Below are 144179 nucleotides of genomic sequence, written 5' to 3'. Positions count from 1 at the left end.
CATTATGCCATATTACTGGTCTCTCCTTTTTCCATGAGAATCTTGTGGAATCCTACATCCTTTCAGGAGAGCCAGTCTGTCCCTGTATGTAAGTAATTACAGTATTTATTTGGTGGAGCCCTTTCCTGTTTTGAATCAGTTTTATACGTCATCTGATATATCACCTGATGCAATCATGTCAACCTTAAGACTTTGGGTTGAAATACAACAGCAACTTGTATTTATATAGCACCTTTAATGTAGTGAATCGTCCCAAGGCGCTTCACAGGAGTATTATGAGACAAAAAATTTGACACCGAGCCACTTAAGGAGAAATTAGGGCAGGTTGGTCAAAGAGGTAAATTTTAAGGAGCGTCTTGAAGGAGGAAAGAGAGGTAGAGAAGTGGAGAGGTTTAGGCAGGGCGTTCCAGAGCTTACGACCTAGGCAACAGAAGGCATGGCCACCAATGGTTGAGTGGTTATAATCACGGATGCTCACCACCAATGGCATTGGAGCTGACCCACCCACACAGGATGGTCAGTTCAATATAAACCCCGGTCTGTGTTGCGGTCCTGTCATGTCATGTTATGTAATTGTAACTGTAATGTTGGCCTCATGTAATGTAATGCAAGTTTATTGCACTGTAATGTTGGCCTCATGTGATGTACTGCAATGTTGGGGGCATGTAATGCAATGCATATATGTATTGTCTGTCTGCGATATGTAATGCAGTAATGCAGCAGTGGTGGGCATTTAAGTAAGACTGTGCTAAGCCACTGTACTCATGTACTCATGTAACCCTGACCCCGCCCCTGGTGCAAAGCATTTTTAAATGTTGTTTCATACTTCCAGAGTCTGACGATTCAGACCAGACCTCCACAAAGAGACCAGACGACAGACCCACTGCCTCCACCTCTGGATTCATCCAGTCCTCTCCCGACTTCACTACTGCCAGAGATGATGAAGATAAAGAGGAAGAGGAGGAGCCGCTGATCCTGGAGCCAGTGGAGGGGGAGGCGGGGGTGGAGATGGAGGAGGATACACCAGTTCCATGTGGGCCAGCTGAGGTTTTAATATCAGTAAAAATATGACATTTTGTTCTGCACTTTTGTAAAATTAAAAGTATTTATGCCAGAAACCTGTGGACAAATTTTTGACTAAGCAATGAGAGATGAAAGTAAAAAGAAAGACTTGCATTTATATATAGTGCTTTTGACGACCTCAGCCTGTCCCAAAACACTTTACAGCTAATGAAACACTTTTTGTCGGGTAGTCATTGTTTTAATGTAAGAGACACGGCAGACAATTTGCACACTATTTGCATGCAATGAGATAAATGACCAGATAATCTGTTTTTAGTGATGTTGGTTGAGGACATCAGAGAAAACACCTGCTCTTCTGTGAATAGTGTCATGGGATCTTTTACACTACCTGAGGGGCCTCGGTTTAATGCCTCATTTAAAATACAGCACATCTGACAGTACAGCATTCCGTCAGTATTGCACAGAGTATCGGCCTCGATTTTGTGCTCAAGTCTCTGGAGTGGGACTTGAACCCACAACCTTCTCTCATAGGTGAGAGTGCTGCCACTGAGCCACAGCATAACAAGATAAAAGACAGTGTTTCACATTCATTAATTACCATTATCAATTGATAGCCGCATCAACTGATGCTTACAGTGTAACTGCGGCATTGTAGTATTTCAACATAGCTCCCAAAATCACATCCTTTTGATGTTAATTATGGTTCTCAATAAGGAGTAAGTAGAATATACTGTGAGACTGAACACAAAGATTAGCAGAAAATTTAGTTCTCAAAGTAATCATTACTCTGAGTGGGTCATCTTCAGTGCCCCATCATCATAGGCAGTCCCTTGAAATCGAGGAAGACTTGCTTCCACTTCTAAAGTGAGTTCTTTGGTGGCTGAACATTCCAAAACGAGAGCCACAGACCCTGTCACAGGTGGGACAGACATTCGTAGGGGGGAAGGGGGGGTGGCACTGATTTACCACACGCTCCTTCCGCTGCCTGCGCCTGACCTCTTCACGTTCGCAGTGATGACATTCGAAGAGCTCAACGCTCTCCCAGATGCACTTTCTCTACCCAGGGCGGTCTTTGGCCAGGGTCTCCCCGGTGTCAGCGATGTTGTCGCACTGCACCAGAGAGCTTTGAGGGTGTCCTTGTAATGTTTCCGCTGCCCACCTTTGGCTCGATTGCCATGAAGGAGCTCTGCGTAGAGCAATTGCTTAGGGAGTCTCGTGTCTGGCATGCGAACTAAGTGGCCTGCCCAGTGAAGCTGATCATGAGTGGTTACTGCTTCAATGCTGGGGATGTTAGCCTGGGCGAGGACACTGATGTTGCTGCATCTGTCCTCCTAGGGGATTTGCAGGATCTTGCGACGACATCGCTGGTGATATATCTCCAGCGACTTGAGGTGCCTTCTGTACATCGTCCATGCCTCTGATCCAAACAGGAGAGCAGGTATTACTACAGCCCTGTAGACCATGAGCTTGGTGGTAGGTTTGAGGGCCTGGTCTTTGAACACTCTTTTTCTCAGGCGGCCGAAGGCTGCACTGGCGCGCTGGAGGCGATGTTGAATCACCGCATCAATGTCTGCCTTTGTTGACAAGAGGCTCCCGAGGTATGGGAAGTGGTCCACGTTTCTGAGGGCCGCGTCGTGAATCTGGATAACTGGGGAGCAGTGTTGTGCGGCGAGAGCAGGCTGGTGGAGGACCTTTGTCTTAGCGTAAGGCCCATGATTTCATATGCCTCGGTGAATACATCGACTATATCCTGGAGTTCAGCTCAGAATGTGCGCCGACACAGGCGTTGTCCGCGTACTGTAGCTCAGTGACAGAGGTTGGGGTGATCTTGGACCTGGCCTGGAGACGGCGTAGGTTAAACAGCTTCCCGCTGATTCTGTAGTTTAGTTCCACTCCAGCTTGTTGACCATGAGGTGGAGCATGGCAGCAAAGAAGATTGAGAAGAGGGTCGGAGCAATGACACAGCCCTGTTTGACCCAGGTCCTGGCGTGGAATGAGTTTGTAATGGATCCGCTAGTAAGGATCACAGCCTGCATGTAGTCATGGAACAGACGAAGTATGTTGACAAACTTTCGGGGGCATTCAAAACGGAGGAGGATGCTCCATAAGCCCTCACGGTCAACAGTGTCAAAGGCCTTTGTAAGATCGTATATTACTTACAAGTCCCATGACACAGTTCAGTGTTCTGAGCAAAAGGTACCAAAAGGTGTTAACCTTTCGGGTCAGTCCCATGCTGAACTGTAAATCGGTGGGCAGGAAAAAGGTATTTAGAATGTGAGATGGGAATTTGTTTTGCAGAGCTCAAACAATGGCCAATTTGTTAACACCTCCGGTCCTTCAGGGAATACATAAGCACCTTGGTGTTAAAATGAACTATTTTTAATATCTGGGGTTCTTTGAAATAAGGCTTTTAAAAATCAGAACACAGAGGTTGAGTCAGATAGCAGCAGCCTTTGAATGGGAACAGCCACTGTCCTGGTCAGCAGGACAAGTATCAGAGACAGACTTTCTCTTTATATTAAGTCAGGGTTCTCCAATGCAGGCGAGCCTGCACATGTTTTTTGTTTTGTTTGTAACAGTGCTCGAATGGAAGTTATGCCAATTAAATCAAATGACTATCAAATCTCATTGTTCTTTGTGTTTTACCTGCTGTGGAATGAATCAAACCAAATTTCCCCGCATCCAGTGTTTACTCAGTCCACATTTGAGAGATTGAGAGTATACGTGCGTAAGACATGGAGATCCAGTCCAAAACTCAAAGGAGTTGCATTGTTACACTCTAGGGGTTGGATTTTCGGCTGGCTTGCGCCTCTGTTAGGGCCCGGAGGAGCGGTAAAGGGTGTCTAAATGCTTACCGCCAGGTGGCCAGCTTTTACAGCCTGGCCATCAAAATCAGCTCAGGGCTCCCGGCGGCGCAAAAACTTACCGCCCTGCCCTGTAGATTCATTCACATCATGACGTCAATCATCATGCAACATTCCGCTAGCGCCCCGGTTGCAAAATGAGGTGCTAACGTTGCATTTAACGTCTGCCCCAAGTGACGCCTGAAAAACCAGGCAGTCCCACGTTTGAGTAGGCGCTATTTGCTGCGTGTTTAAATTGCGGGAGGAGGATCCTAAATCGGAGGTCACTTTTACTGCGACGTTTGTGCATGTGAAGCTCAGAATTTAAAGCGGTAGCTCTATTTGCCATTAGAGTGTCCTTACAACCTCAGTGAAATAATTTAATGGGGGCATTATTAGTTCACCTATCCTGCTCCATGCTATTGCTAGGTGGCGTCAAGATAGAAGGGCTCTTGGCCATGTCAGCCCACAAATGAAGAGAGGCTGAAAACGTCTAGGGAGAAGGACTTACCCTCCATGGGTTTATAGGCAGCAACGCTCATACAGCCAGCTCCCTAAGGAGCAGTGTGTGAGAAGGCTGCGCTTCTGAAAGGAAATGCTGACAGGGATATGCCATCTCCAACAGGCAGACCTGCAGCTTTACAGCGGCAACACGACTGCGCTGCCCGTCGCAGTGATGGTGACTGTGGCGCTGGCCTTCTATGCCTTCGGCTCCTTCTAGGCTGCAGCAGGGGACATATGCAACATCTCTCAATATACTGCACATCGCTGCATTCGCCACGTCACAAAGGCTCTGTACGCCCGCAGAATGGATTTTATAACGTTCCTAATGAGCAGCAAGAGTCAGAATGAGTGGACATGTGGGTTTTGCAGAATTGTGGGCTTCCCAAAGGTTCAAGGAGTCATTGACTGCATATACATGTGGCCTTTGCAAGCACCATTACACAACGCAGTGGTATTCAGAAACCGAAAGGGATACCACTCCCTAAATGTGCAGCTGATGTGCAACCACATGCATCACATCCTCGCAGTGAATACCCACTATCCAGGGAGCACACATGATGCTTTCATCCTGCATGAGAGCACTGTCTCACGATTGTTTTGGCCACCATGGGAACGGCGCAGCTGGCTGCTTGGGGACATAGGATATGGCCTAGCCACCTGGCTCATGACCCCTTTCCGCAACCCCACCACACAAGCAGAGCAGCGCTACAATGAGAGCCATGCGGCCACCTGCAACACCATCGAGCAGACAATAGTGGTGCTCAAACAGCGTTTCTGATGCCTGGACCGCTCTGGAGGCAGCCTTCAATTCTCCCCTCAACAGGTATTGAAATTCATTGTGGCGTGCTGCATACGACACAATTTGCTATCATGAGGGGCCCGACATTGTCACTGAGGATTGCAGTCCCACCTCAGGAGAAGGAGGACGATGAACACGAACATGGCAAGGCCCCGAATCGCCAGTCACACCATCCATGGAGCTTGCCAAGAGCCGCATGTTGGCAAGCTCATAATGGATCGGTTCTCTTGAATGGAGGAAATTGTGGGATGCAGCTAATACTGGCCGTGCAATGTGCCATCATAATGGCAATCTCGGTTGAAGTTTGCATGATACATAAGATGCCAATGACAAATGGTCAAAGTAACATTTTACTGAAACAAATACACCCCCCTCAAAAAAAAATACAACGTCCTGTTGTAACACTCAACAATAATGAAGTGCAGCAATGTACCTTAACTATTTAACGGCAGGATTAACAATTCTCAATGCATGTCCCCAACGTGGTCTTAGTCCTTAATCCAACTTGTCCTGAGCTTTCCCCCCCTCCCCCCTACTGCTCCTCCTCAATGAGGCCTCAGTGTCTACAGCAAGGTTGCTTCAGGGCTGCTGTATTAGTGGGACAGATAGTGCAGACGGTCTAGGACGACGCCCTGGACCAGCTCTGGGCCTGGAAAGCCCAGCGTGGACCGTGTTAGGTGCAAGGCCGAAGTAGCAGTGCTGGGAGTCAGAATTCTGTCATCTTGAAAAAGGTCAGCACCTTCCATTTCCAGGGGGCCACTGCCACTCACACGGGGCTGTGCCTCAGCATCTAGAGCACGATGTGTGACCACAACTTGCTGGTCTGCTTCACATCCCCGTTGGGGATCACAGAGAGGATGGCAGCAGTCAGTGATCATGTGGCATCACCTAGCTGTTGCATGGCTTGTGCCTGCGATGCGATCGTTGCTGCCACATCACCCATGGCACGCTCCATCCCCTCTGGGACACCACTATCGCTGCTGGAGCCCACCCGCCTCTGTGAGAGGCCAAGGATGGGCTTGCTGGAGTCCTGAGATGCACAGGCAATGCTTGAGGCTGCCTCCGCCACTCACAGCAAGTGCGTCAATGCTCTGAGGGACCCTACTCAATGCATACATGAGGTCGCGGTGCATTTCCGTGTTCTCCCTGGATAAAGTCCAGGTCCACGTCTAACTGTCTCTAAGCAGGACTACTGGGCCGACTCACTCTCCAGGGAGCTCGCCTCTGAGCTTCCCTTCCCACTGGACATTGCTGTAGGCCACTGGAGCCAGAAGCCTCCGACTCATCAAAGCCTTCAAAGGAGACATCGTCCCCCGATGCTGTATCCCCACTCAGTGGGACTGATGGGGTCTTCCGCTCAGGGAGCACACTGTCATCCCCTCCCTCGCCATCTCCCCCGTGCCAAGATGTCATCGGCTCACAGGAAGGCTGCTGTGCTTCTGGCTGGTCATCTGTAAGCACAAAGCAACAGATGTGTGGTTAGCAGCAGGGGAAAGGGAAGCCTGATAAGAGGAAGGTGGCATTGGACATCTATATGTAAAGTGGCTAGGCCAATTGATATTAGGGAGCAAGAAACTCACATCAATCACAAAAGCCATTCACATACGATTGAGATAATGGATGCATTGGTTCTCATCTTCCAAAATTCCATAGATTCTAGAACGGTTCCCGCAGATTGGATGATAGCTAATGTAACCCCGCTGTTTAAGAAAGAAGGGAGAGAGAAAATGGGGATCTACAGACCAGTTAGCCTGAAATCAGTAGCAGGGAAGGTGCTAGAAACTATTATTAAAGATGTGATAACATGGCATTTAGAAAATAATAATAAGATTGGGCAGAGTTAACCTGGATTTATGAAAGGGAAATCATGTTTGACAAATCTGTTAAGAGTTTTTTGAGGTTATAACTAGCAAAATAGATAAGGGAGATTCAGTGGATGTGGTGTATTTGGATTTTCAGAAGGCATTCGATAAGGTGCCACACAAGAGGTTATTAAACAAAATTAAGGCTCATGGGATTGGGGGTAATATACTAGCATGGATTGAGGATTGGTTAATGGACAGAAAACAGAGAGGAGGAATAAACGGGTCATTTTCGGGTTGGCAGGCTGTAACTAGTGGGGTGCCGCAAGGATCAGTGCTTGGGCCCCAGATATTCACAACTTATATCAATGATTTGGACGAGGGGACCAAATGTAATATATCCAAGTTTGCGGATGATACAAAGCTAGATGGGAATGTAAGTTGTGAGGAGGATGCAAAGAGACTTCAAGGGGATATAGACAGGCTAAGTGAGAGGGCAAGAAGACTGGAAAGCTTTTAAAATCCAGCAAAGAATGACTAAAAAAATGATTAAGGGAAGATAGACTATGAAAGTAAACTAGCACAAAATATAAAAACAGATAGCAAGAGTTTCTATAGGTATATAAAAAAGGAAAAGAGTGGCTAAAGTAAATGTTGGTCCCTTAGAGGACGTGACCGGGGAATTAGTAATGGGGAAAATGGAGATGGCAGAAACTCTGAACAAATATTTTGTATCAGTCTTTACAGTAGAGAACACTAACAATATTCCGACAGTGGATAGTCAAGGGGCTATCGGGGGGGAGGAACTTAACACAATCACAATCACTAAGGAGGTCGTACTCAGTAAGATAATGGGACTAAAGGCAGATAAATCCCCTGGACCTGATGGCTTGCATCCTAGGGTCTTAAGAGAAGTAGTGGCAGGGATTGTGCATGTATTTGTTGTAATTTACCAAAATTCTCTGGATTCTGGGGAGGTCCCAGCAGATAGCAAAACTGAAAATGTAATGCCCCTATTTAAAAAAGGAGGCAGACAAAAAGCAGGAAACTATAGGCCAGTTAGCCTAACATCTGTGGTTGGGAAAATGTTGGAGTCCATTATTAAAGAAGTAGTAGCAGGACATTTGGAAAAACAAAATTCGGTCAGGTAGAGTCAGCATGGATTTATGAAGGGAAAGTCATGTTTGACAAATTTGCTGGAGTTCTTTGAGGATGTAACGAACAGGGTGGATAAAGGGGAACCAGTGGATGTGGTGTATTTGGACTTCCAGAAGGCATTTGACAAGGTGCCACATAAAAAGTTACTGCACAAGATAAAAGTTCAGGGGATTGGGGGTAATATATTAGCATTGATAGAGGATTGGCTAACTAACAGAAAACAGAGAGTCGGAATAAATGGTTCATTCTCTGGTTGGCAACCAGTAACTAGTGGGGTGCCGCAGGGATCAGAGCTGGGACCCCAACTATTTACAATCTATATTAACGACTTGGAAGAAGGGACTGAATGCAACGAAGCCAAGTTTGCTGATGATAAAAGATGGGATGAAAAGCAATGTGTGAGGTGGACACAAAAAATCTTCAAAAGGACATAGACAGGCTAAGTGAGTGGTAGATGGAGTATAATGTTGTAAAGTGTGAGGTCATGCACTTTGGCAGAAAAAACTCAAAGAGCAAGTTATTATTTAAATGGAGAAAGATTGCAAAGTGCCACAGTACAGCGGGACCTGTGGGTACCACCTGTGCATGAAACACAAAAGGATAGTATGCAGGTACAGCAAGTGATCAGGAAGGCCAATGGTATCTTGGCCTTTATTGCAAAGGGGATGGAGTATAAAAGCAGGGAAGTCTTGCTACAGCTATATAAGGCATTGATGAGGCCACACCTGGAATACTGCGTGCAGTTTTGGTTTCCATATTTACAAAAGGATATACTTGCTTTGAAGGCAGTTCAGAGAAGGTTCACTAGGTTGATTCCAGGGATGAGAGGGTTGACTTATGAGGAAAGGTTGAGTAGGTTGGGCCTCTACTCATTGGAATTGAGACGAATGAGAGGTGATCTTATCGAAACGTATAAGATTATGAGGGGGCTTGACAAGGTCGATGCAGAGAGGATGTTTCCACTGATGGGGGAGACTAGAACTAGAGGGTATGTTCTTAGAATAAAGGGCCGCCCATTTAAAACTGATATGAGGAGAAATTTCTTCTCTCAGAGGGTTGTGGAACAGTGGGATTCGCTGCCTCAGAGAGCTGTGGAAGCTGGGACATTGAATAAATTTAAGACAGAAATTTCTTAAACAATAAGGGGATAAGGGGTTATGGGGAGCGGGTTGGGAAGTGGAGCTGAGTCCATGATCAGATCAGCCATGATCTTATTAAATGGTGGAGCAGGCTCGAGGGGCCGTATGGCCTTCTCCTGTTCCTATTGCTTATGTTCTTATGTTCTTCTGGATCCAACTTCCAGGGGAATTGGAGATGGTGACTCATGAATGCCCACATTATCAAGCAGTTTCTGTTTCCATGGGTCATACTTTCCAACAAAGGCCATTTAATACCTGGTCCTGGATCATAATGAGTTCTTATGGTTTACTAGTGTTAAAGCAGGGGAGAAAGGTGGGAAAAGCAATGCAAAGGGCCTGAAAGGAAACAAAATCAATTTAGTACCAGCCTTTTCAATTCTTAAAACACTTCAAGAGCTGCATGGCCTCCATTACATGTATCTTAAACCCTCTGAAGCACCAAGACTGGGATCAGTGCTTAATTATGGGTATGGTGCTCAGTTGATAATTACAACAGACTGAATGCGATTAGTGGAGTTTACATTAAAGCCTTCGCAGAAGCCTAAGAGAAGAGTGACAACCATGAATAGTTGACAGAAATATCCCACTCAGCCAAAACTAAAATAGTTCAAATTTTTAAGTATTTTGTCTATTCAATTGTCAGGTTGATTTCTTTTCAGCGTGGTGGAATGTCTACTTATTTCTATAGATCTCACATTTAAAGTATTAATACATAATTTACAGCAAACATACATTCCTTTAGGGCACAAAAACCCCACAGTAGTTCAACTGTGGCAAACAAGATAAGTTAAAGATAGTATTAGATCAAAGGAAGAGGCTTATAATGTTGCCAAAAAGAGCAGTCACCCTGAGGATTGGGAGCATTTTAGAATTCAGCAAAGGAGGATCAAGAAATTGATAAAGGGAAAATAGAATGAGAGTAAACTAGCGAGATACATAAAAACAGACTGTAAAAGCATCTATAGGTATATAAAAAGGAAAAGATTAGCAAAAGTAAATGTGGGTCCCCTATAAGCTGAGACAGGAGAAATTATAATGGGGAATAAAGAAATGGCAGCAAAATTAAACAAATAATTTGTGCCTGTCTTCACAGAAGAGGGCACGAAAAACCCCGCGGAAATAATGGAATACCAAGGGTCTAGTGACAATGAGGAACTGAAAGAAATTAGTATTAATAAAAAAACGTATTGGAGAAATTAATGGACCTGATGGCCTACATCCTAAGGTTTTGAAAGAGGTGGCTATAGAGATAGCGGATGCATTGGTTGTCATCTTCCAAAATGCTATAGATTCTAGAACGGTTCCCTCAGATTGGAAAGTAGCTAATGTAACTCCGCTATTTAAGAATGGAAGGAGAGAGAAAATGGGGAACTACAGACCAGTTAGCATGACATCAGTAGTAGGGAAAATGCTCGAATCTATTATTAAGGATGTGGTTACAGGGCACTTAGAAAATAACAATAGGATTGGACAGAGTCAACATAGATTTATGAAAGGGAAATCATCATGTTTGGCAAATCTGTTAAGAGTTTTTTGAGGTTGCAACTAGCAGGATAAGGGGAATCCAGTGGATGTGGTGTATTTGGATTTTCAATAGGCATTCAATAAGGTGCCACACAAGCGGTTATTGAACAAAATTAGGGCTCATGGGATTAGGGGTAATATACTTAATATGTCTCTACTTATCTGTAGAATAACTCCACAAGGCCTAGTGCTGTGCTGTGCTTGTTCTACTGTGACCTTAGTCTCTTTATTGTAACCCAGAGTGAGGCAGCAATGTGGTGACCAGCCTTTTATACAGCTGCTGCCTGGGCCTCCCACAGCTGCACCCTCGAGTGGTACCAGCATAGTATGTACAGAGTATACATATTTGACAATATTCCCCCCAAAGTCTTTGATGCGAGTTAGTTACAGGTTGAGGTGATCCGGAAATCTGCGCTCCCTGGTTGATCGTCTGAGTGTCACTTCTGGCATGGGTGAGTTGGTCGGGCCACTGCTGTCTTGCAGCACTGTTGGTCTGACTGGACTGATGGAGATGGTAGAATCATCCTCATGGTTGGCAGCTAGGTCTGTTGCTGATTGAGTGTGTGTAGGTGGATCATTGAAGGTAAGCTCCTCTCCCGGTAGTTCCTGGATACCTGTAAATCGCAATTTGGTCTGGTCCAAGTGCTTTCTGCACGTTTGCCTGTTAAGCAGTTTGACAAAAAACACTCTATTCCCCTCCTTGGCAAGAACAGTGCCAGCGACCCTTTTGGGGCCATGAACATGATTCAGCACAAACACCGGGTCGTTTACATTGATGTCGCATAATACAGATGCGCGATCATGGTACATCTTTTGCCGATAACGCCTGGTTTCCATCTGATCGTTGAGGTCAGGGTGGACTAAGGAGAGCTTGGTTTTGAGTGCACGTTTCATTAGTAACTCCGCAGGGAGGACCCCGGTAAGCAAGTGGGGTCGGGTCCTGTAATTGATCAGCACCCGGGATAGGCGGGTTTCTAAGGAGCTTTTCGTGACGCGTTTCAAGCTCTGCTTTATGGTTTGGACTTCCCGCTCCGCTTGTCCGTTGGATGCGGGCTTGAGCAGGGCAGACCTGAGATGCTTGATGCCATTGCGGCTCATGAATTCATTGAATTCCGAGCTGGTGAAACACGGACCATTATCGCTGAACAGAATGTCGGGCAAGTCATGGGTGGCTAACATGTCCCTGAGGCTTTCAATGGTGGCGGTGGACGTGCTGGATGCCATTATTACACATTCCATCCACTTAGAGTAGGCATCCACTACAACAAAGAACATTTTTCCAAGAAAGGGGTCCGCATAATCTATGTGGATCCTGGACCATGGTTTTGAGGGCCAGGACCACAGACTAAGTGGAGCCTCCCTGGGGGCATTGCTCAATTGTGAGCAAGTGTTGCATTGGCGCACGCACTACTCCAAGTCTGAGTCAATTCTGAGCCACCAAACATGGGACCTGGTGATAGCCTTCATCATGACTATGCCTGGGTGGGCACTGTGTAGGTCACATATGAAGGTTGCCCTGCCTTTTTTTGGAAGGATGACGCAGTTGCCCCATAAGAGGCAATCCGATTAGATGGACATTTCGTCTTTACGATGTTGAAACGGCTTTATCTCGTCTTGCATTTCTCTTGGGACCGCTGACCAGCCCCCATTGAGGAAGCAACTTTTTACAAGAGATAACACGGGGTCCTGGTTGGTCCAGGTCCTGATCAGGCGGGCCATTACGGATGACTCTTCGCTTTCGAAGATATCCATGACCAGGCACAGGTCTGCAGGCTGCGCCATTTCCACCCCGGTGGTGGGCAACCGTGGCCGGCTGAGGGCATCGGCGCCGTTCTCAGTGCCTGGCCTGTGGTGGATCGTATAATCGTAGGTCGACAGTGTTAGTGCCCATCTTTGGATTCGCGACAAAGCATTGGTGTTTATAGAAACATAGAAACATAGAAAATAGGTGCAGGAGTAGGCCATTCGGCCCTTCGAGCCTGCACCACCATTCAATATGATCATAGCTGATCATGCAACTTCAGTACCCCATTCCTGCTTTCTCTCCACACCCCTTGATCCCTTTAGCCATAAGGGCCACATCCAACTCCCTTTTGAATATATCTAACGAATTGGCCTCAACAACTTTCTGTGGTAGAGAATTCCACAGGTTCACAATACTCTGAGTGAAGAAGTTTCTCCTCATCTCGGTCCTAAATGGCTTACCCCTTATCCTTAAACTGTGACCCCTGGTTCTGGACTTCCCCAACATCAGGAACATTCTTCCTGCATCTCACCTGTCCAATCCCGTCAGAATTTTATATGTTTCAATGAGATCCCCTCTCATTCTTCTAAATTCTAATGAATATAAGCCTAGTCGATCCAGTCATATGTCAGTCCAGCCATCCCGGGAATCAGTCTGGTGAACATTCGCTGCACTCTCTCAATATCAAGAATGTCCTTCCTCAGATTAGGAGACCAAAACTGCACACAATACATGTTGGAAAATGATCACCAATGCATCGACTATTTCTAGGGCCACTTCCTTAAGTACAGTAGGATGCAAACTATCAGGCCCTGGGAATTTATTGGCCTTCAATCGAATCAATTTTCCTAACACAATTTCCTGACTAATAAGGATTTCCTTCAGTTCCTCCTTCTTGCTAGACCCTCGGTCCCCTAGTATTTCCGGAAGGTTATTTGTGTCTTCCTTAGTGAAGACAGAACCAAAGTATTTGTTCAATTAGTCTGCCATTTCTTTGTTCCCCATTATAAATTCACCTGATTCTGACTGCAAAGGACCTACATTTGTCTTCACCAATCTTTTTCTCTTCACATATCTATAGAAGCTTTTGTAGTCAGTTTTTATGTTCCCTGCAAGCTTACTCTCATACTCTATGTTCCCCCTTATAATTAAACCCTTTGTCCTCCTCTGCTGAATTCTAAATTTCTCCCAGTCATCAGGTTTGCTGCTTTTTCTGGTCAATTTATATGCCTCTTCCTTGGATTTAACACTATCCCTAATTTCCCTTGCTAGCCACAGTTGAGCCACCTTCCCCGTTTTATTTTTACGCCAGACAGGGATGTACAATTGTTGAAGATCATCCATGTGATCTTTAAATGTCTGCCATTGCCTATCCACCGTCAACCCTTTAAGTATCATTCTCCAATCTATTCTAGCCAATTCACATCTCATACCATCAAAGTTACCTTTCTTTAAGTTCAGGACCCTAGTCTCTGAATTGACTGTGTCACTCTCCATCTTCATGAAGAATTCTACCATATTATGGTCACTCTTTCCCAAGGGGCCTCGCACAACAAGGTTGCTAATTAATTCTCTCTCATTACACAACACCCAGTCTAGGATGACCAGCTCTCTAGTTGGTTCCTTGACATATTGGTCTAGAAAACCATCCCTTATACACTCCAGGAAATCCGCCTCCACCATATTGCTACCAGTTTAGTTAGCCCAATCTATATGTAGATTAAAGTCACCCATGATAACTGCTGTACCCTTATTGCATGTGTCCCTAATTTCCTGTTTGATGCCATCCACAACCTCGCCACCACTGTTTGGTGGTCTGTACACAACTCCCACTCGCGTTTTCTGCCCTTTGGTGTTCCGCAGCTCCACCCATACAGATTCCATATCAATCAAAGTAATGTCCTTCCTTACTATTGCGTTAATCTCCTCTTTAACCAGCAATGCTACCCCACCTCTTTTTCCTTTCTGTCTATCCTTCCTGAATATTGAATACCCCTGGATGTTGAGTTCCCAGCCTTGGTCACCCTGGAGTCTGTCTCCGTAATCCCAATTACATCATATCCATTAACAGCTATCTGCACAGTTAATTCATCCGCCTTATTACAAATGCTCCTCGCATTGAGACACAGAGCCATCAGGTTTGTTTTTTTGATACTTTTTGTCCTTTTAGAATTATGTTGTAATGTGGCTCTTTTTGATTTTTGCCTTTGATTTCTCTGCCCTCCACTTTTTATTATCTCCTTTCTACCTTTTCCTTCTGCCCCCATTTTACTTCCCTCTGATTCCCTGCATAGGTTCCCATCCCCCTGCCATATTAGTTTAAACCCTCCCCAACAGCACTAGGAAACACTCCCCCTAGGACAATGGTCCGGTCCTGCCCAGGTGCAGACCGTCCGGTTTGTACTGGTCCCACCTCCCCCAGAACCGGTTCCAATGTCCCATGAATTTGAATCCCTCCCTCTTGCACTACTCCTCAAGCCACGTATTCATCTTAACTATCCTGCTATTTCTACTTTGACTAGCATGTGGTAGCAATCCTGAGATTACTACCTTTGAGGTCCTACTTTTTAATTTAACTCCTAGCTCCCTAAATTCAGCTTGTAGGACCTCATCCCATTTTTTATCTATATCGTTGGTACCTATATGCACCACGACAACTGGTTGTTCACCTCCCCCTCCAGAATGCCCTGCAGCCGTTCCGAGACATCATTGACCCTTGCACCAGGGAGGCAACATTCCATCCTGGAGTCTTGATTGTGGCCACAGAAACGCATATCTATTCCCCTTCCAATAGAATCCCCTACCACTATAGCTCTCCCACTCTTTTTCCTGCCCTCCTGTGCAGCAGAGCCTCCCATGGTGCCATGAACTTGGCTGCTGCTGCCTTCCCCTGATGGGCCATCTCCCCCAACAATACCCAAAACGGTATATCTGTTTTGGAGGGAGATGACCGCAGGCGACCCCTGCACTATCTTCCTTCCATTGCTCTGCCTGATGGTCACCCATTTCCTATCTGCCTTTGTAACCTTTGCTTGCAGTGAGACCAACTCACAAAACGTGCTATTCACGACATCCTCAGCATCGCGGATGCTCCAGAGTGAATCCATGCGGAGCTCCAGTGCCACAATGCAGTCTGTCAGGAGCTGCAGCTGGATACACTTCCTGCACACATAGTAGTCAGGGACACTGGAAGTGTTCCTGATTTCCCACATAGCACAGGAGGAGCATGACACAGGTCTGGGCTCTCCTGCCATGACTTAACTCGTAAATTAACTTAATTTGGCAGTAATGCCAATGATTTCTTACTGATAAGAAAAGAAAAGGATAAAGAAAAAAGAAAAACTACTCACTAATCAACCAGCCAATCACTTACCTGCTTGGCTATGACATCACACATCGATTTCTTTTTACATCTTTGTTTTACCTTCGGCCTCGATCTCCCGCTCCCGAACTGCTGCTCCTCCTCCCGAACTCGGCGAGGAGGAGGAGCAGCAGTTCGGGAGCAGGAGATCGAGGCCCATAACTAGTATGCCTTTGCTTTCTGAAAACAGTGAGATTAGGAGCTTGTGGTCAGTTTCTAACTCGAACCCAAGTCAGAATAAATACTGGTGCATTTTTTTTACCCCATAGACACAAGCCAAAGCTTCCTTCTCGACCATACTGTATCCTCTTGCGGCCTTGGGTAGACTTCTAGACGCATATGCAACCAGTTGGAGTTTGCCCGCTACATTTGCTTGCTGTAAAACACACGCGACACCGTACGATGATGCATCACATGCTAAAACTAGACATTTGCTTGGGTCATACAATACAAGCAACTTGTTCGAACATAGCAAGCTTCTGGCCTTTTTGAAGGCGGCCAATGATTTTGACCCCAAATCCAGTCGTCTCCCTTGCGTAGCAACTTGTGCAATGGTTTGAGCAAAGTGCTCAACCCTGGAAAAAAGTTACCGAAATAGTTGAGGAGTCCCAGGAACGAGCGCAGCTCTGGTACCTTTCATGGTCTGGATGCATTCTTGATGGCCTCTGTCTTCGAGTCCGTGGGCCTGATGTCGTCTGCCGCAATCTCCCTCCCAGGGATTCTACCTCTGGTGCCAGAAAGACACACTTGAATCATTTCAAGCAGAGTCCGACTCTGTTTAGTCGACTTGAAACCTCTTGCAGGTTGTGCAGGTGTTCGGTGGTGTCGCGACCAGTGATTAGGATGTCATCCTGAAATACAACGGTGCATGGGATGGATTTCAACAGACTCACCATGTTCCTTTGGAAGATGACTGCAGCCGAGTGGATCCCGAACGGGCACCTGTGATACAAAAACAGTCCCTTGTGTGTGTTAATGCACGTTAATTTTTTCAACGACTCAGCCAGCTCCTGGGTCATGTAAGCGGAGGTTAGATCCAGATTGGTAAATGCCTTTCCCCCTGTTAATGTCGCAAAGATATCATCGGCTTTGGATAGCGGGTACTGGTCCTGTAATGAAACTCGGTTGATTGTTACCTTGTAGTCGCCGCAGATTCTGACCGTGCCATCGTTCTTAAGCACCCGAACAATCGGACTGGCCCACGCGTTGAATTCGACTGGTGATATGATTCCCTCGCATTGAAGTCTGTCCAATTCGATCTCCACTTTCTTCCTCGTCATGTAAGGGACCGCTCGAGCCTTGTGATGAACAGGCTGTGCCTCGGGGACCAAGTGGATCTGCACTTTGGTGCCTGTGAAGTTGCCGATGCCTGGTTCAAATAGGGATGGAAACTTGCTCAGCACTTGAGCACAGGAAGCATCGTCCACTGAAGATAGTGCTTTGACGTCTTCCCAGTTCCACCGAATCTTCCCCATCCAGCTTCTGCCAAGCAGCGCTGGCCCATCGCCTGGTACAACCCACAGTGGCAATTCGTCCATCATAGGATACCTTTATATTTGCACTGCCGATAACTGGGATCAGTTCCTTGGTGTAAGTGTGCAGCTTTGTCTGAATTAGGCTCAGCTTGGGTCTTTGTTCTTTGTTGCCCCACAGCCTCTCAAATGTCTTCTGGCTCATAAGTGATTGACTCACCCCCGTGTCCAACTCCATGGAAACAGGAATGCCATTTATCTTGACTTTCATCATCATGAATGGACTTTTGGTAGTGAAGGTGTACACCTCGTGCACTGCTTCCTCGGGCTGAGTCGCCTCTCTAGCTTGTACTTTGTGATCCTTGCTGGATCGGAAATCTCCTGCCGACTCCTCTGCTATGCTTTGAGTCGCAGTTCTTCTGCACATTCGCTGTGGATGGCCCTTTTGGCCGCAGCCTTTATACACAGTGTCTGAATCGACACAGACGGACCCGATGATTACCCCCGCAATGCCAGCATGTTAAACGATTTATATTTACACTCCTTGGCAGACTCTGAGTCGGACTAATTCTTTGAACAGTTATTTTCTTCACAGTACTTGCCAGTGAGTTTTGATTCTGGGAGAATCTCAACGTTGAGGTCATGAACACCTGGCTACGGTGATGGTCTGCTTCATGTCCCGTCCTGTCACGAAAACGTCCCACAATACATTGTTCAGTTCGCAAATTCGCACGGTTCCGCGAGCCTTCATAGGTCCGCGACATATTCCGCTAAATCCTGGCCCTCGGTGCAGCAGTGTGCGTAGAAGCGATACCTGGCCAGCGAAACCCGAGTAAAGACTTCACCCTTTGTAAACTTTTCTAAACTACCAACGGCAGCCATCTCTGCGTGTAAGTCCGTGATCTGTTCTCATCCCCAATTAATTCGTCTCTAATTATCTGTAGAATAACTCCATGAGGCCTAGTGCTGTCCTTGTTCTACTGTGACCTTAGTCTCTTTATTGTAACCCAGAGTGAGGCAGCAATGTGGTGACCAGCCTTTTATACAGCTGCTGCCTGGGCCTCCCACAGCTGCACCCTCTAGTGATACCAGCATAGTATGTACAGAGTATACATATATGACAACACTAGCATGGATTGAGGATTGGTTACCGGACAGAAAACAGAGAGTAGGAATAAACGGGTCATTTTCAAGTTGGCAGGCTCTAACTAGTGGGGTGCCGCAAGAATTGGTGCTTGGACCTCAGCTATTCACAATATATATCAATGATTTGGATGATGGGACCAAATGTAATATATCCAAGTTTGTTGATGATACAAAGCTTGGTGGGAATTTAAGTTGTGAGGAGGATGCAGAGATTTCAAGGGGCACAGGCTAAGTGAATGGGCAAGAACACGGCAAATTAAATATAATGTGGAGAAATGTGAAGTTATCCACCTTGGTAGGAAAAATAGAAAAGCAAAGTATTTTTTAAATGGTAAGAGATTGGAAAATGTTGGTGTCCCGAGAACCTGGGTATCCTTGTACACAAATTACTGAAAGTTAACATGCAGGTACAGCAAGCAATTAAAAAAGCAAATGGAATGTTGGCCTTTATTACAAGTGCATTTGAGTATAAGTAAAGATGTCTTACTGCAATTATATAGGGTCCTGTTGAGACTACACGTGGAGTATTGTGTACTGTTTTGGTCTCCTTACCTAAGGAAGGATATACTTGCCATTGAGGGAATGCAACAAAGGTTCACCAGACTGATTCCTAGGATGGGGGGATTGTTCTATGAGGAGAGATTGAGTAGACTAGGCCTATATTCTCTAGAGTTTAGAAGAATGAGATATAATCTCATTGAAACATACAAAATTCTTACAGGGCTTGACAGAGTAGAGGCAGGGGGAATGTTTCTTCCAGCTGAGGAGTCTAGAACCAGTGGTCACCATCTCAGAATAAGGGGTCAGCCATTTAGGACTGAGATGAGGAGAAATTTCTTTACTCAGAGGGTGGTGAATCGTTGGTATTCTTTACCCCAGAGGGCTGTGGAGGCTCAGTCTTTGAGTATATTCAAGGCAGAGATAGATAGATTTTTGGATATTAAGAGAATTAAAGGATATGGAGATAGTGAAGGTAAGTGGAGTTGAGGTAGGTCAGACATGATCTCATTGAACGGCGGAGCAGGCTCAAGGGGGGAGAGAGAGAGACAGAGAGCGAGCGAAAGGAGAGAGCGCGCGCACTGGGCGGAAGGAGGCCATTCAACCTGGGATAGGGGCGGGGGAGCGGACCGGGAGGCCATTCGGCCTGGGCTAGGGACGGGACCGGCAAAGCACTTGGAGCTGGAGCTGGACCGGCAAGGGGCTCGGGCCAGCTTTGGAAGCAGACCGGCAAGCCTTTCGGCCAGTGCTAGGGGTGGGGGAGCTAGACCGGCAAGGAGCTCGGGGCTGGGGTGGAGGATCAGCAAAGCACTTGGGAGTGGGAGGGGAGCGGGTCTGGCAAAGCACTCGGGGCTGGGTCCGGAGGGGGTGGGGGCGGAGCGGGAACGGCAAGGCACTCGGGCGGGCTAGTGAAGCAGACCAGCAAGCCCTTCAGCCAGGGCGAGGGAGCTGGATCAGCACCGGCAAGGGGCTCGGGGCTGGGGACTGGTGAGAGAGTGGGACCGGTAAGGCACTTGGGACTTGGGGCGGGCTAGAGAAACAGATCGGCAAGGCACTCGGGGTTAGGGTCGGGTGAGCGAGCGGGAGGCAGGGGAAGCAGACCGGGATGTCTTTCGGCGTGGGATAGGGGTGGGGAGCGGCACCGACATCGGGAGGTAAGTTACTGCAATATATTTTAATGTGTTTTTAAGTTGATGCAATGTGTTTTAATGTGTTGCGAGCTGGCTGTATGTTTCACTTTCCAGCCTCAGCTCGCATTGTGTCCCTGGTTACCGTGGCAACCTGATCTTTTTGGTGCAGATCAAGGCTCCACCCTTAAAACTAAAGAACAGGTTAGGCTGCGCCAAACTGAAGATATCCAACGGGGAAACTTGGAACATTTTTTTGTGGGTATTTGGGCCCCCAAAAAATGGGCGTAACTCTTCAAGTACGCCAAAAAAAAGCTTTGGGGAAAATTGAGGCCAATGTTTCAGGTCGATGACCTTTCGTCAGACAGAAATGTTAACTCTGTTTCTCTCCCTACTGATGCTGCCGGACCTGAGAATTTCCACCATTTTCTGTGTGTGTGTATAATATAACAACTTTCATTTCTCTAGTACCTTTAACATAGTAAAATGTCCCAAGGTGCTTCACAGGAGCATTATCAAACAAAATTTGGCACCAAGCCACATAGAGATAATAGGGCAGATGACCAAAAGCTTGGTCAAAGAGTTAGGTTTTAAGCAGAGTCTTAAAGCATAAAAGGTTTAGGGAGGGAATTCCAGAGCTTAGGGCCTTGGTAGCTGAAACCACGGCCACCAATGGTGGAGCGGTTAAAATCAGATGCTCAAGAGGCCAGAATTGGAGGAGTGCAGAGATCTCAGAGTGTTGGGCTGGAAAAGATTGCAGAGATGGGGAGGGGGGAGGCTATAAAGTTGTTTCAACACAACTTCACTAATTGTTCTGTGCAGCTTGTGTTTTTCCAGTTGTTCCTTACGACATCTTGTATTTATATGGCGCCATAGTAGAAAAAGATGTCAAAGTTTGCATGTCCCTTGAAACTTGTTCAAAGATTTTCCCTATTATTGATGCTTAACTGTATTGTTTAAAATTTCCAGATTTGTCTATTTTAAAATAATGGTGTTATATTTGTTACTTGCAGTCATAAGGGATCTTTTCTGAATCAGCCGAGATTAAAAAAATATATATAAGCGGATCTCTGACTAATTTTCTATCCCTAGCTTACAATGCTGGGATGTATGTAGGCAGATCTTGGGAACGGTCAAAGGATATTAGACCCACCAAGTTCAGTTACAGATTACAGATGATTTACTCATCATGGACTTTACTCCATCTGTCTTATATTATGAGGAAAGGTCGCCGAAGCTAAAGAAAACTGCAAAATATGTATCTATGTCCATTCAACCCTGGCCTGCTGCCTCTCCACGGGCAACCACAGTCCCACACTGCAGGAACCCCACTGTAAAAGGCTGGCTTTTTCTCAGTCAGGGCTCTTGCATGAGCTGTAAGCCTTGGCATTCATATATTGACGTGTCCTCTGTGTAAACAGGCTGTGATAGATTCAGTAAGTTAAATGCTTTATTCGTATTGTGAGCTTTGTTTTGAATTTCTATTGTAGTGATAAAACTGGGACATAACGAGGTGTATGAAACAACAGGCAGGATATGAGTTTCCTCCATGGGGATGTGACCTGACATCATCAACCAGGAATTTTCAGTGCATTGGTCCCATTGTGGAAGGTCACTTGCGGGATAATGAGGTCTAATAGTTTCAACCGGAAGAATTTTCTTCCTTTACTATGTCATATTATTGGACCAATTTTATATTTTCCATTGTTTGCAAGGAGCACAGGAAAATGATGCAGAAAACCAGGAGAAAAACATCCCTGCAGTCGAACAGAAGTGCCTGAATATCCCAATAAATCTTATTAAATCGATTCCTTTTCTATGTGCTTTTTCCTTTTTATCCTCCCTCAAACACAATAAATTAATGTGACTGTATTCTATATAATAGATTATAATTCTCTCCATCCAGTGTAATTGAAAGAATAGAGCCCACTCGATTGGCACCCCATCCACCACCTTCAACATTCACTCCCTCCACCACTGTGCACCATGGCTGCAGTGTGTACCATCTGCAAGATGTACTGCAGCAACTCCCAAACCCATGACCTCTACCACCTAGAAGGACGAGGGCAGCAGGTTCATGGGAATACCATCACCTGAAAGTTCCCCTCCAAGTTACACAGCATCCTGACTTGGAAATAAATCGCCGTTCACCGTCGCTGATTCAAAATCCTGGAATTCCCTCCCCAACAGAGCTGTGGGCGTACCTTTACCACCAGGACTGCAGCAGTTTAAGAAGGTGGCTCACCACCATTTTCTCAAGGACAATTAGGGAGGTACAATAAATGCTGGACTTGCCAGCGACGCCTACATCCCGGAAAGAATAGAAAAATTATGTAGATGACCCACCCACTATCCGCCCGATTTACACCAGCGATGAAAATCTACCCATTGTTTCAATAAACAAACTGTTAAAATTGAAGCAAAGAGCATAGTTGCACTTGTCTGTAATACCCCTAAAATAATTCCCCAGGGAACTGCACAGTGCAGTGGTTAGACACTGGCTTTTCACATGGGACTTAAGTTCAAATCCAGTCCATACTAATAGGATGAAATTCCAGTCCATAATAATATGAAATTCTCCTCTGGCTGTAAGGGTCCTATTTGAAATGAGTTACATAACATAAGAATTAGGAGCAGGTGTAGGCCATATGGCTCCTATAGCCTGCTCCCTCATTCAATGACCCTGAAATTCCGATGTCTCGGATCCATACGAAGTTTCTACGGACCCGGGAAGGCATCGGAAAAGCCAGTTTTCAACGTGCAATGCGCATGTGCTGAAAACCGGCTTTTCCAATCTGTCAAGTTTCTGGCTTGACAGATCTCACGCATATTGGGAGCGAGGACACTTGCAGGGCAAGATTTGCGATATTTATGCATATCTTGCCCAGCAAATGTCCTCAAATATCTTGCGCCTTAAAAAGCAGGCGAATAGCCTACTTTTACAGGTGCAAGTGTTTAAAAACATAAACATTAAAATTAAATTAAATAAACACATATGAAAACATATTTTATTGTTAAAAACGTTCCCCACTACAGCTTAATTTTAAAAACTTTTTAAAAAGTAGGGAAAATATATTTTTTTATAAGAACTTTAATTTAAATGAATCTTAAATATGCAATGTATTTTTCTATTTTTTATTAGTGTTTTGTGTGTTTGGGAGGGGGGGTTCTCATTCATAATAATGGGAAGTCCAACTTACGGAGTTCCCATTATTATGAATGAGAAAATACTGCACCTTGATTGGCTGCCCAGAGCCATGTGACTCCAGCATACGGACGTCCCAACGTGCACGCGCTCTGATGCGCAGTGAGTGAAGGTCTCAGGATCGGAAGTTCGCGCGAGCGCAGCACCTTCAGGTAAGTGCGCATTTTTTCCCTTTTTTCAGTAGTTTGCCCATGGGAATACCTCGATCGGAATTTCTGGCCCATTATGATCATGGCTGATCTTCGACCTCAGCTCCACTTTCCCACCCAATCGCCATATCCCTTGATTCCCCTAGAGTCTATGGGAGAAAAATTCAGAGCGTTTGCGCCTCCCATTAGCGCTCCGCTAACAGGGGGTTTGCAAATGGCTTTTCACCCGGGTGCAGTGCTGCTGTCGACCCCTGCAAAATTCCACGGTAGTTTAACGGCGGCGGTAACTGGTAGTGCCCGCTCCTTCCAGTAGATCTCCGCTGTGCCAGCAACGACTACGTCATCCCCGTGCGCCCTGGAGCGAAAACTCGGCAACCCCCACGAAGCGCCTTCTTGTTTGTTGATCGCGGGCTCCATGCCGTGATCTTGCAGCCCGGCACTCTGCTCCCTGGTGGCCCTGTTTACCGCCCGCAGAGTCGGCAGCTTGGACCTCCCCTTTAATGTCTATGAGCCAGCGCTATGCATCCCACCACGTAGTGCTGCTAACTTTGTGTGGCTTTGCGCCCTGCTTCTGTCCCCGAGGGGAAGTGGAGTGTGATATTTTGCTGTTACAGGGGCGGTACCGAATTTCGCCCTCCAAAAATCTATCTATCTCAGCCTTGACTATACTCAACGACTGAGCATCCACAGTCCTTCGGGCAGAGAATTCCAAAGGTTCACAACCCTCTGAAGAAATTCCTCCTTATCTCTCTTAAAAGGCCGACCCCTTTTCCTGAAACTATGCCCCTAGTTCTAGACTCTCCAGCCATGGGAAACAATCACTCAGCATTTATCCTGTCAATTCTCCTCAGAATCTTATATGTTTCATGGAGATCACCTCTAATTCTTCTAAACTCCAGAGAGTACAGGCCTAATCTATCCTATTTCTCCTCATATTACAACCCTCTCCTCCCAGGAATCAATCTAGTAAACCTTTGTTGCACCGCCTCTAAGGCATGTATACCTTTCCTTAGATGAGACCAAAACAGTGCACAGTACTCCAGGTGTGGTCTCACCAAATCCCTGTACAATTGTATCAAGACTTCCTTATTCTTGTACCCCAACCCTCCATGCAATAAAGGACAACATGCTATTTGCCTTCCTAAATGCTTACTGTATCTATATGCTCACTCTGTGCTTCTTTTACTAGGACACCTAAATCTCTGAATACCAAGATTTAATAGTTGCTCACCATTTAAAAAAATATTCTGATTTCCTATTCTTCCTACCAAATTGGATAACCTCACATTTCTCCACATTATAGTCCATCTGCCACCTTATTGCCCACTCACTTAACCTGTCTATATCCCTTTGCAAGCTCTTTGTGTCCTCACATTTTACTTTCCCACCTAGTTTTGTATCGTCAGTAAACTTGGATACATTGCATTTGGTCCCTTCATCTAGGTCATTAATGTAGACTGTAAATACCTGAGGCCCAAGCACCGATCCTTGCGGCACTCCACTAGTTACAGCCTGCCAACCTGAGTTTGTAATGTACAGCCCAAAGCTTCTCTAATTCAGCACTGATTATATTACTTAGAGACGCAGTAGGATGGCTTAAATGAGAAAGGGAAAAAAATAGTTGAAGCTGAGGTATGTTACGACAGAGTAACAGGAGCTGTACACTGCCTTTGAAGAGCCGAAGGCCCAGGGGCAGCACGGGCCAGCCCACACTGCTATATGTGTGCGCACTAGGTCCGTGCAGCAGAGCAGATCTCCAATCATTCTGGTTAACCCTTGCCACTGAATAAAGGTCTAGCTTTGTCAAGCCATGTGGTGGCTGATGTGCAACGGTCGCCACACGTTAAAAAAATCTACGCACAGGCAACTTCCACCCTTCAATTGGAGTTCAGGACTGGAACATCGGATCCTTCATTGAAACATCTGTGAACTCATGTGGAAACAAGTCATCCTCGTTCGAGGGTCCACCTATGATGATGACTTGCTCTGGGTGTGCTTTATGCCAACGTTAGGTAGAGTTCATTTCCCAGTACGGGCATCCCTCACCTTAAGTACAAAATTAAAAAAAACATTTCTAAAAAAATTAAATTGACATCCTATGTTCGAATACTCCTCTCAAGTACTTTACCAGCATTTGGTACAACACAGAAAGTGGTTGAGTCAAATGGCTTAGATGCTTTCAAAAGGATACTAGACAAGTAAATGAGAGAAAAAGGAACAGAAATATGCTGAAAGGCTGAGAGGAGGCAGATGGAATGGGAGGAGACTCGTGTGGAGTCATCATCATCATCATAGGCAGTCCCTCAAACTGAGGATGACTTGCTTCCATGTCAAAAAGTTCACAGGTGTTTCAATGATGGACCTAAAATTCCAGGTCCGAACTAAATCTTGAAGGGTGGAAGATGCCTGTGCTTGGATTTTTTTAATGTCTGGTGACAGTTGCACACTAGCCACCACACGGGCTTGACAGAGCTACGTCTTGGTCCAGTAGCAAAGATTAACCAAGACGACTGGAGACCTGCTCTGCTGCACGGACCTAGTGCATACACATATTGCAGTGTGGGCTGGCCCGTGCTGCCCCTGGGCCCTCGCCTCTTCTGGGCCCCGTGTGGAGTATAAACACCAGCACAGACTACCTGGGCCGAATGGCCTGTTTCTGTGCTGTATATTCTCTGTAATCCTATGTTAAAAACTGACAGTAAAGCTGATTAGCAGCTATTGACCTAGGTGGACTCAATTGGCCAGAAAAAGCAGCAAACCTGAGGACTGGGAGAAATTTAGAATTCAGTAGAGGAAGACAAAGGGTTTAATTAGGAGGGGGGAAATAGAGTATGAGAAGAAGCTTGTTGGAAACATAAAAACTGACTGCAAAAGCTTCTATAGATATGTGAAGAGAAAAAGATTAGTGAAGACAAACGTAGGTCCCTTGCAGTCAGATTCAGGTGAATTTATAAATGGGGAACAAAGAAATGGCAGTCCAGTTGAACAAATAATTTGGTTCTGTCTTCACGAAGAAAGACACAAATAACCTTCCGGAAATACGAGGGGACCAAGGGTCTCGTGAGAAGGAGGAACTGAAGGAAATCCTTATTAGGCGGGAAATTGTGTTAGGGACATTGATGGGATTGAAGGCCGATAAGTCCCTGGGGCCTGATAGTCTGCATCCCAGAGTACTTAAAGAAGTGGCCTTAGAAATAGTGGATGCATTGGTGATCAATTTCCAACAGTCTATCGACTCTGGATCAGTTCCTATGGACTGGAGGGTAGCTAATGTAACACCACTTTTTAAAAAAGGAGAGAAAACGGGTAATTATAGACCGGTTAGCCTGACATCAGTAGTGGGGAAAATGTTGGAATCAATTATTAAAGATGAAATAGCAGCACATTTGGAAAGCAGTGACAGGATCGGTCCAAGTCAGCATGGATTTATGAAAGGGAAATCATGCTTGACTAATCTTCTGGAATTTTTTGAGGGTGTAACTAGTAGAATGGAAAAGGGAGAACCAGTGGATGTGGTGTATTTGGACTTTCAAAAGGCTTTTGACAAGGTCCCACACAAGAGATTGGTGTGCAAAATTAAAGCACATGATATTGGGGGTAATGTACTGACGTGGATGGAGAACTGGTTGCCAGACAGGAAGCAGAGAGTCGGGATAAATGGGTCCTTTTCAGAATGGCAGGCAGTGACTAGTGAGATGCCGCAGGGCTCAGAGCTGGGACCCCAGCTATTTACAATATACATTAATGATTTAGATGAAGGAATTGAGTGTAATATCTCCAAGTTTGCAGATGACACTAAGCTGGGTGGCAGTGTGAGCTGTAAGGAGGATGCTAAGAGGCTGCAGGATGACTTGGACAGGTTAGGTGAGTGGGCAAATGCATAGCAGATGCAGTATAATGTGGATAAATGTGAGGTTATCCACTTTGGGGGCAAAAACACAAAGGCAGAATATTATCTGAATGGCGGCAGATTAGGAAAAGGGGAGGTGCAACGAGACCTGGGTGTCATGGTACATCAGTCATTGAAAGTTGGCATGCAGGTACTGCAGGCGGTGAAGAAGGCAAATGGTATGTTGGCTTTCATAGCTCGGGGATTTGAATATAGGAGCATGGAGGTCTTACTGTAGTTGTATAGGATCTTGGTGAGTCCTCACCTGGAATATTGTGTTCAGTTTTGGTCTCCTATTCTGAGGAAGGACGTTCTTGCTATTGAGGGAGTGCAGCGAAGGTTCATCAAACTGATTCCCAGGATGGCAGGACTGACATACGAGGAGAGACTGGATCGACTGGGCCTGTATTCACTGGAGTTTAGAAGGATGAGAGGGGATCTCATAGAAACATAGAAAATTCTGACGGGACTGGACAGGTTAGATGCAGGAAGAATGTTCCCGATGTTGGGGAAGTCCAGAACCAGAAGGCACCGTCTAAGTATAAGGGGTAAGCCATTTAGGAGTGAGATGAGGAGAAACTTCTTCACTCAGAGAATTATTAACCTGTGGAATTCCCTGCCGCAGAGAGTTGTTGATGTTCATTGAATATATTCAAGAGGGAGTTAGATATGGCCCTTACGGCTAAAGGGATCAAGATGTATGGAGAGAAAGCAGGAAAGGGGTAGTGAGGTGAGTGATCACCCATGATCTTATTGAATGGTGGTGCAGGCTCAAAGGGTCGAATGGCCTACTCCTGCACCTATTTTCTATGTTTCTATGAGCTGTGAGCCGAAAAAATGAAATGAATTTGTTCAGTGACTGGCTTCAATTCCAACCTCTACACTGAGGGTTTATATCTTTTTGATATTTTCTTCAGAATAAAATGGAAAGATCAAAATTCTTTTATAAAGAATGTCACAATTGTCACTGGTCGGCTGATTTATTTTATTCATGATTTATTAGGTGATAAAACCAGTTTTATTTGAATATATTTTCCCATTTGAAGATTAGAACGTTTGCTATTTCAAGCACATAATTCAAACAAGTCACCTGGTGATCTCCTCCCAGTAACATTTAGCAGCCCAACTGATAATTGGGCCAAGAATAATATGAGTTTCTTCCTATTCTTCCTTGGAATAATGTTTGAAAAGTTAGGCCTCAAACTTTTGGTTTTGGTGGTACAGAAGTGGTGGTCCCACCGCCCCTCCCCCCCTCCCCTCTCTTATTCCGCCCCCCTCCCCCCCATCGCTCTCTCTTCTTCCCCCTCTCTCTTCCCACCCTCTCTCTTTTCGCCCCTCTCTCTCTTCCCCCCCCTCTCTCTTCCCACGCTCGCTCTCTCTTCTTCCCACCCCCTCTCGTGCTCTCTTCTTGCCCCCCTCTCTCTTTCTTCCCCCCTCTCTCTCGTTCTCTCTCTCTTCCTTTCCCCCCTTGCTCTCTCTCTCTTCCCCCCCTCGCTCTCTCTTTGGCATGCAGGTACAGCAGGCGGTTAAGAAAGAAAGTGGCATGTTGGCCTTCATAGCGAGGGGATTTGAGTACAGGGGCAGAGAGGTGTTACTACAGTTGTACAGGGCCTTGGTGAGGCCACACCTGGAGTATTGTGTACAGTTTTGGTCTCCTAACTTGAGGAAGGACATTCTTGCTATTGAGGGAGTACAGCGAAGGTTCACCAGACTGATTCCCGGGATGGCGGGACTGACATATCAAGAAATTCTGGATAAACTGGGCTTGTATTCACTGGAGTTCAGAAGAGGGGATCTCATCGAAACGTTTAAAATTCTGAAGGCTTTCGACAGGTTAGATGCAGGAAGAATGTTCCCAATGTTGGGGAAGTCCAGAACCAGAGGTCACAGTCTAAGGATAAGGGGTAAGCCATTTAGGACCGAGATGAGGAGAAACTTCTTCACCCAGAGAATTGTGAGCATGTGGAATTGTCTACCACAGAAAGTTGTTGAGGCCAATTCACTAAATATATTCAAAAAGGAGTTAGATGTCGTCCTTACTACTTGGAGGATCAAGGGAGAAAGCAGGAATGGGTACTGAAGTTGCATGTTCAGCCATGAACTCATTGAATGGCGGTGCAGGCTCGAAGGGCCGAATGACCTACTCCTGCACCTATTTTCTATGTTTCTATGTTTCTTCTCCCCCCCCTCGCTCCCTCTTCTCCCCACCCCCCTCCTCTCTCACTCTCTCTTATTCTCCTCTCTTCCCCCCTCTTTCTCTCTCTTCCCCCCCCTCTCTTCACCCCCACTCGCTCTCTCTTGTTCCCCCCCCACTCTCTCTGTCATTCTCTCTTCCCACCTCTCCCTCTCTCTCTTCCCCCTCTCTCTCTTTCTCTTCCCCCCCTTTCCCCCTCTCTCTTTACCCCCCTCTCTCTTTACCAACCCCCTCTCTCTCTTTACCCCTCTCTCTTCTCCCCTCCCCCCCCCCGGCCCCTGCTCTCTCTTCTTCCCCCTCCCGCCCCTCTCTCTCTCTCTCTCTCTCTCTCTCTTCAGAAATCAAGCACAGGCAGCAGAAAGAGAGTGCAGCAAACCAGTCCCACCCACCCCTTCCCTCAACGACTATCTGTACCACACCTGTGACAGAGACTGTGGTTCTCATATTGGACTGTTCAGCCACCTAAGAACTCATGCTAAGAGTGAAAGCAAATCTTCCTCAATTCCGAGGGACTGCCTATGATGATGACATGTTCAAGGCACCTTGGAGATGGCAATGATGGCAATCAATTCCATTAGTTCAACAATTCAGTGACACAACATTGCAGAATGATTGGGTTACAATAGTGCTAAATAATGAATCAGAAAATGTTGGAATTGCACAGCACGTTGGGACATCTGTTGTGATCATCACTTCTGACCCTTCACCAGAACCATCCAGTTCTGATGAAGGGTCAGAAGTGAAACATTAACCTATCTTGCCATTCATATTCAGAACACTACAATTTAATTTCAGATTACCAGCATTTTTTCTTTTCATCTCACCATATTGAGAGCATCTGGGAATGATGACAGAAAACCGCTCCAGCAATAAATATTAATTTGTAATTGTTTAGAGATTTTTGGGGACAGTGGGGGAAAAATTAGCACGGAAAATGCATACAGGCAGGCTCTAAAATTGGAGTTAAAGTTGAGAAATATAAATAGAGAAATGCAGCAATCACACCTAAGCAACCTACATTGCAAAATGCTATTACAGTACATTGGTAACCTACTAAAGTCACATTTAATTGACACTTACAAAAACATTTTCACTGACATTTACAGAAACACTTTTCATTCAGCACAATAGTCCATTGACTAATTGATACACTTAAGAGTACATTCCTTAAACCCTCACCAATTCCATGAAAAGGGCGTGTTAAGGGAGATGGACCAGTCCCAGACTGCATCAATGCTTGTTCAGGATGGCATCAATAGCTCTTGCATTGTGGTTCCAGTGTTCACACGCAAAAGTCCGGATGAGCAAGCACCACCCACAGCGCAGCAGCCACTAAGTCAATATTACAATGCAGCAGAAATTCCTGCCACTCAACAACATTTAAAATAGTAACTGGCCCTCCTGAGGATGTCATTATGAATATCTTCTTTTGTATCAACTGTCAACTGAAACAACATCACAGCAAGCAAAAAGAAAAAAGGTGAAAGTCCAAAACTACAAGAAAAAATGGTATTCCATTAGTTCAACATTACTGGTATAAAAACAATAATGGGAATGGAATTCAGGTCCGGTTTACAAACTTGTGGTGCAGAGTTATTTATAAATCTCAAATTTTGTTCTGATTCATGACATCATCTGAACCCCGCAATTAGGTTCTAGCTTGTAGCCCACTCGTAAGTATTTATTTTTATATTTTCTATACAAATCAACTGAACTGCTCGACTAGATTCCAGCCACCCATTATTCTCCATTTATCAATTTGCTGCTTCCTCTACTTTCTTGGAAGGAGTGCAGCGCAGGTTTATCAGAATGACACCGGGACTTCAAGGGTTAAGTCATGAGGAGAGATTAAACAGTTTAGTGTTGTATTCCCTAGAATTTAGAAGGTTAAGAGGTGATCTGAGTGAAGTTGTCAGGATTTTAAGGGGAACAGATAGGGTAGATAGAGAGAAACTATTTCTGCTGGTTGGGAATTCTAGGACTAGGGGCATGGTCTAAAAATTAGAGTCAGACCTTTCAGGAGTGAAATTAGGAAACACTTCTACATACAAAGGACCCAAGTTTCCACAAGAAAAGAAACGGGCGCCCCTCCGAGCTGGGCGCCCGTTTTTCGCGCCTAAAACGGCGCCTAAAAAAATCCTCAGTATTCTCCACCTACCTGGAGGTCCTCTGGCCCTCGGCGCAGCCAGCACGAGCTGTGGGGGGGCGGAGCCAGGTCCCTGCGCTGAAAACAGTGCCGGGACCTCTGCACATGCGCGCTACAGTGGGCATGCAAGTGCAGTAGCTCCAGGCGCCGAACTGTGTGGGAGGGGCCCGAAGCACGCAGCCCCTAGCCCTGGCTGAATGGCCTCACTGGGGCTGCGTGAATAAGGCTCCTCCCACGGCCAGCTCCTGCTTCCCCCCCCGCCCGACCAGACCCGACACTCGCTCCCCCCCCTGCCTCCGGACCAGACCCGACACCCGCTCCCCGCCCCCCCCCCCCCGCCGACCAGACCCGACACCCGCTCCCCCCCCCCCACCCCGAGACCCGCTCCCCCCCCCCCCGACTGACCTGACCCGACCCACGCTCCTGTTCCCGCTCCCCGCTCCCCCCCCCCGACTGGACCCAACCCGACCCGCGCTCCCGCCCCCCCCCCCACTGGACCCGACTCCCGCTCCCGGACTGGATCCGATCCGACCTGACCTCTCCCTCCCTCCCTCCCTCCCTCCCCCTCTCTCTCTCTCTCTCGCTCTCCCTCCCCCTCTCTCCCTCCCTCTCCCTCCCTCTCCCCCTCTCTCTCTCTCTCTCCCTCCCCCTCTCCCCCTCTCTCTCTCTCTCTCTCTCCCCCTCTCTTCCTCCCTCCACCTCTCTCCCCTCTCTCTCTTTCTCCCCCTCTTTTCCTCCCTCCACCTCTCTCTCTCTCTCTCTCTCCGTCCCTCCCTCTCTCTCCCTCCGACCCTCCCTCTCTCTCTCCCTCCACCTCTCTCCCTCTCTCTCTCCGTCCCTCCCTCTCTCTCTCCATCCCTCCCTCTCTCTCTCTCCCCCTCCCGCTCAGCGACACGAACGGCTTTCTCCCCCCCACCCCCCCCCTCCCCCTCTCGCTCAGCGGCACGAACGGCTGCAGAATTCTCCGTGCCTGAAGCACTGTCACACAGGTAGGAAGATGGTTTATTTAATCTTTTCTTGGCTTATAAATGTTTATTCAGGTTGGATTTATTTGTATAATATTTGTAGAAGTATAAATAAGGATTTATTGTAGAATTTAATGAGTTCCCTTCCCCCCCCCACCTCGTTCTGGACGCCTAATTTGTAACCTGCGCCTGATTTTTTAATGTGTAGAACAGGTTTTTTCAGTTCTACAAAAATCTTCACTGGCTCCATTCTACTTTAGTTTGGAGTACGTTTTCACTGTGGAAACTTTCAAATCAGGCGTCAGTGGCCGGACACGCCCCCTTTTGAAGAAAAAATTCTGTTCCAAAGTAGAACTGTTCTACCTGACTAGAACTGCAGAAAAAAAAATGTGGAGAATTGCGATTTCTAAGATAGTCCGTTCTCCACCAGTTGCTCCTAAAAATCAGGCGCAAATCATATGGAAACTTGGGCCCAAAGGGTGGTAGAAGTTTGGAACTCTCTTCCGCAAACGACAATTGATGCTAGATCAGTTGTTCATTTTAAATTGGAGATTGATAGTGTTTTGTTAACCAAAGGTATTAAGGGATATGGGCCAAAGGTAGGTATATAGAGTTAGCCATGATCTCATCGAATGGTGGAACAGGCTCAAGGGGCTGAATGGCCTACTCCTATTCCTATGTTTCTGACTTTCCTTGTTTGTAAAGGTTTTCACCATGAAGACATTAACTGCTCTGCAACTGAAATGAAAATACTTGCTGGAAGTTTTCATTTTTCTGCTGAGAGATTTAGTCATGGCTTGAATAATAGAACTTGTCTTGTGGTTAGAACAAAATATAAAGTCAATTTAAACATTAATCTATGCAGCAAAGCTTTCTTCAGCCAAAACCTTTCGCAGCATTTGAAAGTGGCCGATAGGAAGTCATACAACCCTTCCCCACAGCAACATGGCTAAAATTGGAAACTTAATGAAATGGAGGAAGAATTCGCTCTGCACTCCACTGCTCTGTGGCACCTCCAAACTGCCCTAATTTACTGTGCAAATTTATTAGTTCTGAGGAGTCAAGACCAAGAGTTGCCTTCAGGTGAAACAGAACAGGAGGATGGGAGATAATTGGACCAGGGCACACAGACAGAATTAAGTTCCCATTTTAAAGTCATATATTCGGTCCTTATTTCATATAGAATACTGTGATTTGATATAACAAAATTGATGACAATTTAGGAACCAGTAGAGTTCATTGAAGCATAAAAGCTCCTCTGCTATAAAGGCTGAAGAACTGGGAGATGCAAAACTGAGGTGCTAAAACACTTAGTGGAAGGGTGAATGACAAAGTGATAAGACAGTTTCCATTATAAATGTGGACATAGGAATTTACAATAGGAAAATGTTTGCCAAAAATTGTGATAAAAGAAAGTAAGATACTACAGACAGGAAGTGTGTGTAGACACTAGATATTATATATATTTAGGGAAATGGAACCTACATTGGATCTGAGCATGGTGCCGGAGGATTGGAGGACTGCTAATGTAGTACCCATGTTTAAGAAGGGAAAAAGGGATAGGCCGAGTAATTACAGGCCTGTCAGCCTAACCTCAGTGGTGGGAAAATTATTGGAAAAAATCCTGAAAGACAGGATACATCTGCATAAGGAAAGGCAAAGATTAATTAGGGGCAGTCAGCACGGATATGTTAAGGGAAGATCGTGTTTGGCTAACCTGATTGAATTTTTTGAGGAGGTAACCAAGATGGTCGATGAGGGTAGTGCGTACGATGTAGTATAAATGGACTTTAGCAAGGCTTTTGATGAGGTCCCGCATAGTAGACTGGTCATGAAGGTTAAAGCCCATGGGATCCAGGGCAAAGTGGCAAGTTGGAGGTAGGAAGCAAATTGAAAGTTTTTGTGACTGGAAGGGTGTTTCCAGTGGGGTTCCACAGAGCTCAGTAGTGGGCCCCTTGCTTTTTGTGGTGTATATCAACGATTTAGATTTGAATATAGGGAACATGATTAAGAAGTTTGCAGACGGCACTAAAATTGGCTGTGTGGGTGATAATGAAGAGGAAAGTCATGGGCTGCAGGAGGATGTCAATCAAAAACAGGAAGACAGAATATTATTTGAATGGTGACAGATTAGGGAAAGGGGAGGTGCAACGAGACCTGGGTGTCATGGTACATCAGTCATTGAAGTTTGGCATGCAGGTACAGCAGGCGGTGAAGAAGGCAAATGCCATGTTGGCCTTCATAGCTAGAGGATTTGAGTATAGGAGCAGGGAGGTCTTACTGCAGTTGTACAGAGCCTTGGTGAGGCCACACTTGGAATATTGTGTTCAGTTTTGGTCTCCTAATCTGAGGAAGGATGTTCTTGCTATTGAGGGAGTACAGCGAAGATTCACCAGGTTGATTCCCAGGATGGCAGGACTGACATATGAGAGACTGGATCAACTGGGCTTGTATCCACTGGAGTTATAACAACATAAGAACATAAGAACATAAGAATTAGGAACAGGAGTAGGCCATCTAGCCCCTCGAGCCTGCTCCGCCATTCAATAAGATCATGGCTGATCTGGCCGTGGACTCAGCTCCACTTACCCGCCCGCTCCCCGTAACCCTTAATTCCCTTATTGGTTAAAAATCTATCTATCTGTGACTTGAATACATTCAATGAGCTAGCCTCAACTACTTCCTTGGGCAGAGAATTCCACAGATTCACAACCCTCTGGGAGAAGAAATTCCTTCTCAACTCGGTTTTAAATTGGCTCCCCCGTATTTTGAGGCTCTGCCCCCTAGTTCTCATCTCCCCGACCAGTGGAAACAACCTCTCCGCCTCTATCTTGTCTATCCCTTTCATTATTTTAAATGTTTCTATAAGATCACCCCTCATCCTTCTGAACTCCAACGAGTAAAGACCCAGTCCACCCAATCTATCATCATAAGGTAACTCCCTCATCTCCGGAATCAGTCTATTGAATCATCTCTGTACCCCCTCCAAAGCCAGTATATCCTTCCTTAAGTAAGGTGACCAAAACTGCACGCAGTACTCCAGGTGCGGCCTTACCAATACCCTATACAGTTGCAGCAGGACCTCCCTGCTTTTGTACTCCATCCCTCTCGCAATGAAGGCCAACATTCCATTCGCCTTCCTGATTACCTGCTGCACCTGCAAACTAACTTTTTGGGATTCATGTACAAGGACCCCCAGGTCCCTCTGCACCGCAGCATGTTCTAATTTCTCCCCATTCAAATAATATTCCCTTTTACTGTTTTTTTTCCCAAGGTGGATGACCTCACATTTTCCGACATTGTATTCCATCTGCCAAACCTTAGCCCATTCGCTTAACCTATCCAAATCTCTTTGCAGCCTCTCTGTGTCCTCTATACAACCCGCTTTCCCACTAATCTTTGTGTCATCTGCAAATTTTGTTACACTACACTCTGTCCCCTCTGCCAGGTCATCTATGTATATTGTAAACAGTTGTGGTCCCAGCACCGATCCCTGTGGCACACACTAACCACCGATTTCCAACCCGAAAAGGACCAATTTATCCCGACTCTCTGCTTTCTGCTCGACAGCCAATTCTCTATCCATGCTAATACATTTCCTCTGACTCCGCATACCTCTATCTTCTGCAGTAATCTTTTGTTTAGAAGAATGAGAGGAGATCTCATGGAAACATATAAAATTCTGACGGGATTGGACAGGTTAGAGGCAGGAAGAATGTTCCCGTTGCTGGGGAGTTCCAGAACCAGGAGTCACAGTCTAAGAATAAGAGGTAAGCCATTTAGGACCAAGATGAGGAGAAACTTCTTCACTCAGAACGTGGTTAACCTGTGGAATTCTCTACCGCAGTAAGTTGTTGAGGCCAGTTCGTTAGATATATTCAAAAGGGAGTTAGATACGGCCCTTACGGCCAAAGGGATCAAGGGGTATGGAGAGAAAGCAGGAAAAGAGTACTGAGGTTGAATGTTCAGCCATGATTTGATTGAATGGCGGTGCAGGCTCGAAGGGCCGAATGGCCTGCTCCTGCACCTAATTTCTACGTTTCTATGTTTCTACTGGTCAGGTGGACAGAGCAGTGGCAAATGGAATTTAATTCCGAGAAGTGTGAGGTGATGCACTTTGGGAAGGCTAATAAGGAAAGGATATACACATTAAGTGGTAGGCCACTTAATAGTGTAGATGAACAAAGGGGCCTTGGAGTCCTTGTCCACAGATCCCTGAAAGTAGCAGGCCAGCTGGATAAGGTGGTTAAGAAGGCATACGGAATGCTTGCCTTTATTGGCCGAGGCAATATAAGAGCAGGGAGATTATGCTTAAATTGTATAATACTTTGGTTAGGCCACAGCTGGTGTACTGCGTGCAGTTCTGGTCGTCGTATTATAGGAAGGACGTGATTGCACTAGAGAGGGTGCAGAGGAGATTTACTCGGATGCTGCCTGGAATGGGGAATCTTAGTTATGAGGACAGATTGGATAGGCTGGGTTTGTTCTCATTGGAACAAAAGAGGTTGAGAGGAGACCTCATTGAGGTGTACAAAATGTTGAGGGGCCTGGACATAGTGGATAGTAAGGGCCTATTTCCATTGGTGGAGGGGTCTATTATGAGGGGGCATAGTTTTAAGGTGGTTGGTGGAAGGTTTAATGGGATTATGGGGCGGGGGGGCTTCTTTATGCAGAGGGTTGTGGGGATCTGGAACTCGTTGCCTGGAAGAGTGATGGATGTAGAAACCCTCACCACTTTTAACAGATGGTTGGATGGGTACTTAAAGTGCAGTAACCTGCAGGGTTACGGACCTTGAGCTGGTAATTGGTATTAGGCTGGATAACCTTTTGTTGGATGGGGCAGATATAATGGTAAGTACTGCAGGGAATAAAATAAGGCCAGGGTGATCTCCTGGACTAATTTCGATCGCCTGGATGGGTCAGAGAGGAATTTTCCCAGATTTTTTCTCCCTAAATTGGCCTAGGTTTTTAATCTGGTTTTTGCCTCTCCCAGGAGATCACATGGCTCCAGTTGGGGTGGAGTGTAGAATGTTTCAATATAAGGGGTGTCGCAGTTGTGTGAGGCGGATTGGTTTAGCTGAGTGTTCTTTGCCTTGCCGTCATTGTTCATAGGTTTATATGTAACCTTCAGGGCTCCTGACCAAGGGCCGTGCGGCTCTTTGTCGGCTGGCGCGGACACGATGGGCCGAAGTGGCCTCCTTCTGCACTGTAAATTTCTATGTTTCTATTAATGGATATTCCATTTGCCTTTATTATTCCTGCCATTATGCAAACCAAACCCAGCAGAAGCAACACAATTTCCCATGAATACTGCACCAGCAGCATCCCAGATACAAGGACAAGTCTGATGTCCTTGCACTGCTGTATTCAAATTGTTGGTTTCTGTATTATACCAGCAGATTGTTACAAATGATTTTGCAGTGATCAGTAAACAGAGGAGAACTCAGCTCAAAAATAACTTTCCATTCTTTGCAGTTCCAGTTTTAGCATCCTAATTTTTGACTAAATATTTCTTCAAATTCAGGATTACATATTCTATTATTGCTTCTAATCTGAATGTTTAGCTCGGTTTAAAGTACCTTAGAATGAATCACATTTCACATTGAACCTTTTTTTTTTTAAAAAAAGCATAAAAATAACTAATTTATTGAAGCAGCCGCCTGTTCGATGAACTTTGCGAGTTTGACATCTTTTTTGGAGAGACCACCACAGTCATGTGTGAAAAGAGTTATCTGAACCTGGGGAGGAATGGAAATATTCAATGTTAATATGTAGGGGAGAGGCAATCTTACAGTGGGCTGAATGAATTTCACAATCTCCTTTTTGTTTCGGCTTTGCTTGTTTTCATTGGAGCTGTTGCTTTGTACAGTCTCTTATGTGGCTTTTGTAGTTCTTGAAAGATGGGAAATAAAACAGAAGAAGGGTGATGAAAAGTTGTTGACAGTTTTTACTACAGAGACAAGAGGCTCTCAAACAAAAAGAAAACGCCTGAGAAATTTCTAGAGTAGAGGTCATATTCTACTGTCAAGTTTAATTTATACATGAGCAGCTAATTTTAGGCAAAACTGTTGAAGGTAGGTGGCATCTATTTTTTTCACAACTAAAGGTTCAAGTGTGCGCTTCTATCCGCATTTGTAATAAAAAGGTGAGTTTTGTTTATTCCACCTGCTCCGATTTGTGATTATACCAGTGTTTAATCTCCAATTTGCATCTATAAATATCTGGCCTCCAAGTCAAAATGTCATGAGTTCAAACCCCACTCCAAAACTTGAGTGAATAACTGAGGCTGACACTTCAGTGCAGCACTGATGGAGTGCCACATTGTCAGAGGCACCACCTTTTGGCTCAGATGTTAAACCGAGGTCCTGACTCCTTGTTCAGATAGACACAAAAGGTCCCATGGCACTATTAAGGGAGCAGAGGAGTTCTCCTAGTGTCCTGGCCAATCAATACCCCAAAAAAACAAATCAGCTGCCACTGCTGCTTCTCCCCCTTCCCTGACCCAAACATCCCTCAGCAGTCCCCCCCTGCCCAGCTCTCAACCTGTGCCTTTCTCGAGTTTCTTCCATCTCCCCATATTCCCTCTGAGCTCATTTTGTGCACCAGACCCAACTCCTGCTCCATTGATCTTATTCACACTAAATCGGTGACCACCCAACGCCCCTTCCTGTCCCACATGCTAGCTGGCATGGAATAATTCAGAAAGATGCCTCCTGGAAGTAATATTTGTGAACACACTGATACAAGAACAATTTATTTTCGTTTCCCCAGCAAAAACAATTTTTTTGAAATTTTCTCTTGTATCGCATTATTTGCCCATCAAACAGCCATCAAAAATGTTACTCTAAAGCCACTACTTATGCCGATCCCGAGTTGCAGTTGGAGGCATTCAAGCATCATTTGTTCCTCCCTCCATGGCAGACAGTTTTTGTGCTACCCCGTCCCCCAAAAGCCTGGTTAAGATCAGGAACTGGTCATGTGCGAACAAAATAATTGGTGTAAACTCACATCCTACCACAGCATATGTGACCAAAAGCACACATCCAAATCAGTGATCTTTGCTTTCACCGCTAGTTAAATGGGAAGTATTTTCATTTGACTTATCCCATAATTCCAAATGTCAGGAAGGGATATCCGCACAATTACTGAGGGTTCCAGTTGTTAGCGTTTTATACTTTGCATTGCTTGCTAGATATCTAGAAGCATGCATTTTGTACAGAACTCTCCCCCTCATGAGATATAATATTCCATTCCATGACAGGAAAATGACCAGTCACCTGAAAGCAGCAGCACTTCCAATTTATTTCATTGGAGTGAAACTTCATAATGTCACATAGGGCAAAGTTGTACACAAATGCTTGCCCCAGTTTGTAACAAAGGACAACAAAAATATTACAGCAAGTGCACAGATACCCTCAGGACAATTAGAATCTAATTCCATTATATAATTGCACATATGAGCTATGGTTGATGTTCATGCTACTACTAAGACACAATGTTAGCACAGCTCAGTGGTAGCAAAATCATCTGAGTCATAAGGTTGTGGGTACAAGTCCCACTCCGGAGACTAGAGCTCAAAATCCAGGCTGACATTTCAGTGAAGTACTGAGGGAATGCTGCACTGTCAGAGTGCCGTCTTTTGGATGAGACGTTAAACCGAGGCCCAATGTTCCCGCTAATTTTTGTTTGGGTGCGTGGCCCCTTTAACGGCTGCGCAGCCCATTCCATTTCTCGGGCATGCGCAGTTATTTCAATTGTAAAGTCGTTGTGTGGCCTAGCCGCTACCTCCGGATCGCTGCCCAGCCGCAGCTCAAAGGCAAAATTGCCGTGGCCCCTTTTGCCCTCTCGGGTAGACATGGCATTATTTTGTAGAAGAGCAGGGGAGCCCTTCTTGGTTTCCTGGTCAATATTTATCACTCAACCAACATCACTAAAACAGATTATCTGATCATCATCACATTGTCGTTTGCAAATGTGCGTAAATTGGTTGCCGCGTTTCCTTACAAAACTATGACCACGCTCCAAAAGTACTTCATTTGTTGTAAAGTGCTTTGGGACGTTCTGAGGCTGTGAAAAGGCTCGATATAAATGCAAGTTTTTCCATTTCTCCCCTTTATCTCTTTTACACTTAATTTCTCTCACCTTTTGCCTTATGCCATTATCACTCCTGTCATTTCTTCACCTTCAGCTTATTCTTTTCTTGTGCATGTTTTTCTCCCTCCCACCCTACCTCCTTCCCTTGCTCAGTTCCTTCTTAGAACATAAGAACATAATAATTAGGAACACGAGTAGGCCATGCGGCCTCTCGAGCCTGCTCCGCCATTCAATAAAATCATGTCTGATCTGATCATGGACTCAGCTCCACTTCCCCGCCCGCTCCCCATAACCCCTTATCGTTTAAGAAATTGTCTATTTCTGTCACATTTATTCCATATCCCAGCTTCTACAGCCCACTGGGGCAGTGAATTCCACAGATTTACAACCCTCTGAGAGAAGAAATTTCTCCTCAGCTCTGTTTTAAATGGGCAGCCCCTTATTCTAAGATTGTGCCCTCTAGTTCTAGTCTCCCCATCAATGGAAACATCCTCTCTGCATCCACCTTGTCAAGCTCCCTCATAATCTTATACATTTTGATAAGATCACCTCTCATTCATCTGAATTTCAACGAGTAGAGGCCCAACCTACTCAACCTTTCTTCATGTCAACCCCCTCATCCCCGGAATCAACCTTGTGAACCTTCTCTGAACTCCAAAGCCAAGATATCATTGGCCTTCCTGATTACTTGCTGTACCTGCATACCATCCTTTTGTGTTTCATGCATAAGTACCCCCAGGTCTTGCAGTACTGCGGCACTTTGCAATCTTTCTCCATTTAAATAATAACTTGCTCTTTGATTTTTTTCTGCCAAAGTGCATGACCTCACACTTTCCAACATTATACTCCATCTGCCAAATTTTTGCCCACTCACTTAACCAGTCTATGTCCTTTTGCAGATTTTTTGTGTCCTCCTCACACATTGCTTTTCCTCCCATCTTTGTTTCATCAGCAAACTTGGCTACGTTACACTCAGTCACTTCTTCCAAGTCGTTAATATAGATTGTAAATAGTTGAGATCCCTGCGGCACCCCACCAGTTACTGATCGACAACCATTTATCCCGACTCTCTGTTCTCTGTTCGTTAGCATTCCTCTAACCATGCTAATATATTACCCCCAACCCAGTGAACTTTTATCTTGTGCAGTAACCTTTTATGTGGCACCTTGTCAAATGCCTTCTGGAAGTCCAAATACACCATCTTCCAGTTCTGATAAAGGGCCATGTCTGAAAGGTTAATATTTTTCCTTTCTTTACAGCAGCTGCCTGAATGAGTGTTTCAAGGATTTTATGGTTTTGTTTCAGATTTCCAGCATCTGCACTATTCTATATTTTTGGTTTAGAACAGAATAGAATTCCATTCTAAAAAGCAGTTCCTTACAAAATGCATCTAGCACTTCTTGTCAGAATGATGTACATATACTAGATCTACTCTGTGGGTTAACATAGCGGATATCAAAATAAAATATAGGAAGCAATCCTAGCACTTACTCTGATCTCAGTTTAAATTGGCAATAGTCTGGATGGGCTAAAAGCAGCACTAAACTCACACATAATGCTCTTAGTTGCCACGCTACTAATGGTTAAGCCCCTTTGATCCTCCTGTGCAGATCTCTGTAACAAACATCAAAGGAAAGATTCAGAGCCAACCAGCAGTAGCACATTAACCAAGATAGCAATATGTCTGAGAACACACTAGTAAGGGCTTGTAATACCTGACAAGTTTCATACCTAACTATGCGCCTTTTTGCAAAAAACATGATCACACTGCTTTGGAGTGTGGGGGAAATATGGTGTGCCTGTAGACACATCACTCTGTATAACTGGGTTTGAAAGTAATGATATATATATATATATATTAAAAAACAATTTTTATATATATGATATATATGATAGATATATGTGATAGATATAGATAGACAGACAGAGAGAATATACTACAATTTACTGTCAAACTCACCAGTGTTCACATTACCTTGTGGTACACATTGAACCATTCAGGGTGATGATTTAGTTTCTCTGCTTGTAAAGCCACACGTGTCATAAACCCAAAGGCCTGGAATGAGATTTTGTTTTAACAAAAAGTTAACAACTTCCAACAAAACCATCATTCAACAAACTATCAAAAAGGGCAAGTTGAATACACGACTCAAATTTTGATAAACTTCTGTGAGTAGCAGTAGATAATATTGTGCAAAAACTTTTTTTTTTAAACCCTCCAAAATTAAAAAAGAGCCTAATTTAAAGATTAATGTTGTGTCATGACCAGAGAGCAACCATCCTTAAGGACTGCATTAAGTATTTTTGCATCAAATCCTAGATTAAACACAATTTCTAGGCCTGGTTTGTTCCTAGTATAGCAAGAATCAATGATTTTTGATGCTGTGAATTTCTCAAATTAATTGTTCATCGAGTTGCTCAAATCAATCTTGGTGGAAATGTATCTGTATTTTGAAAAATTAAGTCGGCGATCATTGTTTACAAGAACGCCATCTTGAGAGAGGTTTCATCAGGTCTTTATAGAAGAGAATATACTGTCATATTGATTGTGTCAGAAATACATATTTGTCCAAGCTTTAAGAATGGGTCAAGAGGAAAAGACGAATGGAAAAGAGAGGCCAACACCAAAATGCCTCTTTTTCATCCTGGGCCTCTAGTTTTGGCTGTGAGAATAGATTAGCCTGAGCAGCAATATGGCTCAAAAATCGATTGACTACAGTCCCTGCTGCTCCCACCCCACACCTAACTGAAAGTCCAGCACTCTAGTTACAAACTCACCAGAACAAATTTCAACCTTTCAAACCACATAACTAATTAAGAGTAGGAAAATCATTAGCTGACACAGTACACAATCTTTTCACCTCAGTGATCTGGGTTAGAACACACTTCAGACTGATGGGGGAAAAAGGTCTCCTCTCTGCTGACTGTAAACATCTTAAAATTAAGTCAATTTGGATAAGTTCAACAAAGTTCCTAGCAGATGCAACTATATATCAAAAACTGGCCAAAATTTGGCATGAATAAGAACTGTTAAATATTTGAACAGGTGGATATGAGCATTACAAGAACAACTCCATTAGCTCTGCATGAAATCATAATGTTCATTACTCTGGTGAGTGGGTTAAATCTAATAAATATAAAAAGGCACTGCAACCAGTTTACACAAGGTACCTGTTTTAAAAGATTTGGAAATAAATCTCACGATATTGACTAGTTTTGGAATTTTGACATCTGATGCGAATCTAAATCCAGAAAAACTAATGACTAAAGGTACTTGTTACTAACAGAACCTGTAAGTTGCTCACAGACCAGTTTCTATGATTTGTCAACAGCATGTAAATGTAAGGGGTAGAGTTTCCGCTCGGCTGCCTTGTTTCTATCAGCGCAATTCACTAGAAATAAAAAAATCGGTGTAATCGACGCAAAAGATCACAGAATTTTAAGTGCAAATTATGCTTGGTGCAAATCAAGTTTCAGCGATCTTTTGCGCTAGTTTATAAAAACATAATTCTAGAATCTGGCCCCGCCCATAAAACTGGCCACGCCCCCAGGGTGCAATAGCACCATTGGGAGTTTCTGCTAATATATGCATCTTTTCAGGCCTTCGAAGAGCCTCTAAAAATTAAGCTGTTTTGGGGGGCAAAAGGACAACTAATAGGTAAGTTTTTGAATGTTTTGAATGTAATTTATTTAATTTACTAAGAAATCGACTACTGTACCCCAATATAACTAGAAATTGTTATGTATATTCTGTTTTAATAATTTTCAGTCATTTAAAATCAGGTTACTCATGGTTGGTGAATTGGCAGATTAAAAATTGTTATTTTTTTGTGACAAACCCATTTTCAGCTGTATTAATCAAACTGAACGCGTAAAAATATACCGGTATCGAATAATTTTTTTTTAAATTAAGTTTTAAAACGCTGCCTAATTGCACTGGTTCATGACAGATTTAACATTCGACAATATGCAAATGAGTTTGAGCAGAAATTCAAGGGAAAAAAACACTTCTCAAAACGAGTGCAATTTCAGGTAGTGCATTCCAGATCATAATAATTCACTGCATAAACATTTTTTTCCTCGTGTTGCCTCTGGTTCTTTTGCCAATTACCTTAAATCTGTGTCCTCTGGTTACCAATGCATCTGCCACTGTAAACAGTTTCTCACTTCTGCCACTGGATACAGTTTGTTCTTATTTACCCTATCAAAACCATTCAAGATTTTTGAACACCTCTCTCAAATCTCCCCTTAACTTTCTCCGCTCTAAGGAAAACAACCCCAGTTTCTTTAGTCTCTCTGTAACTGAAGACTTTCAGCCCTGGAACCATTCTAGTAAATCTCATCTGCACCCTTTCCAATGCTTCAACATCCTTCCTTAAGTGTGGTGTGCAGAATTGGCCACATTACTCCAGCAGGGGCCTAACCAGTGTTTTATAAAAGATTTAGCATAACTTCTTTGTTATTGTACTCTGTGCCTATTATAAAGCCAAGGATTCATGTGCCTTTTTAACAGCCTCAACTTGTCCTGCCACCTTCAAAGACATGTTTATATACACCCCCAGGTCTCTGTTTCTACACCTCCTTTAAAATTGTACCATTTAGTTTATATTGCCTCTCCTCATTCATCCTACCAAAATGAAACACTTCACACTTCTTGGTATTAAATTTCACCTGCCATGTGTCTGTCCATTTATATATAGATCGTTTCACCAACAGAAAGCTTCAAGTATTGTTTTTTTCCAGAGGAATGCTCCCTTTAAAAAATTATTTCCCTCTTTCTTGGGTCTCCTTCCACTGCAAAATATTTTCATCCAATGGAACAGACTGGAAACCTCTGGCATTGCTCCTCAGAGATCCAGTGCTAAGAGTAGACTGGGGCAGTCGCCCTCAAACTGGCTATTGTGTGGGAAAACATCAGCCTTATTCTATGCCTATACCATCATAGTTTCTACACAATTCATTCATTTTAGTTCAGTGACATATTTTTTCCACATTGAGGGCCCAAGTTTCGGTCTCAGTTGCTCCTGATTTTTTGGAGCAACTGGTGTAGAACGGAGTATCTTAGAAATTCAAATTCTCGGCATTTAGTTTGCTCCAGTTCTAGTCAGTTAGAACAGTTTCACTTTGGAACAGAATTTTTTTTTCAAAAGGGGGCGTGTCCGGCCACTTACGCCTGTTTTCAAAGTTTCGTCAGTGAAAACTTACTCCATACTAACTTAGAGTGGAGTAAGTGAAGATTTTTGTACGTTTGAAAAAACCTTGTCTACACTTTAGAAAATCAGGCGTAGGTTACAAATTAGGCGTAGGGAATGGGGAGGGGGGGGGGTTTAAAGGGAAGTTTACAAACATTAAACACTTCAGTTTTACAAATAAAGAGCCATCATCAATAATAAATGATAAATACATCAATAAATCAACCAATAAATCAATCAAAAAAAATTAATAAAAAATAAAAAAAATTTAAAAAATCAATAAATAAAACATTTTCTACTTACCGACTGCAGCACCGGGAGTTCTCCAACAGCGTGCTGGGACGGTCCCCCCAGTGTGTCTCTGTCAGTGTCTCTATCTGTCTGTCTGTGTGTCTCTCACTCTCTGTCTGTCAGTGTCTGTGTTTCTGACAGCGAGGGGAGGGGGAGAAGGGGGGGAGGGGGAGAAGGGGAGGGGGAGAAGGGGAAGGGGAGGGGAAGAAGGGAGGTGGGGGGGGGAGAAGGGGAAGGGGAGAAGGGGAGGGGAAGAAGGGAGGTGGAGAAGGGGAGAAGGGGAAGAAGGGAGGTGGGGGGGGGGGGAGAAGGGAGGTGGGAGGTGAGAGAAAAGGGAGGTGGGAGGGGGGGAGAAGGGAGGGGGAGGAGAAGGGAGGTGGGGGGGGGAGAAGGGAGGTGGGGGAAGGGAGGTGGGGAGAAGGGAAGTGGGGGGAGGGGGAGAAGGGGGGAGAAGGGGAGAGGGAGAGGAGGATGTAGGGAGGGGGGAAGGAGAGGGAGTGAGGGAGGAGGGAAGGAGAGAGGAGGGGAGGGAGGGAAGGAGAGAGGAGGGAGGAAAAAAAGAGGGAGGGAAGGAGGAAGGAGGGGGGAGGGAGGAGAGAGGGGAGGTGGAGGGAGAGGAAGGAGGAGGAATGAGGAAGGAGGAGGGGATGGGGGAGGGAGAGAAGGAGCTGAACGGCGGGCCCAAGACCTCGGACTAGATTTACAGGTAGGTGGTGTCGGGTCTCGGGTGGGGGGAGGGGGGCACGGAGGTCCGGGGGGGGGGGGTGGGGGAGAGAGAGTCGCGGAGGTCGGATCGCCGGGGGTGGGGGCGAGCGGGAGTCGAATTGGGTCGGAGGAAGCAGGAGCTGGGCGTGGGAGGAGCCTTATTCACACAGCCCCAGTGAGGCCATTCGGCCAGGGCTAGGGGCTGCGTGCTTCGGGCCCCTCCCACATAATTTTGGGCGCCTGGAGCTACTGCACATGCGCGCCACTGTAGCGCAGAATGTGCAGAGGTCCCGGCACTGTTTTCGCGCAGGGACCTGGCTCCATCCCCAACAGCTCGTGCTGCCGCTGCGCCCGGCTGTAGAAGACCTGCAGGGAGCCGAAGATAGGGATTTTTTTTTTTTAGGCGCACTTTCTGCCGCAAAACGGGCATGCAGGTCCGGCTGCGCCGTTTTTAGGCGCGTCCCGAAACTTGGGCCCTAAATGTCACATTCAAGCACCATTTTAGGAATGAAATAAGCACAACTCTAAGGGTCCAAGTTTCGGCCGCGCCTTTCTCCCGACCTGGACGCTCGTTTCTTCGCGCCACAAAGTGCGCCTAAAAAAAACTTAGATTCTCTGGCTCCCTGCTGGTCCTCTGGAGTCAGGCGCGGCGCAACACGAGCTGTAGGGGCGGAGCTAGGTCCCTGCCTGAAAACAGTGCTGGGACCTCTGCACATGCGCGCTACAGTGGGCGCGCAAGTGCAGTAGCTCCAGGCACCCAAAACTGTATGGGAGGGGCCCGAAGCACACGCAGCCCCTAGCCCTGGCCGAATGGCCTCACTGGGGCTGCGTGCATAAGGCTGCCTCCCACGCCCAGCTCCTGCTTCCTCCCGACCCGACTCGACTCCCGCTCCCTCCTCCCCTCCCCGCTCCCAGACCGGACCCGACTCCCTCCCCCGCCCCCCCCCCCCCCCCCCCGAACCGACCCGGACCCAACCTGACCTCCCTCCCCCCGCCCCCGAACCGACCCGACCCAACCTGACCTCCATCCCCCCGCCGGAACCGACCCGACCCGCGCTCCCTCCTTCCCCCCCCTACCCGAACCAACCCGACCTCCTCTCCCCCCCCCCCCCCGACCCGACCCGTGCTCCCGACCGCCCCCCCTCCCACGCCTGGACCGGACTGGACCCGACCCGACCTCCCTCCGCCCCCCCGACCCGACCCGACCCAATGCCACCTACCTGTAAAATCTGGTGCTGGGGACGGGTCCTGCCCGAAGTCTTGGGCCTGGCTGGGCCTGGCTGGGCCCGGCCCGTTCAGCCTCCCTCCCCCTTCTCCTTTCCCCCCACCTTCTCCTTTCCCCCCCTTCTCCTTGCTCCCCCCCTCTCCTTCCCCTTTCCCCTTCTCCCCCCTTCTCCTTTCCCCCCCTTCTCCTTGCTCCCCCCTCATCCCCCTTCCCTCGCTGTCAGAAACACAGACACTGACAGACGGAGAGTGAGAGACACACAGACAGACTGTTGGAGGGCTCCCGGTGCTGCAGTCGGTAAGTAGCAAATGTTTTATTTGTTGATTTTAAAAAATTATTTCTTATTAATTGTTTTTGATTGATTTATTGGTTGATTTATTGATGTTTTTATCATTTATTATTGATGATGGCTCTTTATTTGTAAAACTGAAGTGTTTAATGTTTGTAAACTTCCCTTTAAACACCCCCCCCCCCCCATTCCCTACGCCTGATTTGTAACCTACGCCTGATTTTCTAAAGTGTAGACAAGGTTTTTTCGAGCGTACAAAAATCTTCACTTACTCCATTCTAAGTTAGTTTGGAGTAAGTTTTCACTGCCGAAACTTTGAAAACAGGCGTAAATGGCCGGACACGCCCCCTTTTGAAAAAAAATTCTGTTCCAAAGTGAAACTGTTCTAACTGACTAGAACTGGAGCAAACTAAATGCCGAGAATTTGAATTTCTAAGATACTCCGTTCTACACCAGTTGCTCCAAAAAATCAGGAGCAACTGAGGCCGAAACTTGGGCCCTAAGGAACTCAGCAAGCAAATAAAATGGTAAATTAACAAAATAGAAGTGGCAGTTCGAGGGTATTTTACAGCCACATTAAAGTGTGCTCCATCTGCATGATCAATTGATTACCATAATGTTTTACAAACACACAGCATGTTATATTGAAAATGGGCCTGAAAGCCAAGCATACAAAACATTTCAACAGTTTAAAGAAAACATTTACTTATGCACTACTTCAGAAAATGGGCAATAAGCCCAAGTTTCACAGACAATTAAAAGCACATTATTTTCAAAAACAAATTGACGTCAAGCATTTTTTTTACAGAAAGGGTTTAAGTAATAGTCATGCTCATACATGTCAAAGTCATCCTTCAGAGATGCTACTTTCAATTTAGGATTTCATTAAATTGGTTCCGTTTACTTAACCCACAATATATTGACCGTTTTTGTTCATTAACATTTAAGCTTTTTTTTTATTGCATTTTAATCTTTAAAAACTGATTTTTAATATTCATTGTTTTTTCTATAAAGTAGTATATTGTAGATTTACTACACCAGTGATTTTTGCTTATAACTACAATTATAAATGATTGCACACCACTATTAAAGGACTTGTTCAATCATTTCTATGTGGCTCTAGTTATCATCATTGAAATAAAACTACCTCGAGCAAGAAGAGAAAGGATTTTCAATAGATAAGCTCTCTTACAGTTCTTTCAATAACAAAGAAACACTACACAGTAATAGAAGCTATTTTGTCTTTATTCAATCCTCTCAATGTGACTGCTGACTAGCTCTGCAGTGATTGTCATCGCACCAACGCTCTTCTCAATCTTCTTCGCTGCAATGCTTCATTTCACCTCTAACAAGCTTCCTGCTGGAGTGGAGTTAATCTACAGGACAAACGGGAAATTGTTCAACCTCCGTCGCCTCCAGTCCAGATCCAAGATTGTTTCAACCTCGGTCATTGAACTACAGTATGCAAACGACGCTTACGCATGTGCACACTCTGACGCCGAACTCCAAACCATCGTTGACACCTTCACCGAAGCGTACGAGAGTCTGGGCCTTACATTAAACATCCATAAGACAAAGGTTCTCTACCAACCTGCCCCCACCACACAGCACTGCCCACCGATTATCAAGATGCATGTCGAGACCTTGGACAATGTGCACCACTTTCCATACCAAAGACAGACCATCGATGACAAAGTCCAACACTGCCTTCAGAGTGTCAGTGCAGCCTTTGGTCGCCTGAGGTAAAAAGTTTTCAAAGACCAAGCTCATGATCTACAGAGCAGTAGTGATACCCACCCTCCTATGTGCTTCAGAGACATGGACTATGTACAGTAGGCACCTCAAAGCACTGGAGAAGTACCACCAACATTGCCTCCGCAAGATCCTGCAAATCCATGGCTCTCTCAGGCCAAAATCCCCAGCATCGAAGCATTGACCACAATCGATCATCTCCGATAGACGGGCCACACTGTCCACATGCCCGATGCTAGACTCCCGAAACAAGCACTTTATTCTGAGCTCTGGCATGGCAAGCGAGTCACAGGAGGGCAGAGAAAACACTTCAAGAACACCCTCAAAGCCACCTTGAAAAAATGCAACATCCCCAACAACTCTCGGGAATCCATGGCCGAAGACCGCTCAAAGTGGAGGAGAATCATCCAAGAAGGTGCCGAACACTTCGAGTCTCTTCATTTGGAGTACATGGAAACCAAGCACAAACAACGGAAGGAGTGTAAGACAAACTAAGCACCCCATCCACCCGCCCCTTTAACCACCACCTGCCCAACCAGTGACAGAAATGTAGATCCCGCATTGGTCTCATCAGTCACCTTATGAATTCATATTAGTGTGGAAGCAAGTCATCCTCGACTCCAGGAGACTGCTAAAGAAGGAGAAGATTGCTCTGCAATTAGTGACCATAGAACCTTCTAGCAATTACATATAGATATGCAAGCTACCTTCAGGAAGCTTTCAAACGTTTCATGGTACTAATTTCCAAACTATTCTTTCTGTTCCCCAAATAATAGAATTTTTTCTTTATAATATTGGGATTGAATTTCCACCCATTTATAATCAATAGACAGAAACTCTAGCCCATTATTCTTTTCTATTTGTGCTAAATAAGCCATTCTGAGATTGCAGAGATGGTAAATTCACAACCTCCCTTAATGGTAGTCAGGATTACTAACAATTCGCTTTCATCTATTTCACTTTTCAAACCACTTTTTCACTGTATGATTATTACAAGTTTAAGGTCTCCTTTAGCAATTCTCTGAGATGTGGCAGTGCTTTCCCAAGGAGTCTGAGCATTTTGCTTTCCAATATCTAACTACACAATTGCATAACTCAGGGTGTAACATCAGGACCCCTGTGATCTGGATTGGATATCATATCTCTCACATGATACCTCACATATGTATTTCCAATCATTGGTGGTAGATGTTTGTTAAGCAAATATACGTGAAGTGCATTTACCTACATTGCATGCAAGGTGTTTTCTACTAAAATTAGTGCATGTGGCTAAAACAGTGTCAACGATTTCTATCGGACAACACTGCTCTAAACAATTTCTAATCGCAAGACCTATCCTCCTGCATTTTTAGCTTTCAGTTCTGGACCAAAAAGTGTGTGCCAGACCTTTGTTCAAGTCACCAGCAACCCCGCACCCCCACCCCTGCACAAATTCACTTTGTTTTAAAACACAACCCCTGAACATTACATTACAGCAGTAACTACGTGTCAAAAGTATTTATTTGGCTGTAAAGCGCTGTGGGACATTGTACGGTCATGAAAGATGCTACATAAATGCGAGTCTTTCTTTCTCTAGCTCAATCCCAAAATACTTCCATGAAAAAAAATGATCAAAAATCTTGGAACGTGGCAGAAACTCAAACATAAATCTGTCAATATGCATCATGAAACAATTGAAGGACACATTTCAAATGCGAGTCTTCAAAAAACAAAGTGATTTTATAAGTTATTAAAAATTGAAATACTCAGTACAAATATATATTTGCAATAAATGTTCATGCCAACAGAAAGTAAAATCTTTCATGCTGTGAAATATATTTGATTTCCTCTGCAAATGTTGGGTTGAGTGGCACAGTGTGCGAATGTTAGCCAATAAATAAATATACTGTCCTCTTATCCAGTTATGTCGACTTCAATCCTGATTATAGTGCCAACTATCTGTAGAATGCACCACAGGCATTGAAGAATGTGTAATAAAGCCAGAAAAGTCAGTTTGAGGCCAGCAAAACTCAGCCTCTTTCATACGGATACAACAATCCATCCCAAACTCATCATCTAGGGTGACTAAGGGGGCGAAACAATGTCATTTTGTTGTGGCCAACAAGTATTTAAACCGTCGTTGTGAGGGTAATTCCATCATATGGTATGATGTATTTTTGTAGAAACACAATTCTTCTTCGCACATACTAAATAGAAACTGGTGCACTGGTGAAGAAAGCACTATGAGCACAGTTATGAATTCATGATTGCCACACCACGGGTACAGAGTGGTGCAAAAATAGTGATTTGATGTATTAAAATGTAATTTGTTTAAAATGTTCGGTGATCAATTCTCTAACCCAAACGGGTCCTGTCTAAAGTCGCACATCATGATCCTCGGTACCATGTAATGCATGGGAAGAGATCATGACCTTGGATGACTAGCCTGCCCACGCTGAAAATAACAGCCCTGGTAAGAAAGCGGAGTTGCCTTGGCATCATATTTGACCTCCGCGGAAATGAGCTTCCGAACACATATCCACGCCATCACTAAAACCGCCTATTTCCACCCCCAGAACATCGCCCGACCCCACTCCTGCCTCAGCTCATCTGCTGCTGAAACTCTCATCCATGCCTTTGTTACCTCTAGAATTGACTATTCCAATGGTCACCTGGCCGGCCTCCCACGTTCTACCCTCCATATCTGCGCTCTTCCAGTTCTGCCCTCTTGAGCATCCCTGATTTTAAATCGCTCCACCATTGGTGGCCATGCCTTCGGCTGCCAAGGCCCAAGCTTGGGAATTCCCTCCCCTAAACCTCTCTTTCTTCCTTTAAGACACCCCTTAAAACCTACCTCTTGACATCTGTGCCAATATCTCCTTGGTGTCAAATTTTGTTTTAGAACGCTCCTATGAAGTGCCTTGGGGACGTTTTACTATGTTAAAGGCACTATATAAATACAAGTTAGTGTTGTTGTTGCTGCCATACATTTATAAATATTATAAACCAGCTACACTTTCGTACTTGTCAACTGAAAAGTACTCAATAGACTCACAGAACATCACAATCAAAGGGTGGGGCTGTCATTTGGCATCCACAACCACAGATGCTGCTGACACACAAAGATAAAGTAAACACATTAAGGCTTATTCTTTGGCATTACACTAATCTTAGCAAATAGCCAAACATTGACACAAAGAGGACAATCTGCTTTATACGCACATTTCAAAATTAGGGAATGGAAAAGGTTTTGTAGCATTAATAGGCTGAATCCTTATAAATCTCAGAATTTTTCATTACAATATCTCAATCCATCAATGGCATATTCGCTCAAATTCTCCAAACACCAGATAATTTATTAGAAATAATAAGGACACGAGAGATTGCACCCACCCCACACCCCATATAATGTTAAGACTTCCTGCCTTGTATAAGTCTGAACACAATTCGATCCCAAGTCCAGAAGTGAAAGATTGTTAACTATGCATCACCCAGTCTCTCTAAATTTGGACTTACTTCATTTTTGTCCACATTTCAATTTGCTAGAACAGTCTTTTACAAAAATAACTCCCACCAAGAAAATAAGCACCAGCAATTTAAAGACTAATTTCCCAAAGCAATTCTCATGGCAATCTTAATTAATTCATGTTTAATATGCCTCAAGAAGGTACTTTTTTGCCAATGGGCTCTAGATGAATTCCAACACTAATCAGGTAAATTAGAAGTCTATTATTTAAGTGGTGTCTTATTATCCTTTAAATATTTGCAGTGTACCAACATACTAACTTCATTGAGTATAGCTGGCAATAAAAAGGAAACAACATTCAGATATAGTCCTATACTTGGGTTTCATACTTAACCATGTTTGACATTTTTCACATCTTGTCATGTGATCTATCATTAAGTGTAATTACTTTGCATGGTATCTGTCCTGAGACCCAATTAAAGTAATTGTAGGATTCCGGCAACAAAACCTTCCTTAATTTGGCTAGAGTCTGTACTTCTTCAACTTTGATTAAATAAAAAATTAAGAAGCTATAAAATATTATTAAATGCTCTGTCATTATGCATCATTAGTCATCTGAAGTACACCAAAGGATCGCATTTCAAACCATAAACAGCCAAAATTTGGCTACCGGTCACTTGAAGATTTGTGATCAAAACACCAGCCAAGCAGCAAAACTGCTGAAGCAGCCTTTTACATATAATTGAATCTTCAGGATATAATTGAAGTAATTTGGGCATCTTAATCAGACACAACAACTCAATGTTACAGAAACAGAGCTGTAATCAAAAAATTGCAAGGAGGGGGCGGGGGATCACTGCAAGCCAGATGTATGTTACTTCAACTTTGCTATGACACTTTATGGTGCAGTTTATAATGGAGTCCTACAAGCTATGGTGATATTCCAACATAGCGCACTCTAAAGTGTTACGATGTTGGTTTCAAGTCCATGATTATTTATGGAAAGTACCTGGTCTCGGCTGTGCTGTCAGTGTGATATCAGGTAGATTACCACAGGAGAAGGAGGAGGACAGAGAGATATTGGAGGGAGAATCACTCTGGGCTACTAACAGCCAATTGCAGAACAGCATCAAGAGAAGAAAATTTCCATTTCAGCCAGGCAATACTGCATGGAATTAAAAGGGCTGAGAGAAGGGAATGGGAGCAAAATAACATAGTAAACATGGTACTTACAGATTAATTTGGTGTGCTGCAAAATTATATCACAAACAATAGTGCCAGCAAAACACTGTCATCCAACAGACTAACAAGGCATCATAAGTATCCCAACAAAGGTATAAGTGCTTTCAGGTTTCTCCAGTCAATATTAGATAGCACAAAATCATATGGAACAATGAAGGGCAGAAGCACTGGATTTCCCTTCAAAATGTTCACGTCTGATGTACCTGAAATTTCCTGACAAGTTCCCAGTCTCAACCAGGTACAAATGCTGAGCAAAGATCAAGTGTTTCTCATATTTTCTAGCAGGTCTTTTCAAAACAACAGTGGTGAAAACCTTTGAGCATGTTTCCCAGCTTTGGTGGGGGTAGAGCATGATGCAGGGAGAAAACATCTTACAAAGAGAACGATTAAGACTCGAAAAGAAGAGTTTTGAGGAAAAATTAAATTCCTACACGTCCTCTTTAAAACCTAGTCTACTTCACCAATTAATTATTCAGCCCATTTATCTCGATCAGATTGTTAACCCTCTATTTTACTTGTGTTAATGTCAACACATTAGTAAACTGTCATGTATGTAACCACAATGTAACACCACTGTAATACTGTATACATTCAACCTAGATGCACACCTTGACCACCAGGGGTGAACGTGTGGGAGACACTCCTTACCTGTTCACACAGATATAAAAAGGGAGTTCCCACGCAGGGTCATCGTCTTTGGAGTCCTGTGAATAAAGAGCGAAGGTCACAGAGTGACCTTGTCCCCAGAATATGCCTCGTGTGGTTTCATACTGTAGAGTAAGGACTTTACATTGGCGACGAGAAACGGGAATGACCCATGAGAATGACCACTGGTAGCACAGATGAACGGTACTGTGTTGGGGAAGACTGGGACGATTTTGTCGAGAGGCTTCAGCAAAGCTTCATTACAAAAGAATGGCTGGGGGATGCAGCGGCCGACAAGCGAAGGGCTCATCTTTTGACCAGCTGCGGACCACAGACTTACGCGTTCATGAAGGACTTACTAGCACCCGAAAAGCCGACGGACAAAACCTTTGAAGAACTTAGCAAATTGATCGGGGAGCACCTCAAACCAGCGAGTAGCATACATATGGCCTGACACAGATTCTACACCCACCGACGTCGTGAAGGACAGAGCATACCGGACTTCGTAGCGGACCTCCGGCATTTGGCCAGCCTCTGTAAGATCACAGACGCCTGCAGGGGGGAGATGCTAAGGGACTTCTTTATCGAGGGCATCGGTCAAATGGGAATTTTCCGCAAATTAATTGAGACCAAGGATTTGACCTTGGAAGCGGTGGCGTTGATCGCTCAAACTTTCATGGTGGGGGAGGAAGAGACGGAAATATACGCGCGCAATTCTGCCTCTAACACGGCGATGGATCAGGGAGTCAACATCATCGATGCAACTCAGAGCCCAGCAGGCAGGCAGGGGCAGTCTGACACTCCCCAAGCAGCAATAGACTCCAGAGTAGGACTTCAACAGAGACAATGGCAGGCTGAATGGACATTCACGCCATCACAGTGGACAATGCAGCCCGCGATGGGGCCATTGACACCCACTAATAGGGTACTTAAGAGCAGTCAACGGGACAGTCAGCGCAGAGTGCCTGGCCATAGTCCCTTTCTCCCCAACAACGGAAACTTTAACTCATGCTGGAGGTGTGGGGGAAAACACTCAGCTAGATCTTGCAGATTTCAACAGTTTGTCTGCAGGAACTGCAATCTCAGTGGCCATTTAGCTCAAATGTGCAGGAAGCCTGCAACCAGACTGATATATGAGGCGGATGGACCAGAAGAGGGTTCGTTGAGGCAGGATGACTTTTGGACAAATCGATGGACGCCGAGGTTCAGCGGGTTCACGTGGTGAATATTCACAGTTCATACACCAAAACGCCACCAATGATGATGAGGGTTTTATTAAACGGTATCCCTATACGCAAGCGCATGTCACAAAACGAGTACCATGACCGTAATTCGAGGAATAGGGTCATCGTGGTAAAACTCAGCAATGGTCAGATATGCCGTAAGCATCTGGACCAAGTGAAAAAAAGATTCAGCATCGACACAGAGGAACCTGAAGAAGACCATGAGATGGAGCTCACAACACCGCCAGTGAACGAGCAACAAGAGCAATCAGAAGAATGCACAGTCCCTGCGGTCAGCCCGGAATCACCACAGATGACAGGCACTCATGTCAGTGTCCAACAACCAGAGCCCCAACTGCGGCGCTCCACGAGGGAGCGTAGACCACCTGAAAGACTAAACCTATGATCCCAATAAGACTTTGAGTGGGGGGGGGAAAGGTGATGTCATGTACGTAACCACAATGTAACACCACTGTATTACTGTATACACTCAACATAGATGCACACCTTAACCACCAGGGGTGAACTTGTGGGAGACACTCCTTACCTGATCACACAGGTATAAAAAGGGTGGCCCCACGCAGGGTCATCGTCTTTGGAGTCCTGTGAATAAAGAGCTAAGGTCACAGAGTGACCTTGTCCCCAGAATGTGCCTCGTGTGGTTTCATACTGTAGAGTAAGGACTTTACATAAACAGGTTTACAAAATTCCAGTCATGGCCAAGGCAGAACCCCAGCAGAACCCCAGTGAGTCTCTGGATTGTGGAGCAGAAAATGGGGTGGCATCTGACTAGAACTAAGTTCCATCAGTTTCTTTTGTGCTGCCACTTTCCAGTAAGGTATGTGTGGAAATCTTCATCCCCCTTCAAATACCATGGGTAAATTTTCAACTTGCCACTCAGGGTAAAACTGGTGTTACAGATCAGGCGTCAGTTATAAAAAAATGTCCAATTTAATTTCCATTATCTGGGAGAGTTCCCTGGGAATTCCATCCAGTAGCCCCTTACAAGGCCTCAATGAAACTCTTGTGAATGGGAAGCTGGCACCAGTCCCGTTGAGGCCTCCTAAAAAGCTCCAAATCTTATCCAAACTAAGGTAAGCAATCCCAGAGGTTTGATTATTTTTAATCTGAAGGCAGAAAGACTTGAGGATTTTTTCCCTTCAGCCCAGAGGGCCTTGGGGAACCTCAGGCAAAAGTGGCTGTGGGTTCCGCCTTGTAAGGGCGGATAAGGGAGATGCTGCTGAAGGGTTCTTGCAGACACCAGCAACCCATTCAACAATGCAAATGGCCCCATTCGTGCAAAATTGGATTGGGCTTTACGTCTTGGTTCATGGGTGGAAGAAATCCATCGCACCACGCTTCTGCCAGCTGCGAAGGACCTCTGGAATTTCAGGCCCAATACATTACAGATTTGCTAAGACTAATGCACAGGAGGGAATTATTTATAATATATATAAATATATATACAAATAATTTACTTTTACTTCTTTCAATTTAGTATACTGTAGTCACTGCTCACAATGTGGTCTCCTCTACATTGGGGAGACCAAGCTTAGATTGGGTGACTGCTTTGCGGAGCACCTCCGTTCAGTCCGCAAGTGTGACCCTGAGCTTCCAGTCGCCTGTCATTTTAATTCTCCACTCCACTCCACTCTCGGTCTCCTACACTATTCCAACAAAGCTCAACATAACATTGAGTTCAACAATTTCAGAGCGTAACCGTTGTCATTCTTTGGCTCCCTCCTCCACTCCACCCCCGGGCCTGTTTCTTTCTTTCTCCTTGTCTCTAATGTCAGCTGGTTATTATTCCGCCATTCACACCCTATCTTGACTAATGTTTTTCTAACTCCTGGCATTACCATTTCAATTTGGCCCATCATCCCTTTTGTCTCTCTAATCTCTCCTGCCTTCCACCCTATCACAGACCATCCCTTTTGTTCTTTCTTCCCTTCCCCCTTTCAGTGCTCGTTAAGAATCTGTTCTTTCCGAACACTCTCCCAGTTCTGACGAAGGGTCATCGACCCGAAACGTTAACTCTGCTTCCTCTCCACAGATGCTGCCTGACCCGCTGAGATTTCCAGCATTTTCTGTTTTTATTCCAGATTCCAGATTCCAACATCCGTAGTATTGTGCATTTGTGTTTGTGTGTGAGGAGATCATTTAGGCAGGTTCCTTTTATAAGACAGGGGCTTATAGATGAAGTACAATCCAGTGATCCAGACTGGGTCAGGTGTCCACCAAGCGACTGAGCTGTGCCTTAACCTTTACCTTTCATCTTGCAATTCTGGTCACATTCACATATTGAGCAACACAAACTATAGCACGTTATGAAGCAAACGTGAACATTGTATTTTGCCTGTTCAACACTTAGAAATAATGTCACCACCTTGCACTGAATTCTAGACACTATGGCCCCAAGTTTCCACACGCGGCAAAACAGGCGCCCCTCCGAGCTGGGCGCCCGTTTTTCGCGCCGAAAACACCGCCCGAAAAAAAACGCGCTATTCTCGAGCGCTTTGCAGCTCGATGTCTGCTTGGCGCGGCGCACAGGGGGCGGAGCCAACACTCGCGCCGATTTTGTAAGTAGGAGGGGGCGGGTACAATTTAAATTAGTTTTTTTCGTGCCGGCAACCCTGCGCGTGCGCGTTGGAGCGTTCGCGCACGCGCAGTCTGAAGTAAACATTGGCACTCGGCCATTTTAAAAAGTGCTGCAGAAAAAGTGAAAATTTGTTTATTGAACCCTTGCAAAGGCTTGTATTTTAATTTTCTTGATATTTCTGTGTGTGAGGGTGAGAGAGTGCATTCTGTAATTAAAGATAGACTGTGATAAACGGGACACATGCACTTGTTTGAGACTATTCAAATTCTTTGTAACTGTTCAATTTTTAACATTTTTTAATAAAACCACATTGCCCTTCCATGATCAGCACTGAGGCTTCTTGCAGCTTTCTCCCCCTGCCATCCGTCAGGCCCGACGGCAAACCGCTGCCTCAAGTACTGAGGCTTCCTGCAGCTTTCTCCCTCCCTCCTCCTGCCGTCCGTCCAGCCCGACGGCAAACGGCTGCCTGAAAGGCCTGCCTGAAGCACTTTCACACAGGTAGGAACATGGTTTATTTAATCTTTTCTTTGCTTATAAATTTTTATTCAGGTTGGATTTATTTGTATAATATTTGTATAAGTATAACTAAGGATTTATTGTAGAATTTAATGACTTCCCTTCCCCCCCTCCGCCACCCCCCCCCCCACCTCGTTCCGGACGCCTAATTTGTAACCTGCGCCTGATTTTTTAATGTGTAGACAAGGTTTTTTCAAGCCAACAAAAATCTTCACTTGCTCCATTCTAAGTTAGTTTGGAGGACGTTTTCACTGTGGAAACTTTCAAATCAGGCGTCAGTGGCCGGACACGCACCCTTTTGAAAAAAAAATTCTGTTCAAAAGTGAAACTGTTCTACCTGACTAGAACTGCAGAAAACTTAAATGTGGAGAATTCCGATTTCTAAGATAGTCCGTTCTCCACCAGTTGCTCCTAAAAATCAGGAGCAAATCATGTGGAAACTTGGGGCCTAGGTGCCCGAAATTGTTGGAAGCCAGATTCACTACCTGAAGTGTAATGAGGCAGGTTGCAGCTGGCACTCGGCCCCATCTTCGCCTCCATTCCAAATCCCCCAAAAGAGGTCATTTGCATGAAGTGACCACACCACGACTGTATTCACTGAATATGCATCCCATAAGGGTTGGGGGTGGGAGGGGGGGTGGGTGCGGAAGGGTCACCAAGAATTTCAGTGCAGCAATTTTCCCATCCATCAAAGGATGGGCATTCAGGCCAAAGAACATTAGCCAAAACAAAGAGGTGGGGAGCCAGCAAAACTGTGTCCCACCCCAAAATCTACCCAAGTGCAAATTACACATTGGAAGCAGCCTCTACAACCCAGGAATACCAGGCCCACTAAAGATGTCTGTGCTTTTAAATATATATGTATGGGTGTTGGGGAAGGATACTTCCCTCCATTTTCTACTCCACTCACCTGAAGGCACCGATTCACGCTTAGGTACAGTTCCATAGGTGCCAGCAGCCCTGCATTATCTCGCTCAAGTGGCCATTCTTGATGTACAAACTCCAGCAGACTACCGGCCTGGTCCTGTGCTCACCTTTGCTCGCACATGCACTTTATAGCCGGTATTACAGGAGACCATTCATGAGTGCGAACCCGAACTAGAGTTGCTGACATTCCCATTATACAAAGAGAAAATCAGGAACAATCTTACACACAGAAATTGCTGGAGCAAAGTTTGTTCAAACTGGAATACAGATCGGTACCTCAGAAAGACTTACAGCAACTCAGTGGGGATTTATAATTTGCAAAGAAAAGTATTACTATATAGGTGAGCTTAAATTGTTATTCTCTCACCAGCCATGAAACAATTCAATGACGAAAGAGCTAAATAGGTAAACTAGCTTTACAAACTGATTTAACAGATAAAACAACATTTGATATGATTCCATGTTGAGAACAGCTGGAACTTAATTTAACACAGTACGATACCAAAGACTCCATGTGGAAAATTCATCATAAAATACATATGGTGCATAGAAACAAGTAACCTCATCTCATGTTACCCCTGGAATGCATTTAATAACTTAATACCATAGTTGGAGATAGGTTTCCAGTAAAACACTCTTTAAAATCTTATTGTATTGGTAAAAAAAAGCAATCATTACTCTCTGCCTTGAGGATGCCCTTAAATTTAATTGAAAAGTTAAAAAACTGAAATACAATCAAGTTCATCATGTTTTAGAAAAAAAAACTGGCGTGCTCAATGCAATCTACATTTATGAACACTATTGGGTATGGTTTGCCCAAACATTTGTCTAATGATAAGCCAGCACTGTCCCCTCATTTACCCCACTTCCAGTTAATGCAGCACCTGGCAGCAATCGCATGCTGAAATACAGGAAGTCGGTCAGCATCATCAGTACTCCATTTTAAATTGAATGAACCAGCAAGCCATGTCTAATGGTGGACACCACTGCAGACTTACAATCAACCTAAAATAACTTTAAGAAATTGAGACAATGTTTAGAAAATAAAACTTTAAAAAAAAGACATGATTGAATATTGACTTAAAAAAAAAAGCTTCAGACAGTTTGATTAAAACCAGCTGGACCAGCTCCAGTCTAAACAACAGCCGGTCTCTGCAGGTTCAATCTACTCGCTTTGCCATATTCATACACGTGATATTTCTTTTTAAATGTCTTCTTCCAAGCGTGTCCCAGTCATTCTATCTTTCATTCCCAGCATACTCAAGTGTTTACTACTCTGGCCTGATTTCAATATTGCCGCCTCTGCCCTTTTCCACCTCTTGGCTTTGGTCCCAGTACATCACAGGCTGTGAATCAGGCTCACCAATATAGATGGTGCTGTAACCTCAGAAGAGGTCCTTCAGCTGGAAGAGCAGGCCGTGGGGACACTACAACTGACCTCAGTGTCCTCAGCTGGAGAGACTGAAAGGTAAACGAACAGTGTTGGTTCCTGCTCTTGATTGCTTAATGACCTCTTGATAGAAAGCGTGCATGCATGAATGGAGAGAGACACGAGAACTTAAGAAATAGGAGCAGGAGTAGGCCATACGGTCCCTTGAGCCTGCTCCGCCATTCAATAAAATCAAGGCTGATCTAATCTTGGCCTCAACTCCACTTTCATGCCTATTCCCCATAACCCTTGACTCTCCTATAGTTGAAGAATCTGTCTATCTCAGCCTTGAATATATTCAATGACTCAGTGATATTCAATGATACAGGATTAGGCTCTGCAACCCCATCATATCCCAGCCAAATATTCAGTCCCTAATCATTACCTTCACAGAATAACCATTTGCGAAAGCCATGATCTTATTGAATGGCAGAGCAGGCTCGAGGGGCCAAATGGCCCATTAATATTTCTTATGTTATGTTCTTATAGAAACATAGAACATAGAAAATAGGTGCAGGAGTAGGCCATTCGGCCCTTCTAGCCTGCACCGCCATTCAATGAGTTCATGGCTGAACATGCAACTTCAGTACCCCATTCCTGCTTTCTCGCCATACCCCTTGATCCCCCTAGTAGTAAGGACTTCATCTAACTCCTTTTTGAATATATTTAGTGAATTGGCCTCAACAACTTTCTGTGGTAGAGAATTCCACAGGTTTACCACTCTCTGGGTGAAGAAGTTTCTCCTCATCTCGGTCCTAAATGGCTTACCCCTTATCCTTAGACTGTGACCCCTGGTTCTGGACTTCCCCAACATTGGGAACACTCTTCCTGCATCTAACCTGTCTGAACCCATCAGAATTTTAAACGGTTCTATGAGAACCCCTCTCATTTTTCTGAACTCCAGTGAATACAAGCCCAGTTGATCCAGTCTTTCTTGATAGGTCAGTCCCACCATCCCAGGAATCAGTCTGGTGAACCTTCGCTGCACTCCCTCAATAGCAAGAATGTCCTTCCTCAAGTTAGGAGACCAAAACTGTACACAATACTCCAGGTGTGGCCTCACCAAGGCCCTGTACAACAGTAGCAACACCTCCCTGCCCCTGTACTCAAATCCCCTCGCTATGAAGGCCAACATGCCATTTGCTTTCTTAACTGCCTGCTGTACCTGCATGCCAACCTTCAATGACTGATGTACCATGACACCCAGGTCTCGTTGCACCTCCCCTTTTCCTAATCTGTCACCATTCATATAATAGTCTGTCTCTCTGTTTTTACCACCAAAGTGGATAACCTCACATTTATCCACATTATACTTCATCTGCCATGCATTTGCCCACTCACCTAACCTATCCAAGTCACTCTGCAGCCTCATAGCATCCTCCTCGCAGCTCACACTGCCACCCAACTTTGGAGATTTGGAGATAATACATTTAATCCCCTCGTCTAAATCATTAATGTACCGTATAAACAGCTGGGGCCCCAGCACAGAACCTTGCGGTACCCCACTAGTCATTGCCTGCCATTCTGAAAAGTACCCATTTACTCCTACTCTTTGCTTCCTGTCTGACAACCAGTTCTCAATCCATGTCAGCACACTACCCCCAATCCCATGTGCTTTAACTTTGCACATCAATCTCTTGTGTGGGACCTTGTCAAAAGCATTCTGAAAGTCCAAATATACCACATCAACTGGTTCTCCCTTGTCCACTCTACTGGAAACATCCTCAAAAAATTCCATAAGATTTGTCAAGCATGATTTCCCTTTCACAAATCCATGCTGACTTGGACCTATCATGTCACCTCTTTCCAAATGTGCTGCTATGACATCCTTAATAATTGATTCCATCATTTTACCCACTACTGAGGTCAGGCTGACCGGTCTATAATTCCCTGTTTTCTCCCTCCCTCCTTTTTTTTAAAAAGTGGGGTTACATTGGCTACCCTCCACTCGATAGGAACTGACCCAGAGTCAATGGAATGTTGGAAAATTATTGTCAATGCATCCGCTATTTCCAAGGCCACCTCCTTAAGTACTCTGGGATGCAGTCCATCAGGCCCTGGGGATTTATCGCCCTTCAATCCCATCAATTTTCCCAACACAATGTCCCGACTAATAAGGATTCCCCTCAGTTCCTCCTCCTTACTAGACCCTCGGACCCCTTTTATATCCGGAAGGTTGTTTGTGACCTCCTTAGTGAATACCGAACCAAAGTACTTCTTCAATTGGTCTACCATTTCTTTGTTCCCCGTTATGACTTCCCCTGATTCTGACTGCAGGGGACCTACGTTTGTCTTTACTAACCTTTTTCTCTTTACATATCTATAGAAACTTTTGCAATCCGTCTTAATGTTCCCTGCAAGCTTCTTCTCGTACTCTATTTTCCCTGCCCTAATCAAACCCTTTGTCCTCCTCTGCTGAGTTCTAAATTTCTCCCAGTCCCTGGGTTCGCTGCTATTTCTGGCCAATTTGTATGCCACTTCCTTGGCTTTAATACTATCCCTGATTTCCCTTGATAGCCACGGTTGAGCCACCTTCCCTTTTTTATTTTTATGCCAGACAGGAATGTACAATTGTTGTAGTTCATCCATGCAGTCTCTAAATGTCTGCCATTGCCCATCCACAGTCAACCCCTTAAGTATCATTCGCCAATCTATCCTAGCCAATTCACGCCTCATACCTTCAAAGTTACCCTTCTTTAAGTTCTGGACGATGGTCTCTGAATTAACTGTTTCATTCTCCATCCTAATGCAGAATTCCACCATATTATGGTCACTCTTCCCCAAGGGGCCTCGCACAACGAGATTGCTAATTAATCCTCTCTCATTACATAACACCCAGTCGAAGATGGCCTCCCCCCTCGTTGGTTCCTCGACATATTGGTCTAGAAAACCATCCCTTATGCACTCCAGGAAATCCTCCTCCACCGTATTGCTTCCAGTTTGGTTAGCCCAATCTATGTGCATATTAAAGTCGCCCATTATAACTGCTGCACCTTTATTGCATGCACCCCTAATTTCCTGTTTGATGCCCTCCCCAACATCACTACTACTGTTTGGAGGTCTGTACACAACTCCCACTAACTATTTTTGCCCTTTGGTATTCTGCAGCTCTAGCCATATAGATTCCACATCATCCAAGCTTATGTCCTTCCTAATTATTGCATTAATCTCCTCTTTAACCAGCAATGCTACCCCACCTCCTTTTCCTTTTATTCTATCCTTCCTGAACGTTGAATACCCCTGGATGTTGAGTACCCAGCCCTGATCATCCTGGAGCCACGTCTCTGTAATCCCAATCACATCATATTTGTTAACATCTATTTGCACAGTTAATTCATCCACCTTATTACGGATACTCCTTGCATTAAGACACAAAGCCTTCAGGCTTGTTTTTTAACACCCTTTGTCCTTTTAGAATTTTGCTGTACAGTGGCCCTTTTTGTTCTTTGCCTTGTGTTTCTCTGCCCTCCACTTTTCCTCATCTCCTTTCTGTCTTTTGCTTTTGTCTCCTTTTTGTTTCCCTCTGTCTCCCTGCATTGGTTCCCATCCCCCTGCCATATTAGTTTAACTCCTCCCCAACAGCACTAGCAAACACTCCCCTGAGGACATTGGTTCCGATCCTGCCCAGGTGCAGACCGTCCAGTTTGTACTGGTCCCACCTCCCCCAGAACCGGTTCCAATGCCCCAGGAATTTGAATCCCTCCCTGCTGCACCGCTGCTCAAGCCACGTATTCACCTGCGCTATCCTGCGATTCCTACTCTGACTACATTCTTACCCCTGATGCAGGCATCTGCAGAGGGTACAATAGCATAGTGGTTATGTTACTGGACTAGTAATCCAGAAGCCTGGACTAATAATCCGTAGATGTGAGTTCAAATTCCACCACGGCAGCTGTGGAATTTAAATACAGTTAATTAAATAAATCTGGAACTAAAAAGTATCAGTATGACACTAGCAGATTGGTGTAAAAACCCATCTGGTTCACTAACGTCTTTTAGGGCAGGAAATCTGCCGTCCTTACCCGGTCTGGCCTTTATATGACTCCAGACCCACACCAAAGTGGCTGACTCTTAACTGCCCTCTGAAATGGTCTAGCAAGCCACTCAGTTGTACCAAACCGCTACAACAAAATCAGCACTGTGGGAGTACCTTCACCACGCGGGCTGCAGCGGTTCAAGAAGGCGGCTCACCACCACCTTCTCGAGGGCAATTAGGGATGGACAATAAATGCTGGCCTTGCCAGCAACGCCCCCATCCCGTGAATGAATAAATACAAAAAAAAACCCGGTATGTGTGACCACTTTGGCAGAAGGGAAGAAAAGAGAATTTAAAGTTTGTGTGAACTAATTTAGAAAATTCAGATTTGGAAAAATCAAGGTTACAATTTTTATTTTATATTCTGTGCACAAAGGAAAGCTTTGAAGACAGTTCTTACTATTACAGACCAAATAAATGTAGATGAATAGTTACATGATATGGTGATCCAAAGTCACCTCAATTCCTGTCCAGGACAGTGGAAAACAGAGTTTCTGCCATAGCTCCTAATCCAAAAATGAATCTCACAGATTAAAATAATTCCACTTTAAGAAAAAAAAACTCCAACTGGACATTAGCTCATAGAAGAGCAGTGTGCTAGGACATCAGGCACACAATATCAAGAGGTAGGACAGGTTATGGCATTTCAAGTATGTACCCTTCATCAGAACTGAAGACAAAGTTAGAGAGGCATTTTAGTACGGTTGTAAAAAAACTGGAGAGAATAAAAGTTGCGAGGGGGTTGGAGAGAGCCAACAGATCCACCAATCACAGAGGGGGGATGGGTTAAATAACCTGCAAACTGCTAAATAGAAAATAGCTGATATAAAAGATACTCCGTGAGGTGGTGATGAGGTAAAGAAATGATAAACAAATGTGTAGGAATAGTGGAAGGTGAAGTGATGTCTTAGAGATCCACACAAACAAAAAAGAGAGAAAGGTGGGGGGGGAGGGAAAGAGAAAGAGGAAAGAAACACAAGCAGCAAATATGAAATTAAAACAGAAAATGCAAGTAAAGCACGGTGGATCCACCAATCATGAGAAGAATAGGTCCACACCACAGACTCAAACCCCATCAGTGCTATGCTTTGACAAAGGATCTCCAACCCAAATGTCAACCAGCCTCCCCTTTCTGTAAAATGTACTGGAGCATGGAGCGACAGGACACAGATTTGTACCCAGATTCTCTATACATGAGCTGAGAGACAATTACCTACTATATAATATATTATGCCTATTTTACTTTATTTGTACAGGCTAAAGCACAAATACTGCAATTGTCAATTGCAAAAATTCAAAAAAAAAAACAAGGCCTTTAAATAGCACTCTTAATTTTATTTCTCTGCTATTTAGCCCAGGTGTTAACCCTTTTATTTTAAAGAGGTTCACATCTCCAGTAAAGAAGAATTTCAGACAAACATGCTACTAATTTTCACGTTATTTTTCTCTCAACAGCATAATTTCAAGGTTCAAGTCAGCATGAAGCTGCTTCAACTTTCGGAGGTGGAACTTTCCATGAACAGGACAACTAACCACAAACTTCAAGAATATGAATTTGCTTTACTTAGTTAAAATAGACAAAAAAAGTTATAGTTCAGCAAAAAAATTTAAAAGTACTCTTGCCGACACATCCAATTTCGCTTACGAGCTTGTACAAGAGTCAGCCCAGATTCAAGATACTGAAACAACATCGCCCTCGCTTACGCAGTGCACTCAAAAATATCTGTGCACTGAAAAATATCTGTGCGGGAGAGTGGCAAAGTGAAAGATTAAAATGGGATTATCACTTCAAAAAGAAACCTGACTGTAAACAAGAGAGTGCTGAATCCCAGTATAGATCTCAATAATACTCCATCAACCAAGGAGATTTACAGACAACTTTAGCTTTGTTTTAAATGTCAAATCTTTTTAAGTAAAACCTAACATAGATAAAATACTTTGCATACAAAGTCCTGCATATAAAGTTAATCAGATTTTTTTATTATTAGTCTGTATAATTGAACCAAACCTTGATTAAAATTAGTGATTTTATTTAGCTTACCGTGAGGGGTCAAATACTATTCATGTGGGTTACACCTGCAACTAATCATCACCCAGCCTTTGATAATTAGCAAAGGATTCACTTGCCAAGACCAAATTTGTTTAAAATGAGAGCCTCATGGTCTGGTTTCCTATCGTAATGTAGCCATGCTGATCCTTTGCGCTATAAACGAGACACAAAATGAAAATCTCTAACAATAAGGCTTACATAGTAATATTCCTTTTCTTTTCCTGACTATTCTAAAGTCAGTAATTCAACAGTATGTAACAGCCTCTGGTATCCCACCCAGGCAGCTATTCAACTGTATGATGGACAGCAGACAATTCACTGATGCCCACATAGATACATTTTAAGCAGAAGTTACTAAATAGCAATCAGGGCAACATTTATTGATTTGGGGGTTAGGAGGTTTGGAAAAATCAAGTCAAATGCAGCACTCTTCTGCTATCCCAGCTAACTCAACACGGACCAAGGACCAAACCTGGCCCTTCCAACTCTATCGTTCAGTACCACATCACACTGGCATGTATCCACTGGTCATTGGTGGAAGCCTACTGATGGCTTTACCAGTGATTATTCGTGCTGTGGTGTTCTGGTAGAAGAACCAATAGGCCAACTTTATTCCACTGCCTGGACTATAACCATCCCCATCGATTTCAATCGTCAATCAACAGTGTATGCAGAGAGTACATTGCCTGTGATTCTACAACTAATGCTGTTTATGAGGCCTTGTAAATTGTATACCATGCTTGCAGAAGCAATAGTAACTATGGTTCAAAAGTAATGCATTAGTTGTGAAGCATTTTAGGATAATAAGGCAATAAAGAAATGTAGGTTTTTTCTTGCCACATGCACAGGTGGAGATTAAACAAAGGACAACAAGTTTTCAGATTCTTTTCACAGCATTAGTAAACCAATGCATTCCACAGATGTACAGCTTTGGCTTTTATTCACTGACACCATCAACATTTAGCAAGGTTTCTACTCCAGTGGCTAAAATTATATTTATGATATTCACAGCAGTTTCCCGCAAGCCTCAGATATTTATTTCCCATCACAAAAACCTGAAACAATTTGCCATGGGGAATAAAAACCCAAGAACACTAATCCTTTTGAAAGTTCCACGCTTGCAAAAGGTCCGACTCGCCCTCTGACTGATGGAGATGTGATGTTCTAGTGCAAGAACCAACAGATACTTATTAGTCCCCCTGCATAGCTTGCTTGAACCCAAAGAAACATTATAGATCTCAATGAAAATCTGTTGGTAGAACATATCAGGCATACCTACGCATAGACACAGACAACAGTACCTCAACAGTAGACCATTGAAGTAATTTTATGGTCTGCATATTATTCACTAGTGAAAGGGTGTTAGTCCACAGCATTGAAATTTGAGTAGCAGAATAGGCATAGTTGGATGTAGCATGTGGTGCACGCCCAAAGATTAATATCGGTAGTTTAAAATTTAAGTCAGGCTGCAGGGTTACTAAAATTAGGAGTTGCAGGTGGCCACAAAAATCTCAGGATCCAGGAAATGGAGAAGAATGGTAGCAAATAGTATAAAATTTACAAATCCCAACAAAAGTGACTAAGTCAACAGCACTCCCTGTGTAAGGAATAGGGAGGCAGCCAGAGATATGGCAGAGGTGAGTGAGAAGTTGGTGGAATTAAATTACTTGAATGTGCAAATTTGTCTAATCTAATTCATCTGATCCAGCAATTCATTTAGGAAACATAGAAATTAGAAACATCGAAATTTACAGCGCAGAAGGAGGCCATTTCGGCCCATCGTGTCCACGCCAGCCGATATTTCCAGCATAATTTAAAACCTCACTCACCTCCGGCTGCCTCCTTTTTCCTTAACATTATGGAGTGCCGCTGACTTCATTTTTTCTGTATCTGGATCCATGCAATTTGGCTCCTGGATATTATGCTGCATGCACCACCTACTTTTCTTTAGTGCTATGCAATATTAACAACTGCCCAAAACTCCCGAGTTTACAGGCGACAGCAGTATCAGTCTTCAGATACATGCAATTTACAGTCTTCATTTAAGTTTGCAAAGCTTTAGAGCAAAGTAATTTGAAACATAAACTTTAAATTAACTTTTGTTAATCTCCCCATGGCATACTTGAGAGAAAAAACTGTGTCTTACATTTTATTTAACCTGTCATAACAATGTTAAAAACTGAATTATTTTGCAAAAACTTGTGAAATACATGTATATACGTAATTATTTTTCTTCACATTAAAAGAGCATTCATGATTTCTAAAATATGACTCTGTCTATGAATGTGATTTCCAGACAGTTTGTATGTTTATTTTTGTTTTGTGTCCATGCGGAATATGATGCATGCCATGTGACCCCAACACAATGCGCCCCCGTCCCCGCCCCCCCCCACCTCCGCCCACTGGAGACTTTTATGTTTTGCCACTAGACTTTAGATTCAGAGTGTTGAGGTGAAGCTAAAGTAACACTTTTATTGCTGTTATAAACAAGGAGATAAAATCTTTGTGCTGCAGCTCCAGTTGTACAGGACCGCCTGGTCATGTCTTTCTGCAATGTTGCAGAGTGGGCACCCTGCCATGGAGTAGTCCATTCAGTCTACTGACTTGTGCGACTTTGAAAAGTACTGAGTCCAGGAATAAGAATTAGCTTTCTCGAGTGACTGATACCAATCTGTGTGACACGGCTAATTAGTGACAAATTTGAGACATTTTTATCATGCATCCCAGGCTGTTGAGCGAAGTAAAAGAGTAAATAGCAGAGGTCTTGGCCATCATTTTCCAGTCCTCTTTGGATCTGGGCATGGTGCCGGAGGATTGGAGAGCTGCTAATGTAGTACCCTTGTTTAAGAAGGGAGAAAGGGACAGGCCAAGTAATTACTGGCCTGTCAGCCTAAGCTCAGTGGTGGGAAAATTATTGGAAAAAATCCTGAAAGACAGGATACATCTGCATTTGGAAAGGCAAGGATTAATTAGGGACAGTCAGCACGGGTTTGTTAATCGAAGATCGTGTTTGACTAACCTGATTGAATTTTTTGAGGAGGTAACCAAGAGGGTCGATGAGGATAGTGCGTACAATGAAGTATAAATGGACTTTAGCAAGGCTTTTGATGAGGTCCTGCATGGTAGACTGGTCATGAAGGTTAAAGCCCATGGGATACAGGGCAAAGTGGCAAGTTGGATCCAAAATTGGCTTGGAGGTGGGAAGCAAAGGGTAATGACTGATGGGATGTTTTTTTGACTGGAAGGATGTTTCCAGTGAGGTTCCGCAGGGCTCAGTACTGGGTCCCTTGCTTTTTGTGGTATATATCAATGATTTAGATTTGAATATAAGGAGTATGATTAAGAAGTTTGCAGACGACACTAAAATTGGCCGTGTGGTTGATAAGGAAGAGGAAAGTCATGGGCTGCAGGAGGATATCAATCTGCTGGTCAGGTGGGCAGAGCAGTGGCAAATGGAATTTAATTCATATAAGTGTGAGGGGATGCACTTTGGGAGGGCTAATAAGGAAAGGGTATACACATTAAGCGGTAGGCCACTTAATAGTGTAGATGAACAAAGGGACCTTGGAGTGATTGTCCACAGATCCCTGAAAGTAGCAGGCCAGGTGGATAAGGTGGTTAAGAAGGCATACGGAATGCTTGCCTTTATTGGCCGAGGCATAGAATATAAGAGCAGGGAGGTTATGCTTAAATTGTATAATACTTTGGTTAAGCCACAGCTGGAGTACTGCGTGCAGTTCTGGCCGCCGTATTATAGAAAGGACGTGATTGCACTAGAGAGGATGCAGAGGAGATTTCCTAGGATGCTGCCTGGAATGGAAAATCTTAGTTATGAGGACAGATTGGATAGGCTGGGTTTGTTCTCATTGGAACAGAGGAGGTTGAGAGGAGACCTCATCGAGATGTACAAAATATTGAGGGGCCTGGACATAGTGGATAGTAAGGGCCTATTTCCATTGATGGAGGGGTCTATTACAAGGGGACATAGTTTTAAGGTGCCTGGTGGAAGGTTTAGAGGGGATTTGAGGGGGGGCTTGTTCACAGAGGGTTGTGGGGATCTGGAATTCGCTGCCTGGAAGAGTGGTGGATGCAGAAACCCTCATCACTTTTAACAGATGGTTGGATGGGCTCTTAAAAGTGTCATAACCTGCAGGGTTACAGATCTAGAGTTGGTAATTGGGTTAGACTGAATGACCTTTTGTTGGACGGCGCAGATATAACAGTAAGTACTGCAGGGAATAGAATACGGCCAGGGTGATCTCCTGGACTACCTGGATGGGTCGGAGAGGAATTTTCCCAGATTTTATTTCTCCCTAAATTGGCCTTGGTTTGTTATCTGTTTTTTGCCTCTCCCAGATGATCACAGGGCTCCGATTGGGGTGGAGTGTAGATGTTTTCAGTATAAGTGGTGTCTCAGTTGTGTGAGGAGGACTGGTTGGGCTGGGTGCTCTTTGCCTTTCCGTAATTGTTCATAGGTTTATATGTAACCTTTAGGGCTGCTGACCAAAGACCGTGTGGCTCTGTGTCGGTCGGCGAGAACACGATGGGCCGAAACGGCCTCTTTCTGCGCTGCAAATTTCTATGTTTCTATGTTTCTACAGTGTGGTTCAGCCATAAACAGATGTTGGGGAGAGGAATGGAGTCAGTGGCTAGTGAACGGAGTTTGTGGCGGGGACTGAAAACAATGGCTTCAGTTTTCCCAATATTCAAATGGAGAAAATTTCTGCTCATCCAGAACTGGATGTCGGACAAGCAATCTGATAATATAAAGACCATGGAGAGGTCGAGAGAAGTGGTAGTGAGGTAGAGCTGGGTGTCATTAGCATACATGTGGAAACTGACGCTGTGTTTTCGGATGATGTCGCCAAGGAGCAACATGTAGATGAGAAGTAAGAGGGGGCCAAGGATAGATCCTTGGGAGACACCAGAGCTAACGATGCGGGACAGAAAAAGAAGCTGTTGCAGGTGATTCTCTGTCTGTGATTAGATAAATAAGAATGGAACCAGGTGAGCACAGTCCCACCCAGCTGGGCAATGGTGGAGAGGTGTTGGAGAAGGATAGAGTGGTCAACTGTGTCAAAGGCTGCAGACAAGTCAAGAAGGACGAGGAGGGATAGTTTGCCTTTGTCACAGTCGCAAAGGATGTCATTTGTGACTTTGATGAGAGTCGTTTTGGTACTGTGGCAGGCGCGGAAGCCGGATTAGAGGGATTCAAACACGAAATTGCGGGAAAGATGAGCACGGATTTAGTAGGCGACAAAACATTCAAAGACTTTGGTGAGGAAAGGGAGTTTGGAGATGGGGCTGTAGTTTGCGAGGACAGAGGGCTCGAGGATTGATTTTTTGAAGAAGGGGTGATGACGGCAGATTTAAGGGGGATAGTACATGAGGAGAACCGTTAAGAAAGTCGGCTAACATGGGAGCCAGAAAAGGAAGTTGGGTGGTCAGCAATTTGGTGGGAATAGGGTCAAGGGGAGCAGGAAGTGGATCTCCTGGACAGGATGAGCTCGGAAAGTCACGAGGGGAGATTGGAGAGAAACTGGAGAAAGATGTGAGGTCAGGGCGAGGGCACGGCAGAGCCTTAAGAGGAAGTTTGGCCCAGTGAGCTAAAGGAAGAGGCAGAGGCAGCCGACAGGACAGTCTCAATCTTAGAGACAAAGAAGTCCATGAGCTCCTCACTTATCGCCGGAGGTGAGGGTGGAGACTGGGGAGAGGGGTTTAAAAAGATGGTTAGCAGTGGAGAATAGAAGCTAGGGTTTATTTTTACATTCCAGAATGATTCTGGAATAGTGAGCAATTTTGGCAGAACAGACCAAGAATCAAACCTGGGGCATTACTAGTCTGCATTGCTCAGTACCACTGAGCCACCACGAAACCCAATGATGGGAGATTTTCATCCCGTTGGTCTGGGCTGATTTTAAATCTAGATACTAGAGGTGAAAGAACAGGGCTATAACCAACAATGACACCAAGTCCCTCATCTACAAAGAACTTGTGAGGTGAAATTCCTCCTATCAGATGTTACGACAAGTACAATTCATGTACACCTATTTTGTTTTCACACTTTTCCCCTAAAATTATCAGGAGGAATTTCAGCCTCACATCCTTTCAATACAAGCCTTTATTCATTTTTATTCCAATTATTATTAAACGATTCACTATTTCTTATTTACATGCTGTCCCTTGGTGACAACATCTGAAAACACAGCGTCAGTTTCCACATGTACGCTGACCACACCCAGCTCTACCTCACTACTTCTCTTGACCCCTCCATGGTCTCTAAATTGTCCAACATCCAGTTCGGGATGAGCAGAAATTTTCTCCAATTAAATATCGGGAAGACCGAAGCCATTGATTTCGGTCCCCGCCACAAACTCTGTTCCCTAGCCACTGACTAAATCCCTCTCCCCAACATCTGTTTATGGCTGAACCACACTGTGCGCTACCTTGGTGTCATACTTGATCTTGAAGTGAGCTTCCAACCACATATCATTCTACTGGAGTAGAACTAAACTACAGAACCATTGGGAAGCTGTTTAAACTACGCCGCCTCCAGGCCAGGTCCAAGCTCACCCCAACCTCTATCGTTGAGCTGCAGTACGCGAACGCCTGCGTCTGCGCACATTCTGAGGCTGAACTCCAGGATATAGTCGATGTATTCACTGAGGCATATGAAAATATGGGCCTCACGCTTAACATCTGTAAGACAAAGGTCCTCCACCAGCCTACCCTCGCCGCACAGCACTGCTCCCCAGTCATCAAGAATCACGTCGCGGCCCTCGAAAACGTGGACCACTTCCCATACCTCGGGAGCCTCTTGCCAACAAAAGCAGACATTGAAGCGGAGATTCAACATTGCCTCCAGTGCGACAGTGCAGCCTTCAGCCGCCTGAGGAAAAAAGTGTTCGAAGACCAGGCCCTCAAACCTACCACCAAGCTCATGGTCCACAGGGCTGTAGTAATTCCCGCCCTCCTGTACGGATCAGAGGCATGGACGATGGGCAGAAGACACCTCAAGTCGCTGGAGATGTCTCCGCAAGATCCTGCAAATCCCCTGGGATGCACCAACATCAGTGTCCACGCCCAGGCTAACATCCCCAGCATTGAAGCACTAACCACACTCGATCAACTTCGCTGGGCAGGCCACTTAGTTCGCATGCCAGACATGGGATTCCCTAAGCAATTGCTCTACGTGGAGCTCCTTCATGTAAACCGAGCCAAAGGTGGCCAGCGGAAACGTTACAAGGACATTCTCAAAGCCTCCCTGGTGAAGTGCGATATCACCACTGATACCTGGGAGACCCTGGCCGAAGACCGCCCTAGGTGGAGAAAGTGCATCTGGGAGGGTGTGGAGCTCTTCGAATCTGAACACTGAGAGCGTGAAGAGGACAGGTACAGGCAGCAGAAGGAGCGTGCAGTAAATCAGTCCCACTCCCCCCTCCCTTTCTACCGACGAATGTCTGTCCCACCTGTGACAAGGTCTGTGGCTCTTGTGTTGGACTGTTCAGCCACCAAAGAACTCACTTTAGTAGTGGAAGCAAGTCTTCCTCGATTCCGAGGACTGTCTATGATGATGGTGATGATCCGCGGCATAACTAACACTGCCTATTTCCACTTCCATAATATCGCCCATCACCCATAATATTGCCTCAAGCTCATCTGCTGCTGAAACCCTCATCCATGCCTTTGTTGCCCCCTAGACTTGACTATTCCAATGCACTCCTGGCTGGCCTCCCACGTTCCAACTCACATAAACCTGAGTTCATCGAAAACTCGGCTGCCCATGTCCTAACTTGCAACAAATCCCATTCACCCATCATCCCTGTACTCGCTGACCTACATTGATGGCCGGTTAAGCAACGCTTCAATTTCAAAATTCTCATCCCTGTTTTCAAATGCCTCCATGGCCTCATCCCTCCCTAGCTCTAATCTTCTCCAGCCCTATAAGCCCTCGAGAATTCTGCGCTCCTCTAATTCTGCCCTCTTGAACATCCCGGATTATAATCGCTCAGCCTTTGGTGGCCGTGCCTTCTGTTCCCGAGGCCCTAAACTCTGGAATTCCCTGCCTAAACCTCTCCGCCTCTCTTTCCTCCCTTAAGGCATTCCTTAAAACCTACCTCTTTGACCAAGCTTTTGGTCACCTGCCCTAACTTCTCATTATGTGGCTCGGTGTCAATTTTTCTTTTGTCTTATAATATTCCTGTGAAACACCTTGGGACATTTTGCTACATTAAAAGCGCTGTATAAATACAAGTTGTTGTTATTCATAGAATCATAGAAAGTTACAGCACAGAAGGAGGCCATTTTGGCCCATCATGTTCGCTCCGGCCAACAAAGAGTTATCCAGCCCAATCCCACTTTCCAGTTCTTGGTCCGTAGCCTTGTAGGTTACGGCTCTTCAAGTGCACATCCAAGTACTTTTTAAATGTGGTGAGGGTTTCTGCCTCTACCACCCTTTCAGGCAGTGAGTTCCATACCCCCACCACCCTCTGGGTGAAAAAATTTCCCCAAATCCCCTCTAATCCTTCTACCAATTACTTTAAATCTATGCCCCCTGGTTGTTGACCCCTCTGCTAAGGGAAATAGGTATGTCCTGTTCACTCTATATCTACGCCCCTCATAATTTTATACACCTCAATAAGGTCTCCCCTCAGCCTCCTCTGTTCCAAAGAAAACAAACCCAGCCTATCCAATCTTTCCTCACAGCTAAAATTCTCCAGTCCAGGCAACATCCTCGTAAATCTCCTCTGTATCCTCTCTAGTGCAATCACATCTTTCCTGTAATGTGGTGGCCAGAACTGCACGCAGTACTCTAGCTGTGACCTAACTAGTGATTTATACAGTTCAAGCATAACCTCCCTGCTCTTATATTCTATGCCTCAGCTAATAAAGGCAAGTATTCTGTATGCTCTTCTTAACCACCTTGTTGATAAAGTTGTCCAGGACACTTTATAGGTACTCATCAAACCCAGTTAATCACACACCCCTAGCTTATGAAATAAAAACAGAAAATGCTGGAAATACACAGCAAGTCAGGCAGCATCTATGGAGTCAGAAACAAAGGTAACTTTTCAGGTTGATGACCTTTCGTCAGAACGCTTCCATTCGCTTATGCCATGGGTTATATATGGAGGAGGGGAAACAAATATTTGTTGAGAGGATTACTGCCTAGCCATGGTAACTCTTATTGGATTACAAAATACTGTACCTGGTTAAAATTCTTGAATGAAAATTCTTTGAAAAGTGCATCTCTGTCTTCAACATCTTCCCACCCAGCTGCTTTTAATTCTGGTAAAAGTTGTTCTCTTTCCTCTGGGGTTAACCACTGGGTCGTTGAAGCCTAAAAGAGCATTGAGTACAAGACAGTAATGAACTTAACCTAATTTTATCATGTTCAGCAACACAGCCTACATTTAGCAATATGGACTATATTATAAATAAGCACATGTGTGTTAATGTAAACAATCAAGGATTGTGTATAATTAAACAGGAACAGACATAAAATGACATTTCACTTGGAATCTTAATGCCACGTTTTCTTCTTCTGTACGACGAGGCAAGCATAACATGGAAACCCAGTGAGAAGGAACTAAAAGTCCTCTACCTTAGTACCACGACAGTTAACTAAAGTTTCACAGATAGCAAGTATGTGGGGGAAAATCTGAAAAACAATTCACGAGAATTATAGAATTCAAAATAATGGTCTATATTCTGTTTTTTTTCCAAAGTGAATGTAATAATATACATCTTCAGTTTCTACAACACAGTCATCTGCCAGGGAATCATTTTCTTGACCATGAAAATGTTGCTTTTGATGATGGGGCCTGGACATGACCATGCTTTGAAATCACTTGCACAGCACCACTTCTCTTGAAGCCCCAAGGCACGCTTTGTCAATCTTTGGACACTGGATGCCGGGTCTTAAAATGTAGGGCCCGAAACTCACCACCCAGTACCGCCAACTGTCGGCCACTGCTGCCGACATTCTTCTGGAAGATCCACCCAGTGCCACTTTCGATGTGGGCTGGAGCGGGCGGGAAGGGAGAGCTGCCAGGAACCGCCCGCTGACGTCAGCGGATGGCCAAGTGGCGCAACTAACCTCCCGCCCGCCGAGATGCCAGATTGGTGCGGGCGGGAATCGACGCCAGAATGGGGAAAGACCGCTGGCTGGAGGTTGGTCTGTCCCCGAAGGCAAGTATGAAGATCTTGAAAAAAAAGTTCGTAAACATTTTTTTTCTTTTCCACAGCGACTTACCTCAATGGGGTCCCCTGAAGGTCTTCCAATGTTTTTTTTCCCCTGATGATTTTTATTGGCAGGTCTTGGACCCTCCATGGGCCTGTCTCCATCCTCGGTGGCACTTGGATGGCAAGCGCCAGATTGGCAGCGTAATTCCATCATTTGCCGTCCGCCAACCTTCGAGGGACCTTGGTGATGAAAATCCCGCCCAAAGAACCGTCAGGTACCTCGGCGGCCATCAGCAGTCCTTTGGGCAGCACTTGGGCAGGCGGAGGCCTTCATCAATTTCAGGCCCATAGTCCCTGGGTAAATATGAGGAACATGGAGAAGGCAGTGTTTTCTTCACATACATCAAAGTGGCATATGCCAGTCCACAAAATCTGGCATTACAGGGACCCACCCCTGGAAAATAGCAGGGAGACAGAGCTCGTCCTCATGTAGTTCTCCACCCCAAATTTGCCAAAAGAATGATGGAAGCGAGGGGAAAGCTTAGGCCAAAGTGTCCGTAGACTATTTGACTATGTAAGCATCACAAATATGTTTAATCCTGCTCCAGAACATACTACTTTTATCAAAGCCATGATCCTGCCAAATAACAATTCTCCCCAAATATGAAGACCTGTGTAGCTGTACAGAACTTTCAGCATGTTCCGTGTAATCCATAAAATAACAAATTGTATTTGTACAAGTATAGCACCTTTAATGTAGAAACATCCCAAGACATTTCATAAAGGCATAATCGGGCACAAGTGGATATCGAGCCAAAGAAGGAGATATTAGGAGACGTAATCAAAGTTTGGTAAAAGGGGTGATTGTTAAGGAGGGTCTTAAAGGAGGAGGGGTTTAGAGGGAAATCCAGAGCTTGGGCCTAGATAGCTGAAGAGACAGTTGCTGAAGTGGGGAAGAGAAGCCAGACTCAGAGAAATGGAGAGTTCCGGGGGAATCGTACAGCTGGAGGAGGTTAGCGAGAGAAGGAGGGGCAAGGCCATGGAGGGATTTAAACACAAGGACAATCATTTTAAATTGGAGGAGCAAATGGAGGTAGCAAGGATAGGTATGATAGCGGAACAGGTCTTGGTGTGGGTTAAGATACAGGCAGCAGAGTGTTAGAATTCGCTGATGTTCACAGCGATGGAGGATGGGAGGCTGGCCAGAAGACCATTGGAATAGTTAAGCCTGGAGGTGACACAGACATGGATGAGGGATTTAGCTGCAGATGGGCTGAGGCAGGGGCGGAGGTGAGTATTCTGGCGGTTGCATCGTTTTAACCGCCGGAATACCGCTGGTGCGCACTCCCGCGGTTTTCAGGTCCTCGGTGCTGGCGAAGCCTAGCGATAGTGAACTGGAGCGGGCAGCGAAAACGGAAGAAAAGTCGCCGATCTCCATACCTTTAGTGAGAGAAGCAGAACCACTGCAGAAAATGGCCGGAAAATCTTCTCAGTGCATGCGTGGTCATTCTCCAGCGATTTCGGGGTCAAGGGTGACCCTGCACATGTGCAGAGAAGAATAGGACAGCGCTGGACATCTTGAGGCTGCAGAAGTTGGTTGAAGCCAGTGAGAGAGGAGCTGTGAGAGGATTTGTGAGGTGTTTTGAGGAGCACATTGATTATATTCAGTATATATAATATAAAATAATAATTAATAATATAATTAGTAATTATGATAATAGATCTTAAAATCGTTTAAAAAAAATAGTAATAATAAATAAATAAATAAAGTCAAATTATATATATATGAATAAATATCAATCCAATGGAGAATCAAGCCATGGAAGTGGAGTAGGAGTTCGGTGGGAGGAAAAGGGCCACTCGTTTCTCGGAGGAAGCCAGGAGTCATTGGTGAACGATGTGGAGGCCCGTTGGAATCAGTTAACACGGAGTGGGCGAGGGAAACCGTCACCGCCCGTGTATCGGCGGTTATGGCGAGAGATCGCTGAGGCAGTGTCCTCCGTCGTATCCGTGATGCGGGGGCCGAACCAGTGCCGCAAATGGTGGAATGACATCATTGGGTCTGCGAGAGTAAGTACTAGCTTTTATCATGCATTGACAATTTACTCTGAAGTAATGCCACATTTTATTATGTTGTAAAGCTTGATGTCATTTGTATTTCCCATCATCGGGCTGATTATGTTAGCCCACTGTATTTTCATGTGTTCATCATGCTACATTTGTGTGCTAACAAAACTTAAATCGTGCACTCGTTGATGAAAAGACAGAGGGACGGTTAATTGGGGTTGTGTGCCTATATATTGTGTATGCATGTATGTATGTATATGTTCTGAATTAGTAGCTGTCAAATTAGTTCACGCATATTTTTTGTCACCATTGCAGAAAAAATTAGCGGGCAATAAGGCGGAGCTCCACAAAACATGCAAACTGCTCCAGTAACTGAAGTTGGCCCAGGAGCTTGATGGAAGTTCAACTCGTGATGTTGATGGAACAAATGCTGAGGCTGCTCCTCGTCGGTCTAATTCAAAAATCTCTGGTTGGATTTAATGGGGAGAAAAAGCTGTTGGGAAGATGGGGGCAATCTCCCCAGACTATTATATTGCCTGATAGTGAGATTGAAAAGGGGTGGCAGCCTATTTTCTTCTCTGGAAGCACTGCTTCTCCTTGGAGCTCTGATCCATAGCAGCCCTGCAGCACCTCACCCAAGTGGCTATCCCTTTCAGCCTGGCAAATTTTGGGCTATTTGACTATGAATCATAGAATCAAATTTACAGCACGGAAGGAGGCCATCTCGGCTCATCGTGTCCGTGCCAGCTGACCAAGAACTATCCAGCCTAATCCCACTTTCCAGCTCTTGGCTCTATGGGTGCATTGCAGCCGAGCCTGCTGAGGTGATCCAACAGTATATCAATACATTTTAGAAGTGTTTGGTCTCTTGGTGATGAAGCGCAGCTTGTGCTAGCGACGAAGGATTTGTGTGGCAGAGGGAAATTGATCTTGGAATCATGGAATAGGCAATGGGGGTTCCCCCTCCGGGTCAGGGAATGGGGGGAGGGGGCCGCGATCCCCTTCCAGGTCAGGGAATTGGAGGGGAGGGGGGTGGGGCGATCCCCCTCCGGGTCGGGGAATGGGGGACAGGACGGGACGATCCCCCTCTGGGTCACAGAATGGGGGGGGGGGCATCCCAAACCGGGTCAGGGAAGGGGGTTTCCCCCTCCGGGTCGGGGAATGTTAGGGGAGGGGGTGATCTCCCTCTGGGTCAGGAAATGGGGGAATGGGGGGGGGGGGGAGGGGTGAAAGGACGATCCCTCTCCGGGTCGGGGAATGGGGAGGGGGGGGGCACGATTCCCCTCCGGGTCAGGGATTGGGGGGGGGGGGGGGGTGATCCCTCTCCGGGTCAGGGAATGGGAGGCTCCCATCCGGGCCTTCACCTGTTCCCTGACCCATGGGACCACCTGCTGACCTTTACTGTCTGGGCTCAAACAGTCTCCAGTCCCACGGGAGACGGAGACTTCAGAGTGCACGCCTCTCCCGCTCCCGCCGGGCCCCAGGGGCGGGGGGGTCAGGGGTCACGTTCCCTTTCTGAGGGCTGTCTGACCTGTTTTCCTTCACCTGGGCGGCAGGAAGCTGGATCCTTTTCTGAACGAGGCGGACATGGTCAATCTGATCAAAACCTGCCTCGACAGCATGTTGGGACTGCCGCCCCTCGGAATGGAGAAGACCAAGGACGAGACCAGTGCCAACATGAAGGAGAGGTAATGATCAAGCTTGTTTCGGTGCTCATAGCAGAATGGGCTCAATACTGGCCTTTGACCTATGGTGCCCGAGCTTAAAGGGAGCCTTACTCTGTATGTAACCTGTGCTGTATCTGCCCCGGGAGTGTTTGATGGGACAGTGTAGAGGGAGCTTTACTCTGTATCTAAAATCATAGCAGGCCAGCGACACTTGCTCGATGGAATCTCTTCTACCTTCATGATCTGAATGGAGTGAGCACAAGCACGATGGTGAGCCCCCATGTCACGGTAGCACTGGGTGACAGCACCAGCAATGGTCAGGTCCCTGTACTCACTGTACATATTATGGGTTCCACTACGAGCGCCTTAGCACAGCCAAATACCAAAGTTCTTCACTTCTTCTGGTGACTTCTCAAAAACCTATCCACAATTGACAATTTCACCAGCAGACTTTTTCAGTTTCTTCATCAAAGAAATGAAGTACCAGAATCGAGACTTGGCAACAATATGATTTGGAGTGAAGATGCGCATCCGATACAGAGCAGGGCTGGGCAGGCAACGCCCAATCACCTTGTATTCCTGGAGGGTGCCCGAATCTGTCCTGTCGCCTCTCGCTCGCCTGCCACCCGAAGGAGTGTGCGCGTGCCCATCCATGCAATTTCCAGCAGGGGTCATTAGACAGTGATCAGGAGCTCAAACCCTGGTTTTCATACTCTTCTCCCAGATTGTGGGTGTCAAGGCCAATTCCAAAGATATCAGTTTCACCTCGATTAGCCAACTCGACACAAACTGAGAATTAAACCTGATCTCGTTGTTGTAACCCACTAACCAGCCGCTGCATTTATATATTTTTTTTAAATCTTCTCCTCCCCTCTGGCTCTTTGGGCAATTATCTTAAATCTGACCCTTCTGCCAGTGGAAACAGCTTCTCCTTATTTTACTCTATCAAAATCCCTCTTAATTTTGAAATGACCTGAAAATGCAAATAGCAGATTGTATAAAACACAAAAGTATATGAAGTTTCCCTGCTGGAGCTGTGCCTTGTTTGAGCTGCGCTTTTGCAGGTCCATGGTTTTGGTTACCATTTACGGTCAGATTAGTGTCTATGTGACTGCTCTTTTAAAGTTTCTGGCTTTGTGATATAAAATAAATTGGAGAAGATGGAATAGCTGGGGTGATCAGCCAGCTTGTTATGATGGTGAAAAGTAATCTCCACTCTGAATGAAGTTTGTATCCCAGCTGGCAATACTTAATCGTGCATAACATTGGGCCAAAGTCAGGTAGCTACTTTAAAAATGGACGGTTGTGATCGGAGCGATAACACATGGTAGCGGGCCTTAAAAAGTACTTTTTGGTGGAAATTAACGCTGGGGGGCGAATTTTGGGCGATTTGCAGCAACGCCGGCGGTAATGGTAGGCCGAAATTACAGCCGGCAATAATCGGGAGGTGAAAGGGGTGGTACAGGGCGGTAATTTACATTAAATGGGCGATCCTAGGGGAAATTCTAGCCCATGTCTTAAGATGATGTTGCTAAGGGGAAGCATGTAGATGAGAAAGAGGGGGGGGTCAAAGGATAGATCCTTGGGTGGAGACTCCAGAAGTGATTATGCAGGTGCTGGAAAAGATGCCATTGCTGGAGATGATTTGGTTGCAATTGGATAGGTAAGAGTTTAACCAAGCGCAGTCATACTCAGCTGCACAACGGAGCAGAGGCGGTGGTGGAGGATTGTGTAATCAACTGTTCCAAAAGCTGAAGAGAGGTCAAAGAAGTCGAGGTGGTATAATGGACCACAATTACAGTTACAGAGGATGTCAACTGCGACTTTGATTAGGGCCATTTCAGTGCTGTGACAGGAGCTGAATACTGATTGGGGATATTTAAACAAGGAGTTGCAGGAAAGATGGACATGACTTTGGGAGGCGACAACATGTTCAAGAACTTTTGAGAGAAAAGGGAACTTGGAGATGGGGTGGTAATTTTCAAGGATATAGAGGTGTTTATTTTTAACAGGAAGGGGGTGATGAGAAGGGACAGTGCCTGAGGAGAAGGAACTGTTTACAATAAAATAGCATGTACGTCATTATTCTGCATTTTACCAAAAATGTGTAAAATAATGCACAACTCATTAACAGTAAAATAAAGTTACATGAAGAAAAAGTCATGACAGGTTTGACTGGAAGTTTAACATACTTCAGTAGTAAAAGCCTTTATTCTGCTGCAATTCCTTAAATTCACCACAAGATGGCAAATCGTCTCTAACAGAATCCAAAACCTTAAACAGAATTACACAATAAACCTCTAAACCTACATCTACCTTAACTTTAGATGACAACGTTCCACTTTTGAAATTGTTAAATGCGCTTAAAATTTGAGACACTTAAAAAAAAAGGTGTGTCACCAAGAAATCTTGGTTTTCACAAATATGCATATTATGAATGCATATTTTTAACGCTCGGTCAATATTTTGTAGTCTTAGTCATAGGCTGCAGCATAATTTAGGAGGGAATTGGTTAAATATTTGTAAAGGAAGAATATAAAAGAATACAGGGAATGCAGGAAAATTAGATTACAGGCACGATAAGCTAAACAACCTCTGTGCTGTGACTTCAATGTCTATGATAATGACTGATTCAGAAGCTCAATATGAACTGGTCAAAATGAATTAGACAAAATATGTAAGTGGGCAGATCAATACCAGATGAAGCTTAATACAGACAAGTGTAAAGTGTTCTAACCCACAGAGACCAATTGTAGTGCCCTGCTACAACTCCAGGTGCATTTAGTTAACATGGAGGTAACCTTGCACCGTGGACTAGTGGCAATTAGGATCTGGCTGAATCTATCAAAACAAAATTCACCCCACTCTATTTTAATTAGAGAACAAGAGCAATGCCATCAGTCAGGACTGAGAAGAAAGGATAGTATTTTAATGTGTGGGAGCTGAGACATTATGCAGTTTTCAAAAAAGTAAACTAATCTAGATCGTACATCTAAGGAGGTTTACTCCCTTTGCAATTGGCAGAGAAAACACACACATTTAGAGTACACTGTTCTGTGAAAATAAAGGGGCCAAAATTGCCCTCCTCCTTGAAGTCCATTACCTCCAAGAGGTAGTAATGGTGCGGATAGGCCTCACAGGCTGGGAGCAGGTGGATGGGCCGACCCTTCATAAATTGGAACGGGTTTCTGCGCCACCTGTGCTGCCGCCCCGGCGGGCACGCGCCGACCCCCTTCTGACCGGCGGTAACCCCTTTCCACCCCGCGGGTTGGTGCCACTGACAGCTTTCCCTGGTGGGAAGCTGCGTGTGCCTAGCCGGCGCGTCCGCCCTTAAAGCACTCCCGCGGCCTCCATTTTATTTCATTTGTTGTCCGACATTTTTTCAAGTCCTGAACATTGCTCTGCTCTCCACCCCATGAATTGGGGCGGAGAAAAATCTTCAGAAACGGTAGGCGCACCTACTTTCAGTCTGGTGGCAATTTCGGCCCCAACATCTCTTGGGCTACTGCTTTTCAGAGATAGTAGGTTTTGCTGATCACTCAGCTGCACCTTCCTTTGTCCAGTAACGTACTTAATTTACTGTACTTGCTTTAGTTTCCATTTAATGACTGTCATCATCATCATGAGAAGCAGTCCCTCAATATCAAGGAAGACTTGCTTCCACTCTAAAAGTGAGTCCTCAGGTGACTGTACAGTCCAATGTGGGAATTAGTGTCTCTGTCACAGGTGGGACAGACAGTGGTTGAATGAAAGGGTGGGTGGGGAGTCTGGTTTGCCGCATGCTCCTTCCGCTGTCGGCGCTTGATTTCTGCATGCTCTCGCGACGAGACTCGAGGTGCTCAGTACCCTCCCGGATGCTCTTCCACCACTTAGGGCGGTCTTGGGCCAGGGACTCCCAGGTGCCAGTGGAGATGTTGCACTTTATCAAGGAGGCTTTGAGGGTGTCCTTGAAACGTTTCCTCTGCCCACCTGGGGTTCGCTTGCCGTGTAGGAGTTCTGAGTAGAGCGCTTGCTTTGGGATTCTCATGTCGGGCATGCGGGCAACGTGGCCCGCCCAACGGAGCTGGTCGGGTGCGGTCAGTGCTTCGGTGCTGAGGATGTTGGCCTGAGCGAGAACACCAACGTCGGTGCGTCTGTCCTCTCAGTGGATTTGCAGGATCTTGCAGAGTCAACATCTTCACAGAGGCATATGGAAGCATGGGCCTTACACTAAACGTCTGTAAAACAAAGGTCCTCCACCAACCTGACCCCACCACACAGCACTGCCCCCCCCAGTCATCAAAATCCATGGTGCTGCCTTGGACAACGTGGACTATTTTCCATACCTCGGGAGTACTATCAGCAAGGGCAGACATCGATGACGAGGTCCAACACCGCCTACAGCGTGCCAGCACAGCCTTTGGTCACCTGAGGAAGAGAATGTTTGAAGGCCTGGACCTCAAATCTGGCACCAAGCTTACGGTCTACAGGGCAGTAGTGATACCCGCCTTCCTGCATAGCTCAGAGACGTGGACCATGTACAGTTGACACCTCAAAGCGCTGGAGAAATACCACCAATGCTGCCTTCACAATGACTGTCAATTACCAACCTTGTACATTAAATATTTTAATTTCAGAGTAACTTATCCTAAGCGCGAGTCATTAATACACTGTAACCTTAACTGTTCTCAAAATGAAGGCTGTCAAAATTAAAACAAATCAACGTTACTGTTTATCCAAATATTCTCCTTTGGAAATTAATTTAAAAGCACAAGTTTCACTTTATAGTTTTAAGCAAATGTACAACATTGCTTTAATCCTTTCTGCCCTCAGTACAATATTACATACAGCAGCTACACCATTTCCCTGCACGACAGCCCATTTCTGTCACCTGACTTAATATCTTGAAGGCATGAATCTATATTTGCCATTACGTAATATTAAATGATGCAGCCACATTCCTCAGAAGTTGGTCATGGTCAACATCTGCTACCACCAGCATACCTCTCAATTTGCACTGTGTTATAAAGGTGGAATTCCAATGTGTGATTGGGGTGAGAATGTGGAACGAGCAAATTCGCAGATTTTGCCAGCTTAGGAGCTTTTCGTACTGCTGCTGATTTTCTCAGCTGTGCCGTTTCATCTCAGGACGTCCCAATTAGATGGAACGGTCGACAAAAACGGTCACCAGGTGAACTCCACCTCTCTTCTCGGAATCGAGGAGGACTTACTTCCACACTAAAATTGAGTTCTCAGGTGAGTGACGAGTCCAATGCGGGACCTACAGTCTCGGTCACAGGTGGGGCAGATGGTGGTCGAGGGGACGGGTGGGTGGGGAGCCTGGGTTGCCGCACGCTCCTTCCGCTGTCGACGCTTGGCTTCAGCTTGCTCTCGTCGAAGAGACTCAGGGTGTTCAGCGCCTTCCCGGATGCTTTTTCTCCACTCTGAGCGGTGCCAGGGATTCCCAGGTGTCGGTGGGGATGCTGCACTTTATCAAGGAGCTTTGAGGATGTCCTTGAAGCGTTTCCTCTGCCCATCTGGGGCTTGCTTGCCATGTCGAAGCTCCAAATAAAGCGCTTGTTTTGGGAGTCTTATGTCAGGCATGTGGATGATATGGCCCATCCACCGGAGCTGGTCGAGCGTGCTCAATGCTTCGGTGCTGGGAATGTCGGCCTGAGCGAGAACACAAATGTTGGTGCACCTATCCTGCCAATGGATTTGCAGGATCTTGCGGAGACAGCATTGGTGGTACTTCTCCAGTGTTTTGAGGTGCTTGCTGTATATAGTCCATGTCTCTGAGCCACATAGGAGAGCGGGAATCACTACTGCTCTGTAGACCAAGAGCTTGGTGCCGGGTTTGAGGTCCTGGTCTTCAAACACTTTCTTCCTCAGGCGACTGAAGGCTGCACTGGCACACTGAAGGCGGTGTTGGACCTCGTTGTCGATGTCTGCCCTTGTTGACAGTAGGCTCCCGAGGTATGGAAAATGGTCCACGTTATGGAAAATGGTCCACGTTAGGAGGGATTTTGATAACCGGGGGTGGGGGGGGCAATGTTGTATAGCGGGGGCAGGTGGGGATTCCATCTGCTCCTGATGCCTTGTTGTTTTTCAGTGGTCGGACTCCATCACCATGGATGTTAACACATTATAGCCACTGATAAATACAAAAATAGCCTAACCATCTTCAGGAAAAAGTGTTTGCAAGTGAATAAAACGTTTGCTAAAGACGATGATGTAAAACACACTGAAACGAATCATGTTACCATAAAGTTTATTATGCATGATTCTCCTTCCCAAAAAAAAAGAGTCTGACAAACACTTTTACCTGAATTCAGTGCCCCTTAAACACAACAGGTTAGGGCTCTACTAATGGCTTAGTAACTCAGTTTATCATACAATGTAACACAGAGCCATGTGGACCATGAAAGACTCAGATTTGAGTCCTGGTATGTGCCACAGAGCTGGTGCCCATCAGCCTCACTGCCCCAAGTCTGAGGGGAGAAATAAAAAGATCCAAAATGTCCATCTTTGTAATGTTAGAATAGGTGGAGATAAGGAATAATAAGGAGAAAAAGTCGCTGGTGGGCATAGTCTATAGGCCCCCTAACAGTAGCTACACTGTTGGACGGAGTATAAATCAAGATATAATGGAGGCTTGTAAAAAAGGAACAGCAATAAACATGGGCGATTTTAACCTTCATGTTGATAGGACAAAGGAAATTGGCCAGGATAGGGTTGAGTAAGAGTTTACAGAGTGTATCCGGGATAGTTTCCTTGAACAGTACATTGCGGAACCAATCAGGGAGCAGACTATCTTAGATCTGGTACGTGTAATGAGACAGGATTAATAAACAATCTCCTAGTAAAGGATCCTCTAGGAATGAGTGACCATAACATGGTTGAATTTTAAATTCAGTTGGAGGGTGAGAAAGTTGGATCTCTAACCAGTGTCCTAAGCTTAAACAAAGGAGACTGCAAAGATATGAAGGCAGAGTTGGCTAAAGTGGACTGGGAAAATAGATTAAAGACGGTTGATAAACAGTAATAGACATATAAAGGAGATATTTCATAACTCTCAACAAAAATATATCCCAATGAGAAGGAAAGACTGTAAGAGAAGGGATAACCATCCATAGCTAACTAAGGAAATAAGGCATGGTATCAAATTGAAAACAAGGGTATACAATGTGGCCAGATGATTGGGAAACTTATAAAAGCCAGCAAAGAACTAAAAAAATAACAGAGAGGGAAGATAGTTTATGAAAGTAAATTAGCATGAAATATAAAAACAGATAGGAGTTTCTACACATACGTAAAATGGAAAAGAGTGACTAAAGTAAATGTTGGTCCCCTAAAGGTTGAGACTAGGGAATTAATAATGGGGAACAGGGAAACGGCAGAAACTTTGAACAAATATTTTGTATCAGTTCACGGTAGAAGACACTAAAAACATCCCAATAGGAGATAATCAAGGGGCTATAGGGAGGGAGGAACTTAATACAATCACTATCACTAAAGAAGTAGTACTCGGTAAAACAATGGGACTAAAAGTGGACAAGTCCCCTGGACCTGATGGCTTATATCCTAGGGTCTTAAAAGAAGTGGCTGCAGAGATAGTGAATGCACTGGTTGTAATCTACCAAAATTCGCTGGATTCTGGGGAGGTCCCAGCAGATTGGAAAACAGCAAATGTAACGCCCCTATTTAAAAAGGGGAGGCAGACAGAAAGCCGGAAACTATAAACCGGTTAGCCTAACATCTGTCGTTGGGAAAATACTGGAGTCCATTATTAAGGAAGCAGTAGCTGGACATTTGAAAAAGCATAATTCAATCAAGCAGAGTCAGCATGGTTTTATGAAAGGGAAATCATGTTTGACAAATTTGCTGGAGTTCTTTGAGGATGTAATGAACAGGGTGGATAAAGGGGAACCAGTGGATTTCCAGAAGGCATTCGATAAGGTGCCACATATCATGGGGTTGGAGGTAATATATTAGCATGGATTGAGGATTGGCTAACTAATCTGTTTGGCTAACTACACAGAGAATCGGGATAAATGGATCATTTTCGGTTGGCAAACAGTAACTAGTGGGGTGCCGCAGGAATCAGTGCTGGGGCTTCAACTATTTACAATCTATATTAATGACCTGGAAGAAGGGACCGAGTGTAATGTAGCCAAGTTTGCTGATGATACAAAGATGAGTGGGAAAGCAAATTGTGAGGAGGACACAAAAAATCTACAAAGGGATATAGACAGGCTATGTGAGTGGGCAAAAATTTGTCAGATGGAGTATAATGTAGGAAAATGTGAGGTTATCCACTTTGGCAGAAAAAATAGAAAAGCAAATTATAATTTAAATGTAGAAAAATTGCAAAGTGCTTCAGTACAGAGTGACCTGGGGGTCCTTAGGCATGAAACACAAAAGGTTTGTATACAGATACAGCAAGTAATCAGAAGGCAAATGGAATGCTGGCCTTTATTGCAAGGGGGAAGAGAGTATAAAAGCAGAGAAATCCTGCTACAACTGTACAGGATATTAGTGTACTTCGAGTACTGCGTGCAGTTTTGGTCTCCGTATTTAAGGATATACTTGCATTGGAGGCTGTTCAGAGAAGGTTCATTAGGTTGATTCCGGAGCTGAGGGGGTTGACTTATGAATATAGGTTGAGTAGGTTGGGACTATACTCATTGGAGTTCAGAAGAATGAATAATGATCTTATCGAAACATGTAAGGTAATAAGAGGGCTCGACAAGTTGGATGCAGAGAGGATATTTCCAGTCATAGGAGGCATAGTCTCAGAATAAGGGGCCGCCTATTTAAAACGGAGATGAGGAGGAATTTCTTCTCTCAAAGGGTTGTAAATCTGTGGAATTTTCTGCCCGAGAGAGCTGTGTAGGCTGGGTCATTGAATATATTGAAGGTGGAGATAAACAAATCTTTGAGCGATAAGGGAATAAAGGGTTATGGGGAGCGGTCAGGGAAGTGGAACTGAGTCCATGATCAGATCAGCCATGATCTTATTAGATGACGGAGCAGGCTCAAGGTGTCAAATAGCCTACTCCTGCTGCTATTTCTGATGTTCTTATGTTCTAAGGCCAGCAGGTGTTTTTACATAAGTAACCAGTAATCACTGGCCTTAGGCACACAGATGTGATTATTATGTCTTTCATGGAGAATTCCTTTAATTTATATACAATAAGCATGTGGTGATGTTTATTATTCAGATATAAATTATCAGACTGTTGTTTCATAAGCATTGGATATGTAACAGTCTGTTTCCTTTAGGGAACACACCAGAAAAACAATGGCCTCGAATTTGCGGTCAGCGACAAGTCAAAGGCGTTCGCCACTGGCCCCGAAGTAAGCTTCCCACAAAGATCTCAATCTCTGTGGCGAGAAGTTCAACTTTTCTGACATTCTGTTGAAACCAACGCAAGTTAATGGAGAATCCCTAACGCGAGCTGCTGTGATGTCAACAAGCTGTCTAAGCAGCCAATCAAAATGTAGAATTCTCAGACAGCGAACCAGGAAGTGGATAAGCTCCTTTGATTCTAACCTTTTAAAAATGTTAGAGAGAGCAAGGATTGGGGGCTCTCACATAGGGAAAAGGCAAACCTGAAATAAAGATGAACAAACTTTAAAAGAAGAGTAATTTTTTAAGTTTCTTAAAAATTTTAATTTTTGTTAAAATGAATGAATTTGACACTCCACAAAATTAAAATTAGTTTTTCAGGGCCATAACCTTTGTTTAGTAGTCAAGACACTGTTAAAACCCCAATTATACCTAATCCAACAAGGCCTAACTTTTAATGGGGTATTTAACAGCGGTATTACTGTGGAAGAGCTGAAATTTTCAGCAGTTTCCATGATTTGACAGATTGCACCGATTGTCAGCTCTGGGGGTGGGGGGGGACGAAAGAGTGCGTGGAAGGGAGGGAAGGGTGGAAGGGCCACAGCGTAGCCTGTGGAGGAACAGTGAATAACTTCAGGATTTGCGTGTTAGGATGCACATGCCTTAAATCCTGAAGTTGCAGTCAGTTTCGAGGCGAAATGACTGCGAGCGCTGCCAATTCGCCGTCATCAGGGCCGCAAGTTCCGGGCCAATACTACAAACTGACACTGTTCAACACTTACATGTTCCTAGCGGCCTCACACGACAGCCTCAGGCCAAACGTATTTTCTAAAAAAAAATTTGTTTCCAACTCCAAATAAATTCAGGGGGTGAAAAGTGACAACTAAAACACAAAAATAAAGTATGTTGAGAATCAGCACAGGAAAGGGGAGCAAGAAAGGACAGGTTACAAACCTTCAAACAATGGTCACAGCAGCACGCTCAGTAAGACAGTTAATGTTAGACTCTTTGAAAAATTTGTTCTGCTTTACTGATGAACTGGCAAAAGTCTATTGTATCAAAGGTATGTTGTAATTAGTGGGTTAGTTGATTAGCCAAATTTGGTCATTTGGTTATCCATAATCAGTTTTTGTCATGTTGATTCAGGGATAAATACTGGCCAGGACACCGGGGTTAACTCCCCTGCTCTTCTTCGAAATACTGCCATGGGATCTTTTACGTCCACCTGAGAGAGCAGATGGGGCCTCGGTTTAATGTCTCATCCGAAAGACTAAAGTTCTGCTAATGTGAGATGTGTTGCCTGCGAGGACAGATAACTTAATGAGGGGTGAATGCCAAATATAAACCTGTTTAAACCATAGTCATCCTTCTGCAGTACTTTAGTTATCCTCTTTCTGCCAATTTTCCCCTCCCCACTTAAAAGGTGTTAACCACTTCCCGAGTACAGTTCACAGGTGCGAGCCACCCTCTTGTAACTCACCCCAAAGCCCATTCTTCATGTGAGTCTGGACAATGAGGATTGACAGGCTTTTTCGTGCCTAGGAAAGCACCTGCAAGTCTAACCTTGTTTCACCCAACATCAATACACATGCACTTCCAGCAGAGGATGCTGGATACCAATCAGTAGAAAGAAGTCTAGCCAGTGTCCCATGCCTGAGCCCAGAGGTGCCGAGATCAGTTCATTCATCATAGACTGGGAATCAAACTAGGGTTCATTCTTTTCTTTGTGGCTCCGTTGTTCATCATCTTGATCAGCTGAGCCTTTGAAAGACCCCTCCTTTTCCAGCTACTTTAATACAACATCTAAAATGTTTATTATTTTGTCCTATTGATACAAGATGCAACAAAAATAAAGTGTTTTTGTCTATGGCTTATTTATTGCATTCTTTCTTCCTGGGCATGGCACATATAAGATTAAAACTGGTTACTACATACTATCCATTTCTACAAGCTGCTGCAAATACAGGCACAACATCTCAAATCCGGCAACCTTGGGACTGAGACCACACCGGTTTTCAAATTTTTCCAGATTTCGGACAAGACAAAATACTAATGGTGGCGCGGGTCAGGTCAGGTCGGGCCGGGTCGAGGGTCATTTGGCAAGGCTCAGACCGATCGCACAACATTTAAAACATAGCGGTGAAGCCTATAACTAGTCAGCCTATATAGTGGCCAATATGCCGTATTATTGCCTTGTCATGTTACCATCCCACATTACAACAGGGACGACACTCCAAAAGTATTTAATTAGCTATAAAATGCTTTGAAACATCTGGTGGTCATGAAAGGTGCGAAATAAATGCAAGTCTTTCTTTTTATTGTACTTAGACAGGGTCTCATCTCAAATAATTCAAAGTGCTTGGTACTGATCAATATGTCAAGCTATTCCATTCAACTACAAGCATCCTGTGGATTTGTTTACAGTACGTGTTTGTATGTCCAAATGCTATTTTGAATCTTATGAATGTCTGACCATCTAAATTAATTTATGAGAAACGCTGTTACCATGTCCTTTGATCTCTGACATATTCCAAGGAATTTCAAGCTACGTCCATTATTAAAGAAGCAGTAGCAGGACATTTGGAAAAGCAAAATTTGGTCAGGCAGAGTCAGCATGGATTTATGAAGGGGAAGTCATGTTTGACAAATTTGCTGGAGTTCTTTGAGGATAAAGGGGAACCAGTGGATGTGGTGTATTTGGACTTCCAGAAGACATTTGACAAGGTGCCACATAAAAGATTACTGCACAAGATAAAAGATCACAGGGTTGGGGGTAATATATTAGCATGGATAAAGGATTGGCTAACTAACAGAACAGAGAGTCGGGATAAATGGTTCATTCTCTGGTTGGCAACCAGTAACTAGTGGGGTGTCACAGGAATCAGTGCCGGGACCCCAACTATTTACAATCTATATTAACGGCTTGGAAAAAGGGACTGAGTGTAACGTAGTCATGTTTGCTGACGATACAAAGATGGGAGGAAAAGCAATGTGTGAAAAAGATACAAAAAATCAGCAAAAGGACATAGGCAGGCTAAGTGAGCGGGCAAAAATTTGGCAGTTGGGAGTATAATGTTGGAAAATGTGAGGTCATGCACTCTGGTAGAAAAAAAACAAAGAGCAAGTTATTATTTAAATGGAGAAAGATTGCAAAGTGCCGCAGTACAGTGGCACTTGTGCATGAAACATAAAAGGATAGTATGTAGGTACAGAACGTGATCAGGAAGGCCAATGGCATCTTGGCCTTTATTGCAAAGGAGATGGAGTATAAAAGCAGGGAAGTCTTGCTGCAGTTTTACAAGGTTTTGATGAGACCACACCTGGAATACTGCGTGCAGTTTTGGTTTCCATATTTACGAAAAGATATACTTGTTTTGGAGACAGTTCAGAAAAGGTTCACTAGGTTGATTCCGGGGATGAGGGGGTTGACTTATGAGGAAAGACTGAGAAGGTTGGGCCTCTACTCATTGGAGTTCAGAAGAATGAGAAGTGATCTTATCGAAACGTATATTATGAGGGGATTTGACAAGGTGGATGCAGAGAGGATGTTTCCACTGATGGGGGAGACTAGAACTAGAGGGCATGATCTTAGAATAAGGGGCTGCCCATTTAAAACAGAGATGAGAAATTTCTTCTCTGAGGGTTGTAAATCTGTGGAATTTGCTGCCTCAAGAGAGTTGTGGAAGCTGGAACATTGAATAAATTTAAGACAGAAATAGACAGTTTCTTAAACGATAAGAAGATAAGGGGTTATGGGGAGCGGGCGGGAATGTGGAGCCGAGTCCATGATCATATCAGCCATGATCTTACTGAATGGCGGAGCAGGCTCGAGGGGCCGTGTGGCCTACTCCTGTTCCTATTTCTTATGTTCTTATTGTTATGTCTCAAATAAAACAATGTAACTGAGTACTGCAGACGTGAGTAAGTGTGACTTTAGTCTCTTTATTCTAACTCCAGAGTGCTGGTACATATAGCATGCTCCCAAGGGATGCTGGGATCCCTTGGGACTCCAACAGAAAAGTCCTCTGGTGCAGTAAGATGCTGGTTACATAGCGCTGCATACATAACATCACTCCCTCCCAAAATCAATAGTACACTTGTTTACGGGTGAGACGATCTGGGGCTTTCTACTCCCTAGTCAATCGTCTCAGTACAAATGCAGGTGCAGGTGAGTTGGTTGGGCCTTCGCTGGGTTGCTGGGGATGATGTGTTCAGCTTTATGGTCAACGGTGATGTCGGTTGCCACTTGTGTGTGTGTCGGAGTGTCGAGGTTGGTGGTGTCTTCTTCAGGTTGCTCGTGGCAGTCTGTGAATCGCAGTTTGGTTTGGTCCAAATGCTTTCTGCAAGTTAGTCCATTTGCGAGTTTGACCTGAAACACTCTACTCCCTTCTTTGGCTATGACAGTGCCAGCAAGCCATTTGGGACCATGTCCATAGTTCAGTACAAATACAGGATCATTGACTTCAATATCGCATGATATATTTGCACGATCATGGTACATGCTTTGCTGATGCCACCTGCCCGAGACATGATCCTGGAGATCAGGGTGGACTAGAGAGAGCCTTGTTTTGAGCGCCCTGTTCATGAGCAGCTCGGCTGGGGGAACCCCGGTGAGCGAGTGGGGTCTGGTACGGTAGTTGAGCAGGACTCAGGGCAGGCGGGTCTGCACGCGTTTCAAGCTTTGCTTGATGGTTTGGACTGCCCGTTCTGCCTGGCCAATGGATGCGAACTTGCACAGGGCAGATGTGACATGCTTGATCCCATTGCGGGTCATGAATTCCTTGAATTCAGCACTGGTGAAACACGGCCCGTCGCTGGCAGGTTTTCGATGGTGGCAGTGGACGTGCTTACAGACATTATTACACACTCAATCCATTTTGAATAAGCATCCACAACAACCAAGAACATTTTGCCTAGGAACAGGCCAGCGAAGTCAACATGGATCCTTGATCATGGTTTGAAGGGTCATGACCACAAACTTAGCGGTGCCTTCCTGGGTGCATTGCTCAGTTGAGAGCAAGTGTTGCATTGGCGTACACAAGACTCCAAATCTGAGTCGATGCCGGGCCACCACACATGGAATCTGGCTATAACTTGCATCATTACTATGCCTGGGTGGGTGCTGTGTAGGTCGCGTATGAACGTTTCCCTGCCTTTCTTGGGCAAAACCACGTGATTACCCCACAAAAGACAGTCCATCTGTATGGACATTTTGTCTTTACGCCGCTGGAACTGCTTGATCTCTTCCTGCATATCTGCTGGGCTGCTGGACCAGCTCCCATAGAGGAGAGAGTTTTTTTTACAAGGGGCAGTAAAGGATCCTGGCTGGTCCAGGTCCTGATCTGGCGGGTCATAGCAGGTGACTTTTCGTTTTCAAATGCATCCATCACGAAGAGCAAGTCTGCAGGCTGTGCTATTTCCACCCTGGTGGTGAGCAATGGTACCCAACTGAGGGCGTCAGCGCAATTCTCTGTGCCTGGCCTGTGGCGAATTACAGTTATATGCAGACAGCATGCGCGCCCATCTTTGGATGCGAGCAGAGCATTGGTATCGATGCCTTTGCTCTCTGAGAATAGTGATAGGAGCGGCTTGTGGTCAGTTTCTAACTCGAACTTAAGCTCAAACAGATACTGATGCATTTTTTTTTACCCCATATATGCATGGCAGAGCTTCTTTTTTAATCATGCTGTAGGCCCTTTCGGCCTTGGACAAGCTCCTGGACGCATATGCGACCCGGATGCAATGTTCCCAATTTGTTAGCTTGTTGTAACACACCCCCGACCCCGTACGAAGACGCAATGCAAGCTAGCACTAAACGTTTACATGGATCATACAAGACAAGCAGTTATGTTGGAACATAACAGATTTCTGGCTTTCTCAAAAGCCGTCTCTTGTGATTTCCCCCATACCCAGTCATCTCCCTTGCGTAACAACACATGTAGAGGTTCTAGCAAGGTGCTTAACCCGGGTAGGAAATTACCAAAATAAATGAGGAGTCCTAGGAACGACCGCAGCTCAGTCACGTTCTGTGGTCTCGGCACGTTCTTGATGTCTTCCGTCTTGGCATCGGTGGGTTTGATGCCGTCTGTTGCGATTCTTTTTCCCAAAACCTCGACCTCTGGCGCCAGGAAAACACACTTCGAGCATTTCAATCAGAGTCCCACGCGATCTAGCTGACTTAGAACTTCCTCCAGGTTCTTCAAGTGTTCGATGGTATCCCAACCTGTGATCAAAATGTCATCCTGGAAAACCATGGTGCGCGGAACCGACTTTAGCAGACTCTCCATTTTCCTTTGAAAAATCGCCGCAGCCGATTGAATCCCAAACGGGCATCTATTGTAGATGAACAGACCTTTGTGCGTGTTGATGCAGATGAGGCCTTTCGAAGATTCCGGCAGCTCCTGCGTAGGCCGAGGTCAGGTCCAACTTGGTGAACGTCTTTCCTCCTGCCAACGTCGCAAATAGGCCATCTGCCTTGGGTAGTGGGTACTGGTCCTGCAGCGAAAGGCAGTTAATCGTTACTTTATAGTCCCCACAAATTCTGACCGTGCCATCGCCCTGGAGAACCGGAACAATCGGACTGGCCCACTCGTTGAACTCCACTGGCGTGATGATGCCCTCTCGTTGCAGCCTGTACAGCTCGATCTCCACTTTCTCTCACATCATGTATGGTACCGCACGTGCCTTGTGGTGGATGGGTCGTGTACCGGGAACCAAGTGGATCTGCACCTTCGTCCCCGAGAAACTTCCAATGCCCGGCTCAAACAACGATGGAAACTTGCTCAGAACCTGGGCACATGAGGCATCGTCGACGGACAAAAGCTCTCGGATGTCGTCCCAGTTCCAGCAGATTTTTCCCCACCAGCTTCTGCCGAACAGTGTGGGACAATCTCCTGGTACAATCCATAGTGGGAGTTCGTGCACTGCTCCATCATAGGAGACTTTTACTGCTGCACTGCCAATTACAGGGATCAGCTCTTTAGTGTAAGTTCTCAGCTTGGTATGAATAGGGCTCAGCTTGGGCCTGTGTACCTTGTTGCATCACAGCCTGTCGAAGGCCATTTTGCTCATGATGGACTGACTCGCACCCGTGTTCAGTTCCATGGATACTGGAATTCCGTTCAGTTCACCTTTTAACATAATCGGTGGACATTTCGTGGTGAAGGTGTGTACCCCGTACATTCCTGTCTCCTCGGTTTGAGTCTCCAGTTCAGTTTGATCCGCCATGGATCGGTCTTCCTCTGCAAGGTGGTGGTTTGCAGAGTTTGCAGCTTGTCTGCACATTCACTGGAGGTGTCCCATTGTTCCACAGCCTTTGCACGCATAGTATTTGAAGCGGCATTAATGGGCTCGATGATCACCTCCGCAGCGCCAACAAGGTGTCAATTGCCTCGAATTAACGCTTGATGGCGGACTCTGGGTCATCTGAGGTCGTGCAGCTGCAGGCGTGTACGTTCTACCATATGCATTCCTGCCTGAAAACAACATTACTTTGTGTACAGTTCTTGCCAAAATCTCTTTATGCTGCGAAATTTGTTTGGTGTTATCGCTGGTGGACATAAATGCCTGGGCTATCGTTATGGCTTTGCTCAGGTTCGGTTTTTCAACAGTCAATAGTTTGCGAAGAATAACCTCATGGCCAATGCCAAACACAAAGAAGTTTCTTAGCATTTGCTCCAGAATTCACAATGTCCTGCAAGGCACCTTAGTTCGCCACTTCCTGGCCTTCAGAACGTTGACATGTGTAAAATCGATACCTTGCCATCAGAAGGCTCTCCTTCAGATTTAGGTCCTCCCGGACCAGCGTACACAATTCTTCATACAATTTGGTTGTTGGTTTCACCGCAAGAAGATTCTTCATGTGGCCATAGGTTGTTGCCCCGCAGACAGTGAGGAGGATCGCCCTTCGTTTGGCAGCGTTCACAGTCCCTTCCACCTCACTGGCCACGAAGTATTGGTCGAGTCGCTCCACGTAGGCCTCCCAATCGTCCCCTTCTGAGAATTTCTCCAGGATGCCAACAGTTCTCTGCATTTTCGCGTGATGGTTCGTTATCTCATCGCCAGTTGTTATGTCTCAAAATAAAGCAATGTAACTGAGTACTGCAGGACGTGAGTAAATGTGACCTTAGTCTCTTTATTCTAACTCCAGAGTGCTGGCACAGCATGGGAGGCCTGTTTATATACAGTGCTCCCAAGAGACGCTGGGGTCCCTTGGGATGCCAACAGATACGCCCTCTGGTGGCGGTAGGATGCTGATTACATAGTGTTGCATACATAACACTTATGTTCTTATCTTTGGGGATACGACACAAAGACAAAAAACTGGAGTCATCAGGAGTACATAGCAAGTCAGTAGATTCTGTGATAGCGGATGCCATTTAAGAAGGAAACAACTGTATTTTAAGTCAGTTTCATATTGTGGTTAGCGAAAGAAACAGGTCTTACTTGTTTCGAAAAATATACAGTTTTGTACAGAGTACTGTTCATTTGCCGGTTTAATAAATTTGTCCAGTGCTTAATAGCAAGAGCCACATAAAGTTGTATATTCTGCTCCCTCCATTTACCTAGATATTACACAAATAAAGTCGCTGTCTGACTTGTAGGGCATGTGAGGCCCACTTACAGAAGTGGCGAGCAATACTGAACCCAAGGAAACATCTAGCATTAAAAATGCAAAAACATTACACAAGGTATATATAAAAGATACAAAATTATGGTGGCTACATTCTGCATCATTACTGAAAATTTAAAGCCAACTTCAAACCCAAATATGGGATCATAACTCATGTTAATATTTCAATACATGATAAACCTAATCATATGCTAACCACAACATTTGATTCCCTTGTGAAACAAAGCAATTTGCTGCATTCAGAAACTACAGTGATAAAGTACTGGACTCCCACATTGAAGACTCAACCAGTTTCAAATAATTCAGGCTTGCTCCAATGGATGAATTAAGAGTTCCAGACAAGGGGAAAACTGGCTGGGGATGCAAAAGGAAGGAAGGCAGTGGAGTCAAACAGCCCTTTTGTACTATCCAATTTCATCTCCTGGTAAGATAAACAACACACAAATCAACCATGGCGATAATTTGTGGGCTCCATATTGCTGCACTGCTAATCAAGGACAGTGTCGTACAATGTAAGGCATAGGATTCGATTACAAAAATGTAATCAATTATTTTACAAAAATCTAAAAATTACATCAATAAAAATAAAAGGTAAGTACTGTATTTTAATTATGACTGCAATGTTCCCATGGTTGTAGTCAAATCTTGATTATTGTACAATACATTTACTGCAAAAATAGAATATCTGAAGAGGAATTCTACAAATTGAAAAGTATTGTTAAACAAGCTTTGCAATATCTCATTCTGGTAGCTCAAACAAACAAAATATATTGTGAAAAGTTATTAAACTGCTAGAATAATAATGACACTTGGGTGAGGTTCCATCCCACCCACCCCAAACTGCAAGTGAGGCAATTCCTGCTGGAGGGCAGTTACTCTGACAGTAGCAGCCCTCTACTTCACCAGAGTCAACGACAACTTGCATTTATATAGCACCTTTCCTGCTGAGCACTGTCCTAAAGCATTGTACAGAGGCGCAATCAAAAGCAGATACTGAGCCAAAGAAATATTAGCAATGACTAAAGGTTTGAGCAAGGATCATCTTAAAAACAAAATGAGCGCACAAGAGATTTAGTGTGGGAATTCCAGAGCATGGGGTCCAAGCAGCTGTAAGCACAGCTACCACTAGTGGGGCAAAGGGAGAGGAGAGGCACAAGAGGTCAGAATCAGAAAAACAATGGGGGCGAAGTTGTCCTGCACCCCATTTGGAGGCAGTAACCTTCCGGGGCCAGGACATTTATCGCCCAGCCCGAATGTTCCTCCCCCGGTGCGCAATTTGGTCCTTCACCACTCAACAGAGGTGGAACGATATCGGAGGTGCCCCACGTAGTGCTAACACGGCAGAACGACCCTCCCCTTCAATTAAAGGGGAGGGCTGCTGCGTTCTGTGCAGTCCTTTTGGCAGCCACCACTGGGCGACCAGGGACACCCTCGACCAGGCCAACAGCACGGCAGCCAAAAAGAAGTGCCGAGCTGCCGTATGGCGGCCCAGTCGAGGCGAGGGCCACCATTGTCGGACCGACAGAAAAATATGGAGGCCCACGGCGCAAATGGCCTCCCCTTTAAGGGCGCAGATGTCTGCCAGCATCGTGACCCGCGAAGCTGGCGGTGACATCGGCTGGCGCCATCCTTGCAACCGCGGGGCAATTTCCCCTGCCGGGCGCAAAGGGGTCGGCGCAAAACGATGAGAGATCGGCACATACGGCAATGATGTCATCGCCATGCATGCGCCAGCCCAGGGCGCAGGGTGAATCTCTACCAGCCCCCAAACGAACCCCAAATCTCCGGGGCAATTTCCCCGGAGACACTATCGACCCCTTCCCCCGGGTGATAACCTCATTGTGCCCCCTGGAGTTCAGAAGGATGAAGGGTGATCTTATAGAAACATTTAAAATAATGAAAGGGATAGACAAGATAGAGGCAGAGAGGTTGTTTCCACTGGTCGGAGAGACTAGAACTAGGGGGCACAGCCTCAAAATACGGGGGAGCCAATTTAAAACCGAGTTGAGAAGGAATTTCTTTTCCCAGAGGGTTGTGAATCTGTGGAATTCTCTGCCCAGGGAAGCAGTTGAATGTATTCAAATCACAGATAGGTAGATTTTTAACCAATCAGGGAATTAAGGGTTATGGGGAGCGGGCGGGTAAGTGGAGCTGAGTCCACGGCCAGATCAGCCATGATCTTGTTGAATGGCGAAACAGGCTCGAGGGGCTAGATGGCCTACTCCTGTTCCTAATTCTTATGTTCTTATGTTCTTATAAAAAAGGGCAATTTTGCCCCCAGTGAGTTGGGGGGTGGGGGGTATCGTTGGAGATTAAAGAGGGAGGGGATGAGAATTTTAAATGCAAAACATCAGATCATCAGGAACCAGGTCAGCAAGAATAGGGTCATGGGCAAGCAGGACATGTGAAGGATAGAGGCAGCAGTTTTGGGATGAGCTGAAGATTACAGAGGGAGAAGAATGGGAGGAATTAATTGAAATAGTTGAGTTTGGAGGTGACAAAGGCATGGACAAGCATTTCAGCAGATCAGCCGAGGTAGGGGTGGAATCAAGCAATGTTACAGAAGTGGAAGAAGGCAGTCTTTGTAATGTGGAGGATATGGGCTCAACTTGGAATCAATTAGGATGCTCAAGCTGCACAGAGTTTGGGAGTCACTGGGGAGTAGGATGGAATTAGTGGCAAGGGAACAAAATCTGTGGCTGGGGCCAAAAGATGATGACTTTGATCTTCCCAATGTTTAGCTGTAAGAAATTGTAGCTCACCCATGGCTGGATGTTAGGCAAGCAGTCATTAACACAGTATCAGTGGATGGGTTAGGACAGGTAATGGAGAGGTAGAGCTAGATGTTGTCAGCATACATGTTGAAGCTGACCACATGTCTGCAGATGATATTGCCAAGGGCAGCATGTTAGATGAGGAGGAAACAGACAAGGATAAATCCTTGGGGAAGTCCGGAGCTAATGGTGCAGGAAGAGAAGCAATTAATGAAGATGCTTTGACTATGATCGGATAGGCAAGAGTGGAACAACTGGACAGCAGAAGCGAGATCTTGGAGAAGACTGATGTGGTTGATCATGTCCAAGGCTGCAGAGAGCTCGAAGGGTCACAGTCAGAGAATAGCCTTGTTACTTTGAGTGACAGTCTGCATAATGAATAGCTAGAGGCCAGTTAGTTACAGAGAGCATCACAGCCAAGGTCGATCCCACCCTGACGTCTAAACATGTGCTCTTTCCATCAGGTATCCCAACAGTGCAGTTCAGAGTGGGAACCCTTCTTTTGCCTCAAGCTGCTGAAACAAATTGGCCGTTGCTTTGGCCCCAGTCAACTCGGCACAGACTGGGAGTCAAACGTGGGATAATATTTAGGGTTACCAACTCTGGTTGGACTATTCCTGGAGATTTCATCACATAAAATTATATAAAATATACAGAAACAGGCCATTCAGCCCAACCAGTGTTTATGCTCCACTCGAGCCTCCTCCCATCCTTGCTAATCTCACCCTACCAGCATAACCCTCTATTCCCTTCTCCCTCATGTACTTGTCTAGCTACCCCTTGATCTCTCCCCTCCAACCACCTGGCTCGCACAATGCCGCCTGACACGCTCATCCTCATGGAGTCCCGCCTTCCCACAGCCAACTGGGAAGCGATCAGATTCTCCGTTACCCGATTGGATGATTCTTGACTTTCATTAAAATAAGTAATTAGCAGAAGTGTTAAAAGGAAATGACAAACACCTGGTTTGTCTAAGGACCCATCTGCTCTTTTTCCCCCCTCGGTTTTTGGTTGCAGCAGTGCCTTGGAGATTAATCTTTAACTGGAGACGCTGGGGCAATCCTGAAGAGTTGGCAACCCTAACATTCCTTGAGCTGTATTGCTCAGCAACTCAACGGCAATGGCAAAACGTTTGTAATTTTGGCCATGGAGACAGTGCCCCTTTAACGCCTGTTGTTTTAACCCGAAAGGCGGCAGCTGAACGCAATATGGCTAGCTGCAGCCCACATCAAAAGAGGGTTGAGGGAGAAGAATTCTCATAAGTCGCTGCTGCTGTATTTTCACCTGAAGTCGGTCCACAGGGACATTCCATTCCAAAGACACAGTGTGTCGGAGTCTCTCCCTGTAACAGAGAAGTGCTGTGCTCCACTGCCGTGTCTCCAGCCCTCAGCGCACTCTGCCTCACTCGGGCACCTACCATTTTTGAAGCCAGTCTGAGAGAAGCAGCACTCGAGTGCGCGGTGAGCAGAGGACGCAGCGCCCTGGGCCCCGCCGTCAGGCTGAACAAGAACCAACTCATCGCTCCCCGAATAACCCACGGCCTCCGGCGAGCAAAGTCCCCCACACACAGGGGCAACGTTCAATTCCCTTTAAGAAAAAACACAAAATAAAACCAACCATTAGTTGCCACTGCATACAATAAAAAGTAGGTTCATTTTTTTAAATTAAAAAAGGGCTATTTTAAAGGACAGCATACCGTATCTTCGTCCCTCTAGAGGCAATAAGTTGTACACTTTGTTCCGTGGGTTCGAGCAATGTGCTTGAATAATTACTGTAGAATGCCACCTCTGGTGTCAGTCAGCACACCAAAAGGGATCTGGGTAATCCGGACAGGCTATATATTCAACTGCACTCTTCTCACTACCCAGTTGGGGGATAATCCGGTCCAGCAACTACTAAAATTTAGCTTAAAAAACTACAAATCTCAATTTGCATGTATTTGGGGTGATACACATTCAGATTTAGCAATTAAACAGGGATACCAATTAAGGCCCATTAATGTCTATTGTAGGGACATAATAAGAGCACCTTAACATAACATAAAGAGCACCCAATATTCACATTTATTTTCCAGCATGCAGTCATTGAACAGTGGGCAAGAACCTGCAGCATGCAGCCTTCTGCATTAGTATAATTTAACCACCAAGACATTTGATGATCACAGGGCAGTATTTATTGAAAAATGTTCAAGCTTTAATTTTCTAAATACTGCATTATTCTGCCACAATAGAAGCAAAGTAATGCATAGTCACTTTGGCTATCTATATAGTTTATATTGCCTCTCATTATTCTTACTATCAAAATGAATCATTTCACACTCCGCTGCATTAAATGTCATCTGCCCATTTCTCCAGTCTGTCTATGTCCTCCTGAAGTCTGCTACTATCCTGCTCACTGTTTATTACATTTCTAAGTTTTGTGTCATCTGCAAACTTTAAAATTATGGCGTGTATAGCCAAGTTCAGGTCATTAATATATATACCAAAAGGAGCATTGGGCCGTGACACTCCTAAATGTATTCAGAAAAGTTGCTTCTTCCCCTCCCATATATTTCCAATTGGATTACCAGAACACAAATGTGATCAGTAATTAGAAACATGGAAGCTTGAAGTGGAGATTAAATAATTAACCTCAACACAGTCTGTTAGGAATCAAACACAGGTAAGTTTATTTTACTTGCAAGGGAGAAAACAGGCTGTAGTCAGTCCCTACTGAACTCTCCGTACCCGTTTCTCTAGAAACAAAGAACACATAGGGTTTTTATACAGTTACTCGGACTATAATGGCCGGACATTCAATACATGAGACATATATTGATTTGAATGGACCCAGGCCCTTGTCACTCAAGGTGAAGATGGGTTCCATCCCGCCTACCCCGGGACCTTTCCCCCAATGTGTTTCTGGGTTGTTTATGCAGCTTTGGAATGTTATGTTATCTCTCCATGCTCTTGCTCTGCTTTGAACTTTACTCTACTGGGTACCATTTTTGCTGATGTGTCGGTTTGAAATCAACAATCCCTGAGTTATCTCTTCTGTAGAGACATCAAAGATCTGATGAGGCCTTGAGACAATGCAGATGCACATTTTGTTTCTTGGCTTAGGTTTTGCAAAGACTGCTTCTATCAAACACACTTTAACCCTCTATTCCATGTCTGATTTGTCTAGTGTGACTTATTGCCCCACTTCAAAGCTAGTATTCACCGTCAAAAAAGGATACAAAATAAAATCTACATGACTAAAAACTACAGGAAAGCGTCTAAAACGCATTTTCCGCAATGTTGTGGCCGAATGGTAATATTTTTATCTTCACGCAATAATTTGTTCATATTTTTCTACAAGTACAATTTGAATGAAGACATTACATCTTCATTTCTGCTTTTCTTCAGAAATAGAATTAATTGATGATCAGATGTCCATCTTCTGTACTTAAAAAAGACAGAAAAACATCCAATTTCCAGTGATTACTCAGCAGTGCCAACGTCATCGAGTGGATAGAGGAATTGCTGTGTTCATTGTATTTAGCAAAGAAATTGAAATGTGGTGACATTACATAAGAACATAAGAAATAGGAGCAGGAGTAGACCATACGGCCCCTCGAGCCTGCTCTGCCATTTAATAAGATCATGGCTGATCTGATCACGGACTCAGCTCCACTTCCCTGCTTGCTCCCCATAACCCCCCTTATCGTTTAAGAAACTGTCTATTTCTGTCTTAAATGTATTCAATGTCCCAGCATCCATAGCTCTCTGAGACAGCAAATTCCACAGATTAACAACACTCTGGGAGAGAAGAAATTTCTCCTCGTCTCAATTTTAAATGGGTGGCCCCTTATTCGAAGATCATGCCCTCTAGTTCTAGTCTCCCCCATCAATGGAAATATCCTCTCTGCATCCACCTTGTCATGCCTCCTCATAATCTTATATGTTTCGATAAGATTATTGTGTTCCTAACACAGATGAGACTGCACACAGAGAGGTTAAAGTAACAGTGACCTCAGTCTTTATTAAGACACTCCAGAGTGAGGAACAGGCCTTAGGGGCCGGCTTATATACAGTGCTCTCTTGGGACTTCAGGGGATGCACTCCCTGGTGGCGGAACATGGGAGTGCATGCTTTACAGATACACATCACTCCGCCCCCCAAAATCAAAGTGAAAACTATTTACAAAGTGAGCCTTTCTTTCCCTGGTGGACCGCCTCGGTACAAATGTCTGTTCTGGTGTGTTGGCTGTGCCCTGCAGGGCTGCTGGGTGAGCCTGGCCTTGCTGGGCTGTTGCGCATGATGGGTTCGATTTCTTGGTCTGGGGTGGTGTCGTTGATCCTTTGGGTGTGTGTTGTGGGCTCAAAAAAGATGGTGTCTGCTGTGGGTTGTTCAGGGCAGTCTATGAACCACAGCCTTGTTTGGCCCAGGTGCTTTCTGCAAATTTGTCCATTGTCTAGTTTGACTACAAACACCCTACTCTCTTCTTTAGCTATCACTGTGCCCGCGATCCACTTGGGACCATGTCCATAGTTTAGCACATACACAGGGTCATTCAGATCAATTTCCCATGACACAGTGGCGCGACCATCGTTTACATTTTGTTGCTGCCGCCTGCTCTCTATCTGATCATGCAGGTTGGGGTGAACCAGCTAGAGTTTGGTTTTAAGTGTCCTTTTCATGAGTAGCTCAGCCGGGGGCACGCCTGTGAGCGTGTGGGGTCTCGTGCGGTAGCTGAGCCGTACTCGGGACAGGCGGGTTTGGAGTGAGCCTTCTGTGACTCGTTTAAGGCTCTGTTTGATTGTTTGTACTGCCCGCTCTGCCTGCCCATTGGAGGCTGGTTTAAACGGGGCCGAGGTGACATGTTTGATCCCATTGCGGGTCATGAATTTTTTTAATTCAGCACTGGTGAAACATGGCCCGTTGTCACTGACCAGTATGTCAGGCAGGCCGTGGGTGGCAAACATGGCCCTCAGGCTTTCAATGGTGGCAGTGGCGGTTCTTCCTGACATTATTTCACATTCAATCCATTTTGAAAAAGCATCCACCACCACCAGGAACATTTTATCGAGAAACGGACCTGCATAGTCGACATGGATCCTTGACCATGGTCTGGAGGGCCAGGACCACAAACTTAGTGGTGCCTCTCTGGGCGTGTTGCTCAACTGAGCACACGCGCTGCATTGCCGTACACAGGACTCTAAGTCAGAGTCGATACCGGGCCACCACACGTGGGATCTGGCTATCACTTTCATCATTATTATACCCGGGTTTGTGCTGTGGAGATCCGGGATGATCGTCTCCCTGCCCTTTTTGAGTAGCACTACGCGGTTACTCCACAACAGGCAGTCTGCTTGAATGGACAGCTCGTCCTTTCGCTGCTGGAATGGCTTGATTAGCTCTTGCATTTCAACGGGGATGCTGGACCTGCTCCCATGCAGTACACAGTTTTTTTTTACCAGGGACAGCAGAGGATCTTGGCTGGTCCAAGTCCTAATCTGGCAGGCCGTGACAGGTGATTTATCATTTTCAAATGCTTCCATGACCATCAACAAGTCTGCGGGCTGCACCACCATCAACAAGTTTGCAGGCTGCACCATTTCCACCCCCGTGGTGGGCAATGGTAGCCGACTGAGAGCATCCGCACAGTTCTCGGTGCCTGGCCTGTGGCGGATGGTATAGTTATACACTGATAGCGCGAGTGCCCACCTTTGTATGCGAGCTGAGGCATTAGTATTTATCCCCTTATTTTCAGTGAACAGGGATATAAGGGGCTTGTGATTGGTTTCCAGCTCAAATTTGAGGCCAAACAGGTACTGATGCATTTTCTTTACCCCGAACACACACGCTAATGCCTCTTTCTCAATCATGCTGAAGGCCCTCTCGGCCTTAGACAAGCTCCTGGAAGCATAGGCGACAGGTTGCAACTTCCCCGTAACGTTAGCTTGTTGTAATACACACCCGACTCCGTACGACGAAGCATCACATGCTAGCACAAGTCTTTTACAAGAATTATACAATACAAGCAGCATGTTGGAGCATAAAATGTTTCTGGCTTTCTCAAAAGCAATTACTTGTTTTTTTTCCCCATACCCAGTTCTCACCTTTACGCAATAATACATGTAGGGGCTCTAAGAGGGTGCTTAACCCCGGTCGGAAGTTACCAAAATAGTTGAGGAGTTCCAGGAACGACCACAGCTCCGTGACGTTCTGTGGCCTGGGCGCGTTCCTTATAGCCTCTGTCTTGGCATCTGTGGGCCGAATGCGGTCCGCCGTGATCTTTCTCCTCAAAAACTCCACGTCTGTTGCCATGAAGACGCATTTCAACCTCTTTAGCCGCAGCCCTACGTGATCCAGTCGCTGGAAGACGCAGGTTTTGTAGGTACTCGACAGTGTCCCAACCCGCGACCAATATGTCGTCTTGAAAAACCACCACGCGTGGTACCGACTTGAGTAGGCTCTCCATGTTTCTCTGGAAGATTGCTGCAGCCAACCGAATTCCAAACGGGCATCTGTTGTAGATGAACAGCCCCTTGTGCGTGTTGATGCAGGTGAGGCATCAACACTTCGAAGACTCCTCCAGCTCCTGCGTCATGTAGGCCGAAGTCAGGTCGAGCTTGGTGAAAGTCTTGCCTCCTGCCAGCGTCACAAATAGGTCATCTGCTTTAGGTAGCGGGTATTGGTCCTGTAGCGAGAAACAATTAATAGTTACTTTATAATCGCCGCAAATCCTGACCGTGCCATCACTTTTGAGTACTGGAACAATCGGGCTGGCCCACTCGCTGAATTCCACTGGGGAGATGATGCCCTCGCGTTGCAGCCTGTCCAGCTTGATTTCCACTCTCTCCCTCATCATGTGAGGTACCGCTCGCGCCTTGTGGTGAATGGGTCGTGCCTCTGGGACCAAGTGGATCCGCACCTTTGCCCCGGAAAAGTTTCCAATGCCTGGCTCAAAAGGGGAAGGAAATTTGTTAAGAACCTGGGTACAATGAGGCCTCATCGACATGTGATAGCGCTCGGATGTCATCCCAGTTCCAGCAGATTTTGCCCAGCCAGCTCCTTCCAAGCAGTGTGGGGCCATCGCCCGGGACAATCCAGAGTGGCAGTTCGTGCACCATGCCCTCGTAGCTGACCTTGACCATGGCACTGCCCAGGACAGTGATAAGCTCTTTGGCATACATTCTCAGTTTCGTGTGGATGGGGCTCAGGAATGGTCTGAATGCCTTGTTGCAAACACAGTCTCTCAAACATCTTTTTACTCATGATGGATTGGCTAGCGCCAGAGTCTAGTTCCATGGTTACAGGTAAGCCATTCAATTTTACATTTAACATTATAGGTGGACATTTCGTCGAAAATGTGTGCACCCTGTGTACTTCAGCATCTGCCTCCTCTCTCTGAGGCTCGAAATTGCTTTGATCCACCATGGACCAATCTTCCTCTGCCACGTGGTGGTTAGTAGGTTTTGTAGAGCTTGCAGTTCGTCTGCAAGCTCGTTGGAGGTCCCCCATTGTTCCACAGCTCTTGCAAACATACCCTTTGAAGTGGCATGAATAGGCCAAATGAAAGCCTCCACAACGCCAACAACGTGTGAATTGCCTTGCATTCATCCTTTGCTGTGGACTCTGAGTCATCTGGGTCACCTGAAGCCTGCTGGCAGTTGCAGACTCATGGGTTCTGCCCTGTACATTTCTGCTCGCAAACACAGTTCCAGTTCATTTATGAACATTGCTAGCACTTGTGTGCTGAGAGATTTGTTTGGTGTTATCACTGGTGGACATAAATGCCTGAGCTATCGCAATGGCCTTACTGAGGGTCAGTGTCTCTATGGTTACGTTTTCGTAGGATGGTCTCGTGGCCAATGCCCCGCAAAAAAAAGTCTCTGAGCATTTGCTCCAGGTAGCCATCAAACTCACATTGACGTGCAAGTCGTCTTAGCTTGGCGACGTAGCTCGCCACTTCCTGACCTTCAGATCGCTGACACGTGTAGAAACGATACCTCGCCATCAGCACGCTCTCCCTTGGGTTAAGATGCTCCCGAACCAGTGTACACAGCTCCTCATACGACTTACGTGTGGGTTTCACTGGAGCCAGAAGATTCTTCATGAGGCTGTAGGTCAGTGCCCCGCAGACTGTTAGGAGGACCACTCTCCTTTTTGCAGCGCTTCCTTCTCCGTCCAGTTCGTTGGCTACAAAGTACTGGTCTAGCCATTCGACATAGGCTTCCCAGTCCTCACCCTCCGAGAACTTCTCCAGGATGCCCACAGTTTGCTGCATCTTTGCGTTGGATTCGTATTCTCGTCACCAGTTATTGTGTCCCTAACACAGATGAGACTCCACACAGAGAGGTTAAAATAACAGTGACCTCAGTCTTTATTAAGACACTCTAGAGTGAGTAACAGGCTTTAGGAGCCGGTTTATATACAGTGCTCCCAAGGGATGCTGGGATCCCTTGGGACTTCAGGGGATGCACCCCCTGGTGGCAGAACATGGGAGTGCATGCTTTACAGATACACAACAAAGATCACCTCACATTCTTCTGAATTCCAATGAGTAGAGGCCCAACCTACTCAACCTTTCCTCATAAGTCAACCCCCTCATCCCCGGAATCAATCTAGTGAACCTTCTCTGAACTGCCTCCAAAGCAAGTATATCCTTTTGTAAATATGGAAACCAAAACTGCTTGCAGTATTCCAGGTGCGGCCTCACCAATACCTTATATAGCTGCAGCAAGACTTCCCTGCTTTTATACTCCATCCCCTTTGCAATAAAGGCCAAGATACCATTGGCCTTCCTGATCACTTGCTGTAGCTGCATACTATCCTTTTGTGTTTCATGCACAAGTATCCCCAGGTCCCGCTGTACTGCGGCACTTTGCAATCTTTCTCCATTTAAATAATAACTTGCTCTTTGATTTTTTTTTCTGCCAAAATGCATGACCTCACATTTTCCAACATTATACTCGATCTGCCAAATTTTTGCCCACTCACTTAGCCTGTCTATGTCCTTTTGCAGATTTTTTGTTTCCACCTCAAACATTGCTTTTCCTCCCATCTTTGCATCATCAGCAAACTTGGCTACGTTACACTCAGTCCCTTCTTCCAAGTCGTTTATATAGATTGTAAATAGTTGTGATCCCAGCACTGATCCCTGCGGCATGCCACTAATTACTGGTTGCCAACCAGAGAACAAACCATTTATCCCAACTCTCTGTTTTCTGTTAGTTAGCCAATTCTCTCTCCATGCTAATAATCCAACTCCATGAACTTTTATCTTGTGCAGTAACCTTTTATGTGGCACCTTGTCAAATGCCTTCTGGAAGTCCAAATGCATCACATCCACTGGTTCCCCTTTATCCACCCTCTTCGTTACATCCTCAAAGAACTCCAGCAAATTTGTCAAACATGACTTCCCCTTCATAAATCCATGCTGACTCTCCCTGACCAAATTTTGCTTTTCCAAATGTCCTGCTACTGCTTCTTTAATAATGGATACCAACATTTTCCCAACCACAGATGTTAGGCTAACTGATCTATAGTTTCCTGCTTTTGTCTGCCTCCTTTTTTAAATAGGACGTTACATTTGCAGTTTTCAAACCTGCTGGGACCTCCCAGAATCCAGGGAATATTGGTAAATTACAACAAATGCAGCCACAATCCCTGCCGCTACTTCTCTTAAGACACTAGGATGCAAGCCATCAGGTCCAGGGGATTTATAGAAACATAGAAAATAGGTGCAGGAGTAGGCCATTCAGCCCTTCGAGCCTGCACCACCATTCAATAAGATCATGGCTGATCATTCCATCAGTACCCCTTTCCTGCTTTCTCTCCATACCCCTTGATCCCTTTAGCCGTAAGGGCCATATCTAACTCCTTCTTGAATATATCCAATGAACTGGCATCAACAACTCTCTGCAGTAGGGAATTCCACAGGTTAACAACTCTCTGACTGAAGAAGTTTCTCCTCATCTCAGTTTTATCCAAAGACTGTGTCCCCTGGTTCTGGACTTCCCCAACATTGGGAACATTCTTCCTGCATCTAACCTGTCCTGTCCCATCAGAATCTTAGATGTTTCTATGAGATCCCCTATCATCCTTTTAAACTCCAGTGTATAAAGGCCCAGTTGATCCAGTCTCTCCTCATATGTCAGTCCAGCCATCCTGGGAATCAGTCTGGTGAATCTTCGCTGCACTCCCTCAATAGCAAGAACGTCCTTCCTCAGATTTGGAGACCAAAACTGAACACAATATACCATTGGTTCCGGTCCTGCCCAGGTGCAGACCACCGGTTTGTACTGGTCCTTCCCCCGCAGAACAGGTTCCAATGTCCCAGGAATTTGAATCCCTCCCTTCTGCACCACCCCTCAAGCTACGTATTCATCTGAGCTATCCTGCGATTCCTACTCTGACTAGCACGTAGCACTGGTAGCAATCCTGAGATTACTACCTTTGAGGTCCTACTTTTTAATTTAACTCCTGGCTTCCTAAATTCATCTTGTAGGACCTCATCCTGTTTTTTTACCTATATCGTTGGTACCTGTATGCATCACGACAACTGGCTGTTCACCCTCCTGCTCCAAAATGTCCTGCAGCTGCTCCGAGACATCCTTGACCCTTGCACCAGGGAGGCAACATACCATCCTGGAGTCTCAATTGCGGCCGCAGAAACGTCTATCTATTCCCCTTACAATAGAATCCCCTACCACTATCGCTCTCCCACTCTTTTTCCTGACCTCCTGTGCAGCAGAGCCACCAAACAGGATGAGGTCCTACAAGATGAATTTAGGGAGCCAGGAGTTAAATTAAAAAGTTGGACCTCAAAGGTAGTAATCTCAGGATTGCTACCAGTGCCACGTGCTAGTCAGAGTAGGAATCGCAGGATAGCTCAGATGAATACGTAGCTTGAGGGGTGGTGCAGAAGGGAGGGATTCAAATTCCTGGGACATTGGACCATGGACTTGGCTGCTGCTGCCTTCCCCTGGTGAGTCATTACCCCCCAACAATACCCAAAACGGTGTATCTGTTTTAGAGGTGGATGACCACAGGGGACCTCTGCACTACCTTCCTTCCACTGCTCTTCCTGTTGGTCACCCATTCCCTATCTGTCTGTGTAACCTTTACCTGTGGTCTGACCAACTCACTAAACGTGCTATTCACGATGTTCTCAGCATCGCGGATGCTCCACAGTGAATCCACCCGCAGCTCCAGTACCGCTATGCAGTCTGTCTGGAGCTGCAGCAGGACACACTTCCCGCACATGTAATCGTCAGGGACACGGGAAGTGTCCCCGAGTTCCCACATAGCACAGGAGGAGTATAATACATGTCCGAGCTCTCCTGCCATGAGTTAACCCCTAGATTAACTTAATTTGGCAACAACGATGATAAAGGTTACCTACTGATAAAGAAAAGAAAAACTACTCACCAATCACTTCCCCCCTTGGCTGTGATGTCACCTTTTGATTTCTTTCTACTTCTTTGTTTACCTTTTCCCCTGCTGCAGCTGCACCAGTTAGGCTCCTCGATCTCCCGCTCCGCCTCCTCGATGCTGCTTTTAGTCCCATTATCTTACTGAGCACCGCCTCCTTCGTGATTGTGATCGTGTTAAGTTCCTCCCCCATAGCCCCTAGACTCTCCACTATCGGAATGTTGTTAGTGTTCTCTCCCGTAAAGACTGATACAAAATATTTATTCAGAGCTTACTAGTTCCCGGTCACATCCTCTAAGGGACCAACATTTACTTTAGCCACCCTTTTCCTTTTTATATACCTATAGAAACTCTTGCTATCTGTTTTTATATTTTGTGCTAGTTTACTTTCATAGTCTATCTTCCCTTTCTTTAGTCACTCTTTGCTGGCTTTTAAAAGCTTCCCATTCTTCTGCCCTCCCACTAATTTTGGCCACTTTGTATGCTTGCAATCAAAGTTGGTCCTTTATAATAGTGTTGATGGGGAAACTTATGTGCAGAATTATTTTGGAGTTGCTCCCATTCTGCCACCGTTAACACTGATGGGCCTGAGTGAGAGCAGGAGCGGTGGGTGTATAAAGAGCTGATTAGAGAAGGCCCAGAACACAGGCGGACCCGAGCGGGAGCGGCGGGATTATAAAGAGCTGAGCAGAGAAGGCCCAGAACACAGGCAGACCCGAACAGGAGCAGCGGGATTATAAAGAGCTGAGCAGCGAGTTAAACAAAAAACAAGGAGCGATGTCACAGAACAGCAGATAGGTGATTGGTTGGTGAGTATTACAGCTCTTTGAGGTTATTAGGCTACTTTAGATCTAGTATTGTAGAATGAGAAGGGTTAATTAATAACCTTATAGTAAAGGGGCCCTTAAGGGAAAAGTGACCATAATATGATGGAATTTTAGATTGAGTTTGAAAGTGATTTAGTTGAATCTGAAACTAGGGTCTTAAATCTAAACAAAGCAAACTACATAGGTGTGAGGGACGAGTTGGCTTAGAGTGGGAAACTACATAAAAAAGTATGATGATAGACAAGCAATGGATAGCATTTAAAGAATTAATACATAATTTGCAACAAATATACATTCTTTTAAGGCACAAAAACCCCACAAGAAAAGTGGTCCAACCATGGCTAACAAGAGAAGTTAAAAATAGTATTAAATCAAAGGAAGAGGCTTATAATGTTGCCAAAAATAGTAAGATTGAGAGGATTTTAGAATTCAGCAAAGGGCAACCAAGAAATTGATAAAGAAAGAGAAGATAGAATGAGAGTAAACTAACAAGAGACATAATAACAGACTGTAACAGCTTCTTATAGGTATGTAAAAAGGAAAAGATTAGCGAAAGTAAATGTGGGTCCCTTACAGGCTGAGACAAGAGAAATTATAATGGGGAATAAGGAAATGGCAGAGAAATTAAACAAATGCTTTGTGTCTTGTCTTCACAGAAGAGGACACTAAAAACATCCCGGAAATAGTGGAGAACCAAGGGTCCAACGACAATGAGGCACTGAAAGAAATTAGTATTCATAAAAAAATAGTATTGGAGAAATTAATGGGACTGAAAGCCAATAAATCCCATGGACCTGATGGCTTACATCCTAGGGTTTTGAAAGAGGTGGCTATAGAGATAGTGAATGCATTGTTTGTCAACTTCCAAAATTCCAGATTGTAAAATGGTTCCCACGGATTGGAAGATAACAAATGGAGCCCCACTATTTAAGAAAGGAGGGAGAGAGAAAATGGGGAATTACAAACCAGTTAGCCTGACATCAGTAGTAGCAAAAATGCTAGAATCTATTCTAAAGGGTGTGGTAACAGGGCACTTAGAAAATAATAATAGGATTGGGCAGATTCAACACGAATTTATGAAAGGGAAATCATGTTTAACAAATCTGTTACAGTTTTTTGAGGTTGTAACTAGCATGATCGATAAGGGGGAACCAGTGGATGCGGTGTATTTGGATTTTCAGAAGGCATTCAATAAGGTGCCGCACAAGAGGTTATTAAACTAAATTAGGGCTATGAGATCGGGGGTAATATAATAGCATGGATTGAGGTTTGGTTAACGACAGAAAACAGAGAGTAGGAATAATAGGGTCATTTTCAGGTTGGGCAGGCTGTAACTAGTGGGGTACCGCAAGGATCAGTGCTTGGGCCTCAGCTATTCACAATCTATATCAATGATTTGGATGAGGGGACCAAATGTTTGCTGATGATACAAAGCTAGGTGAGAATGTAAGTTGTGAGGAGGATGCAAATAGGCTTCAAAGGGATATGGACAGGTTAAGTGCGTGGACAAGAACATGGTATATGGAATATAATGTGGAGAAATATGAAGTTATCCACTTTGGTAGGAAAAATAGAAAAGCAGAATATTTTTTAAATGGTGAGAGATTAGGAAATGTTGGTGTTCAGAGGGACCTGGGTGACCTTGTACACGAATCAATAAAAGTTAACATGCATATACAGCAAGCAATTAAGAAAGCAAATGGTGTGTTGGCCTTTATTACAAGAAGATTTAAGAAAAAGAGTAAAGGGACTTACTGCAATTATACAATACCCTGGTGAGACCACACCTGGAGTATTGGCCCTGAAATTGCAACCTCTCCGGGTGCGCACGCAGCCCTGCAAGTTCCAGGTTTAGCCGTGCAAAGTACATGCACCTGAACCTAGCACTTGCGATCTGTCAAAATGTTTTTTTGACAGATCGCAAGCATCCCAGAGAGAAGGGTCTTCATGGATGGATAGCTCTTGCCCAGCGAATGTCCTTCAAACTCTTAATCTTTTACCAGCAGTTTTAATAGAAAGAAAAAATAAATGTTACTTATTTTTATATTAAAAACCCTGTCTATGAAGGTACGTTTATTTTTAACACTATTAAAACAAATTTTAATTTAAAAATAAATTTTCAAACATTTAATTTAATGCAATTTCTATTAATTTTTTTAAAAGTGAAGTGTTTTTAAAAAATTTATGTTTGTGTTTTATTTGCTTTTTGGGGTGTTCTCATTCATAGAGCTCGGAGCTCTCATTGCTATATTAGATTGTGATTGGTGGTCCAGGCCCACGTGATCCCAGGATGCGCATGCACTCCTGGAATACGTGGGCTTCTGCACTGAGCTGCGCATCTAGGTCTTGAAGCGCAAGTGTTTGTTGCTCCAGGACGATCAAGTACTTTTGTTAAAAAAGAATTTTGGTTAGACGCATCCGTCCGCGGGAAGCCTCTGACCGCAATTTTTGGCCCATTGTGTAGTTTTGGTCTCCTCACTCAAGGAAGGATATTCTTGCCATAGAAGGAGTGCAACAAAGGTTCACCAAACAGATTCCTGGGATGGGTGGGGGGGGGGGGGGGGGATTGTCCTATGAGGAGAGATTGAGTAGACTAGGCCTATATTTTCGAAAGTTTAGAAGAATGAGAGGTGATCTTACTGAAACATACTAAATTCTTACATGACTTGACAAGGTAGAGCAGGGAGGATGTTTCCCCTGGCTGGGGGTTTTAGAACCAGGGGTCACAGTCTCAGAATAAGTGGTCGGCCATTTAGGACTGAGATGAGAAATTTCTTCACTGAGGGCGGTGAATCTTTGGAAGTCTCTACCCCAGAGGGCTATGGAGGTTCAGTCTTTTGAGTATATTCAAGACAGAAATCAATAGTTTTTTGGATATTAAGAGAATCAAGGGATGTGGGTATAGTGCAGGAAAGTGGAGTTGAGGTATATCAGCCATGATCTTATTGAATGGTGGAGCAGGCGCAAGGGGCCAAATGGTCTACTCCTGCTCCTATTTTTGATGTTATGACGCTGTGCGGTCAACATTGATTTCCTTATAGTTTTGGGTGAGCTACAATTTTCTCCAGCTAAACATGGGGAAGACTAAAGTAACCGTCTTTGGCCCCTGGCACAAATTCCACACCCTGACCAACTCCATCCCCTCTTCGGCTACCGTCTCAGGCTGAACCAAAGGTCTGCTACATTTGCATCCTATTTCATCTAGACATAAGCTTCCAGCCACATACCATCTCCAGCACAAAGACTGTCTACTTCCACTTCGGTAACAATGCCTGCATCCGCTAATACCTAACCCATCTGCTGCTGAAACCCTCATCGTGCCCATATCACCTGCAGAGTCAACCATTCCAATTCTCTCTTGGCCAGCCTTCTATCTTCCACCATCTAACTTCATCGAAAACCCATCTGCCCATATTCTACCTCCCACCATGTCCTGCTCACCCATCACCCTTGTCTTTGCTGACCTAAATTGGCTCCTCGTGCTCAAACCCTCAAATTTAATAATCTCATCCTTGCCTCTTCCCATCTCTGTAACCTATCCAGCACTATAGCTCCCTCGTATGAACTCTCCATTCCTCTGTCTTCAGCCTCTTGCGATCTCTCCTTCATTGCACCATTGGCGGCCATACCTACAACCGCCCAAGCACTGCAATTCCCTCCCTACACCACTCTGCTTTTCCACCTCCCTCTCTTCCTTCAATACCCTTCATAAACTCATCTTTGACCCAAGCTTTTGATCACCTCTCCCAATATCTCCTCCTTTCGATTAAAATCCATTTTTTTTCCTTACACCTCTGAAGAGCTTTTAGGAAGTTTTAGACACCAAGGTGTTTGCAACACATTCCTATTCAGAAGATTGTTCTTTTCCCCTCCCATTGATCTCCAGCTGGAGACAAACAATATAAGCAGTTATGGGCACCAAGACTTTATGTTTGTATGATCGAAATATGGAGTTTGGTGCCCAGGATCCAATGGATATCATTTTATTCTTGAGAGGGAGGTTGAATTTCAAGTTACTTACCATTGTTCAGTTTGACACTTGATTCACCCTCCCTCCTTTAGTACTGTATTACTAAATTCAAACATCGTCATAATCAAGGGCTCACAGATAGGTGATCTTCTAACTTTGTATCAAGTCTGAATCCCTTAATTTTGGAACTGATGTTTGGTGCTCACTTTGTAGAAGTGGCATTTAGGCAAATTTTTTAACATGTAATGTAATACACAATCACTTGAAGTTACAAACACGGAAATACGGATTCTTTGGGAAACACTTTTTATTTATTCATAATGAAAAATCAGCCTTAACTTCTGAATATTTATATACATAATTTAAATTGCTGCAGAAAGAGAGGAATTTAGATGATAAGAATCTGACTCATTTATAAGCATCTTCTGCTGCTGCCGCAGGTGACTAGTGCAGCTGCTCTTGGTGTGTCATGACTAACTTCTGAACGAGCTCAGTCCTGGTGCTCATGCTCTTGTCCTGGGATCAACCACTTGACACTATCTGACTGTAATGTACCATAAACCAAAAACACAAGGACAAACAACACAGAGAAGACAAGCAGCCAGTCAATGCCTCTCACTGCAACACTGGGAAGTGGACCGTTTAGATCTTGTTCTGTCACTTCAATGGTGCCATTTGCTTCTATGCCTAGAAAGTAGATCAGATTGTTTAAAGTGGATTGCAGTGACAAAAATGTACGGCATGCAATTTCTATTTGAACTTATGTTAAAACTGTAACAAACTCGCGACCTCTACCACAGAGAAAGACAAGGGCAGCGGATGCATGAGAACACCACCACCTCCAAGTTCCCCTCCAAATCACACATCATACTGACTTGACAATATATCACCTTTCCTTCATCATCGCTGAGTCAAAATCCTGAAACTCCCTCCGTAACAGCAATACAGGAGTACCTTCACCAGAAGGACTGCAGCAGTTCAAGGCAGCTCACCGCTACCTTCGTGAGGACAATTAGGGATGGGCAATAAATGCTGGCCTCACCAGCGATGCCCAAATCCCATGACTGAATAAAAAAAATCCTGCTCTGAACTATTATGCTATTTTCTACTATCAGTTTACTACAGAAACTGATAAATGGAATAAATCAGCAAGTTTAAGGTAGGAGGCAGTGCATTCTTAATCTTAGTTGCCTCATATGGGAAAGTGCTGAGTAGAAATCACCTTCACCACGGGGAAGGAAGAAATAAAAATTAGTTATCTAGTGATGACCCTCCCTTTAACTACACTTTGTGACCAAATCAGAATGTTTAACTTGTTGTTGGGGAGGGTGGTACTGGCAAATGTCTTGGAGTAGATGGTCCATCCACTGTCTCTGCCGCAGTTCGTTATTAGGAGATGGGGAAAGAGAGAGAGAGAGAGAGAGAGAGAGAGAGAGAGAGAGAGAGAGAGAGAGAGAGAGAGAGAAAGATATTGGGGGAGGATGGGAAATTTTACCTCTAAATAAAAATAGGTTTCAAAAAAAGTGAATCAGTTTCAAAACTGTCAAAGCACTGTCATCAATAGTGTAAAACAGGAACCACCTTTGATCTGAGACAACTCTGAATCTAGCATTCGTCAACAAGCCACGTAAACTGGGCTCAATTCCCAAGTTCCACCTAAATTATACAGAAAACTACTTGATACTAGCTTTTCAAGAGATTGTAATTGTCCCAAATCTTTAACTGTACCCGCAGAACAAAACTAGTGCTAATTTTATTTAGAAATTATACCCTTAGTGAATACCCAAGTATAATTTATATTAGTAAAAATTACTACATACCAGTCTGGTTAAAAATGAAAGCCCTCAGGGTTGAAAGTGTTCTGTCCGTCTGGTTAAACCTGGCCATTGGCTTGATACCTTGGAACAGGAGGATGTTGGGAACAGCAACTGTACCAAACCTAGTAGAAAGGCTTCAGATAACAGAACTAATAATTAATCCAACAACAACAACATGCATTTATAAAGCATCTTTAACGTACTAAAACATCCCAAGGTACTTCACAGGAGGCGCCAAACAAAATTTGACTCCGAGCCACATGAGGAGATATTAGAGCAGATGATTGATCAGGTTTTAAGGAATGTCTTAAAGGAGAAGAGAGAGAGGTAGAGTCACAGAGAGGGATAAAATTCCAGAGCTGAGAGCCTTGACAGCGAAGGCATGGCCACCAATGGTAGAGCGATTATAATTGGGGATGTCAGAATTAGGGAAGCGCAGATCTCTCGGAGGGTTGTAGGGCTGGAAGGGATTAGAGATAAGGAGGGGCGAGGCCATGGAGAGATCTAAAATCAAGGATGAGAATGTTAAATTGAGGCGTTGCTAAACCAGGAGCCAATGTAGGTCAGCGAGCACAGGGGTGATGGGTAATGTTCCCTTTAATTATTTCTGGGTGCATGGCCCCTTTAAGGGACTATGAAGCCCATTCAAAATACTCGGTTTTCCTATTTAAAAGCCAGTTAGCCGGTGAGCTTGCTGCACGGGAGCTGAAGGGCGGCCAGGCAGCTTAAAGGGAACATTGGTAATGGGTGAATGGGACTTGGTGCGAGTTAGAACATGGTCAGCAGAGTTTTGGATGACCTCAAGTTGACACAGGGTAGAACATGGAAGGCCTGCCAGGAATGTATTGGAAGTCAATTCTAAAGGTAAAAAAAGGCACGGATGAGGGTTTCAGCAGAATAACTGGGGCAGGGATGGTGTCAGGCGATGTTACGGAGGTGGAACTAAGTGGTCTTAGGGATGGCACAGAAATGTTGTCAGAAGCTCATCTTGGGATCAAATATGACACCAAGGTTGCAAACAGTCTGGCTCAGCCTGAGACAGTTGCCAGGGAGAGTGATGAAATCGGTGGCTTGGGAACGGAGTTTGTGTGGAAAATAAAGACAATGGTTTTAGTCTTCCTGATATTTAGTTGGAGAAAATTCTGCTCATCCAATATTGGATATCAGGCAAGCAGTCGGACAATTTGGAAGGGTCGACAGAGGTGGTGGTGATGTAGAGCTGGTTGTCGTTGGTGTACACGTGGAAACTGACTCAGCGTTTTTGGCTGATATCGCTGAGGGGCAGCATGTAGATGAGAAATAGGAGGGGGTCAAGGATAGATCCTTGGAGGAACACCAGAGGTAGTGGTGCGGCAGCAGGAAGGGAAGCCACTGCGGGTGACTCTCTGGCTACGGCTGGATAGATAAGAATAGAACCTGGCCAAGTGTAGTCACACCCAGCTGAATGACAGTGGAGAAGCATTGGGGGAGAATGGTGTGGTTAACCATGTTAAAGGCTGCAGACAAGTCAAGAAGGACAAGGAAGGAGAGTTTATCTTTGTCACAGTCACATAGGATCTCATTTGTGGCTTTGATAAGAGCGATTTCGGGACTTTGGCAGGGGCGGAAATCTAATTGGAGGAATTCAAACATAAGAATTCTGGGAAAGATGGGCACAGATTTGGGAGGCAACAGCATGTCCAAGAACTTTGGAGAGGAAAGAGAAGTTGGAGATGGGGCAGTAGTTTGTAAGGAAGGAGATGAAGGGTTGACTTTTGAGGAGGGGGTGATGACGCAACATTTGAAGGGGAGGGGGACAGTATCCGGGGAGAGTGAAACGTTAACAATATCAGCCAACATGGGAGCCAAGAAAGGAAGTTGGGTGGACATCAGTTTAGTGGGAATAGGGTCAAGGGAACAGAGTACTGTGGGTCTCATGGACAAGGTGAGCTCGGTGAGGGCATGAGGGAGATAGGAGAGAAACTAGAGAAAGGTGTGAGTTCAGGGCTGGGGCAGTGGGGAAACTTAGAGGAAGTTTGGCCAGGTGGACTAGGGGAAGGGAGGGAAACAACAGAGGCAGCTGATTGGATGGTCTCAATCTTAGTGACAAATAAGTTCATGAGCTCCTCGCACTTGTTGGAGCGGAGGGTGAAGGAGACTGGGGGGAGGGATTTAGGAAGATGGCTTGCAGTAGAGAAAAGCTACAACAACCTGTATTTATATAGCGCCTTTAACGTAGTAAATCGTCCCAAGGTGCTTCACAGGAGTATTATGAGATTTTAAAAAATTTGATAGAGCCGCATAAGTAAAAATGAGCACAGGTGACCAAAAATTTGATCAAAGATGTTATGTATTTAACCCCTTGTAACCTGCATCACACCTGACCACCAAAGGGCATACCTGTTGGAGTCCCAAGGGATCCCAGCATCCCTTGGGATCACAGTATATAAGCAGGCCACCCACGAGGTACCTGCACTCTGGAATCTTAATAAAGGAGCTAAGGTCACACTTGCTCATTACACACAGTACTCAGTCTGACCATTTATTGAGAATGCAACAATTGGGGACGAGGTAACGAACAACCGCGCGAAAATGCAAAGAACAGTCGGCATCCTGGAGAAGTTCTCAGAGGGGGACGATTGGGAGGCCTTCGTGGAGAGACTCGACCAATACTTCATGACCAACGAGCTGGAAGGGGTCGAGAACACGACCAAACGAAGGGCAATCCTCCTAACTGTCTGTGGGGCAACAACCTATGGCCTCATGAAGAATCTCCTGGTCCCGGCAAAACCAACAGAGAAATCCTACGAAGAACTGTGTACGCTGATCCGGGAGCACCTAAATCCTAAGGAAAGCATCTTAATGGCAAGATATCGGTTCTACACGTGTCAACGATCGGAGGGCCAGGAAGTGGCGAGCTACGTCGCCAAACTAAGGCGCCTTGCAGGACAGTGAGAGTTTGAGAGATTCCTAGAACAAATGCTCAGAGACTTTTTTGTACTGGGCATCGGACATGAGACAATCCTTCGCAAACTGTTGACTGTAGAAACTCCGAATCTGAGTAAAGCCATAACGATAGCCCAGGCATTTATGTCCACCAGCGACACCACCAGAACAAAGAAGTTTCGGCCAGTACTGTGCATAAAGTAACATTGGTTTTGAATGTAGGGCAGAACGTACACGGCGGCTGGTGTGCCCGACCTCAATATACCCAGAGTCTGCCATCATCTGTTAATGCGAGGCAGTTAACACCCTGTTGGACCTGCTGAGGTGATCATTGGCCCCATCAATGCCGCTTTAAACACTATGTGTGCAATGGCTGCAGAACAATGTGAAACCTCCAATGAATGTGCAGGCGAGCTGCAAACCCTGCAAACCACCACGTTGCAGAGGAAGATCGATCCACAGTGGATCAGACGGAAACTCGTACGCAGGAGGCAGAAGTGTACGGGATACACACGTTCACGACGAAATTATAACCAATAATGTCGAAAGTTGAACTGAACTGTCTATGGAGCTGAACACGGGGGCAAGTCAGTCCATAATGAGTAAAACAGCCATCGACAGGCTGTGGGGAAAGAAGGCACACAGGCGAAGCTCAGCCCCATTCACACCAAACTAAGGACTTACACAACTGGCAGTGCTGAAGTCAAAGTCTCCTATGATGGAGCAGTACACGAACTCCTGCTGTGGATTGTGCCAGGGGATGGCCCCAAGTTGTTTGACAGAAGCTGGCTAGGGAAAATCCGCTGGAATTGGGATTACATCAGAGCGCTTTCGTCCGTCGACGACACCGCATGTACCCAGGTTCTAAGCAAGTTCCCTTTCTTATTGGAGCCAGGCAATGGAAGCTTCTCGGGGGCAAAAGTGCAGATCCATTTGGTTCCCAGTACACAACCCATCCACCACAAGGCTCAGGCGATACCGTACATGATGTGTGAAAAAGTGGAAATCGAGCTGGACAGACTGCAACGTGAAGGCATCATTGCGCCGGTGGAATTTAATGACTGGGCCAGTCCGATTGTTCCGGTACTCAAGGAGGACAGTACGGTTAGAATTTGCGGGGACTATAAAGTAACGATTAACCGTTTTTCGCTGCAGGACCAGTACCCGCTACCCAAGGCAGACAATCTATTCGCGACCCTGGCTGGAGGGAAGACGTTCACCAAGCTGGACCTGACCTCGGCCTACATGACGCAGGAGCGGGAGGAGTCTTCGAAAGGCCTCACCTGCATCAACACGCACAAAAGTTTGTTTATCTACAATCGGTGCCCATTCAGGATTCGGTCGGCCGCAGCGATTTTCCAACGGAACATGGAGAGCCTGCTGAAGTCGGTTCCTTGCACAGTGGTCTTCCAGGATGACATATTGGTTACAGGTCGAACACCGTGGAGCACTTGAAGAATCTGGAGGAGGTTCTCAGTTGGTTGGATCGCGTGGGGCTCAGGTTGAAACGCTTGAAGTGTGTTTTCCTAGCACAGGACGTCGAATTCTTAGGAAGGAGAATTGCAGCAGATGGCATCAGCCCACTGACGCCAAGACGGAAGCCATCAAGAACGCGCCGCGACCACAGAACATGATGGAGCTGCGGTCGTTCCTGGGACTCTTTAACTACTTCGGTAATTTCCTGCATGGGTTAAGCACCCTGCTAGAACCCCTACATTCGCTACAGCACAAGGGAGACAACTGGGTATGGGGGAAATTCACAAGAGGCTGCCTTTAAGAAAGCCCGAAACTTTTTGTGTTATAACAAACTATTTGTCCTGTGTAACCCATGTAAACGATTAGTGTTAGCTTGCGATGCGTCGTCATACAGGGTCGGGTGTATGTCACAACATGCTAATGAATCGGGAATTTTGCATCCAGGAGTTTGTCCAAGGCCGAAAGGGCCTACAGCATGGTTGAAAAAGAGGCTCTGGCGTGCGTTTACGGGGTTAAAAAAAAAAAAGCACCAGTACTTATTTGACCGCAAGTTCGAGCTTGAAACTGACCACAAGCTGTTCATATCGCTATTCTCGGAGAGCAAAGGGATTAATACCAATGCTTCTGCCCGCATCCAAAGATGGGCGCTCACGCTGTCGGCATACAACTATGTAATCCGCCACAGACAGGGCACAGAGAACTGCGCAGATGCTCTCAGTCGGCCACCATTGCCCACCACCGGGGTGGAAATGGCACAGCCAGCAGACTTGCTCATGGTCATGGAGGCATTTGAGAACGAGAAATTCCGTGTTACGGCCTGCCAGATCAGGACCTGGACCAGCTAGGATCCTTTTTCGTCCTTGGTAAAAAAAACTGTGTGCTACATGGGAGCTGGTCCAGTGTCCCAATGGAGATGCAGGAAGCTATTTAGCCGTTCCACAGACGCAAAGATGAGCTATCCCTGCAGGTGGACTGTCTTTTGTGGGGCAATCACGTAGTCTTGCCCAAGAAAGACAGAGACACATTTATTTGCGAACTGCACAACACCCATCCAGGCATCGTAATGATGAAAGCCATAGCCAGATCCCACGTGTGGTGGCCTGGCATCGACTCAGATTTAGAGTCATGTATGCGCCAGTGCAACACTTGCTCTCAGTTGAGCAATGCACCCAGAGAGGCACCGCTAAGTTTGTGGTCCTGGCCATCCAAACCGTGGACGAGGATCCATGTAGACAATGCGGGCCCATTACTAGGCAAAATGTTTTTGGTTGTCATGGACGCTTACTCAAAGTGGATTGAGTGTGCAATAATGTCTATAAGCACATCCACGGCCACCATTAAAAGTCTATGAGCTATGTTTGCCATGCACGGCTTGCCCGATGTCCTAGTCAGCGACAACGGGCCGTACTTCACCAGTGCTGAATTCAAAGAATTCATGACCCGCAACGGGATCAAACATGTCACATCTGCCCTGTTCAAGCCCGCATCCAACGGCCAGGCAGAACGGGCAGTCCAAACCATCAAGCAAAGCTTGAAACGCGTGTCAAAAGGCTCCCTGCAGACCCGGTTGTCCCGAGTACTGCTCAACTACCACACGAAACCCCACTCACTCACCGGGATTCCCCCAGCTGAGCTGCTCATGAAAAGGGCACGCAAAACAAGGCTCTCTCTGGTCCATTACATGATCACCTGGAGGACAAGCGGCATCAACAAAGTGTGTTCCATGACCGTGCAAATTTGTCACGTGGTATGGAAATCAATGATCCTATGTTCGTGCTCAATTATGGACATGGTCCCAAATGGCTCGCTGGCACGGTCACAGCCAAAGAGGGGAGTAGGGTATTTCAGGTCAAACTGACCAATGGATGAGCGATTATAATCAGTGGTGCTCAAAAGTGCAGAATTAGAGGAGCGCAGACATCTTGGGGGGTTGTGGGACTGGAGGAGATTAGAGAGATAGGGAGGGGCGAGGCCATGGAGGGATTTGAAAATAAGGATGAGAATTTTGAAATCGAGGCGTTGCTTAACCGGTCAGCAAGCACAGGGATGATGGGTGAGCGGGACTTGGTGCGAATTAGGACACGGACAGCTGAGTTTTGGATCACCTCTAGTTTACATAGTGTAGAATGTGGGAGGCCAGCCAGGAGTGCATTGGAATAGTCAAGTCTAGAGGCAACAAAGGCATGGATGAGGGCTTCAGCAGCAGATGAGCGGAGGTAAGGGCGGAGACGGGCATTGTTACGGAGCTGGAAAAAGGCGGTCTTAGTTATGCAGGGGGTTATTTTTGCATTCAGGATGATCCTGGAATAGTGAGCAGTTTTGGCAGACAAAAGCAGGACCCGATAATGCGATCCAGCCAGATCTAGCGGTAAATGGCTAAACCAGTTGTCTGCCATATCTGTTCAAGTCTGTGTCCCTTGGACTTGAGAGATGAGGGCTCCCAAGGACATTTGTATTAATCAATTTATATAATGTACAGCACTTGGAATTTCTACTTAAAAAAAAAGTTTCTTTTGCAAAATGTCAAATCCCAATGCTCCAAGTTAGAAACCATTTTCATTAAGAGGAAGAATTCAATTTCATTAAATGGAACTATTCTTACATTTGCAGATGAGACAAAAAGATTTCTTGAGGTTGGTAACTCAAACCAAATAAATAGGTTGCAGGTCGATTTAGATAAATGAACGGGCATATGTTTTTTTGTAAATTATTTCATGACATTTTGTTATGGTTATACTGCTCTAATGGTCGAGACCTCTAGTTCCAGAGGGCACTTCACAAGTCTACAAGGTTGGTGCAATACTGCTGCTCAGGACACACCGCCACAAGAAAACTCCACTCGAGTGTGTTTGCACACATGCAGAGCTTTGCTTCCCAAAGGTACATTTTTAATGTTTTTGAGAGAATGGGAAGGAGCGTTCACAAACTCAAACCATTTAAAGAAAACTGTGCTTACATATACATTGAAGGCATTTTAAGTCTGGCATGACCCCACACTAGGCGCCCAAATTTGGTCCTCTGGTTTTTTTGGCGCACCTCCGAGCCCCCCACCGACATTTTAGATCAGAAGCAGCGCCAAAAGAAATACTTGCGATCATGGCCGATTCTCGGGCCGTCTGTGGAGCTGGCGTGGCGCAGAACAAAGAGAAGGGGGCAGAGCTAGGTCCCGGCGCTAAAAACAGCGCTGGGACCTCTGCACATGCTCGCTGGAGTCTACGCGCATGTGCAGTAGCTCCTGGCAGGCCGTTTCTGCAAATGCACGCAGCAGGCTGTGTAGGAGGGACCGAAGCACGCCGTACCTAGCCCTGGCCGAATGGGCTCCCTCAACGGCGGCCCGCTGCGTTCCCTGAGATAGGACTTCTATTTTTTATTTGTTATTTACTGATTGATTTTTGTGCTTTAGGTGCAGGGTTCCTTCTATTTGTTATTTGTTATTTATTAATTGCTTATTACTTTTTGTGCTTTGTTTGGTGCTTGAAATGTAGTTACTTGCGTCGATTCCTTAACTGTAAGTAAGATCTTTCTGGGCGGACAAAAGTGGACACATATGCTGCCCTAAGTTAGTTCAGGGCAATTTTTTTCTGGCCAAATTGGCATAAATGGTGTAAGTGGCTGGGAACGGCCCCTTTTGAAAGAAAAACTGACCTAACCAAAAAAACCTAACTAACTCACTTACACTGGTGCAAATTAAATGGCCATATTTGCAACTAAAAAGATACACCAGAAAAATCAAGTTACACCAAACAAAACGGTGCAACTCATGGGGAAATTTGGGCCCATGAATTCCGAAGAGATGGTTTGGATATTTTGCAGGATGCATACTGAAGAAATATGCACCTTTTCTTTTCCATAGTGTTACTTTTATTTCCTTTCTGTCCAGTGTTCCCTAGCACTAAGTACAACCTCCATATATTTTGATAGAAACCCATTGACTAGGTTTGTTTTTAAACTTATTCTAAGGCATTCATTATTATATCTTATACTTATACCTGCATTTACTGTCAGTTGCCACACAATTACAATCCTGCGTTAGTACAATACTGAAATACATCATCTTCCACATGAAACAAGGGTGCATTGCACTGCTCAGTCACCATGCAATCAGGAAAAATTAGCAATAGTAACATGATAGAAGCTCAAAAAGTGTTACTCAAGTGAGAAATCTCAGTAATGGAAGCCATGCTCTTCTTGATATTAAATAAAAGCACCAAATATAGATAAATTGCAGGGATTGTAAAAGAATAAAAAATAACTGGGAGCATACAAGGCTGTAGACAGCCTTAAAGCTCACAGGCTATTCATAAACCACTCAACTTTTACTCTTGTAGTTTAAGAAATCATTTGAACTTGAGTATTAAAATTTTTTAAAATTTGATTAATTCCTTGTACTTTTCTTCCCATGTCTTACGTCAGCCGGGTAAGGGAGCCAAGCAACCTGTTCCACAGACCTTTATTAATAGTGCATTAGGAAGTGCAAGACAGTGGCCCAGGGACACCACATTTAATTTCCCCTGCTTCCTATGGGGATATGCTAGTCCTCCACATGACGGCTCACTGTCGTGAGATCTTAGATTGACAACTTAGCAGCACAAGGAAAATCAAACCTACTTTATCACTCCGTGAAGCCAATGGTACTACAGCTTTGTAACACACTCCCAATCGTTTGTTTATGCTTATAGGACAAAAAGTTGGGCTCAACCCAGTTTACCAAGAAATAATTATCCCCTGGTAAAAAAAAAACCATGAAGACAGAAATCAACCTAAATTTGTGGTTTTACTGAACATAGTCACTAGCTCAACATAAATGGCCAAAAATCCAAGGTTTTACTCATCCATTTCTTCCCATTAAATTATTGAAATAACAAGTTGGTAGAATGTTTTTCGAAATGTTTAGCACTATGGCAAATTATCAAGATCTGCACATTATCATGAACTCTTGCTGGCTTACAGCATATGAAATATATGGTAGTGCAAATGGAAAATTGTTATTTAACTTATTTCTATGAAATCATTTGCATCTCCAACAAGTTTAATCCAATATCTTGCTACAAGTACCTGCTGTGCTGAGATGCATCCAGTGCCAGAAACTGCAGAGAGGGAAAAACACGTGGCAGTGCATTGAAATGTGGACCAAGGTCCGCAGAGAACCGGCACCATGGCGTGTAGAAAAGGACTACCGAGCAATCACTGCCGTTGGCATTCAGGAATTCCATGAGGTCCTGTAAATATAGATTGCATTCATACCAATATTAAGTCCCACAGAGTCAAAGAAAGAGAACAGAAACATTTGTATTCTATTTAGCTATTTATACATCCTCAGGGCCTATACTAAAAAGAAATGTATGCATTGTGTAATGATGAATTAAGCAGTCGAATTGTATAGACTAACATTTCAGTTACAAGCTGCACCACAAACTAAATCTGCTGTGCAGTCAGGAAGGGGGGGGGGGGGAGGGCGCTTGCATTTGATCCTATTGTTTTGGCATTTCAATCTCCTGCACAACCATATTCTTTCCCACCTCCCCCACCCCTATTACTTTCTCCCATCGTCTTTTTTAAAAGAACTTTTCAGTACCTCTGTGCAATTGCACCATTCTTTGGCCAAGAGGATAAAGGACATCATTGCACATCTAATAGCTGCTAAAGATGGAAAATGTATGCGGTCAGTGACTCATTTGTGGATTTTCCCTCCCCTGACCAACCATTAAATGCACAGCTGAGATCAGCAACTTGTGCAAGAAATTTTGGCTTATGTGTGCATTTCTCACCAATACATGTCACAGCATAAACACTTATTAACACTGTAAAACCAACCAGATATACAATTGAAGGGACTGACTTCTGCTGGCATGCAGTTCCATGAGCATCAGCACCACTTTCTTGGCTCACACAAATGGCTGTTCTACACATGAGCCCAGACAGCAAGAGTTGTAGGCTATTCAATCAAGAAGGGCATCACAGCTGAGCCCAAATTCTGTCCTCACCTATGTCCACAAATGCACACTTTCTAGCATGTCACTAGATTCCAATGAGCAGCATGAATCACTATCTCGAGGGCTCTAAAACTGTCCCAATCCAGCTGCTATCCTGACTGGGATCAGCAAAGTCGGTGCAAACAGAAGCTGATTTAACACTGGATCTTCGAGTATGTATGACGGACTACTATACCAACCGATGTCTTTACTCACTAAGTTAACAGGGTAGTTCTTATTCACTTCATAACCTTTCAGAATATGTAACCAAAAAAGCTTTTCTGTCACGATTTGAAATGCAACTAGCAACAGCAGCTGATTTTAGATTCCTACAGGGCAGTAATGCTTCAAAAAGCTAGATTTGAATAATGAGAAAACTGTTATGGTCTATATGTTTTTCAAGATGCTAGTGCAGCACATGTCTGCAATAAAAATAATTTGTAAGCATTTGTTACGTATATATTTGTGCTTAGGCATCACTCAGTAACGGAAGGATTTTAAATCTCTCTATTAAGAAGATAAATGTTTAAAACTCAAGCATTTGCTGATTTTAAAAAAATGATCTCTTTAGGTTCCCCCTGTCCCCACATAAAAATCCAGAGCAGAAGGCAGCCAGGGAATTTGGCAATATTGGTTGAAAGCATGCATAATGAACACAGGATGATTTGCCTTCTATCCCTCTGGGGAAAAAATACTTGGCACCCAGTCTGCACCTGTCCTTGACTACACAGGTGAGATCATAAACTTTAATAGGGTATCTTGAATGCCAAAGCATATACCATCTCTCTCTGGTACACAAATACAATTCTCAACCAATACCTTTTCCTTCCACATTCAACAAACTTTCCAACTTAATTTAGAGAGCAATTCCACACCAGGTACAGTAACCAGAACAAACATACCGCAAATCAATTCCTCATGATTAATTAATAGCACAGAAGTTTTTTTTATTGCTTAATGAAGCAGCTCCAGCTTCCACTAATTAATCAGTGGGGAGTAGTTCAAATATTAAGGCAAGAACTTGTATAAAGCCTGCAAATCTGGAGAAGTTACAAAGCTAGAGGGGCTGTCAAAATCGAAAACACAAAATCTGCTCTTTTATTTCTGTCAGCAGTAAAACTTCAAAGTCAATGGGCCAATAAACCAAAGTATCTTTAAAGTCCTGGTTTACTATCAGTCAGGTAAGCTAGCAATTACAGCTCTGAATTCCCAACCAGACAGACCATCATAAAGAATGACATTTGGATTACAATTTCCAAAATTGCTACAGAACCTTTATGCAGAAATTGCCCAAAATCTAAGAATTAAAGTCATGGTACAGTTTACCTCCTTTCACACAGATATTTTGTTTCTTCTTTCCTTGATCTGGGGCTTCCTCTACCACATAATAGCCAGAAAGACTGGGAGGAAATCTGCTTCCAAGCCTCCAAGATGACATGTTTTTTAAAAACTGGGATGACTTGTCATCCAAAATCCCCTACTTATAAAGAAACACCTGGCCTCTGCTGGAGTGCTCCCCGTTACATGGAGGAAAGCAGATTCACCATGAGAGAAACTGTAGGGTCAAATTCACATCCAGTATTGCTCCAGTATCTATATTTTACTATTCAAATCTTTGCCAATGGATTTTCATTCAAATATCATTCCACAATTTTTTAAAAAACCACCAGTTCCAACATACCGTGCCAGAGTGGAACATATGCCTGTGATTTCCAATTTCATTTATACTGTAGTAAATAGGAGCCAAGCAGGGACCAGATGTTTCTGAACAGGAAGGGGAGAAAGACTTAAAAAGCCAATCATTCTGAACCACTCTTATGCTTGGCAGCAAATGGGTATACAGCAGCATTGGCAGAGACTTAGGAGCAGGTTTCTGGTCCTGGAAAACGTGGAAGGACTCAGGTTAGAGAAAAGAAAATACATAAAGATAACTGAAGAGCCTGGATACTGTTATACATATTCATGGCAATGGCAAAGGTTACATAAGGCCTTGTGAAAGCACTATCAACAAATTTACCAAAATATAATTGTCAATTTCTCTTACTTGTGAGCTATTAAGAATTTGGACAATGAAGCTCTCTAATCCAGTCATATTTCTTTCATCACAGTTTACTTTTGGTGCTCTGGCAGTTTCAGTAGCATTTGATTCTTCTGCTGCTGGGCTCTCAGCCTGCACTGGTTCCAGAATGCCTGTTTCTCTTTCTTCAAGCAGCTCTCCCTCCTGACTACCAGATGGGATATACGTAAGGGAAGGAAATATTTCCTCTGGAACACTGCAATCTCCATTCTCTCCATCCACATCAGTACAGGGAGAATCTTTGACTTCAAAAGCAGTGTGTTCATTTTTAATATTCTGAATAAGAGACAGTAGGGCTTCTTGATCAGATGTAACTCCAGTTCCCAGAACAGCATCAGCCATTTCTGCTGTTGGAAACTGTATTTTCCTTTTAGTCTGCTCGTCCATTCTTTCAAATTCAATGTCATTGACTGAATTGGAAATTATACCATTCTCTTCTGTAGACAAATGTTCTGAAGGATCGCCATCTCTTTGGACTTCAGCTGTTCAAAAAAAAAATTCTGATTAAAAATTGTGCGACTAAATAAACTTAAGATGTCAACAGTTTTTATACAGCTGGAGCTGTGAGTGGCATAACTAAGACTGCAATCTTTAACTTGCGACTTTAAAAAAAAGTGACGGCATCACAAATATGAAAATGTAAATTAGATCTGTGGCAAATAATTAAGCAATATATTGGGTAGAGTTTTGCTGAAATTTAGCAATTTCCTACCACACAGATGTCCCACATTTCACCAACCTGAGTTTATACAGTGCGCAGTTACACAAATATAAGATTACCGAAATCTGCTTCGAACTTTTCATCCAAATAGTCTGTGTTGCTTCAAACCAGAGTCCCAAAGGGCAGGACCAGTGCCACCAGACCCTTTCTTGATGATACTTTTCAAATTTTGTACAAGCATTTATTTCATTTATTCAGCACACACCATGACTATCACTTTTGGTTCTAGAAGCATAATTAGCTTATCTAAATTACATTTGTGATATTACTGCAGGTTTTTCATTAATTTACAGTTGATTGCCAGGCAACACTGTTCCTGTGTTTTCTATGTATTTTACAATTACTGTTGATATTTCTATCCAGTTTAAACAAAATAGTAGTCACTATGAAAATGTAGCTAGTACACAAATATAAGCAAGTCTGAGACTGTTCCATGCTCAGACATAACCACTGACACTGGAAAAATGTTAGCAGTGGGACTCGAAATAGCTTACTGACTCAGAGGTGGAAATGGCACCATTGTACCATGGCTCACTCCATTTGCTCTATACTTTTGTTTTATTTCTTTATTCATATAGAATCATAGAATTCTACTGCACAGAGGGAGACCATTCATCTGATTACTCCTGTGCCAGCTCTCTGAAAGAGCTATTCACTAAGTCTCATTACCTTGCCCTTTCCTATTTTTGTTTTTCAATTACTTATTCACTTCCTTTTTAAAAATTATGAATTCTGCTTCCACCATTCTTTCTAGTAGGGTATTCCATATTCTATAGGCGTTAGCCTTGGCTCCATGGTAGTTCTTAAGAGTACATAATCTAGATTGGCACTTCAGTGTAGTACTGAGATGAACTGATTTAGCCATTGCATTGACAGAACAGGAGGACAATATACGGTTCAATCTGCTCAATGACCCATTATACCCAAAGCAACAGAACTGCTCCGCCTGTCCAGTTAGTTTACGTTCCAACGTCTGCTGTTCATTGATATACTTAGTCAATTCCTGTTTAACCTGGGCTGGAATAGAAAATTAACCTTAATTTAATTGGCACCCTTAACAACCTCAGGACGTCACGAAGCATGTACAACCAATCCTCACAAACTGTGGACAACCATCAACCGCCTCAGAACCAGTCATGGTAGATGCTGCCACCTTCCCCATAGATGGAAGATCAAAGCCTCTCCATCAAGTGACTGTGGAGTACCTATCAGACCCTGGAGCACATAATTGAACACTGCCCGCAGAGGAAATTCACAGCCAGCCTACAAGATATCCACACTGTTACACAGAAAGCTTTGGCCTGGATAACGGAGTTAGATATTGACATTTGATTTGCTACTACCTTACGAAAGACGAAAACAATGAAGTACTTTTGAAGTGTTGTCATTGTTGTAATGTAGGGAAGTCTGGCAGCCAAAATTGCGCACAGCAAGGTCCCACAAGCAGCAATGAGATAATGACCAGATCATGTTCTTTTTGGTGCTGGTTAGAAATATTAACTAGGGCACCAATGCGAAATTTCCTGCTCTTCTTCAAATAGTGCTGTGATCTTTTACACCTACCTGAATGTTTCCTTTCATTATTTTTGGGAGCGCAGCCCCTTTAAAGGGTTGTGCAACCTATTAAAGTTCCCACATGCGTACATGTGGTTTTTCCTATTGTACAGCCGGCGAGCAGCCTGCACGGGAGCTCCAGACAGCTGCGCAGCTACGCAACCTAAAGGGAATATTGCTCCCCGAGAGGATAGATAGTTCCTCAGTTTAACATCTCAATCAAAAGACGGCAGTCTCAGCCTGGATTATGTGCTCAAGTACCTGGAATGAACCCACCACCTTCTGACTCAAAATCCAGAGTGCTAACACTGAGCTAAGGCTGGCCATGATTATCAGTCCAGCGCCTTGCCTGCTCAGTGCAGTACTTCTGTGCACAGCGCTACGCACTAAATGCTCTGAAAAACAACAAGGCCTCAGGAGCAGTTGGAAACCCCGCCGAAGCACTAAAACATGGTGGAGAAGCACTTTTGTCACGAATACACAATCAAATTTCTCTCATCTGGAAGGATGAGAGCATGCCAGTGGACTTCAGAATCATAGTAATTGTGACCATCTTCAAGAAAGGCGACAAGTCCGATTGCGGTAACTACAGAGGAATTTTCCTGTCTGCCACAGGGAAAATCATCGCAAGAATCCTCCTCAATCGCCTTCTCCCTGTGGCTGAAGAACTCATTCCAGAGTCGCAATGCGGATTCCTCCCACGAAGAGGCACAATGGACATGATCTTCACCACGCAGCAAATCCAAGAGAAATGCAGGGAACTGCACCATGGCCTTCTTTGACCTCACAAAGGCCTTCGACACTCAACTGTGAGGGATTATGGAGCGACCACCTCAAATTCAGCTGGCCCCAAAAGTTTCCCACCATGATTTGTGTTCTTCACCATGACATGCAAGCCGTAATCCTGACCAATGGATCCACCACAGATCCAATTCACGTTCGGACCGGGGTCAAGCAAGGCTGCGTGACGTGGATTGAGAACTGGTTGGCAGATAGGAAGCAAAGAGTAGGAGTAAATGGGTACTTTTCAGAATGCCAGGCAGTGACTAGTGGGGTACCGCAAGGTTCTGTGCTGGGGCCCTAGCTGTTTACACTGTACATTAATGAGTTGGACGAGGGGATTAAATGTAGTATCTCCAAATTTGCAGATGACACTAAGTTGGGTGGCAGTGTGAGCTGCGAGGAGGATGCTATGAGGCTGCAGAGCGACTTGGATAGGTTAGGTGAGTGGGCAAATGCATGGCAGATGAAGTGTAATGTGGATAAATGTGAGGTTATCCACTTTGGTGGTAAAAACAGAGAGACAGACTATTATCTGAATGGTGACAGATTAGGAAAAGGGGAGGTGCAACGAGACCTGGGTGTCATGGTACATCAGTCATTGAAGGTTGGCATGCAGGTACAGCAGGCGGTTAAGAAAGCAAATGGCATGTTGGCCTTCATAGCAAGGGGATTTGAGTACAGGGTCAGGGAGGTGTTACTACAGTTGGACAGGGCCTTGGTGAATCCACACCTGGAGTATTGTGTACAGTTTTGGTCTCCTTACTTGAGGAAGGACATTCTTGCTATTGATGGAGTGCAGCGAAGATTCACCAGACTGATTCCCGGGATGGCGGGACTGACCTATCAAGAAAGACCGGATCAACTGGGCTTGTATTCACTGGAGTTCAGAAGAATGAGAGGGGATCTCATAGAAACGTTTAAAATTCTGATGGGTTTAGACAGGTTAGATGCAGGAAGAATGTTCCCAATGTTGGGGAAGTCCAGAACCAGGGGTCACAGTCTAAGGATAAGGGGTAAGCCATTTAGGACCGAGATGAGGAGAAACTTCTTCACCCAGAGAGTGGTGAACCTGTGGAATTCTCTACCACAGAAAGTTATTGAGGCCAATTCACTAAATATATTCAAAAAGGAGTTAGATGTAGTCGATACTACTCGGGGGATCAAGGGGTATGGCGAGAAAGCAGGAATGGGGTACTGAAGTTGCATGTTCAGCCATGAACTCATTGAATGGCGGTGCAGGCTCAAAGGGCCGAATGGCCTACTCCTGCACCTATTTTCTATGTTTCTATTGCACCAACGCTCTTCTCGATCTTCCTTGCTGCAATGTTCCATCTCACCCTCAGTACGCTCCCCACTGGAGTGGAGTCAATCAACAGAACAAACGGAAAACTGTTCAACCTCCGCCACCTCCAGGCCAGATCCAAGGTCGTCCCATCCTCTGTCACTGAATTACAGTACGCAGACAACGCCTGCGTACGCGCACACTCGAAGGCCGAACTCCAAGCCATCATCAACATCTTCACCGAAGCGTACGAGAGCATGGGCCACACTAAAGATCCGTAAGGCAAAGGTCCTCTACCAACCTGCCCCCGCCATGCAGCATTGCTCCCCGATTATCAAAATCTACGATGAGGCCTTGGACAACATGGACCATTTTCCACACCTCGGGTGCCTACGTTCAATAAGGGCAGACATCGACGACAAAGTCCAACACCGTCTTCAGTGTGCTAGTGCAGCCTTCGGTCACCTGAGGAAGAGTGTTTGAAGACCAGGACCTCAAACCTGGCACCAAGCTTGTGGTCTACTGAGCAGTAGTCATACCCGCCCTCCAATATGCCTCAGATACATGGACTATGTACAGTAGGCACTGGAAAAGTACCACCAACGCTGCTGCCGCAAGATCCTGTAAATCCATTGGCACGATAGGCGCATCAACGTTAGCGTTCTTGCTCAGGCCAACATCCCCAGCATCGAAGCACTGACCACGCTCGATAAACTCCATTGGGCGGGCCACGTCGTCTGCATGCTCAATACGAGACTCCCAAAACAAGCGCTCTACTCGGCACTCTGACACAGCAAGTGAGCCTCAGGTGGGCAGAGGAAACGCTTCAAGGACACCCTCGAAAGCCTGCTTGAAAAAGTGCAACATCCCCACTGACACCTGGGAATCCCTGGTGCAAGACCGCATGAAATGGGGGAGGAGCATCCGGGAAGGCGCTGAACACCTCGAGTCTCTTCGCAGGAGCAAGCTGAAGCCAAGCGCAAACAGCGTAAGGAACGCATGACAACCCAGGTTCCCCACCCACCCGTTCTCTTCATCCACCGTCTGCCCCAGAGACTATAGGCCCCGCATTGGGCTCATCAGTCACCGGAGAACTCATATTCGTGTGGGAGCAAGTCATGCTCGACTCTGAGGGACTGCCCACGAGAGACATCTGTGCACAGTGCTGCGAATTGAACGCTCCTCCTGCACAGCTCCTGCTCCGTGATGCCCGTTAATCTGCAGAGGATTCCCTGTCAGTGATCTGTGCCGCCAAGGGCGACGCAGGCAGAAGCCACTCGCGGTAACCCATCCAGCACTTACCGTTTACAGACACTGCTGTGATAATCAAGATCGCCATAAATAGAACCGCTTTCTTCACTGAGCCCCCCATTCTGTCCACTGCATAAACCAATACTACCGAGTGCGGCTGGAAGCGGTCATGATGACAGTAGCATCAGCTGCGGCAGCTAGGCCGGGATACTCGCACTAACCTGCTGCGCACGACCGCTGATCGACAGCAAAACTAACCAATCCTCGGCGGCGCTTCTCCGAAGGGACCCATCATGTCAGCCAATGGACAAACAGCAATTGACAATCTCAGCTCGGAGGGGCGGGGCCTTTTGATGGAGTTTGTTGGACGCGCAGCCGGTTACTAAGTGTAGTGAAGGCAAGGGGCCTCCGAGCGGAAACAGCCCGACCAGGAGTCCAAATTAACAGCACCTATCCATTTCGCCTTTTTGTTTTGTGTATGAGAAAACAAAAATACATTATACACAATTTGCATGGCTCGACTCATTACTTCGCCAGATCAGTTTTTAAAAAAAAATTTCAGGCAATTATTTGGACAGTTGTTGTCCAATCTTCGTGTGCAGATGTGTGCAAGGTTGTGCTTTATCTTTTCCTGAAAATCACAAGATGAGTAAAGCCATTGGTGTCCTGGCCAATATTTATCCCTCAACCAACATCACTAAAACAGATTATCTGGTCATTTATCTCATTGCTGTTTGTGGGACTGTGCTGTGGTTCACTGCAGCAATTCCTGCATTACAACAGTGATCCTTTTTCAAAAGCTCTTCATTGTTGTAAAGCATTTTGGGTTGTCCTGAGGTCATGAAAGGTGCTATATAAATCTAAGTTCTTCACTTTGTGTCTTTAATTCATCCATCCAGAGCAATCCTCACACCCTCCCCTCATAGCTATTGCCATGCCTAATGTGTTGATAATGTTGCTGCAACATTGTTCTTGGATCATTATTTCCTATTTATAATAACTATTTTTTATTGTTCTTAGGATGTGGGGGACATAAAGAACATCTTGCAAAGCAAAGTGGAAATTTTGCAAGTTGCCTATTATAAATTGACATGGCTAAAAGTATTGTTCAAGTTAGGGGAGGGGGGGGGGGGAAACACTCCACACAAAGCAACAGACAGATTTTATGGCCAAGGCAGATCAATCCATCTTTCCTTGGTGTCCCCACGAGCTGTTAAATTCTTTACCCATACCCAAGATGAACTCAACATGCAAAATTATTTCCTGCAGATGACACATTGAAAAAAAATCACTTCTGATTTGATCCTTATAACCAAAAGCCTGCTGATCATTATAAACAAGTACAAACATACTACAACTTTATTTCCCATTTCTGCTAAAGTAAAATTTGATATGTATAGCCAAATGTTCAATACGAGTTCAATACTGAATGTAAAAAGGTTGTGACATTGTAACATATGATTTTAGAATATATAACTAAATCAGACTGGCTACATCTTACCTCCAAACCTGTCATATTCTACAACAAGGTTTGGGTAAACAAAATGTAGAAAACATGTTTTTAATTCACCATTTTTCTCTTTTTCTCTCTCTCTTTCTGCTGCCTTTTGCTCTCACACAGACACCATTTGGCTATACAAAGAGCTGCACATTACTACACAGCCTCATTGCACATAACCATGATGTCTATGCAGTTCAATGACTTAAACAGCAGGAGAAAATGGTGAAGCAGGGGGAAATGACAATTTTCTTCCTTGGGACTCCACCTGGTGACAGGACTGCCAACCTGCAGCATGGTCACTGACAAAATGAGGCGGATATTCCTCTGGAATGCGCTTGGGTGCACCTGTTTTCTTAGTGCAGTGCATAAAGGAGCAGAGATCTGTTAAGCCAGGTTGTCACCACGTTTACATTTTAGGTCAGGTGCAGGCTGCCCCTTTTTAAACTGGGCGTTGATTTTCCCTATGCTGCATTTAAAGAGACAGGGCAAATCTCAGTAACAGGTGAATTAATCAAGTTTTGCTCATTGCACAGATACAGTAGACTGTGGTTAGACATTGTCATTTTTGATAATACCTTTGTACATGTGCTACTTGGAGGAAGACAGGATAAAGAACCATAAAGGAGAAGCACTTTTGATTGCCAGGGAAGTCTGGCATCATCATCAGGGAGGGTACCTACCTGCTGTTACCCTCTTACATGAATTTTTGCCCCCCTCAGAACTTCTCTGCACCTCACTGAGACACAATGCCTTGGCAAGTTTAGATTCACCAGAGAAGCAATCCAAGAGCCATGCCACCATCTACAGGACAGGGAGGACCCACAGCCACACTCAAGGACAGGCGTGACTGTAACCATAAATTATTTGGCTCAACATTTTTCCAGAGGCCACTGGGGACACAAACAATAACTTCAGTACACTGGTGCATTAAACACGTGGCTTATGCAAGACTAGCACTTACATTTTGAATCTCTCGTACACCAGGGAACAGGTTCGAGCCCTAGAGGTGCTTTCAAGTAGCAAGATTCCGAAAAACCCATGTGTATAAGATGGTACCCACATAGTCCTTCTTATTGCTTGTCCCTATAACATCTATAAATGTGCATGATGATTCTGCACTAAATCATATAGGTCAATGCTAGAAATCTAGTCAGTTCTCATAATGCAGTTATTTTACTGCAAGCTACTATTATTTGCCTATCTCTTCTCAGGCAGTCCCTTGGAGTCGAGGATGACTTGCTTCCACACTAAAACTATTTCTCAGGTGACTGATGAGTCCAATGTGGGACCTACAGTCTCTGTCACAGGTGGGGCAGACAGTGGTTGGAGGAACGGGTGCTTAGGTTGTCGTGCGCTCCTTCGCTGTTTGCGCTTGGTTTCCACGTGTTCCCAGCGAAAGACTTGAGGTGTTCAGCACCTTCTTGGATGCTTCTCCTCCACTTTAAGCGGTCTTGGGCCAGGGATTCCCAAGGTGTCGATGGGGATGTTGCACTTCTTCAAGGAGGCTTTGAGGGTGTCCTTGAAGCGTTTCCTCTGCCCACCTGGGGCTCGCTTGCCGTGTAGGAGTTCTGAGTAGCGAACTTGTTTTGGGAGTCTCACATCGGGCATGTGGATGATGTGGCACGTCCATCGGAGCTGATTGAGCGTGGTCAATGCTGGGGATGTTGGCCTGAGCGAAAACACTGATGTTGGTGCGCCTATCTTGCCAATGGATTTGCAGGATCTTGCGGCGGCAGTGTTGGTGGTACTTCTCCAGTGCTTTGAGGTGCCAACTGTATATAGTCCATGTCTCTGAGCCATATAGGAGGGTGGGTATCACTACTGCTTTGTAGACCATGAGCTTGGTGCTGGATTTGAGATCCTGGTCTTCAAACACCACCTTCCTCAGGCGACCGAACGCGGTACTGACACACTGAAGATGGTGTTGGACTTAGCCATCGACATCTACCCTTGTTGACAGTAAGCTCCCGAGGTATGGAAAATGGTCCATGTTATCCAAGTCCTCGTCATGGATCTTGTTAATTGGGGGGCAGTACTGTGTGATGGGGCAGGTTAGATTGGTTGACAACCTTTGTCTTATGGATGTTTAATGTAAGGCCCATACTCTCGTATCTTTCGGTGAAGGTGATGACGATGGTTTGGAGTTCGACCTCCGAGTGTGCACAAATGCAAGCATCGTCTGCATACTGTAATTCCATGACAGAGGATGGGACAACCTTAGATCTGGACTGGAGGCGTCGGAGATTGAACAGTTTCCCGTTTGTTCTGTGGATTAGCTCCACTCCAGCGGGAAGCTTATTGAGGGCAAGATGGAGCATTGCAGCAAGGAAGATCGAGAAGAGCGTTGGTGCAATGACACAGCCTTGCTTGACCCCGGTCCGCTCCTGTATTGGGTCTGTGGCGAATCCGTTATTCAGGATCACGGCTTGCATGTCATCGTGAAGTAGACGGAGGATCATAACGAACCTTTGAGTATAGCCAAATTTGAGGAGGACACTCCATAGTCCCTTCCGGTTGACAGTGTCGAAGGCCTTTGAGAGGTCAAAGGCGGCCATGTAGAGAGGCTGGTGCTGCTCCCTGCATTTTTCTTGAATTTGGCGCGCAGTGAAGATCATGTCCATTGTGCACCTTAGTGGGCGGAATTCGTATTGCAACTCTGGGAGGAGCTCTTCAGCCACTTGGAGAAGGCGATTGAGGAGGATTCTTGCAATGACTTTCCCTGTGGCAGACTGATTCTGAGGCCGCCTTGTTCTTCAGTTGTCAGAAGGCCTTTTCAACCTCATGCCGGACTGGGATTGTGCTGAGTTGGTGGCGAGTAGCATGATGCGGGATGGAGTTGAGGACACTCGCGTCAAAGACATAGTCTCAGTTAAGGAGATCTTCGAAGTGCTCCTAGCAGGTACTGACTGTCTCTCTGTCCTTGATGAGTACCTCACCGTTCTTGGCCCTCAGTGGGGTAGGACCTTGGGTGCTTAGGCCAAAGGTGGTCTTGACTGCGCTAAAGAATCCACGCACATTGTGGTTGTAGGCTAGTTTCTGGATCTTGTGAGCTTTTTCCACCCAACATCTGTTCTTTAGGTCGCAAGTTTTATGTTGAACTCGGCTTTCAGATGTCTATAGAGCTGCTTCCTTGTTCTCGAGTTGTGTTGCTGTTTCCAGTTCAAGAATGCCTTGTGCTTGCAGCTTATTAGCTCCTGGAACGCCTGGTCATTCTCATCAAACTAGTCTTGAGGTTTCCTGGTCGAGTGACCAAGCATCTCTTCACAGGTGCTAATTATGGAGGTTTTGAGGGCAGACGAGGCACTGTGGACACTCTGCGTCTCCGGTTCCCTGGAAGTCGTCAGGTTGGTTGTGAGGTGCTGGCTGAATAGAGCTTTCTTAGCAGGGTCTTTGAGTACTCCAGCGTTGATTTTCCTGCAGCAGCGTTTCTGTTGCCACTGCTGTTCTGGGACTACTTTGATGGAAATGACAGAGCGGATTAGGCGGTGGTCAGTCTAGCAGTCATCAGCGGGTAATGCGGACCTTCTTGCGGTCCCTTTCTCGGACGATGATGTAGTGTAGCAGATGCCAGTGCTTGGTGCGAGGGTGTAGCCATGAGACCTTGTACTTGTGTCCTG

At 45.0% G+C, this 144179-nt stretch overlaps 2 protein-coding genes and 1 pseudogene across 4 annotated transcripts; all 3 read right to left on the bottom strand.

The window, feature by feature from the left end:
- Window positions 1-32658: 32658 nt before the first annotated feature.
- Window positions 32659-104791, bottom strand: LOC139262921 (pterin-4-alpha-carbinolamine dehydratase 2-like). Of its 3 annotated transcripts, XM_070878222.1 has the most exons (5): window positions 104701-104791; window positions 104422-104591; window positions 77557-77688; window positions 42758-42838; window positions 32659-38426 (listed from the first exon to the last, which is right to left on the bottom strand). In XM_070878222.1, the coding sequence occupies exons 2-5, from the start codon at window positions 104521-104523 to the stop codon at window positions 38328-38330; spliced, it is 414 nt and encodes a 137-aa protein (XP_070734323.1). In that variant the 5' UTR covers window positions 104524-104591; window positions 104701-104791; the 3' UTR covers window positions 32659-38327. The 3 variants fall into 3 exon arrangements, with proteins under 3 accessions (XP_070734323.1, XP_070734324.1, XP_070734325.1); XM_070878223.1 differs by lacking the exon at window positions 77557-77688; XM_070878224.1 differs by lacking the exons at window positions 104422-104591; window positions 104701-104791 and adding an exon at window positions 104289-104410.
- Window positions 81441-82942, bottom strand: LOC139261926 (large ribosomal subunit protein eL20 pseudogene; annotated as a pseudogene).
- Window positions 104792-119492: 14701 nt separating the features above from the next.
- On the bottom strand, window positions 119493-139297 carry txndc15 (thioredoxin domain containing 15). The gene is made up of 5 exons (XM_070877216.1): window positions 139113-139297; window positions 133438-133952; window positions 130477-130640; window positions 121024-121154; window positions 119493-119890 (listed from the first exon to the last, which is right to left on the bottom strand). The coding sequence occupies exons 1-5, from the start codon at window positions 139180-139182 to the stop codon at window positions 119694-119696; spliced, it is 1077 nt and encodes a 358-aa protein (XP_070733317.1). The 5' UTR covers window positions 139183-139297; the 3' UTR covers window positions 119493-119693.
- Window positions 139298-144179: the final 4882 nt, after the last annotated feature.

This window comes from Pristiophorus japonicus, chromosome 4 (genome assembly GCF_044704955.1).
Source record: "Pristiophorus japonicus isolate sPriJap1 chromosome 4, sPriJap1.hap1, whole genome shotgun sequence".
Lineage (NCBI taxonomy): Eukaryota > Metazoa > Chordata > Chondrichthyes > Pristiophoridae > Pristiophorus > Pristiophorus japonicus.
This window is presented reverse-complemented; position numbering and strand designations above follow the sequence as displayed.

Bases quoted from the DNA above. Each gene is read 5' to 3' on its own strand.
- LOC139262921 (XM_070878222.1), bottom strand. From the start codon at position 104,523: ATGAGTTGGTTCTTGTTCAGCCTGACGGCGGGGCCCAGGGCGCTGCGT. The intron at 42,839-77,556 runs GTACAGTATTTT...ATCTCATTCCAG, and splicing joins CATTCAAGAATTTTAACCAG to GCCTTTGGGTTTATGACACG. The intron at 38,427-42,757 runs GTAATGTGAACA...ATTCCTCCCCAG, and splicing joins GGTTCAATGTGTACCACAAG to GTTCAGATAACTCTTTTCAC.
- txndc15 (XM_070877216.1), bottom strand. From the start codon at position 139,182: ATGGGGGGCTCAGTGAAGAAAGCGGTTCTATTTATGGCGATCTTGATT. The intron at 130,641-133,437 runs GTAAGAGAAATT...CTATATTTACAG, and splicing joins AAATTCTTAATAGCTCACAA to GACCTCATGGAATTCCTGAA. The intron at 119,891-121,023 runs GTATGTAGTAAT...TCTACTTTCTAG, and splicing joins TTTCATTTTTAACCAGACTG to GCATAGAAGCAAATGGCACC.